Genomic DNA, 132,500 nt, shown 5'->3' with positions numbered 1-132,500 from the left:
ACCCACGACCTCCAGAATACCGGTCTGGTGCGATAACCACTACGCTACCGGCGGGGCGATTTTCCCATTCACTTTCTGGGGTATTTTATGTTAGGTATGTTTGTTTCCTGTGCTTGGGGTGGTAGCCAGCGCCATTCGGACTAATCGGGGTGAAGGGGACCTTCTTTTTAACCCCCGGGTCGTGACTCGAGTGTCTACGACATGTCCAGAGTGGTCGACCAGCTTTGAACCCTCTTAAGCTCCCTTTGGCAACAAGACTGCCAGAACAGAGGCCCTCGCTATGCATGTAGCGAATCAGAATAGGAAATGAGGGGCTCGTTGAAAATAACACAGAAATAAGGGTTGGCAGTCGAGAAAACCTCGGAAAGCAAAGGGGAGGATGTGGTAGATCATTGAAACAGATTAAGAATTTGGAAAGAAAGAAAGAAAGTGAAGAAAAAAAAAATATATATATATATATATATATATATATGTATGTATAGAAATCTATTTATATATAGTGCACAAAGGCAATATACCTACTTTATCAATTCGCTTCCTCTCGACCCGGCTACGTTATACAAGTGTCTCGGAGTTCGAATGTACCGATCTATTTCATTTGCGCCGACATGCAGTCGATCTGCCCTGACGCTCTGCGCACATTTAGATTCCTGGGCCATATTCAAAAAGCTGCATCTCGTGAAGTTAAAAAACTAGGATAACTAACATATGTACACCCAAAGCTCGAATAGGCATCGTCCATTTGGAATCCATCCCAGGCAAATCTTGCTAACGAACTTGAATCAATCCAAAACCGCGCAGCTTGGTTTACAGCCTCACACTTCTCCAGAGAAATCAGCGTCAGCGCCCTCAAACAATCAATCGAACTGCCATCTCTGGCGTCACGCCTCCTCATATCACGCCTGTGCCTCCTGCACAGTCTCTTTTTCCGCCCGCAATCAAGACACGAACTTTTATGTCGCCAAACAGAACCTTTTCCCGCATTAACCGCTCCAACCGCATTGCACGAATGAACGGGCGTACATCCAGAATCAACGACTCCTTTTTCCTCCATGCAATTAACGTTTTGAACCTTCCCGAGTCCATTTTAGCCACACCTCACCGTACAATATTCGGCGTAAACCTGGAATCTCACTTTGACTCCATCCAATAAGCGTGAATGTCGATATATTTACCAGCATTCTCTTCGCATATTTTTTTTTGCCAAGTTGCTAGTGCTCTTCAACCTCTAATTCCAAGTTCTAGCGATTTTTTTGCTGTTCGTTTGTTTTGTTGTCATTGTTGGCCAAACTACCGTGCGCGTTTATTATTGCAAATATTATAACTTGTTCACACTGAATTGTACACCCTAACAGAGTATTTGTCACCCCCCGCCCCTTATGTAATGCCCTCGGTCTTTAAGAATGCAATAAATGGAATGAAATGAGTATGGGACGAGGGATTTCATAGGAACACACATCAAAGATGCAGTCCTTATTACTAGTCTTATTCGGTTCGTGAAGGGCACCAAATGAGGTGTTTGTTAATTTTGTATGATACGGGAATAAAAAATCAAAGTCGAGAAAAATCCGCCGTGGTCGCAAGCGGAAGCGGAGAAAAAATCCGCTTCCGATCGCGGCGTATTTTTTCTCGACTTTTAGTTTCTTTATTCCTGTAACATACAAAATTGACACTCACCTCATTCACCGCTGTAAAGCACCTTCAAATACCCGAGTAGCACTGGTAATAAGGACTGCATCTTTACAGTTACATAAGAATAAATGATGAAAAACACGCGTCCAGAGCGGGGACCGAACCCACGCTTTCCGATTTGATCTCGGATGCCTTACCAAATCGACTATCTGGGGTGACGGTGTCTTTTTTTTTTATTTATTTAATTTCCTGCAGCGCCAAGATGGCATTATAGCAGGGGGAAATTGAACATGTGGTCATATACATGTGGCAGTCAGGCTACAACACATCGCTGAACATCGTCACAAATACAAAAATAAAAACAGAACTACAAGTCTAACAGATACTTACTAAAAAGTGCGTCAGTGGTACAATCAACTATAGCACTTGGCAACTTATTCCACAAACTAATGGTGTGAGGAAAGAACGAATCTTTGAAAACATTTGTACGGCAAGGTATTTCACGAATTTTCCAACTATGGTCACGCCGTCTAGATACGAAATGTGGGGTAAACAGAAATATGTCAGGATCAATGCCAGTTTTTTTAAAATAGATACGATAAAGCAAATTAAGTTTGACATGCTGCCTGCGTTCTTTTAGGGGTTCCCAGTTAACCTGGTTTTTAAGTAATGTAACACTAGATCGGAAATTGTAATCACCCGTGACAAAACGGGCGGCACGGTTCTGTACACGTTCTAACATTTCGCATAAGTACGCATGTTGCGGGTCCCAAGCGGCGCACGCATACTCCATGATGGACCTTACGTGGGTGAAATAAAGAAGTTCTTTCAGCTTAGGAGGGGCAGCCCTGAAATTGCGCCGAAGAAAGTTAAGCGTTCGGGAGGCAGAAGAACAAACATGTTCAACCTGTCTTTTCCAGGAGAGGTTGGATGAGAAGTAAATGCCGAGGTACTTAAAATCTGTTACGGTGTTAACTGGCACATTGTCAAGAACATATTTCGACAAAATGGGTTTACGACTGCGCGAAAAAGTAATGTGCTGACATTTCATTGCATTCAACGTCATTTTCCATTTTTTACACCAGCGCTAAATTGAATGTAGATCGTTCTGAAGATGGCATGTATCATGCAAACAAGTTATACGGTGATAAATGACACAGTCGTCAGCATACAGACGCACTTTGCAGTTAAGGTCAGCTACAATGTCGTTGATAAAAACAAGAAAAAGCAGAGTCCCCAGGACAGACCCCTGCGGAACACCGGAAGAGACACTCACTGCATCAGATTGGCACCCATGCAAAACAACGCGCTGCGTGCGATTTTCCAAATAAACCCTTATCCATTGCATTACATTGCAGTCTAAGCCAAGAAAAGATAGTTTGTGTAAAAGCAAGGCGTGAGGAACACAATCGAAGGCCTTCTTAAAATCTAAAAATACACAATCTATTTGTTCGTTTTGGTCAAATGAGGAGAAAATGTCATGACTAAATTCAACCAATTGAGTCGTACAGGAAAAGCCAGCCCGGAAACCATGTTGATAATTTGTAAAAAATTTATTGCTTTCTAAATGTTTAATTACTGCACTATAAATTATATGCTCAAGAATTTTTCCGCACACGCTTGTAAGAGAAATGGGCCTATAATTTTCGGGGTTGCTTTTGGAGCCGCTTTTGTGAATGGGGACCACATTAGCGGTTTTCCAGTCACAAGGCAGTTCACCGGTAGCGAGCGTTATGGTGAACAAGGTAACCAGAAAGTGGGCAATGATTTCAGAACAAGCATGCAAAACATAATTCGGTATGCCATCCGGTCCACCAGCTGAATTAACTTAACATTTTTAAGCAGATTGAGGACACCATTATAAGTGATAGTTATGGGGCCCATAGGTTGGTCTATCGTTTCAGGCACAGGAGGGAGGTTTCCTGAATAGGGGGGTGCAAAGACTGATTTGAAATAATGATTGAGACAAGTAGCCTTTTCAGAGTCGTCCGTAAGTATTTCACCATCAACTTGGAGGCTGGGTACCCCTGTAGGTTCCTTGCCCTGGGATTTAACAAATTTCCACATTTCCTTGGGATTTTCTTTAAGCTTCGTTCCAAGAGAACAAAAATACTTCTCCTTGGAGTCTTTGTTACGACTCTTTATATCGTTGCCAAGCTTCCTAATTGCATCTAAAATGCTTAGGTTTTTACTTTTCCTGTACGCGTTCAGGAGACGACGTTTTTTCTTTATTAGCAGCAAAGTATCTCGAGTCATCCATGGCTTATCAGCCCGTTTTTTACGGGAGATAACTTTACTGGGACATATTTTTCTACTAAGTGTTCCAATTTAATTTTCAGTGTGTCCCATATTGAATTGCAAGTAAGTGAGTGGCTCATTTCATTAAATTCTGGAAGGAAAGACTGAAGTTCTTCCGATAAAGCGGCGTAATCACCTCTGTTATAGAAAAATACCTTTCTCGGATTGGTGTGCACTCTTTTGCAGTTAAGCGGGGACAGATAGGCATGAACGCCGTCGTGGTCGCTGATGCCTGGGATGATATTAACATCTTTGATAAGTGATTGTCTGTTTGCAAATAGTAAATGTAAAACAGAAGCTTGCTCTTTCCCTTTTCTAGTGGGTTCGTTTATAAACTGGAAAAGGTCATTGGCCAGAACCAGTTCGTGAAAGCTTAACGAAAGTGCAGACGAATCTGTTAAGACCGATTTCACCACTTTCTTCACCACTTTCTGGGATACTTATATTTATTATAACTGTAGCTGACGCTTAAGGGTGGTGGCCAGCGCAATTCTGACAACACGGGGAGAAGGGGACCTTTCTTGCAACCTCCGGGGCGGGTGCGAACTTGCATATTTAAACGAGGTTGATAATAATTTTAGTAACCTTGTGAAAAGCGCAAAAAATTGAAAACCAGCACGAGTCAGTCACCGGCATCAGATGAACATGCCCAACGCATGGAGTATCGCACGTTTGTATCCATGCGTCACATATGAACATTTTGACTTGTCGCGGGTTTCCGAGAAACGAAGCGCTCCGTTTTTCGTGACTGCGTGCTGTTAGGCAATGTAACTGGAATCCGAGAAACGTCGGCCGACCGTCGGCTGACCGAGGAGTTATTTAATAAATTTTTCTCATGCTTTCTTTGAAATGCATCAAGTGTATTGACTGTGTACTCTGAATAAACAAGCCACTTTAACCAGCTTATGTCTTGCACCTATTGTAAAATACAACAAAATACTAGATCGCGGATATGAACCCATACAGGAATTGGCGAAGTGTGGGCCGCATAGTAATTCTCCATGCTACCTAATTTGGCCTTGTGGATGTGCAATCAGTGTGGATATTGTATAAACGGGAAAACTTGCAAGTGAAAAACATATAAACGCTGCCATACCCTCGTAAGTTTTTTCACTGCGTAAAAGAAGTCGACTCGCTCCACTGTTACGGCAACACTTGCTTGGGTGTGAGAGTTGCCTAACTAACAATATTCGTTATTTTGGCACTGCTGCTAGAAGAAGTAAGCGTCAACTAATCACGCTGTAACGGCAATATCCCGCACATTTCAGGGCGAAATGCGGGCATTAGTAACTGGGTTCAGGCGGCAATATATTGCCATGGCATGCAACATGATGTAATGTTAATGCTACAGACACGGGCTATAGCCTTTGAGACGCCGAAAAAATGTTTATTGAAATAAAAGCAGGAGTGGCGTTGTTAGTCTAGCTCTAGACGTTTTCGCGCTGCGAAGGCTCTCTTCACCACCCAAATAGATACAAACGCTAATCGCTGCTCGAATCATGTCAATAGCTTACGCGTCAGGCGAAATTGAGGCTGCCGTCAAATATCACATGCGACAAAGGAAACTTAGATATCGGAATCTCCCATTTAAACCCAAAGAAACTCGCAAGCATTTCAGCGCCCCGCCACCTCAGCACCCTTTCTGCCTACGGCTATACGGCCGCCTACCGATTTGCCCGGCTTCACCTCCCTCTATTGCGGGCTATGGAAGACTTCCACTGCACAAGTTTTATAGAACCCCTTGAATAAAAACAGACACTATATATATTCATGTTTCTTCTGCAGAACCACGGTTATCCTGTTCGGAAAAGTTACCCAAAGCCGCAGGGAATATCCTGCAGCTGAAACAATTGCGCCTCACTCTTGTCAGTAAGAAGGTCTCTGTCACATCAGCCGTCGCCACCGCATCAAATGAAGTTGTGATAAATTGTTTTTTGTTGCCTACCCGTTAGTAGTAATCCTACCCGTTAGTAGGCGTAAGCGTTTCAGACTACTTTAAGTGACTTTTGTGTCAACCTTAGCTAGCTTAGTTTTTAGAGCAATGTAGTTTGAAGGGCCACAGATGTCCAACCCTTGCAGAAATCCCAAATATTTTCGTCCAACCAAACAGTAATATATATCTTATATGGACATCCTTCCTGCTCTGTTAATTTATGGCTAAGAAATGTTTTTTTTTTAAATTGAGAAACGCTTTTCCTTCGTACAGATGCTACCCTCGTGCCACTTACAAGGGATGCGGATAGGGCGCAAATTGAAAACGCGGTTCCGGGGCAAAAAAAAAACAAAATATTGGATCGACCCACGATATTTCTACGCCAGTTTGGCCATTCCGTCTGTCACACTTACCATAAATATTAAAAAAAACTTTCTTGTCAGATATACCTGATTCAGATTCTACAGGACGAGGGAGAGTATAAAGAACCGGATTAGGAACAGAAGAATAACAGTTTGCTTCCGAAGACACAGAAATGGCTTTTTCCGGCAAATTACCCCATTCTTTTACTTGATTAAAGCGCCTGCGGCTAGTCGTCTTTTGAAGGGAGCGGAAAGCAGAAACTCCAGCGTGTTCGACATTTCTCCGCGCGTCAAAAAAAAACAAATGGCGTAAAATGTTGCGCCGCAATACTGTAAAGCCAAAACGTGCTAAGCCCGTTATCAATTAAAAACAAACATCAGTCGTATTTGTGAAGTATGAAAAAAAAACTTAGTTCACAGAAGAAAAACTGCTGTTGATCATACATGACACCATCTTTTCAAGAGTAAATCTGAACTCAGCTGAAAACACGTGCCGACAAAACACGTTTGGAATAAGTAATTATTATTCTGTGACTTAGCAAAACAGCCCCTCTTTTCCTTATTTCGCTGTGGCGTTACGAATTACAAGGAACGGATAGGATGAAATAAAGCTTAGGAATCTTGTACAGCAGAAAGCTGCAGTTTTTACCTCCTAATCATCTGTTATATTTGTGAAAAACACATTTTTCCAGAGCGCACTGAAACTCCAAAACACACTCGTCAAGAAATTATTTCAGAATTACTAAAGTTATTTCAGTATGCAAAAACCCTCTGGTGGAACATTCTAAAGACAAACCGCCTTTTTGGTCCGCATGGAGTATGATCTGTATGCAGATATTTTTACGCGATGCCGGCAAAACACTTGCCCAAAGTTCTTAAACGACACCACGCAAAAGCAAAAGATTATTAAGTTAATTATGAAGGACAGCACAATGGCATACCCTTATTTCATAAACCCCCTATTAGTATTCATTCAGAACGTTCATGTGATATTTAGAGCGGGAAAAATCGTGACACGGGTTCCTTTCCCGTTGTTGGCGTTGAAGGTTTGACGGTTGATAGGATGCACTTTGGGGAAGGTTGCAGGCTCTTTGGCGAAGGTTTTGACATACTTGTGATGCAGTTTTGATATGAGATAGCTTTCGCGCTTCACTCAACTTTTTTAGGGAGCAATGGTACCTATTTGTCAGATACGCCCCCCTGAAGAAACATTGTCATATTTCAAAAGTAAACACGTCCCATTCAGTTTTTTTACCTACTGCCTCAATATTTGACATGGGGCTGTGAAACGCGTCATTTGTATTTCAGCATAAGTTCACTTGACATTGCTCGCTAGTACGAGCCTGCAATTGACGAATTTTCATTTTATTTCATTTCGTTAGTCCCGAGGGCTTTACATTACAGATGCGCCAAGATGAACCGAATACCAGCGTTTTCATGTAATGGACCTCTCCAGGGGTACATCACACGGCGGCCGTGACGTCACGGCGAGCGCACGTGCTGGGCGTGGCGGGGAAGGGTGGTTGGCAAAACATTCGGGTTGGCGCGGGGCGCCTATGCAGTGAGGGTGCATTGGACGCGCGCAAAGTGTAGTTTTCGTTTATGTGTTGGCTTTTTTAATGCCGGTGGGCTGCTTTGCTTTCTGCTACGCAAATCGGGCGTGCAAGTTTAGTGGCATGGGACTCTTCAGCGTCAACAAAGTGGTAAATTTGGCGGGTATTTTGGACGCACGCAATGCGCCGAAGAGGCTGGCAGCCAAAGCAGCGACATGCTCTGCTCTTACTCAAGACATTTTTCATTCTCGAACCTCTGCTGTTCTTCAAAGCACAATCATAGAATCCATGCTGGCAGTACCCGCTGATCAGTGCCGTGAAACGATGCTGTTTTTCAGTCATCTGCTATCACGCAGCACCAGCAGAAATTTGGTGTAGTGAAGTAATGCAAAAAAGGGGGGGGGGGATTTTCTTGCTGCGAAATGTTGTCATGTTTTGCCCAGGTAGCGTACTGTATTAAAAAGGCAATGAATGCGTAACGTGCATACGCTACGCCAAATATATGTTTCGTCGAGCGATCCGCGATAGCAGCCTGCCGGCTCCTGATCGACCACGACCAGTTTGGCAGTATGGGAGGATCTGTTCAAGACGAACGAAATTTTTTGCTTGTAAGTACAATAAATTTTTACCTTGATCAATTAAATTATACCTTGAGGATGCGGCCACACCGAGATGCTTCCCGTGATCACATGTAGTATTGTGCCTTCGCCGCTAGATGGGCCGCTCAGGCGTCTAAAAAAAAATTGAAAAATCTGTTTGCCTTAACCGAACGGACTCAGGGAATGTATTGTTCAGTTGCGGCCTGCCGCCGCTGGCGTATGCAGCGGGCGTGCAAGGACCATGGGTTTATCTATCATGAAATAATGACTGCGGATAATCATTTCAGCGCCAGTGTCGAAAGCTATAACGCACTCACCAGGTGCGGCTGCTACGTTACTCTCACAATGACGATGAAACGTTTCGTGATTTCTCTGGGAAAAAGGTAACAAAACAATCGGTAACTTGCATAAAGCACGACATCATCGCGATATTTTTACTGGAATAGTTTTTGGCATTTGCTCTTTATATTTTAGTTCCATTGCTGCTTATTTTACTTTCTAGTCTTTTCATAACGTACCTTTCTTTTTGCTTTGGATATAAAATCGTCCGTACGCCACTGCCTCCGGGTGACGCAAAGAGACCAAGAACAGGGAGCGTATACGCTGCCTGAGGCACCGCGCGACCTCGAAAACAACCATGAATGAGGTTTCCTTGGTATGCGTCCGGACACAACTCATCTTAAAAACACATGCTTGGAACGCGTAAGAAGAGCACCAACATTCAGAATGGCTTGTTTAGGCTGTTCTGTCGCGCACTGATATCCCCGTAGCGTCAGTCGTCAGTTGACTGTACGGTGCACGAAAGTGTTGCGGAGGTTGTAGGTGCAGAAAGCTACATGTAGGTGCGACGGCCACAGCTAGGTTACCTAGACACCCCACTTGTAATGTAGGTGGCCAGCGACGGTCCGAACCAACGGCACATTGTTCTTTTCGGGCGCCACGCGGCCAGGCCGGGCCGTCGGCGCAGGCGCGTTCTGCAAAGCGCAGCCGCATTTCGCGGCCGCCAGCAGGCGCCACCCGTCGCGCACGTGCGCTTCGTGACGTCACGGTCTTTACATACCGGGAGAGGTACATTGCGAATAACAACACATGAATTATTCTGGAAGGAAAGACGCTGTGACTCAACTCCTCTTATACAGGTTTCAGTCTTAGTCTCTTAACAATTAAAACGCTTTTCCTTAAAGGGAGGGTGTTTGGGAAACTTGCCGTGGAAAACTGCGTCAAGTTGGCCCTCATTTTGATTGGGCAGCCCGTTAAAAACTTACAATGCTGCCGAAAATTCATCACAGAAGAATTTGAAAAGACATTCGAAAATATAAGCAACCTCAATCACCTCTTTCATCAACAGAGCCTTATTGATCAGGTTGAGTGTTTTAGTTACAACGGATAGTGGGAGGTGCTTTTGAGGTAGTATTCCGGTAGGGAAAGGACAGTCTTTAAGGCGAAGGGCGTATTTCTACATTTCAGATGTGGGCACTGCTGATACATCGCAACGGAGAGACCGCGTTGATTTCTTGATATTCGTACAGTATAGAGTAACAAAATGTTAACACGTTGTTTCTCAACTAACCAAGATTTTTTTTATTGTGAAAAAGAAAGCCTAGCTGCCTCTCACGTGTTCATAGTCATTGACTAGGGCGAAAAAACGTGCATATCGCAAGTACTTTACGCGTGTTATTTTTATTCAGACATGACTACCAGCAAAAAAGTAACTGTGACATCGCATCCAAGCACTGCGTCCCTATCTTATTGAGGCAGTGTTTTCATAAAGCTCTCTACCGTCGCCTGCCACGCTGTAAGCGCAGGCAGAAAACGAGCACTCCTCGAGCTGCGATAGTAGGTCTGATGAAAAACAAAACAAATAGTCATTGATGTAAATACCTAATGAAAGAATAATAACGTAAACGAAACTTTCAGCCTTTCGCACTCGTACACTTTTATATCACATTTATTTAATAAATAAAAAAAAATTTGCTGTTCTTCTCCTGACAGAGTTTCTCGCTTGGAAAAAAAGCTTTTTTGTACTACACTCTTGTGATGAATCTGATCGGTATAGACTACCCATTTAAACTTAGGCTGTCCAAAATGTGGTGATGAAGATGGTGGTTACATGTTACACTTAGGTTACAGGTTACAAATTCAGGCTCTAGGAAATACCATCGCGCCAACATAGTTTTACAGCTTTGCCGCTCAAGCTCCTAAAAGTTCAAGCTACAACTATTTATAGAGACCTGGCGGCCGTTGTATGGCCCCATTGTCGCCTCAGCCAACAGCGCCGCCCGTAGCGAACCGTTTTTCAGTGGAATGTCGGTGTCGGACAGCGCAGCGTAGTTGTACATGGCTTTCTGTTGTTATGAAGCGGTGCGGTTTGCAAAGCGCAAATAACCACAAGGATTTTTTTCCGATCGGAAAATCTCGAAAATACAGGGGACCTTTACCAGGCATGCTATGGGTGTGATTTACGCCCATACTGAGTAATTACAAACAGCAGACGACGCTCAATGTGCCAAGCTGGAAGTCAAGCTGGAAGTACTAGTCCGTTCACTCATGCAAATATTTCATGCCTGCGTGCAGTTTGGCGTATCGAAGAATATATTGCTGCTAAATGCTGCTATAAAGCCGGTGTGTGCAGCCGATTCAAGAATGCTGCGGCGCTGGCCTTCGGCAGTTGACGATGAAACGGCATCGTGCACAAGCGAAAGAAAATAAAGTTGGGGGAAGCGTTGTAAGATTTACCCCAAAACAGACATTGTGATAGACGACGCTCCGTAACTTCATTAACTACGTATAAACGTGCTTAATTTCACAGATGTACGTTTTCTGCAGCCAGCGGGAATCGTTTACAGAATAATTACCGCATGGTTGTATAACGTTAGTGCTTGTCGTGAAAAAACTTTGCTTGATTAGACTGCAATGGTTGCTGGCTTGTTGGTTAATGGTTTTTCAATAAATAATACCTGCGTGGCTCAAGGAAAAGAGACAGGAGGGTGCCAAAAACCTCCCCTCAGTTTCACAACTAAATGCTGTGCCCGAGTTTCACAAGCTGCCACATACGCTTGAAAAATCATGCACTCCTCCGTCTAACGAAGATGATAGTTTATCGCAAAGCTTTCTCGTGTGGGTTCCTTAGTTTTGCCTCTGGATTTAAACTTTGACTAGTTGAGCTTTGAATTTCACCAACACTCAGTTTGGTCTTTTGATCGCAGCGTCTTCGACTTTTACCCTTTCCTATTCTATTTCGCACGAAGAAATCTTCGCGTTCAACCGTTGTCGTCGGTAGACTGAAAAGCGCATGATTTCGATATTTAATTTTGCACTTTCATGACCCCTCTCCAAATCCTAACTGCTCCGACGACATAGGAAGTACGTTTATGCTGGATGACTCGGGCTGATGGACAACTGTTTGAGGCTATTTGAAATGTATTTCGGTTTCTTTCCAAGGGGTTACACAATTTTTAGGCACTTAGCCAAAAATACTTAATTAAGCAATAAAAAACATGGGCTGAAGTTAAAACTGCAACATTTTTAGCTATCGGGGCCAGCCTTTATTTACCACAGGTAGTAAAATGGGAAGAGACGGGGGTATGGTTTGAAACTTGGGCTATTGGGTGGTTAAATAACTGGCTTCTGATAAAATGACCACTACAAACATGGGAGTTCCGCTTCAGCTCTCAGGCTCCCATTCTGTCACTCAAGAAAACCGAAGGCACAAAGCTCACAGTTACAGGAAGTGTAAACTACCATGACGTTTCCACGGCCACGCGGTAATCCGTCTTGTACGTAAGTGCCTTTCTCGCGGTTTAAGCTGTCGTGGAAACCGTAGTCATTGAAGCCACACAAGGTAATTTAAAGTGGTAGAAAAGAACACTAATAACAGTTTTATTTCTACTCAGATAGCGTGGAGCCAGACGCAGAGCTCCACGAAAAGCGCTCATGTCAATGTAGCCCCTTCTCAACCTTAGAAGTGTCCAATGCGTCTACGTAGCCGCTAGTATATGTAAGAAGAAATGAATACTACTAATAAAAATGGTTTTAGTCGTACTCAGATCAGGTGGAGCCGAGCATAGATCGCTGCAAAAAGCGCTCAGCCCATACCCGTCTTTAAAAGCGTCCGACAAGTTTACTGAATATAAGAACCCAACACATCTGTGGAGACTTCGTTTAAACGCACGTATCCGCTCACACCACCGCCAAAACATCCAAAGCACCGAAGCAAACACGGCAAACACAACGAAAGGCTGCGTAGTCCAATGCACCGGCTCATTCCACTAACGAGGGGAGTGCAGGTTGGTGGCCCCATCCGTCCAGCTTCCCGGTCCCTATAACATTCCTGAGAAGTGCAGTATATAGCGGTGATGGCACTCCAACAGCATCTTGGTAGCTCGTTTCAGAGCAAAAACTTTATTACAGCACATGTATCAATGTTATTCGTATCGTTGCAAGTCACCTCCATCTCTAGCGCCAAGCTGGGTCTTCCTTGTCACCTCGCTCTCTTCGAGCATTCCTGCGACTTTGCCAGGCTACCAGGTGTAGTTTAAACGGCAGCTTCCCCTGGGCTCCATCGCTAGTACCAGTCTGCCCGCATTTTACGTGCCCGCCGAGGAGAAAATGACGTGACTAGTCAAGTGCTCAATGCTGCTTCGCCGGCACTCTGTGTTTCAGTCTCGCCCAGAATAGGTCATCTGTGGGTATCCTTGACCGCAAGAGAAAGGCTGCATTTAGTCATCCAGTAGCGATAGCTGTAAGGCGAGCTGTGAAATCTCTAAAAAAGGCAATTTATTAGAAACACTGTGTCTATAGTCGGCTGTCGGTAGTTGTTTAGGTTCAGCAGTGTTAACCCCGAGCAATTTTCACCCAGTGGTTTTAAGAAATATTTGATAGCTATACAGCCAACAGTTGTTTTTCTACGTAGTCAACGTTGATTTAGTCAACACGGAATACCGGTTTAGGGGTAAATGGGAAGTGTTTTTTTTTATTTAGTAGATTTTTCACAGCGAGGAGTACGCACCTGATTTGAACTATTTGGCCATTTAGTGTATGAAGCGTGCCGCAATCCAAACATAGAGCTGGTTTGAGCACATTGGAATTGTTAATGAGTGAATGTGTGCATATAATACACGGCCTATCCTTGCCTTCTCTGTCAGAGAAATGACCTCTGCTGACCAACTGGCAAAACCATGATTTATTAGCCTCTGGCTTACCCTCCTTAGTGAAGTTGTAAAGAAATCTTGCAGATGTTAAAGGAAATTTTGAGGCAGAGCAGTTTGAATCAGATTTTAAAAATTTTGTTCACAGGTACATCTTGCAGGTGTAGTTCACAATCTTAATATTTCGAGGTGTTATTGAATGCAACCTCTTCTGGGAGTGCCATTAGATGCAGTAATACCATAAAGACTTTAATGTTGTAACTTTATCTGACAATAAGGCAAATATCATAATTGTGAAGCAGAAATACCTTCAGGCAAAGCTAAACAGTAACAGGCTTTTAAGGCCATAAACAAAAGCATTGGACCTAAATCCAGTTACCTAGTCATAAAAGCTCCACAGTTGCGCAGAAAACCACTCGCTTGTTTAAGAGGCACCAAATAATCTATTGTGCCCGTACTAGTGCTATTCTACTGTGATAGTTTGCTTTGGGTTACGTAGGAAAAGCTAACTGTATAGTGATCATGTTCACGTTTTTTATTTAAAAAGTATTTTTCGTACAGCATTGCTAGTACAGGCTCATTAGTGCTTTTTGACGATTACACCATCTGATTGTAATGCCATTCATTATTGAGATTTAATACAGAGTTAGCAACCAAGCTCAGTTTTTGTGCTGAGAAAAAACGCTCCCTATTTAGGGCATTTTTCAGATTGGTACCACTAATAACAAAGAAGCCAAAGCAATTATTTGTGGGGTTTAACGCGCCGACGCTACACAGGTGATGAGGTGCGCCGTAGTGGAGGGCTCCGGAATAGTTTTGACCACCTGGACGGCCGCCGCAGCCAGAGCAAGTGCTCGTAGCGTTATTGAGTAGTTATGGAAAGAATAACATTAAAACTGGTTTTACAGTAACCTAAAACAATATCGCTAACTTGACTCGCCTTCTTGTTTGTGCTGGCGGTTACATCTACTGAATGAGATTGCGCCTGGCATAGTCTGTATTTTTTATGTGATCGCGACGAGATTACTTTGACTTTGGACTTCCTCTAAAATAAAAGCTTCCACTTGCTATTTTTCCTGCGCTGAGCTTCACAAAATTATTCGTGCGTAAGGATGATGGCTGTTTTTTCAGCCGCACTTTTAAGGGAACAGTAACACTGTTAACGCATGCTACGTACTAACCCATATACCCATCTTAATGCTATAGGTTTTTACGTAGTATGCTATAGGTTTTTGCATCTTAACGCTTTTACTATAAGTACCCGAACTTACTTTCATGCATTCCAAGAAAGTATATAGACGTTCAGAAGGGTTCAGTTTACACTGTTTTTGAAGTAATTGTTCTAGTTCGCTTTACCTAAACTAAATTACCTGGCCACTCTTATAATACTAATAGCTTAAACGGTCATTTAGACGAATTTTTACTGAATCTGCCACTTCTTAGGCAACTTTGATATAGAGCTTTAGCATAGAGTTTTTCTTGTGTATCACGCACTGCGCGTGGGAGATGTTTCCTAATAAAACGCGTAAAGACTAGTAAAACCCTTCAAATAACGACTTATTGCTGGAATTTAATGGCAGTACCATTGTCGCCCTGCCCTGCACATTATGCCCTGGATTTCGCTGACCCAAACTAGAGATTGCAGATGATATACGAGTATTTTTTTCCTACATGACCGAAAACCAAATGTGTGTTTTTTTCTTCCATCCGGCGGCTCAAATATTAGAGGTTATCAATTTTTTCTTTAATATCGCCACGGTGTTATTCAATATAAATACTTTTTGACATGGATTCGGATGCTTGCTTTGCTACGTGTAGTTTAGGTGCGGAGTACCTTAGGACCACACAATGTCCGTCTGGGTCCGTGCGCATAGCATTTACTATCGCAAAAAATCACACACGCACCGGCAGGATTCAAGCTTGAGTCTGGTAGACAAGACAGAGTTAGTGTCAGTCGTCTTACCCATTGGGCTACGACCGTGTGTTAGTATCCGAGAGTCAAACGGCTTACTCTTCCGCCTGTAATGGTGCGGTGTGCCATTCGACCTCTCAATGTTTATCCGCGTCCTTCCGTGCATAACCTCCATCAAGCGAAAATCAAAAGAAATTCGATTTGAGCCGTGAGTTGCAGTTTCATTTAGCAAATAATCAAGGTGCAACTCACGGCTCAAATCGAATGACGGTCGGGGCACAAATCGGATGTCACTCGGGAAGCAACTTGAATATCATTTCAAGTCCCGTACTCGGCAATCTCTTCATCATGCACGAAGTGGAGATGCTGTCATTTTGTTAGTCGTCTCCTCATGTAGTCACGATACTAAAACACCGGGAAACTCGTTTACGCCTCGCGCTAGAACATAAGGCGTACTAAACAAACAGCGGGATACACGTTTACGCCTCGCGCTAGAGAGCTTCGTGCTTGTAAGACAAGAGACCTTTACAGCAAAGCTGAATACCACTACCCCCAACGGTGTAATCTCCGTTGGCTAAAATGCCAAGGCGCCAAGAGTACACTTATACACTGCATGCTTCGCCCATCACCAGGTTGCACGTAGGTGGAGATGGCCCGGGATTTTTAATCACCGCATCCGACGAGAGACAGAAGACGTCTGCGATTATGCGGCTTAAGGTGTGATCGTGAAGGATTTAGCTGCGGGGTGGTGGTGATTATAAAGAACAAAAGCAGGGTAGTGGTCAGTTTATGTGAGAAAGCGACATTGTATGTGTTTTAAAGTGTTATGCTATAGTTTCTAGGCTGGACTGAACGATGGAATTTTGCGTAGGAAGAGAGTGAAGGTGTTGCTTGTCGAAAGAGTTGTTGGAGAACAGGAAAATGGGGTAAACAGATGGTAGAACGCTCAAAGCTGTAACCTTATGTTTAGGGTACAATGCCGTTTAAGCCAGCTCGCGGTGATCTTGAGGTAACGAGATACCACAAGCTGCCTTCCACGTGTTGATAGAAGAGGAATATGCGGTATGTACAAGATTCTAAGCACATCCCAATTCTAATCACCCTCTCCTACATTCGGGGAAAAATTCTAATTGCATGCGAATTTCAGCACCCCCTTTTTTAAGAAGCATTCGCATGAGGGTTTCACACGAGGGAAAGCGGGCTTGAGTTGACGTTGTGGCCAAGTCATTTAGGAAGCTTTCAGTTACAAACCACTTCAACAGAACAGAAGACGATTTGAAAAGATGCTACTGCGCGACATAAAACACGGACACAGAAAGACGAAGGGACGAGCGCTGACTTATAGCTATATTTAGTACGATGAACCCTGTACCTTTTATACACATTCTTTATGTTAACATAAATAGCAAAAATTCTAATCTATAGTATTACACCACCATATCAGCACGTGTTAAATGCACTTGTCACAATCTATAGAAACAACAAATCACGTCATGCCCAATGTGCAGCACGTGTTCGAAAGGAAATCTATCTCTCTTTTTTGACAACGCAATAACCGCCTGGCTTACACACCATGCCTTAAAATTTCGTGCGATTGAATACTTTCTCGAGTAGTTTGATTACCGCTTATTCCTATTACTTCAAACATTTCCAACTGAGCGTCAGCACTCGTCCCGTCGTCTTTCTGTGTCCGTGTTTTATTTCGCGCTTTAGCATTTTTTACAATAAACTACCGACAAGCCCAACCATTCACTTTGTTAAAGTGACAGACAACCGATTTTTGTCGAGTATATATTCTTTATTCCTAATGAAAGGGCATCACCTAGGGCACCTTGACGAGAAACGGTTTGGCTGATAACGCCCTATAACTTTTTAAATCGAAATTTTTAGATTTACGAGTGGTATGTGTCCCTCCCAAAGATAATGCTGACAACCATGACATAGAGTAGCTCGGCAACATACTTTTGTCTGCAGGCGAAATGAAAAACGATGTTTAAAATCTTGTCCCCAGCTAAAAAAGTTTTAATCGCAGGCTTTTCTGTTCCGTTATGTTTTTTATTGCAACGGTCTATTTTGCACGAATGCGCCATCTGTTGGGATAGACGATAGGTAGAATCTGGCTTCACGTTGTGGAGGTGGGAAGTTCGATTCTCCCGTGTGCGACGTTCTCTTTTTTTAAGCTGCCGTTAGCGTATTTGGAAACTGGAATCAAATATTTTGCCAGAAGAAACGCCCCTGACTCAGGCAGAATCGTCAAAGCTCGTTCACTGGGTCCGTTTACTGAACGCTGCCGTTGATTCTGGTCATGAAGGCTCAGTTAGCCACACTGAGAGCAACCCAGCGATATAGTGCCTAGAAGTATATTGTAGGCACTCTACCAGCGACGGCGGGCATCATGTCTTTAAAAATTTCAAAATAATGTTTAGAAATACATATACAATTTAACCTTGTTTAAATACTTGTGTTAAAAGGTTTTCAATACGTAAATAAACGTTTCAGCAGTTGCAGAAGCAGCCAGGTTTGCAGGTCACGTGACAGGCACACATATTGTAGTGTCAAGCTTCGACACTACGAACCGCCACCCTTCCGATTTCAAAACTTTGGTGCCAAATTAAAATTATTTCCGCCGATTTGTTTAAAAGTTGCTTGTGGTTACCGGCCGGGCTATATAAAACGCTCTCTTTCATGTGAGCTAGAGAACCTATACGCGACAAAAATTGGTTGTCTGTCCCTTTAACAAGACAATTTGCTGGGAGACACTGAAAGCGGCGCCCTAAGCGGCACAACTCACTCAAATGGTATTGAATTTCACTGGGTATCGTACGAAAGCGCCGGGTTCACAGTACATATTTCTCGGTTGAATATTTGACCAATAAAACATTACTCCTTTCGCCCGTCTCGTCGAGGTACGGCCGTGAAAATAAGTAGCGTGGTGGGGAGGTAATTTAGGTTTTTCGAGTCTAAACATCCTCCTCACTTTGTGCATCGCAATCTTGGAAAAAGGGGTGCTAGAATCGAGTAAATACGGCTTAATGTTTGAGTTGTTCTCTCCACAGCATACACGTAGAAATGGCTACGTTGCGCGAAAGAGGACGGACGCGTTCCCGAATTTAGAAGAGTTTAAATCTCATGTTTCATGTTCCCACCAAAAATCTGCGTCCACGTAAATTTGTAGATACTTGTGTTGGTTTGTCATCTACAGAGTTTGCGATTCGCCAGAATTGAAACACCTAGTGGCAGGTTGATGGATGATGAGGAGAAGTTCCTAATGTTTTCCGGTAATGGATCCTTGATTAATTAGCGATGGCTCCTGGCGACTGCGATTATTGCGGTAATCGTGCTCGCGAGGAGCAAGGTTTGTGAGTTCACGTGTTTCCTTGTCGGTGCCTCGTTCTCTTCCAGCCCCTTCTGCCCAGGTGTCCAGATACCGTTAACTTTCTTTATGGTAGATGGGATTAACTTACCGAAGCGTTTAACAATTCTAACTGCAGCCAATAGTCTAATGACATTTGAGAGTCTGTAAAGATATTCACGCATATATATTCGGTACTTGAGCTAGTCGGAATGTGGAGAGAATTGCTCCAGCTTCCCCTTCTTTGTTCCAGCATGCAAGACAGTCAGGCAGTCAAAAAGATTGCCGGAAAAGTTAACTACGATAATTGCTTCTTCATACGTTTGCACATTCCGGAATCAGTGTAGTGTTACCATACTTTTTAAATCGTGTTTTCATAACTTTAGGACGACTGTGACCCTATGCTTTGACCTACCGGAGAGCGGAAGCCGTCGTGGACATTTGGGGCCATCGTGGAACGGCTGCGCCAACGGCTGTATGCGGAACAATATGCACGGTGTCATTTCGCAAATGAAACAAGTCAAACATGCGGCATATCGGAAGGATCTTTTCGTTGCTAGATAAAGATGACCACAAAAATAAATAGTTCATAATGATCACAACAAAATATTCTCCCTGTAAATTGTTACTTATTGTAAATCCTTTATATCCAACAAGTCAGTCAATCACCCAGCTTTCTAATCAATCCTCAAATCAATCTGATTGTTCAACCCAGTACGATATATTAGGTTGTTTAAGCTAACTTCAGCCCGAGTTTAAAAAATATGCCGATGCACTAAAGACGGCGCGGCCAAATATGTGTTGCTCTGATTTATATGTAGCGTGTCACACTATTTTTTTGCACCTTGCCTAATCAGATAAACAGTCACGCTTTATGCGGAAGAAGTTGGCTAATTAACCAAATTCTGAAGCAACGAAGCTACGCAAAAAATTTCGATTTGAAATTTGCAGAGCGGTTTGCAGAATGTCCGATTAAACAGTTTCCGTCTCTCTATCTCTTCGGTAATACTGTTTGTCTGCTTACTGAAAAAATACAAAAAACAACACTAGATATGCCAGCTTGCGCGTCCTGATTGCAGTGCTCCCAAAGGTTTTTCGCACAAAAAGCCATAGGCGTGCTGTCGCTTGAAAGGCGACAGTTCAGCGATGTAGGCGTTGGCTGATCCATTTGCGCCAGCGATGTGCTCCCCTCGCGACAGTTCGTCATAGCGATAAGAACTGGGAACGGTGATCGTTCGCGTCGCTGACGTGTTGGCAGCACATGTCTGGTTGTTTTCGCACCGGACGTTTTGGAGAGCTGCAATTAGGGCGCGCAAGCGGGCATGTCGCGTGGTGTTTCTGTATATCATGCAGGAGAAAGCTGAAACCTACTACGGAAACTATTTATTTGGAAATTCTGAAAACCGCTATGCAGCTTTCTACTTGGAATTTGTTCTAGCCTTTCTGCTTTAGAAGTTGGCTAAACAATCTTCACTAATTATCTAATTACGCAAAATAGAAAAAGTGTTGCTGCAATCCAAACTGTGAAAGTGGTTGGACTGCGAAGCTCTAAATGCCAGCTTGCGCGTCCTGATTGCAGTGCTCCCAAAGGTTTTTCGCACAAACAGCCATCGGCGTGCTGCCGCTTGAAAGGCGACAGTTCCGCGATGTAGGCGTTGGCTGAGCCATTTGCACCAGCGATGTGCTCCTCTCGCGACAGTTCGTCATAGCGACACGGGGCGGCCTCTCTCGCATCCACCGTGGTCCCACGTAATTCGCTCCAGCAGCGCCAAATCCTCCCCTAGTAGTACGTGGCCTCTGAGAAACGTTGCATTATTCGCCATGGCAACGAGGGGCGAGGGGGGAAAGGGCGTTTGGTGACGTCGCGGACGCTGATGACATCATTTATCCCGCGGCAGCCAGGCCGTGCCGCCGCGCGCCGGCCCCTGAAACCGACGCTCGTCCAACTTGGACGAGCGGCGCCGATGACTCGAAATGGCCGCCGCCCGTCGTTTGTTATGTGTGCAGTAAAGTGTTTAATAAATGAACGAAGAAAACATGTAGGTAATAGTACGTTTTCTGGTGTCGAATTGTTATCTTTGTGGCGATAATTGGAGTGTTACACAAACATTATTTTTGCTATGCATTTATTCGAAATTCATATGAGGACGTCTTTGATTCGAAGTCATGAAAACACATGTACTACACCTATATATTGCACATACATTTTATGTACACTGTATTGGACTAAGCAAAAATATGACATATACAAATTTAGGCATACAATATTGTAAAATAGGGAGAAAACGTGCTACACACACATTTACAATAACACGGTTAGGCGGGCTAGTTGGTATTCTGAATTCATGGCTGTAACTTTTGCGCAACTTTACACGGTGACCGGTACAGGTCTTCGAGTCTCTTTTTGTATCGGTCTCCGTCTAAAGTTGCGCAAAAGTTACAGCCATGAATACACATTTAGGTACACAATACTTCATTACAAAAGAACTTCGAAAGTTCTAGTCCCTACACAGATTTTTTTTTTTCGCGCATACTTCGGCGGGAGAAGAAAAGAACTTGAAAGTTCCACTCAATGTATACTTATTTCTTGGGCTCACCTCGAGACAGGAATGTTCATTAGACATTAAAAAAATTCGTTTCAGTTCAGAGACACAATAATTGAGAATCTATATGTTAAAACAGAGCACGCACACGTATGCTTCAATCCCTGCCTTGCGGGCTAAGAGTTAACGCAAACTCTGAAAGAAAGCGTTGACCCGCCCAATTAACCTGCATACACTTCCGAGAAATCATGTTCACACCAACAAAATGCAGCCATAAAAAACTGTTGCAACACAATGACCGCACTGTAGACACTCTTTGCTGGATTATATTTACGTACAAAAACAATGCCCAACCATGTGCACGTCGTAGAACACAGAACACAAATCGAGCGAACCCGTCTTTTCTTGTAATGGCGCGTGAATTAACAGTCTGCTTACCGGGGGTGGCAGGGAAGGCGGGGGGGAGAAGACACCCAGAAAAAAAGAAGCTTTCCTGTATTTTAAGCCGCAGATATCGGCCAGGTTTTTACAACCTACCCTCTAACTCGCGTCTGGGCAGCGCCTCTTATCTCATCCTGTCCGATACGGCATGACCATTCTAACTTCAGAACTATGGAACACCAAACCCATTCACGATAAGATGACAAGGCGCGGGCGCGCAGTTTAGATTGAACAGCAAAGCCGGCAATCTTGGTTTTATTTATTTTTTAATGAGCGAAACGCTTGCAATGGCGGCTGCAGACAACGCATGTATTTCGGTTTGGCCTTCCACTGCTTCATGTGAAAATCGACTTGCATTGAACACCGCGGAGTTAGGTCAGATTTTTCGGAGCTCTGAAGCAACGCTTGGCAGTAGTTTCGCCGCAAATATACGTTTTGGAGCAAGACGGAGGAGGAAAAAATGCTTAGAGCGCAGCACCTCCACGCAATCAATCGATGTGGTAGTATGTACGCCATGAAAGGCAAGAAGCGCGTACAGTTGAGCTTGCCTTCTTTGTGAGCAGGTGCGTCGTGATGACATTGGATGGATTGAGGAGAGTCACCGGAGGAAACGTCCAATGAAGTCGCAAACCGTCCTCGACTTGGGGCCCAACCCTAGACTCATACCTGCTGCACGAAACAACAAAAAATACCTTGATACGTATACTGAATCGACGTTCCAGCAGTTACTAAGGGCAATCATAAAAAAACGGCAATGCCACCACAAATTGATCTTGCGAGCAAGTGTGTGCGCGCCAAAGACGCGTTTACTTCTACTAAAACTTTGCGTACCTGCACAGCTGGGATATATTTGCACATTATTTTCCACTCCAAGACGAGTGACATGTCTCATTAACTTCACGTTACATGCGCGAATTATTTTGAAAACAGAAGAGTGCAATCGGTCGGCTTTTAAGGAATTCAGTATAACTTGTACAAAGTTAATTTGCTTACCTGTCGTCTTTGGAGAAGGCGAGAAACTTGGTCGAACTGTACCGCCCTGTGTTGCTGCACCACAGAGCTGCGCAGGAGTGGTAACACTCCTTCCTCCGCTGCCCCATATTTAGAATACATTCGAATGTATTTTATAATGGAGCGAAACGTTCCGCCCGTGGAAGCGTTTAGGCAACCCGCGCAACCCTTCGCACGCCGGCTCGCTCACGCGCGTACCGAACTGGCCCGCCGTGCGCGCCGAGAGAAAGAAAAAAAAAATATTGGCGCCGGTGAGCTGTTGCGCATGCGTGAGGAGGCGCAGAAGCGTTGACGGTGTGGAAAGAAAGAAACACTGAGGGAAAGGGAAGGGCCACGCCGCAGCACCGTGCCGCTAGGATCGCCACAATTTCGGAAACCGAAACTAGCCAAAGTCGCCGACCAGTGATAGCGATAAGAACTGGCAACGGTGATCGTTCGCGTCGCTTACGTGTTGGCAGCACGTGTCTGGTTTTTGCACCGGACGTTTTCACTAATCTTCAATCTTCACTAATTATCTAATTGCGCAAAATAGAAAAAGTGTTGCTCCAATCCATACTGTGAAAGTGGTTGGACTGCGAAGCTGTAAACGACACCCACGACAATTACCAAGGTGAAGACACCTGAATTCTCAGACAGGTCTGTACAAAAACGGAAAACAAGAAACAAGTGAAATGCACCCAACCAAACTTTCTATTACTGCACAACGACATTCACAGCGGCTTTATGTTCACACGCACGCACGCACACATACGCACGCACGCATGCACACACACACACATACACACACACACACACACACACACACACACACACACACACACACACACACACACACACACACACACACGCACGCGCACACGCGCAAGCACGCGCACACGCAAGCATGCACACGCACGCACACGCACGCACCTACACGCGCACACGCACGCATACACGCATGCACACACACGCACACATGCACGCACACACACGCACACACGCGCGCACACGCACGCACGCACACACACGCACGCACGCGCACACACACACACACACATACACGCACGCACTCACGCACACTCACGCATGCCACACAAGCGCTAGCGCACTTACACACCGATGATTTCTAACAGCTCCCAGAACTCGCACCACCGCTTCGCTTTAGCCAACATTATCCGTTTCTTAACCAACGCTAAAGTAACGCTCGTAGGCATAAAAAATGCGACTTTTTTGGAACCCGGACTAATACACCGACGTGGCAAAGCACCCATCGAGTCATCAGCACGTGGACTGCTCCGGGGACGACAACAGCTTTTCGAGCAATGCTTTAAGCTTCTCTGCAATCCTCACACTTTTAAACTCTTCAGGAACCTTGTGGAAACGATATACTGAAGCCTTGTTTTATATACTGGTAGTTTTCACGCCCAAGATAGCATGATAAGAAAGACATCGCAGATCATTTCAAACATTATGACTAATCGGGCTGAAAAAATCACCGCGCATGGAGTTACGTTCATTCCTGATCGCCTGGTGGCCGTTGGGTGAACTAGGCGCGAGCCTCAAAGCTGGGAATGACATTAGAACTTCTTGTTGCTTTTGGTTTTATATCCAAATTGCCATGAGCAGCTAAAAATAAAAGTGGATTCGACCAGGTTTGTTCTGGTATCTCGAAATATGTTTGGGGTTTTATTCTAAACACCGCTAGCTCCCATTTTACAGCAATAGCAGTTTAAGATATCAATATTGACAGTATCTGTGATTACGCTAAACGTCGTCAGTCCTCGTGGGTTTATATAGTGCTAAGAAGATTTGGAATGGTTCCGAGGTTCAATCCATAATATAACTTGTTGCTGGGCTGCTCGACTCATGGCATCTGCGAGAAACGGTGGTGCAGTAGGGACAACCACAAGAATGACGGACAGGACTGGGGCTACTGCAGCTGATTTTATATCCGAAGTCCGCAAAAAAAATGGCGGCCTCTCACATATAGAGGAGGGGCCAGGGTTGTGCCCGTGATTCATTGGCGGCAAAGTCCGCACTATTATGCGAACTTGTTAAGGTTAACAAAATGAGATTTAATTTTTACTTGTACATTTTAGGTAACGTGGTCCACACGAATGGCTCGCATTTTCTGCCCGAGGATAGGTCTCGGAGAGATAATAACGCAACGAAACCATTACCGAGGTCGACACAGCAGTTACTTTGTGATGCTATTCATGTCTGATGGAGGGATTTTCCTTGGTATCTTGTTATATGATGTTTTTGGTGAGCTGGGAAATGGTCTTTCTTTTTTGCAGCTATTGGCTTTTGTTCGTTTTCGCTGAATATTTTAGGTTAATCGTCGTATTATATGATATTTAATGAAACCATGCCACCAAAAAAGTGAAAGAATTAGGTCAATATTTAGCGGAGGTGTGTTATATGCAATGATTTGAAGTTATTCGCAATAACGTTAGTGCAAGAGAGACAAAACATGAAGCGGGCGTAACTGGCACTACCTCAGAAAATTCCTCAATACACATATCATATTATCGTAACCATCGGGACTCCAACTTATCACTTTTTCGATGGCTAACCACTGCCACCGAATTGGCAAGGAGTTCGTGTATCGGAACGGAACTAGCGCCGGACTTGCAGGCAGCGTATACAAACTTTGGGCCGGAATAAGGCCAGGAACTGCTATTTAAAAAGAGTTTTTCAGACGGTGGACGGCGTTGGAAATTACGCCCACTGCTGCTTTTCACCGCCCACGACTCTTATTTACCGCCCCACTGCTTAAATTCTCTAGGCCCACACCTTTTCTACTTACCCATTTCGAAATGTGCGGCTTAGGAGCAAAAAAGGGCCACAGTGCAACAAAAAACCCCAGCGATAGCGGTCCGCACATATTGCCACATGTATATGTGGAGGAGTAGAAACACGTTGTAAGTTGGTAACCTATTGCCAGCTATGTGCAAATGTCGCAGTGAATGCTTATTCTTATTGCAGTTTAATTTGTTAAGTAACTTCCACTTTTCCATACAGCGTGGCATGCAATACGCGGTATTTGACTAGAACTGTTCAGTTTTCGAGATGAAAATTTGAAATTCTTGAACATAGCAACGGGCCCTTTCTGTTTTCAAATTGTCGACTCAGATATATCTGGGGAAACCTCTGAGAAAAAAAGGTTCTGCAAACGGCAGCGCAACTCGGATACAAGTGCTGACGACAAACTTCCTGCAATAAAAACTAACAGGGCAACTCGGATAAACGAGTCGACTACAAACACCCTGCAATAAGACCTAAATCGGCAAATGCACAACAGAAAAACGGAACAGAATAATAGAAGTTCCACTTTGCAGACTAACGTTGGTACACACACGTGAAACGCAATATCCCTTTTCAACGGCACACGAGGCCCACAGTGTACTGGATGTGCACGAGTGTTTACCGACCTTCAAGTTGTGGTTGAACGCAAGTGACGCAATCCACACGTAAGCATATACATTCTTTAACTGTATACTCACCAGATATCCCTGAATCCGCATCCAGTGCGTGGCTTTTCCTATGACGGCATGCTTTCGTATAGACACGTTTTAGACTCATCATCATCATCATCATCATCATCATCATCAGCCTGCTCAGGTCCACTGCAGGACGAAGGCCTCTGCCATTTACCTCCAACCACTCCTGCCCTGCGCTACTGGAGTCCCATTTTACCCGCGAATTTTTTTCATACCTCCTTCGGATTCATCACCCTCCCCTTCTTGTATGCCCATCTCTTGGTATCCAGTCTGTTACCCTAATTGTTCACCGGTAGTCGGTTCGTCTCACTACATCGCCAGACGAAGCTCATTTCTTTTCCTTTACTTGAACTATGATATCTTCTAGAGTTTTTTTTTCTGGTCAAGGTATCTCGTTTCTTTCTTTGAGTGTACTCCTATCAATATTTGTTCCATGGCCTGTGGACCAAAGTTTTCTTTCCAGGTATTTGGTGAGGCGCCAGGTTTCAGCTCCGTTTGCAATAACCAGAGGTATGTACTAGGTGTAGATTTTTCTTTTCAACAAAAGACATGGCCTACTTTTTATTATTGTGGTATGTTTGCCGAGTGCTCTCCAACCTATACCTATCCTGCCCCCGATTCCTAGTTCGTGGTTGGGGTCAGAACTACCCACTTGTCCAAGGTAGCTATATTCATTTAATTCTCCTAGCGCCTTGTTTCCCAAGCTGAAGAGGATGTTTTGGCATCGTTATTTCTCATTATTTTGGTTTATTCATATTTATCTTTATCCCCGTGACCGTGCTTTAAGGTTTTAGTTTGTCAGGTATTGTTTGTAGGTATACTGCAGTCCCACTCAGCAAGATTATATCACCCGCAAACCTAAAATGGCTGAAGTATTCCCCGCTCACTCTAAGCATGCGTTTTAAAAGTCAAGCTGTTTAAATACCTCCTCCAGACATGTTGTGAATAGTTTTGGCGAGATGGCGTGTCCCGGTCTTACTCCCTTTTGCATCGGAAATTTATCGCTTTGACAGGGGAGGTTAATCCCGCCCGTGCATTCCTGATAAATGTCTTCTAGAAGTCTTATGTATGTCTTCTCTATTCCCTACTATTTTAGTGCTTCTGGTACGGCTGCGATGCGCACATTGCCTCTGAATGCCATACAAAGGGGTTTAGTGTTTTCTGCGGATTCTTCTATCACTTTATTGACAACACGGATGTGATCCATGGTTGAGTACGCTTTCGTAAACCCTACTTTCTCTTTGGGTTGTTGGAAATTCGGGCAGTCCCAAATGCGGCATAATATAACTTTGGTAAACAGCCTGTAAGCAAGTGAGAGTAAGCTGATGTGCCTGTAATTCTTGAGGTCCTTGGGGTCTCCCTTCTTATGAATGAGAAGGCCGGTGGTTTTTCAGGCTACAGCCCCTGTTGAGTCTTCAAGCATTCCGAAAATAGTACATAAATCCTTTCCAGTGCAATACCTCCTATATTCTTTAAACATTCCACCGTTATGGTGTCGCCACATGCAGCTTTTCGTTTTTGTATGTCCTTGAGAGTCTACGGTACGGCCTCTTTAATTACTAAAGGCACATTGCAAGTTCAGATTTCAGTCTTAGTTGTTTCCCTTCGCGTAACATGACTAGTATAGAGCCTGATGTAGAATCGGTCTATTACCTTTATAACTTCTTCTAAGTTGTGCGTAATGTTACTCTGCTCGTCTCTGAATGTACACATCCCGTCTTTGCCGATGGCTAGATTTCTCGTAGCTGCTTTTGAACTTCCGCCTATTTCCAGCGCTTCCTCTATCACTGCCATTTTATATGTCTGAATGTCGTTATTTTATTCCTGTTAAGCCATTTTGACCGCTTAGTTAATTCAATCTGATCTGCTTTACACGTCACTTTCATGTTCTTATGTGTGGCAATTAGTTCCTTCATTTAATTAACTTTTCAGTTTTCTGCCTAGATGTTAATTCTCCCACAGCTGCTGCTGATTCACTGATTGCCGATGGTACGTCGTAATTCAGTCTGTCTGCAACGACCTCGTTCTGCTCATCTAGAAGCGCGAATTGGTTTTAAAAAGCGATTTGAAACTGTTGCGATCGCGCCCTGACTTACTTTGTGCGGGGTTTCTTAGTCTTCCCGAGTTTTCGCTTTCTGTTTTTCAGATTCAGCCTCGGCTTGCGTGTAACCATCCTATGGTCTGTGCTCCAAATCTTACTTAGCACATCTAGCTGTTGCACAACATTAGTTGTCACTTTGATGATGTCAATGTTGTTGTTGTACCATCGGGACCTTTCCATGTAAAGTTGCTATTCTTTCGTTTGTAAAAAAAGGTGTTCATGGACTTCAGGTTCATTCTCCCTGCCAATCCCATCAGTGCAGCTCCTCGACTGTTGTAATTGTATTTTTCGAAGTTTCCCGCTGACCTTTCTCCCCTATTCTTAACATTTTTTGCGTTAATGTCTCAAGTGTCAATCGTGAACTTTGTTTTCGGCTTCTTTATTGCTGATATCACGCCTTTGACAAAGCTATCTAGGCTTCATTATACAAATATTGGCGCTTAAGTGCGTACTATCTTTAACCTGTATAGATCGTTTAGCTCAGCCACAACAGCCGCGACTCTCCCGCTAATGCTCAAACAGTGCTTCACGGTTCCTTTTCTTTTTATGTTGATTACAAATCCCACCCCGAGGTCACAGTTCTCACTGGGGTCCAATGTAGCATCACAGATTCCCGCTAGTGAGCTGTATGAGACATCCTCCTGTCCTTCTAATTTTGCTGGGCCCTATAGTATCCCACGTAATGTCCGAGAGCTCCTCTGGCAGTAAAGCTGAGGTTCCTTCGCTAGACAGGGTGCGTGCGTTGAACGTTGGCTGGGTCTAATTCCAAAGGCGGCCCGTCCGGACCCACACATTCTTAGCACTCTCTGCTGTATCGCAGTTCTCCACGCCGGTGTAGAGAGTTACCCTACAGCTCCTCTGGACTGCTGGACTGAGGGCCCAGAGTTTCATTGATTTTTCATGGGAGGGGGCTGCCAACTACTTCACCAGGGCGTCCCGATTCTTCTATGGTGTGGGAGTGTTGCTGGTGTCTGTAAGAGCATTCCTAGCACGGTTGAACCTTCGTAGTGTAACCTCTTTGGTATCCGGGATAATAGTAACTTCTAGAGCGTGCAGCACTCCATAGCTGCATGTGAAGGTTGGGCTCGGAGAGCCAAACAAAAAGGAAGGGAGAGAGCGAGATTACATTTCCACTGACGACGCTGCCACGCACGCCTTCAGTGATACTGATCCAGCGTTTGTCGGTTTTGCTTTTTGTATGGGCGGTTCTGAAGCAGTTATCTGAGACGCTGGCTTACTGATGTAAGGTTCACTGACGTCTGGCCATGAGAAAAAAACTCCCACCTCCCCTCGCGGGAACCCCTGTGTAGATGCGACGCATAGGCGGAGCGGTGAAGGAACCGCGTTTTGTAGCGCGCATAACGTTGAGGGGACTGCGTAAGCCGGTCCCAGTCTATGACGACGTTGGCGTACTTGCAAAGCGGCGTGGACTCTAGGTGTTTCAGCCAAGCGTGGATGTTGCTTCGCCGGAGAACGGCACACCGGTTATATGCGTAGCGCGCCCGATGGAGAGGAAACCGCGGAAGAGAGAGTACTGCACATGCGCCGGCCCCAACGCGTCTGCCGCGGCTATGACGCAACACAATCCAATACAATCCACTTTATTCCAATCCAATCCAAATCCAATCCAATCCAATCCAATCCAATCCAATCCAAGCCAAGCCAAGCCAAGCCAAGCCAAGCCAATCCAATCCAATCCAATCGACTCCAATCGAATAGAATGGCCCTCGCGAGAGAGTGTTCGCTATCGGAGAGGAGAGGGGGTGAGCGGCGGAGAGCGCAGCTGGCGCGGCGAGGAGAATGGGGGACGGGTGGACAACGCCGACGACGACAACAACGACGACGACGCCGGAGGGACAAGGCGGGTGAATCAGATGCTCTGCATCTAAAAATAGGCCGCTGCTAAGATGAAGTGTACGATAACAAAAATATTTCTAGATTGAAACTAAGCCGGCCAAGGGGGCCACTGAAGGTGTATTAGCGTCGTTTCGCACCCTTCTAGCACTGTCTGTTTATTTCTGCTGAGAGTTTTTTTCGAAGAATAGCTTTCGTGGTTTTTATATTGACCGTGCCGTAACCAATACAACTTTGCATTTCAGGAATGTCAACTTTAAAATATGTGAAATGACATGTCGATGAGGATAAAAGGCTTTCGGTTGTGCAAATCGAAAGTGGTTTGTCGCGTTATGACAGCGACGTCTATCCGTTTGCGCTTTCATCGAATTGCGGTTGCTCAGCTTTTCCTTTATATTCGTTGCACAGGCGCTGTCTTTGGACTTTGGCGGTATTTGAAGTGAACATTCACGCTTAGGATTTTGGACTCCGGGAGCGTGAATTTAGACTTTTGACTTGACTCGGTCTGCGTGGAAAAAGCGTCACAATTTAACCAACCTTCTCGTGTGTAACGGTTTTTACTTTTAGAGACTGTTTGACAACTTGTACATATTTTTTCGGGTGTAAATACTGTCATTTTCATCTGCATGGCCATCTCCACATTTTATTACGGCGCTTGCAGGCTGACATGAACATTGTAATACCTTACATTTACATTGTATTCCCGACGCTAATACTTGTTTTGAGGTTTTTAATTTCTTTGTGCTGTGCTAAGACCACATTCATTTTAATTTCGAGCGTTCTGCCTTCATAAATCACTTTTATCACTGACCTCATATGATCTATGAAACTATTTTAGACAACGTTCAAACCCTTTTTAAACTATAACCTAACGTCACCATCAACTAATTATCATCATCATTAAATAAAATCTTTATAAAACACCACTGTTTTTAATCGTGCATCTTTTTATCTCCGCTGCAGGGAGAAGCCTCTACCAAATATTTACAGCCAAGGATGTTACAAAGATATTACAATGTTTGCCTATTCTATTCTTTTTGGCTAAATTTTCAGAACTCGGTTCTCAGTAGAACCTGACTTATTTAGGTTTTTACGTTCTTTAGGTCGGTAATTTTTATACTGAATATTAACATTTTACTGCTCTGTGCGATACATATACATGCCAACCGGAGCACTTTGGCTTACACTGCGTTACCGTATCTCTCAGCCAACTTTTCTCCGTACCTAGGCTGCTGTTTCTTACATCTTAGCGTTTTAGGGTATGTTTTGTCATAACTGCACCATAATGATTCCCTGTATACGCGTCTATATTTGAACTGAACTAGATAAAGCTACTAAAGTGCAAGCTTCACAGGCTGATAAAATTCATAAAAATAAAGCAATGTCCGTGATGCAAGTCTCTATATACGCGTAGCCGAATAAGATTAGTAGGTCTGTAGGTATGTTTTATGGCGATGAAAATGTGCAATCGTAACCTACAATGTCCTAACATGTCCTATCATGATAATGTTCTTCAACGGTATGTCTTCTTCTAGTGTTACTTGAACTCAATTAATATCTCGAAGTCAGTTTTATTTGCCATGTATGCGTGCTGACTTGTGGGTTAGTTGGTGTTTTGACATTCGTCGTGCGCAGCGCAAAGAAACAGGAAGGACAGAATGTACGCGAACGCAGCCCTGACTAACAAGCTCTTGGAAGGCCAACAACAAGGCTCTTCTTTACGTAGCCTACCCTCCTCCTTGCGCAGTTCAAAGAATCTGCACGCTCATTGCACGTCGAGCTGCTGCTACGTTTTCAGGAGTTTGGAGCTAAAATCCTAGGTGTAATACCAGGCCCATTTCATGTACCATTCTTACTGGCGGGATCCGCATGCCAACAGTTTGGGTAGTGCTATATGATCCTAATTCCAAAGCATTTCTTGCGAAGGCACTGCGAGCGTCAGGAAATTGCATGCCCACCTTCACATCATGTGGCATACCGCACAAATAGCGAGAGCCTTCTTCATAAATATGCTGTTGGGCTAGTTGGTTCATTGCGTAAGGAAAAACGAGCGCTACAAACGAGGACAGAAAAACGAAGCACAACGAGACAGAAGCAAATCTGTCCCGTCGTTCTTCGTTCTTGTGTCCTCGTTTGTAGCACTCGTTTTTCCTTAAGCGAGAAACTAGATGACTCTAGCCACTATTGAACTTCTGCAATCACCCGGGTTAATCTGCGTTTGAGAGTTTATCACATGGTTTTATAAGACGCATTCGCTTGAAAAACCGCCCATATAATATGTCGTTCTTTAGTTGGCAACATTCGTTGAGTGGCTGTCATGTTCGAAAGGAGAGGTCCCGTTGTATTTTGTAGGACCTGGCTGCAGTTGCCATCGCGAAATTATTTTCTGACATTTTTTTGCGACTAAAAGCTTTATTTTTTAGTGTTTTGTCAACTTTTGCCCCATTTCTTGCTTACCACGGCGAACGCCCGGTATTCTACAAATGGGATAAAAAGCGCTTTTGCGTGTTTCAGAGCTATGTATAGAGACCTTACGACTCTCTGAGGAATCCATTGTTTGCAAATGCCAAGCACTTACACGATGCTTAAAAATAAAAATGAAGGCGTTAAAATATGTAAGCGAATGTGCGTAAATTGCATAAAGCAGACGCCTTAATAGAAAAAGTGTATTAAATCAGGTTACGAATTGTGTACAAATATGTGTGCAAAATTTGCACGCGAAGAGCATTCATTACTATGGCCTGAGCGAGCTATAAATTTTGAAATTGATCCCGCCGCTATTTTACTGGACGGAAACGTGGTGCTGACACTCTTCTTTTTGTTTATTTTGCTGTTTTATATAAAACTGTCGTTTTACCGGTTGCATTAACCTTTCTGAACGGTAAGGACTTGTGCGTTTTGTAAAACGGGTGTATTGATATGTTTATTTCGAGTGTACACGCTTCCTCTTACAAATATTGGTTGGTGGTTGAACATATCATTGTTCATTTTGATTTACTTGGATCCAGCAATCAACCACTCTTCCAGTAGGTACACACCATCGTCGCATGCATCGTCCAAGTAAACACCAACTATGTCTTCCTGAGGCTAAATGTCGGATTCCTCGCAAAGGCTGTAAGGAACAAAGCAAACCAAGCACATCCACAAAATTTGTAAAATTGTAAACCTGACCTGACACGACACAAACACAGAAGAACGAAAACATTGCGGCAATCATTCTGGGAAAGGTCAAACAAAAAGTTGCAAGTTCATTTTACGCCTGTTTGGACTTTTAGGATATGCCTCAATTGGACGACCACAGCAGTGGTCCTGCAGTAAACCCTAACAGCCACTGCAGTCAGACAGCAGTAACAAAGCACCTTTTTCTGTCAGACGTGCAAACGATACACCCCAATGTGATAAAGAAAAGACAAGCTCTCAGCTACGCTCATAAAATTGTGACTATGCACGCTGTTTGTTTTTGGCGAAAATAATAGAAAAATAAAGAAAGAAAAGACAAGGTCTAAGCTACGCTCATAAAACTGCGACTATGCACGCTGTTTGTTTTTTGCGAAAAAGAAATAGAAAAATGAATGAGCTTAAGCAAAAAAACTGTGACAGTGCAATAAAAAGTACCGTCTGCTGTGCCTTGCTCACAGACGATTCACAGCAGTTCCTTCATGTAATTACATTTCACGAAAACGCGACTGTGAGCAAAACATCAACCTAATTATTTCGATATGGGACGGGTATGCACATAGTAAGAATCTTAAGGTTTTCTGTTTTCTTCTTTTGCCATTTATTGGTAGTATTTACGCAAATTGTATATAATTCCGTCATACCTCTTAGGCCTGCGTTAGTACCTGATACTTGAGGACTTTCTCCAAGACTCCTATGGCATTCATTCTTTTTCGCAATATGACATACATGACAACGTTCCAGCACTACATATTTTATTCAAATTATTCGACAATTTAGCGCCTTTGCTGGTCCCTGAACAATTATTCTGCCTAGTGTCGCCTAAAAGAAGGCAATTTTTACCTCTCTAAATACCCTTACGTGTCGGAGGCTAATGAGTCCTTTTATGCGCTTTTGTGACGAAAAGGGCAATAAACTAGCAAGGCTTTGTTCTTTGACAGTCCCAATGAGGGGCTTCTGCAGTGTACCTCAAAATGTGGAACCTTAATGAGACTTGTTTGGCAAGAAGTTAAATGTAGTTTACTATTTTATTATTTTGAGTGCGGGTAGCTATCAAAGCAACGCATATCATCTGTTTTAGGTTTTATTAGGTACCACAACTTCATGTACTCTTTATTGCTTCAATTTAAAATGATGTGCTTCATACATTCGCTTCTGTCTTCCAGAGCACCAAAAGAATGGTATTTACTGGGCTCAAGGCGCACAACTCTAACTAACAAAAGCTTCTTAGCGTAGGTTACCTTCTGGCACATCACCACTGATGTGTACCCTTTCTTTCCTTCGTTACACACACAATTCAAATGTCCCTTCCCACTGTACCGGAGGTATGAACGGAAAATTATACATCAGGTTCGAGGAGTTGCAGCCAAGATGGATGCATACCTAAAACCTCTAGGTCAGTGGTTCTCAGCCGTTACTGCTCCGGGGACCCCTTTGGTGCTTGCGAAAGTGACGGAGGACCCCACGATGGAGCATATATTGATTGGGTGTCGTAATGTCAAACAATTTGTACTTGTAGCTTACGTCGCACACACACTTATCCGATTCCCGCCTTTTCTGTTTGACGTTAATGACGATGCGTATCATAAAGCTGAACAATTTGCTCTTGAATCTAAAAGTCTGCCTTTTATGTGTCTGTTTCTTTTCTTCTCATAGCTGGCGTGCTGTGCAAAAAGCAGATGTTAAAATATGTGCTACGCGGAGAAACTAAGCGTACACGTAATGTGGCGAAGCAACCTTTTTGCATTGCAAGAAAGTGCTAGTTAGCAAAATCTAGGAAAGAATGGCGGGAGGGGGGTGGGGAAGGGGAGCTTTGAGCGAGGCTTCGCGGACCCCTCAAATGCTCTCGCGGACCCCCTGGAGTCCGCGGACCCCCATTTGAGAACCACTGCTCTAGGTATTTATTACTAGAAGTGGGGCAGTGCATACGTGCAAAATAAACAAAGATTAGCTCGAAGAAGAGACATAAACATAGTAGGCGTCGAAGATAGAATCGGGTTTTAAAATGTAGTTGATACAAAATCCACGGTCTCGGTAGCTCGTTGCATTCGCTCAGGGGCGGCTGACGACACTCTCCATAAAGCCCCCGCCAACTGGTGCAGCTGATGACCCGCTGTTTTATGGACGCAATCTCTAGGACTCCGTTTATGCAGCTACTTACACTTTGCTTACGGGTACTAAGTAATGCAAAATTTTAAATAAAAGTCTCCGCCTTCGATACCCCTGAACAATAAAATGGGTCTCGACAAGTTGTCCTTTTTTCGATTCGGTAAACTGTACTATAATTTGTAAACTAGAAAAAAATATAGTTTAGAAGCGGAATTTGCCTCCTCGTCTTCCTGCTTCATATTGACAAAATGTAGAATTGCTGCTGTCAATGAATCAAGTTTGGACATCTTGATGTTAAGGGGGCTCTTGGAGACTGTGTACCTTATATGCGGAACAGTGCGGTCGGAAGCTTTTGCCGGAAAATAGAAAGATGTGGCGTGGGCACATACTAGCGAAAGGTAAACGGCGGAAATGATTGTGATGAAGATGATGCAATGTTGAATTTGATAAGCTTCCCACATCTTGAAAACACACTGACAATGTCAGTTGCCCCGCATTGAAACAATTTAAATGGTGCGTCGTTTATTTGTAACAGATTCTTCTAAGACACTGTCCATGAGAGAAAATCGTGGTCACGGGCTGGTAAAAATTTTTCTATGCTAAACTCTGCTTCGAAAATTTTGGTGTTTTTCTGTTCCCCAGAGTTAAATCTGTGCCACCTCTAAAACCATCACGAGTAGGTTGTCGCCGCTGCAAGTGGGATGGCAGCAATGCAAAGTGTTCGGCACACATTCCCCAAATCTACTAAGCCTTTATCGTTTTCTTGCTAGATTAGGATAAGCGTCTTTGACGACTATACACAGGTGTATTTTACAGAGCTTTGTGCAATAGGCAGAGTATCCTTATTTAATTCGACAAGACAGAAGACTTGTGGTAGCGGGCATAATGCTGCCCGGCACTAGATTTCCGTGGCAAGTGTTCATGGCACTGCTACATCCACCAATTGTTAAGCGGAGTTGTCTAGGTTTGTGCCAAGTGCACAAAAAGATGTTCCGGGCGAACCCGGAGCTGGCGCGGAAGGAATTTAAAAACCCCAATTGGGGCTCTATTTCGTCACACCAACTCCAGGTTTTGGAAAAACTATGGTAGCGGTCAGAAGTGTGGAGGACAGTTTCCCTGATGAAGTGATCACGGAATAGTCTGACTGATATAAAAGATTGTGGTGGTAGCTCCGGCAGGGGAAGAATTGGCTACATGTCCGCCAGGGTGATTGTGTCCCCGTACTAACTAGACAGCGCAGTCGCAGTAACACACCGGGTGGCTGTGTCTCTGTAGGATGAGGTTGAAAATTGCGGGTTTCCGGTGTTTTTCGGGAAAGGTGGGCTCTCTACGACCTTTACGGAAAATATTTCTTTCTTTTTTTGAGTGTATGACAATAACGAGAACATCCAGACTGGGAAGCGTTCCAATTGGGAAACATTAGTACCGAGCTCTGGCAGTTTCCAGACGCAAGAAAGTGTTCTCCCGGTGTCTGACCTACATGGTGGCACGCCAACGTGGGGGCGGGCGCCATAGTTCTTATTTCTGAAGTAACGTCCCAACTTCGATAGGTATGAGCGTCCACAGCAGCTACAGAAAGTAGCTTCGCTATCTCAGACAGCTTGGAGCTAGCAAAAATAAAACTTTCATTTACTTTTGTGGGGTTTTTGTGCAATCTCCCTTTTTTACCATCAGACTGCTAGCTAATACTGGTTCCTCCAGCTGGCTACATAGGTTAATGTCGTTGTTGTTTGTTTACTCGTGCTTTATAGAAAATACGCTTTGAATTTACTCGTGCTTTATAGAAAATACGCTTTGAAGTATGAAAACTTCCGAGGCACTGTATAGCCTCAGGAGGAGGAGTATTTCTTGTTGTGTAGACAGATTTTAAGTCTCGTTTGTCCTCTTGACCTCGATAATGAGATCACCGGTGAGGGGTCTCTTGGCATTATAATTTCTTGGTCCAAAATGTTTGCCTTGCATTTTGCAACAAAGAATGGTTATTGCTCATTGTGTTTGTCAAGTAGGCAGAATAATCTAAAAAATATCTGGAAATATGTGCCGAGTCATAGATTAGTTCGGTTGGGCAACGTTGTCACACCTGTAACTTTGTCTGTGGAATTCAAACGCTTATGCGATACATTTTAGGAATGGGAAAATAGCCCGCTGACTTTACTCTGACGGCCATGAAGTTCTTGGTGCTACCTGTGTGGCAGACAGATAGGAAGTCCATCCTCGAAAGCCTCGGCAAGCCTAAGACGACCACAGTTCGCGGTGCCTACAAGTCAACCTGTGATCACGTCGTCACAGCCTATGTTTTGTCTTCAGGTTACTCTGGGTACCACTCACTCCCCATATTCCTCATGGCGCCCTTTTTAATGCGAACGCCAACACGGGCCGTGTTTTCTTGTTGCTATCTCGACCGTAAATACGAAAAATTAAGGAGGCATGTCCCCTTCGTTACACCAGGGCTGCTTGCCACGAAAGATGATGTCGTGTTTACATGTCTTTTAGATGTGAGGCATCTCTTGCTCGGGGGGATGTCCCGCGTCCGTCCCCCGTCCGCAGCGCCTCTGATGATGATTTTCGCAGGATTCCCCTAGGGATTGGCCAACCAAAGATTCCATCACGAGATAGCTTCGCGTTCAACCACCGTCGTCATCTTCCCGTAGGGGAGCCGCTGAAGAAGAAGGAGAAGACAAAGCTGCTAAGAGGAGTGCGTGTACGTTCCTCTCGCCCCGTCCGCAGTGCCTCTGATGATGATTGCGGCTGAATACCCCTACCAAAAATACCCGCAAGAAATGCATGTTCACTCTTGTTTATTCATTCACTGATTTGCGGTTTAACGCGCCGAAGCTACACGTGCGCCATCAGACACGCCGTGGGAAAAGGATAAGGATGATTTATGACCTCACTGGAATCTTTAACGTGCACCGAAATCTTGACACACCAGCGTATTTGCTATTCGGCAAAGCCAATTCTTGCACGACTATAGCCAGTGATTAAGGTGGCAAAGCTGCTAAAAAAAAGCGTTCAAAACTATGAGGGGAGCTTTTCAAGCTAGGGTTTATTGTGCACCTTATATTAGTATTTTCGTAAAACGACTCTCACTAAGCAGCAGCGGCAGCGAGGCATGTCTTAAACTTGGAGATTGCCGGTAAATAAGTGTTATTTTGAAGGCCGTATGTTTCAATAAAGTATTTCTATGCAGGCAGTCATGACGGATTATGAAGTCAATATATGCTATTGCCCAAAACGCATGCTCCACGAAATATCAACCAAGAAGAACGCACAGAAAGTATTAAAGGTGAGGCACACACTGCAGTTACTCAGAACAAAAACGCGCAGAGTTTAGTGTGCCCGAAATAATCTGGGCAACATTTCTTTGCAGAAATATTCGGGCACGCTCAGAACATTGTCGACCACAAATAAACCAGTTTGGTTAGCTGGCAACGGGTCACGCGCTGTTTCTATAAGCAAGATTGCCCGGCACAACAAACTACCGATAGAATAAATGGCCAGTCGCTCTCAGCAAGGGGCAGGATAACACTTTTAGGTCAGACGCTTGCGCGAGAACGCACAGAACAATTAACTAAGAATTGCTCGCGCCCATTTACACAAGAAACAGCACATAAACGTATTTAACGACATGATCGCAAAAAACATTACAGTTCTTCCCGTTACCGACTCTATTATTTGCGAATAGGCATACACCAATGTAACGAGGTTTGTTATATCTATTGCGAACAATAAGGGGGGGGGAGACATAGAAACAAACTGTCTTACAGTCTTACAGCAAGTCTACAATTTAGCCGGGTCTTTTATACCTAGCATAGCAGTGGTGAGAGTCGATAAACCGAGTGTGGGCTTTTCACTCTGTTTATTGTGCGAACCTAAATACTGTAAGTCTGTTTTTAAACTACTTTCCCTATACCCATCATTTGAAACTAATAAAATGTGCCAAACAGACTGCTCTTCCTACTCAGCCTATACGTCAATAGTACTTACAATGAGGCAGTATGCTCCATTTTCCATATCATACCTCTCCCGTCCGCATTTCATCGAGCATTTGTACAGAAGCTGATGAGAAAGGCAACAGCACCAATGCTTGGTTTTACTGAGAAAGCACATAGCACAATTAAGAAATAAACCACTCGGCGAATGTTTTCAGGGAACACCTTTTTACTCGCGTTAAGTTCTTGAGCGATCAACGAAATGAAATAACGGCTTAGCAAAACAGGTTATGCAATGTTTCTCGCCCTAGCGAACCAGTAATGCTCACTTACAATGTTTAACTTTCCCATGAGCAACAGGTGCCTACGAATCACATTCATGCCAAAGCATTGTTTTTCATGTATATCTAAAAGTATTTGGTGAATTTAAAGCTGCACGTTATTTTCTTCCGTGGTTCCAAAAATATCTTGCTTTGCGCAATATGTAAAAACTGTAAAAAATCCACAAGGAATACCTTTAAACGGGAACTGACACAAAAATTTGAAGGTGAGATAAGTTCTGGAAAGATTGGTGTAAAGACACATACATCTGTAAAATATCAGCCGCAAATACAGCCCAAAAGATATTTAAATTCAATTTTAAAGTGTGCGAAACGTAACCTAGCAGCCAGCGATGAACCTCGCGCCATCGACATTGCTTGGATATTTTTGTAGATAAACAACATCAAAATATGTCACGAGTTTGTTCTTGCCGATTCCGCACTGCCATCGCTTCTCACCGGCTCGCACCTCCAATCGTAGGTCGGAGCTTCCGCTGTCAAGCAGCGAACGATTTGATGGTTGGCGGCAGAGACGCCGCGTTTTCTTCGGCTCATCGGGCAGCTGGCTGCGACCTAATTTCTACAGTGCGTCGAGGCACTCTACTTTTATTGCTGTTTATTACACCGGGCGCCAAAACGCTCCTGGGACATGAAAAGTGCACTGAGCGAGCCGCATGGTCACTGCGCAGGCGGTGGCCACGGCCGCGAAGTGGCGCAGGCCGGCGCAGGTAGCTGGAGCGATAGCTTGTTACTGCTGCAAAAAATGGGACCCAAACCCCAAATATAGCAGCACATATGAGAAAGGAGTTAACGATGCAATGGCGGGTTGCATTAAAAACTGTCATCTGCACCACCTACGAGAGCGGCAGTCGAATATCCGCCGCAATGCTAAGCCGAACACACCTTTAGGCGGACCTGTAGGCAGACCTGCTCCCTGCTCTCAGCACGCCTCTTGCCACCCACTGTCTCGAGCTTCCCGCGTCGTTCTTTAGCCGCGGTATCATTTGCACTCGCAGCGCCTGCATCTCGTTCACGGTCACTCTTTGAATAAGCGGCTCAGGAGATCAGTACGAGGGGGTATTTGCAGAAACTACCGGCGATGCGGACTCGCTGGGCCATGGCAGCTGTGCTCCGTTATATCCGTCCGACCGTCGCGCGGTCAGCTTTGTTTACACAAAATCTCTCGTTTCGCGGTTCACGCTGAAACAAAAACTGCGACTAGCCGCATGGAAAACGCCCATAATTAAACAACCGTGGCACGCTAAAGCAAATGAGTTTTCCACACATGAGAAGTAAATCATTACTACTTGTCGCAACAAAAAACCAAGATGCAATTTTTTTGTATCAGTGCCCCTTTGAACCATAAAAACGGTCAGCAGTATCATGAGGCATAAATATATGACTGCTAAAAGTTATTATACATTGATACCCTGCATAAAGGACTTATAATTGAAGATTCCGAGCGCATGCCAGTTTCCACAAGGAACAAAAACAAGAATTTTACCACAAAACAACCCATTTCCTATGTCCTACGAGAAACCTCTTAAAAGGCAGAACTACTGCACAGATTTGCGCTACAAAAAATAAATTTCTTATTGAAATTGTCTTGCAATATTTTATTTCTTCATACCATAGGAATTTGAAATACGTAAGGAAAGTGTCCATATCAATTTGCACAGTCTCTTGGAAAAATGAAACATGTGCTGTGCTACTGAAGAAAGGCAGAACATAAGACATTGTCTTTTTTCTACAAAACACTGCAAGACTAAGCTTTAAAATAAAGTCACGTAATTTTACTGGGAACAAATTGTTTTAAATAAAGAAAATTTGTAGCGGAACTATAGTGAACCATTCTACACAGTAGGTTTTCCTGTGCATCTAAACATTGCTGAATACCTTTGAGTGATGTCGTGTTTTATTCCTTTTATCTTCTAAGCCCTGTTGTTTTTTTTATTGCGATGTACCAGCTCTTGTACCTTATATGATCATTAGACGAGAAGCGACTCTGAAGTCGTTGACAATAGGTTTTCATTTTGTCCAAAATTTCGCTCTCGAAAAATCAACTTTGGCGTCGTATTGAAGGCCCTCGCACACGGCGCTGATACATAAATCGTTAATTTTGTACCAACTAACCCGCAGCGGTGGCTCAGTGGCTATGGCGTTGTGCAGCTGAGCACAAGGACGGGGGTTGTTTCGCGGCCGCGGCGGCCCATTTTTTGATGGCTCGAATAGCGAAAACGTCCGTGTGTTACAGATGTTTGTGCACGTTAAAAGTCCCCAGGTGGAGAAAATTATTCCGAAGCCCTCCACTACGGCGCGCATCATGGCCTGTGTAGCGTCCGCGCATTAAACACTACAATAAAAAAAAAATTTTTACCAACTCTGCAATCACGTGTCATTCATGTTTTCCCGTAAGGGATATCCCCCATGTTTGTATGTTTTATTTATAAATAAACCACATCAGTACTCGTGCACGGTGACTATATTTAACTGCACCATACATTTGTAATCCAACATTCTGTTTTGCTGGAGGAGTTGTATGAAGAAGACACTTTCTGTATGACCGAAAAACTCTGCAACGACTGGAGAGGAAAAATATTTTATTATTCCAATATCCTTCAATCCGCCTGCATGCATACTTGAAGTGGTTGTCAGTTAAAATTGCAAATCACGGCTACATTCTTACGTGCGTTTGCATCAATGCTATAATTAGAAGCGCGATGTACGCTCTCGGATAGAACACCAAACTGCCTTTTATCTACATTAATATGTAGAATTTTAAAAGTAAACTACTTACGACAGACATGCGGATATGATATTACAGTTACACATGGATTTCCGCATGGAGTTACGATGGAGTTACGCATGGAGGTACACATGGATTTCCGGAATTCCGCTCGGAATTCACGGCGAGCAGTTTCATGCTGCTGATACGAACCCTTGCCTCCCGATACTACTGAGGCCGGTCAACCCAGCCACCCGGACGCACGACGTTTCGGCTACCCCGGATCTTCAACACAGCACATCTGGCCAGTGCCCATCGGCGCCGCCAGAGGATCATCTCTTCGCAGCCAGGTTTCTTCATTGGTCACGTGCTACCGACTCAACCCCTACGTCACTCCACCCCGATAAAAGGCTCTGCGCTATCGACACGCTCTACAGTGGGCTCGGCAGCACGCCAGCGATGGCCAACCGTCATTTGCAACGCCTGTTCTTTGCGCAGCTCCTGTTCCTGGCCTTTCCGCTCGGAATTCACGGCGAGCAGTTTCATGCTGCTGATACGAACCCTTGCCTCCCGATACTACTGAGCCCGGTCAACCCAGCCACCCGGACGCACGACATTTCGGCTACCCCGAATCTTCAACACAGCACATCTGGCCAGTGCCCATCGGCGCCGCCAGAGGATCATCTCTTCGCAGCCCGGTTTCTTCATTGGTCACGTGCTACCGACTCAACCCCTACGTCACTCCACCCCGATAAAAGGCTCTGCGCTATCGACACGCTCTTCAGTGGGCTCGGCAGCACGCCAGCGATGGCCAACCGTCATTTGCAACGCCTGTTCTTTGCGCAAGTAAAAAATTGTTCCTCATTATTTGCTAAACGCACTTCTTATGCCGCCTTGCTAGTGCTGCCGAGCCCAGGCTGTGTTGTTGATATTGCATATTGTTGTTCCGCTGTCACCTTGAAACTGGTACTGTTGTACGGCGATGTGGAGGAACACCCCGTGCCTACCACACGCTCGTCCTAAACAGAAGATCCTTGTGACATCCAGTCTACACTAGACGCCATACGCTCTTCCCAGGAAACAATACTGAACGAAATGAAATCCATTCGCACTGCGCTCTCCCAGCATGAAAAACCTTCGACAACATCATCTCCAAGCTAACAAAAATAGAGAACGACTGTTCAACACTTGCCTCACTCAAAACCCAGGTTGATGACATCGAGACATTCGCCGCGCACAACGCCAATGTAATTGATACTCTTACCGACAGGTTTGACAGTTCTGAAGAGCGCGCTCGCCGCTCTAACCTTCTGTTTTTTGGCTTCGACGACGATGAGAAGGAAACATGGTTACAATCCGAGCAATTGGTACTGAAGCTATGTGATGAAACGCTTCAAGTATCCCTCGATCCAAGAAGTGTGGAGCGGGCACACAGAATAGGTCAGTTCCAACCAGACAAAAACGCCCTATTGTCGTGCGTTTCGCACACTACAAAGATAAAGAAAACGTCCTCTCGAACGCCAAAAAATTGAAGAATTCAGACTACAGCATTGGCCAGGACTGCTCACCTAACACCCGCTTTGCGCAAAAACGCTTGATCGAATTCGGCAAGTCCCAACCCAAACCCTACAAACTCCGCCATGACAAACTTTTGATTGACAAAACCACTTACGTCTTTTATCGCCGTGCTCAAAAAGTAGTTCCCCGACCACAATAGCCACCAGTTTCCAAACCTTCCCAAGGAAATTCCATCGGTAAATCTTTATCGCTAATATACACTAACATCCGGAGCCTTCCGCCTAAGCGCGACGATCTTCGTTCCCTCATCGACACCACTGAGTCCGACCTAATCGTACTAACAGAAACATGGCTTAATTCCTCAATTTCCAATACAGAACTGATATCTTGCTTTCCACATCACGATGTCTTTCGACTCGACCGCGACACCAAACGAGGTGGCGGCGTTTTGATAGCAGCTCCCCAACGACTTCAGTGCAGCCGTGTTAATGTCCCCTCCACCCTTGAGCTATTGTTTATAAGATGCAACAGTTCTTTTCCACCCTTAATTATTGGTGCATGTTACCGCCCCCCTGACGCTCATTCATCATTCATCACAGAATTCCATAGCGCCTTAAACTTACTATTCGTATCAAATCCCAGCACACACTTACTAATACTCGGCGACTTCAATTTCCCAGCGATAACATGGTCCGACCTCGCCTTAACAACATCAAAATGCAGCATAGAAAGCGATTTTGTCGACACGTGTCTAACTTTTGGCTTAACACAAATTGTTTCTGCGCCAACTCGAGAATCTTGTAATTCTTCAAACATTCTGGACCTCCTTTTAACTTCGCACGCTGATAGCATATCACCACTCACCCACTTATATGGCCTAAGTGACCACGCAGTAATCCACGCTTCAATTAGTCTCAAGTTACCTCATCAGCAAAAAAATAAAAAAACCATCACGCTCTACGATAAAGGAAATTACGAGGCTATCAATGAAGAGCTAACAAAATTCTCTGGGTGGTTCGTCATTGATTTCTTGCAGCGCTCTCTTAAATGCAATTGGTCCCTTTTTAAAAATAAAATGCAGGAGTTGACCCAGAAACACGTCCCCACTATTACCGTCAAAGAAAAATTATCTTCTCCCTGGTTCAGTTCGTCACTTAAACGTCTGAGCAATAAAAAGAAACGTCTATTCCGGTCGGCTAAACGGTCTGACAGCCCACATGCTTGGGCCAAATATCGTGCGGCGGACAAGACGTTCACGGCGCATTCCCAAAAGACTAAACGGTCGTTTTTTTCTACCACATTACCAGAAATGTTACGTAATAACCCAAAAGCGATTTTGGAAGACTATTAACCCTAACCACCCCACTTCGCTGTTGCTAACCGACGATCATAACCACCCTGTACCAGCACATGATGTCGCCGAAATTCTAAACAAAACCTTCAGCTCCGTCTTTACCAGAGAACCTGTGAGTGAGTTACCTGACACCCGTTTCTTTGACCACGACATCATGCCATCATTAGTGTTTGATCCTAATGGTATTTTGAAAGTTATAGAATCATAGTCACTATCATCTTCCTCTGGCATCGACGGAATCAATTAAAAAATACTAAAAAACACAAAGCATGTCTCAAGTATCATTTTGGCGCACATTTTTCAGCAGTCTTTTGTATGTGGTGTGGTGCCGCTGGACTGGAAGGTTGGCAGAGTTATCCCAGTGGCGAAAAAAGGTACTCCAAATTCCAATAATAACTACCGTCCCATTTCATTAACTTGTGTTTGTTCTAAAATCATGGAACATATAATCTACTCCCACATTGTAAAATTCCTAACTGCCAAGAAATTTTACCACCCTCACCAACATGGCTTCCAGAAAGGGCATTCCTGTGACACGCAACTCGCGCTATTTGTGAATGATATCAGCTCTAGCATAGATACTAACTCACCGGTAGATGCCCTTTTCCTAGACTTTGAAAAAGCTTTTGACAAAGTTCCACACAAACGCTTGATTTTAAAACTAACCCGCCTAAATTTAAGCCTTCAGGATTTCGATTGGATCCGTGACTTTTTGACTAACCGCCAACAGTTTGTTTACGCCAACAACATTGCTTCAGATATGTCCCCCGTTCTCTCCGGAGTCCCGCAGGGCACTGTTCTCGGCCCTCTGCTATTCTTGATTTACATTAATGACCTTCCTACTAACATTCAGTCCAATATTAGATTATTCGCTGATGATTGCGTTCTATACCGCTCTATACGTCATCCTTCCGATTCCGCAATCCTTCAGTCCGACCTAAACCTCATTCAAACATGGTGCGAAACATGGTTAATGCGCCTGAACGTTAAAAAAACTGTACTCATCTCATTTCATCGCAAGCAGTCACACCAAACATTTACGTATTCCATTTGCGTTTCCGCAATTCTTTCTGTTAGCTCCTATAAATACCTACGCATCAATCTAGCTTCCGATCTTTCTTGGTCATCGCACATTTTGCATATTTCTAACAACGCTAACCGTGCACTCGGCTACATTCGACGAAATTTAAAACTTGCTCCCCCTTCACTAAAGATCCAAGCTTACATTACACTAGTTCGGCCTAAGCTAGAGTACGCGTGCGCAATTTGGGACCCCTTTCAATCTAATCATACGTACACACTTGAAGCCGTTCAAAACCGTGCGATTAGATTCATTTACTCCGACTATTCACATCATACTAGCGTATCTGCCCTCAAACGCCGCCCCAACCTTAAAACATTAGCTTCACGACGAAAAACCTCTCGCCTTTGCCTTTTTCATAAATTCTACCACGCATTGCCTCCTTCATCTGCTATCACACCCGCCCACCGGATGTCATGCCGCACTACCCATGCAAAAGCTGTTTATCCTCCAGCAGCCCGTACATCTGCCCATCTGCACTCATTCTTCGTGCAAACAGCCAAAGACTGAAACAGCTTGCCCACCGACGCCATCCAACACTCCGACCCTACTAAATTCATGGATTTCATCGATCACCTTATTAACTGATGTATCTGCCCACCCCTCACGTAATACCCCTACTCGGGGCAATTGAGGCACAATAAATAAATAAATAAATAAATAAATATATAAATAAATAAATATAACGAAGCTAACAAAATTCCAATTTTTTTGTTACATGCAGGTTTTCGTTACATGGATGCTTTTAGATAAGGCTCGCGCGAATGAAGCAGAAACAAACCCAAAATGCTTGACATCCGCGAAAGTGAACTCATAAGTTTATAATTTTTTTCACAGTGAAAACGGCGTGATTTGCCCCTGCTGCTTTCCCGCCAGATTAGTCAATACACGACACTTCAAAGAAGCAATCCACAGAACCATCTATCCACGTATGTAACTTAAGTACTTCAGCTTTGACTTTAGACACTTTCGGTGTGTTAAAGCGTTTTAAGGGTCAAACGTGCGCTGAAAGGGCGCCTTTTCGTGAACTGGGTTGTCTTTTCCGCCCTCAGAATTGGTGAGAGGGTGCTAGATGAAATACTGTACTGGGCGGCTACGTTCCACTTTCTCAGATAGCAGTGGAGACGCGTGACTACATGGCGACAGGCGGGCCTAACACTTAACCGAAGCCACACTCAGATGTGGAAACGCAAAATAGTTTGCAGTGGGGAAAAATTGGCTAAATGAGTGTAAATCACGAGCGATCCTTTAAAAGGGCAAAAATATTGGCTCATCCGCGTAGATAATTCGTTACATCAAGGTTAACCGTCGCAGCGCCTTCGGTACATAGAGGTCCCAATACCATGGGTTTCAGTGAGGCTGACAATGAGGAATTGAAAAACTTCGCTAAATCCAAGAATTCGTTGCATACAGGTTCACTAAATCCAGGTTTAACTGTATATAATGTTCTTACTTCGCTGGCATGGTTACTCTCGTTGAATTTGACCTAAAAAACCTTGATGTCTCGCGCGTCGAAGCAGATATCTACTCTACAGGTCACGTGGCCGCAGGCGGGGAGGTGAAGCCGAGAATCATGCGTTCCCCATAGAAGTTAAGGACGAGGATCGCTAGACCTCGTTCGTAATTTTTTGAAGTAGTCGTCGGCGATTGAACTAAAAATAAGATGTCTATCGTGATCCCTAGCGTCACAAAAACACACGCGCACGCATGCACACGCACACACACGTAAACACCCCTGCGCAGAAGCATAAGTATACGGGTGCTTGAATGGGAGAAGGAAGAGATTTCAAAAAATTAACCAGCCATACCTTCGGCCTCCCACCATTAAAAATGTTTTTAATAAAGAAGTTCTAGGGGCCTGTTTTTTTACCTTCCTGTGTGCAGAATTTCTCTTTTTTCTTATCTTGCATGTACCTAACTTGTTAATATGTGTGAAGAGGTGTCCCGACGTTTCCTGACGATAGCTATTGTTTGTGTATGACATCGTGCAAAAAAGCAGCTCTCAATTATGTTATTTTTGTTAGACCTAGCATATATTTTAGAAAATATAGAAGGGATTTATCTTGGGAACATAGTTGTAACTAGGAAACCAAGTTCCACTGATTGGAGGGCAGTGATAACGAAGCGAATGTGAATTCAATGGGATTTTAATACATTTAGTATTGGGTTGCGTCAGACATGCTGTACTCCGTAAAACCGGTTGTTTTGTTGCCTTGTTCCAGCTAGAGAACTTCGGCTATGAGGTTGTATTTTAAACATGGCGTATAACTAAACATTAGCCGTCACTGATCCTAATACCACTAGTTGAATATTAGCTACGTTCTGAAAACGAGGAACGAAAACAGCTAGCTGGGGGAATATATTCTCGGTTCTGCAAGCTGCACAGGAAGGAAGGACACTGTATGTTGGGGACAACAAACAGTTTGACTTCAACAGCTACATTTATTTCGGCTGCATCCACAACATGCTGTGACTGTTTTTTTAATATGCAATTTTTATGAAAAGGTTGCCGTTACAAATAACACCATGGAAAAGTAAACACGCTAAACCCGCACAGTTTCAATAGTGATTTCAAAAACAGTTTTTCAAAACGCATGGTACCTTCGCCGAATACGAGGTAGCGAAAATGTCGTCGTGGTTGCAGCGTATGTATACGAAGAGGGATTCGGAAATAAAGAAAAAAGACGAAATGTTTGCGATCAGTCAAGGCGTTTCGACGATCAAAATGGGCTGTTAAGTTTTCGAGAAGTTGCGAGTTAGTTTTCGAACCTACAGCTCCGCATTCTTAGGACACATTTCGCTGTGAAAAAGGCGCAGGCTCATGTGTTCAAAAACAACATTCCCTCGCCCACTTGCGGGACACATCGTTAAGCCTGACGTCATTTTGACTGTAACGTAAAGACTTGTTCACTCGCCGCAGTGTCCCTAATTTCAGAAAAATTTTATTTTAGCGAAGAACGGGCTTCGGAGTGTGAGTTGTGTATTTATAAAAAAAATAGCAATACCTTTTTTGTCGAACGCCGTAAACTACAAAACACGGGAATAGTCGAAGCCTTCGCGAAAAAGCTTTTCTTTACTTCGCAAGCTCTAGTATCGAAGGAAATAATATTACAGGTCTTTTATGTCTATCTCACCAGCCGTTTTGGGACAACTATTTTTGGTCTCCGTCTCTAAAGTTTTGACAATTTTATTAGACGGCCCAGAGAAGGTTTAATGTTTAGGGGGGAGTGGTCAATACGCGATGTGGCGACGTTAGGTTCGCGCGACATCTGCGCTCATTTTAAAGGTATAGGGTACTTTTTCTTTAAAGAAATAAACATGAGAGTAGTGATACCAACCGGTCCGTATCTTGTCATGAGGGTGTCCAAACATGTCGTTCCGGATAAACCAGACCCCGAAAAAATACCTGCACATGCGAAGATCAGTTCTTTATTTGTATTTTGAGAAGAATAAAATTTATTGCAACAGACGATTTATTTTTAGCAGGCCGTTTAAAGTAACGTAAGCCATTTCCAGTACTCAGTTTTTTCGTTCGCAATATTTAGACTAAAGGGGCTACATTCCTTTATTTCAGAAACGTGTAGCTTGCTGCAACTAATATTTCGCGTATTTATATAGTTGGGCGTTGTGATGATTGACGTCAGCAGGCTACGGGAAAGAAACGCTACACGACGATGGTCGCAAATCGGCGGTAGAAAATGAGAAATAAGAAAACTGCCGGGAGCACGCAGGACGAGGAGGATGACCGAAGAATGGGCTGGCGGAGCTAGCGGCCAGACAGCTCTGGAGGAAGGGGCGCAAAGATTCCGCTCTGGAGGATGTTCGAGCTGAGGCCAGTGGCGTGCTTGCGTCGAGGACCGGGAACCGCCCAGGAGTAGTGCTGGAGTATTCGCCGCTGCCACCCGGGTGCCAGTTTCCCAGTAGGCCTGTTCCCTAGGCATGTTCGAAGCCAAAGTTCGGGGATGAGGCCTAAGCTGGCCGTGCATGAGCGCGCACGTCGACATTTCCAGCTGTAACCACTGAATTTCAACCATCGCAAATGATCAATTGTCCCGCCACGTTTTCGGTCCATCGACACGCGCCACCAAAGATCTCAGCACGCTCCACCGTCCGGGCCGACATCACCCCGCCCCACTGTCGAGTAGACTGGAATGTGAGCGTGTCGCCTCGTTTTCTTTTCCAAGCGAACTGCTCTCGGAATTGGGTGTGCTTTTTTGTTTTCTTCGCCTTACGCGTCTTCTGCAGTTTGTTGATGTTTAGGTCCTAAGTATCTTTTCCAAGTATTTGTGTGTCCGCATCAGAATATGTTTTCGTTTATTCATTCACAAGCGTAACTTTTTATTGCTCATTCACCGCGGGTCCCACGCCCGCCAACGTAGCAGGCGTACTCACAATTTCTGGCGTCTGCGACAAGAAAGTGTAACCTTTATTTCTCGCTTCAGAACTAAGCAGCATGCGAGTGTGACAACCGAAGATGGATCTAGAAATGATTTCCAGTATCAAAGAGGTAGCATTGTCAGGTGCAGCTCTGAGAGAATGGATCGGTGGAGTACGCAACCAAAGAAATTGATCAGCGCGAGACTGAATGCGAGGCGGCTAAAGAAGCCGCAATGCTCGCCCAGAAAACCGAGTCTGAGACCACAGCTCGCACTTAGGCTGAACGGGCCCTGTTAGAACTTTAGCTGCTGCTTCAGGAAGGGTTGCAGTGCTATGGCCCGAGTTCTAACGATGTAGGAGGCGACACTGCGCCTAATGCGGCAAAGGCGCCAACAGCCCTAACAAGTTCATCCTTGCCTTTGGCTGGGAACAAGATAAGCTCGACGCCTACATCCGGCAGTTCGCGAGCGTGACGACGAGTCAAGTTGGCCCTCCGACAAGTGGGTGCTGTCTGTACACTTGTGCCTGATAGCAGAAGCTCTCAGTGCTGCCGGCGACATCTATTCGGAAGATGCAATAAACTACCCTAAACCAAAGCCGACAGTTCTGCAGAGGTTCAGGTACACCGAGGAGGGCTATCGATGCCACGTTAGAGAGCCTAAGCCGCAAAATTCGGAAACAGGGCGTCCGTTTGTGGGTAGCCTCCTTGGCTACTTTGACAACTGGCAGGAGACGGCGAAAACGGAGCAGTCGTACTCGCCGCTCCGAGGCAAAGTGGCAGCCGAAAAATTTCTAAACAGCTGTCGTAAGAACGTAACCGTTTTGTGGAAGGAACGTGGCTGCAAGAACCTGAACCAGATGACCGAAACCGCGGACCACTACCTTGAAGCCACTACCTCTGAGAAGAGGCGAGCAGCAAGCAACCTGGAATTTCCCTGCCTCCGGATCAACAGGATCCCACGACCAGGCCGTACTGCTTATTGTGCAATAAGCTGGGCCATAGTTCACTTGACTGTTCGGCGAAGTCTCCCGGTTCTGGCTAGATCTGCAAGAATAATGCCTTCTGCATAAGGAACCGCCAGCTAGTACACATGGCTGGAGCTCGCTCAAACCAGCCCGAGAAGGTTCAAGCGGCAAGCTTATTGTTTGGGCCCAAGGATTTTCGGATTGAAGTGGCGAACAAGTGCCCTCGACGCCAGGCTACACCCGATTCACGGAAACGCAACCGGCCCAGAGTAAAGCTGGAGCGGATGCCGAGAAGTGGCGGTCGTACGGAAGGGCTACTTGTCACCGTCGTAAGTTGCACTGGCTGTAACGCGGTTGTTGTTAAGTACTCTCTTGTCACTGACACTAAGTTTACAGAGAGCATGAGCACCATCTACCTGTTAGACCGAACACGTCTATCCTTACTGGAGGCAGACATGGAGTTGGATACTCCATTTTTTCTTAGGCCGTTTACTAGCCACTTACATGGAGGACCATCTCTACGATGTTATCATTGGAAACATCGAGGGTGCTCGTCGTATTACTACACCGGGCAATACCTGGAACACCAGACGAGAGGGTCCGCTCGAAAACGAACGGATAATTTTATGCACAGCACATACACCAAGCAGAGTTCCAGAAGACTATCGCGGTCGAAACTTGACGTATGCTTCGCCGGTTGCACCAGGGTGCAAGACCCATATGCGCAGTAACGCAGCAAATAGCGAGGCTCCAAGAAAAACGCTGAAGGTACCTGCTGTTAGTGACAGTACTTCTTGTATCACCACTGCTGAGTTATGAGCGCTACAACAGCAAGACCCTTCGTTACGAAATTTTCCCGTGAGATCAGTAGTAAGGGGATAGTTAAGGAAGTTGCGATCGAGTTCGTTAAGACAAACAGCGTATGTATTGACAATATCGGTTAGCTTCAAGGAAAGGAAGAAAACTCGTCGTCCCAGAGGAGCTACCAGACATCGTCTCGGAAAAGGCCCATTAAAAATCTTCAGTGGTCACAAGGGTGTCTATCGAAACATGAATCGAGTAAGCAAGGAGTTGTACTGGTCTTAGATGCAGTCTGACACTGCACGCTTCATAAAGGTTTGTGAGACGTGTCAGCGGGCCACGCCTACACACCGAGTTGCCACTGGGGATCGTGGTGGAGAGCCAGGCATTTCGGCATGTTGTCATCGATTTGGTCATCTACCTGTCACCCATTTCCGGGAAGAGAAAACCATCTAGAAGGTTCAAGATGCCACATGCACCCAACCACGAAGTAATGGCTTGACTTTTGCTCTAACTCCGGGGCTCTAACGGATTGGTCGTGCCAATTCCTCCTACATTTCCCAACCATTCTACTTTAGTAGAAGGGCAGTGAAAGCGTTTGTCCGGGCGATTCAGGAAACAATTACTTACACGGGAAACAGTTTTTTTGTAGAGTGGCTACAACACATTACCTCACTTCCTGTCCGTGAGGCATATTCCCAGCCACGGACTTCTTTGCAGCCTCACAATGATAAAATAGGCGTAGAAGACTAAACATGTATTCTGTAGGAGAGGTTACCGGTGTGACATCTCTGCGGAGTTGGAATGCAGTGTTGTTCTGTTCTGTTTTGTTTTTGTGTTCCTATGTACTTACGATTTATTGGCGATTCGTTATGGCAATTCTGCGAATACTACACAACTGACTGTGTCATGGAGTGTGAAACTGCAGGACGTTCCTCGGTGAACTGCATCACGTCGTTCCGTCTGCGAACATGATGTGCCAAGCTTTGCTGGCCCCAAACAAACCCCTGGGCACAGGGCTGAATGTGATGACGGACAGTCTCTGGCTTCGAAAAAAACGCTATCAGACGACGGAGACGAACTGCCAGTCGAAGATCAGAAAGAAGAGGACCGCCGGGAGCACGCAGGGCGAGAAGAACGAGCGGAGAATACGCTGGCGGAGCTAGCGGCAAGACAGCTCTGGAGGAACGGGTACAAATATTGTGCTTTGGAGGCGCTTCGAGCTTATGGAAGAGGTGTGCTTGCGTCGAGGACTGGGAACCGTCGAGGAGCTGTCCCGGAGGACCCGCCGATGCCAGCCGAGTACCTTGTTCCCGTGGGCCTGCTCCCGAGGTGTGTTCGGAGCCGAGGTTCTGGGACGACGCCTAGGTCACCCAGGAACGAGCACGCGCGCCAACCTTCCGAGTTGCGGCCACTGCATCTCAACCGGCGCCACGGAGAAAGTGTCCCCCCACGTTTTCAGTCCACCGAGACGTTCCTCCGACAGTTCTCAACACGCTCCACCGATGGGGCCTCAACACGCTTCACCGATTTTACCACGCCGCAGCGTCATGTAGACTGGAGCGGGAGCGTCTCGCCTTGTTTTCTCTTCTATTTGAACTTCTTTTATGACTTGGGTGTGTTTTAAGTGCAAAACACTTTGGGCTCTCGCCTTGTCGTGCTAGCTAGCTCGCTAGACCGAAGTGTATATTACCCCAAGGTGCGTCCCGAGGTAACGCTGTGTGATGGTACAAGGAAAAGTGCAAGGACAAACAAGTGGAAGATGAAGGATCCGGAGACAACAAGGCCAATCCCCCGAACGCGGGTATGCGCCATTGCAGAAGAGGAGCGTGGAGGAGGAAGAGGAATACGTTGGAAGAGCGAACGCTAGACCGGCTGGAGCGAATGGCTGCTCATCGAACGCGACCTGGCTCCGCGAGGGCAAGCACCCAAGTCAAGTCGACCGTGCCGTAACGCCGGCACGTCGACAGCTCCTCCCGGCACAGCGGGGCCTGCGCCGTTGGTTCGGACGCCCGTCCATCTCCAGGCACCCGAGTTTGCGTCGCGTAGCCAGGCCATTCTTCCTTCCGTCGGGGGTTGCCACCTCGTCAGGCGGACCACCTACTCCCCCCACAAACCAAGGCACTGTGCTATGGGCCGGGGAACCTCGGCTCGTGTGACCTGTTTGGAATCGGCGATCTCTTCGGAGTCCCGGTCCTGCCACGGTGTCGGGTCGTCTATTTCTCCGGCCAATCAAAGAAGCGGCGATACGGCACCATTGTGTCACATGTGTCTACGACGCCTGCGACGACGTCGGTCATGGCTCATGTCACTTATAGCAAGTCCACGCATGACCCTAAGAAGTACAGGTAACAAGAACTGTGAGCTCGCTCTTTTACTGGCCCAGCTCGGTAACTGTTGTTACTGTTAGAACTATTGTAACTAGGACCATAGTCCTACGCTTTACTTCCCACAGTTTTTATGTCCTCCCTGTGTCTCTTAAACATGCTCTGCTACCATGTTCTGGTACCACGTGTTGCGTCTCGTTCTTTGCCTCTCACGTGGGTATTTGTTCACACCACCGAACCCCGACATAATCACAGCTGTTGTTCGCGGCATACCCCAGAGGCTTGGAAAGCCAAGCGGTTAATATATTCATAAGCGTTTGAAACTCTTGAAATGCTGGCGCTTGTTATACATCTTCCCGCTGTTTAGCGCAAAGAAAACTGTAAGTACACTTGAGAAAAAATATGCGTAATTAACCGGAAGTGCCCACGTTCCTTTAGTTAAGGACGCCCGTTGGGTTGATTTTTACGATAGCACACGCAAAATGTGGCCGTGTAACGAAGGCACGTGCTGGGAGAAAAGCACAAAGAGAACAGAACTCCCGCTGGCGTAGTTCCAGGCAGGGGGCGCACGAGCACTGAGAAGGCGGGAAATTTGAATTCATGGGGTGGAAGCAGTAAGCGGATAACGGCGGCACAGTCCATTATGGCAAATGATTGCTCTGCACTTCCGACAGCTTTCACATTGAGTTGAAAGGCTTTAATTTTTTGTTTCCTTTGCATTGCGCGTGGGCTGAAGTTTGTTGCAATTTAGGTCCCCAGTCTCTTTTCCGAGTGTTTTTGGGCGCCCAATACCAAATTTGTTTGGTTATCAATAACAAGCCATGGCGTTAGTTTTCGTTGCTTCTCCTCCACAGGCCACACGCTGGCCTCCTTAACACGCGTCCTCACTGAGGGAAAGGGTTCTCTAGCATGTGCAGCTGAATACCACCTAAAATTCGGGTATTCTTGCCTAGCTGGTATTTTGCATCCGCATTTTGTTGAGAGGAGACTTTGTAAATATGCATTACGGCTGAAATATATTGCATAAAATGTTCCGCAGTAGTAAATGTTGCACAAAGTGGGTATAAAGTGGTTTTGCAAAAAAACCGCCATAAATATCATAAATTGTGACTAGGGGAAAGGATTCAATACCGCAATAGTTGCATTATTTCAAACTTCTTAAAGGGAACGGCACACAACGTTTTTAGTTTAAAAGTTACAAAAACGCAGCTCTTACCTGAAAATGTCCATCCGTTTGTTCCTAACAAAAGACATACTCAAAATCAACGACACAAGTGTGGGCGATATTTTATTCTCCCATTAGGGGGTAAAAAAGTACTTAAATTTAGTTCACACACTTGTGCAGTCATGATTCAAAAATACGCAAACGCGTTTTTTGCTATAAATGGTCAATCTATGGTTACAGGTTTATAATCGCCATTCACTAGCTAGCTGTAGCATCCCCAAGCTAACTCTAGCAGGGGCGGAAATTTTGCTTTGTGTTATTTGTTATTCTACGGGGGCCGTGCATGAACCAGACGTCTTTGATTGCAGTCATTTAACTACGTCGTTATCATTCCGCAGCATGTGGGTGAAAACAATTCTTCAGCGCGCTTTCCAGGGAGAAAGTACATAATTACAAGTTTATATTGTAACCAAAAGTATTCTAGAGCTCCACTCGACTTTTATGGTTGAGCGTCACCGAGAAAAAAATAAGAGTCAAAGATGACTTGAGAATGGCAGTTTGTAGCAAAAATGAATATAATTTAGATAGTACGCACCTATAGGCATCTGCAAGTTGAGCGGAAAAGAAATATTGCCATTCGTTTCTCACAATTGAAGTTTGTTCGGTTTTTCTTATTCGTTATTCGTCCGTACCAATGTCCCTGATAGTTCTTAGAACGGTGCTCTTTATGGGTAGTACTCTGTCAATTTTTTTGTGAACAAATGAAAACTGCGAATGATCTACATGTTTTCTAACCTCGAGGTTTTCCATACCACGTGGCGTGAAAGTGATACCGTTTCATCGTTTTTTTTTTAAATTCGTCTGGGTATTCCCAGAAACCCAGATTCGCGTTATGGACGGGTCCTAATAAGCGGATGTGATTGAGTGCAGATGGCTAATTAGCCTGTATACATGAAAGCTATTGTAGGTCCGCTTGTATTTACGAATCACGACACCTGCGGAATTAGAGCAGTATATTGGCTCTGCACGCTCTTGAACTTTACGCAGTATTTTCAATTAAGAAGCGTCTGATGTGTTGCGACACATTTTTGCCTTGCACAAAAATATTAGACATAGGAAACATGCAATTGAGTTGTTAGCAAATAAACTGGCAGCTAGAATAATACCATGAACAAGTCACTCAAGGGGGAAACCGCCAAACTGCTGATGGTACAACATGCTAGCGGGCAGCGCAAAAAAGAAGAGGGAACACCAAAAAAACAAAATCCCGCCATTTCCACGAAGTGAGTGATGATGTAGGGGCGAAGCTAAAATGCTTATCGTTAAAACCGTGAAACATTCACCTACACATCATATAAAGGCTCGACACGTCAAGTTTTCTACCGCTCCCTTGACAAGCCCGTCGACGACGTCGATGTTTGTGGTTAATATGTAGGGCTGGTTGGGGACGATGACCTCCACAGATAAGTTGGCGAATTCGGTGTGTGACATTTTAGCCACCTTGGCCGTCGCCTTCTGCAGAGCGTCTTGCGTCGCGTACCCCCGGCACGTGTCTTCAGCTCACAGGCGACAAACGACAACCTCCTTTCCTTCCTCTCCTCCTTGTTGGTTAGCAACAAACGCATTGCACGTTTTGAACTTTTCGGCCATTTTTTTTGGTCATACCCTAGGGGGATCGTGCCACAATCATCATCATTCTGCCGTGTACGGAGCAACGAGGGACGGCACAGGGCCCGAGTAAGAGTCTTGAGCTCGCAGGCGACGAACGACAACCTCTTCTTCTTCCTTTCCTCCTTGTTGGGTAGCAACGAACTCGTTCAACGTCTTGACCTTTTCGGCCGATCTTTAGTTGGCCAATCCCAAGGGGGATCCTGCCACAATCATCATCAATATTCCATGTGCGGCCGGGACAGGGCCCGACCAAGACGAGCTTCGCCCCTTAAACTACCACCCTCTTTGGTGCCTTCCTATAAATTCTCATTTTTTATGGCAGCACTTTTACTAAATCCCTATTTGTTGGCCGGCACCAAACGTCTTTGCAATCCTGCCTACTTTATCTCTAGCGAACTTCCCTTCCCACACGCCAACTACCCTAACAAGATGAATGAGCACTCGACCAACCTGACTGGTTTTCTGAACACGCCCGTTTGCAGAAGTGCACGCTGTTCCACTACGCTCTCTCCCATATACCCCCACATTCATGTTTCTTCAAAAACATATTCCCCCGGAGCACTGGGACATCGTGTGCTCACTACAATTGGCGATTTACGCGTTATTGTTGGTGCAGCACTTGAAGACTCTACAGATCATAAAGAGTTTCACCTATCCGGAGATCAATATTCACACAATGTACTCTGCCCTGATGAGACATTACTGCACCCTGCAACTTTAGTATAGAGGAGAGTACAATCAAAATTTTCTGTTGCAGCCTGCAGAAGCTAGCTATCTTGGCCATTTTCCATGTTGGTGTCAGACTACGTCACTAACATGGTTTCAAATTGAGGAAAGAGAGATGTGCACCTTAAAATGTTTTCACAGAAGAATGGAATGGAGTGTATATGAAAAACCAAAATGTTTTTTGAAAAGTCAGAAAAGATGTTCGCTTTACTTAGGCTTACTTTAGTTTATTAAAGACAAGCCACACGTTAGCATTGCAGATAAATGGATATAGTTTGAATAAAACATGATGGATAGGTAATTGAAGGTGTCGTGGTGAAGGCCATTTTATTCTGAGACAGGGAGCTAAATATTGATGCAATATAAAAATGAAAAAACAAATAACAACCCGATCTCTATAAGCTAGATGGGTTGGAACTGAGTAGTATGAACAACGAAGTTTGCATTCGTTTTTTTTCCGCATTTTGACTACTGGGATGTAGGGAAATTTTTCCTAGGTGGAAGAAAATGTCAATGCTTTCAGATTTTTTTAGCTAGACGTGAAAACATTTGAAGCCGAAAGACATATTGCACGCGAAATCATTTCCTACCATTTAAAGTGTAGCCGCACATACGGAGCAATAACGCCCCTAGAGTACACGTGTCTATCCTCACACAGGCGAAGGTAACCGTGGTCACATCCAGTGTCACTGAACGGATGATCAGAATGAAGCACCGCCTGATAATAGTTTTGGCGCGCTAAGTTGAATATTGATTTTTTTCTATTGCAACGGTCATTCATTGCTATACATACAACTAACTATATGACTTGCTAAATGGATCCCCAGCAATCTCTCATGAAGTGAAAGATATAGCACACAACAAGAAACTCACAACGAAAAAAAGTTGCCAAAGTAGAAAATCATTCTTTTGCGTTTTCTCCTTCACGTTTTTACGCATGTTTTCAGTTGAACGCCTCGGAATAGAAGTCGTGCTCTGATCAGAAGACAGGCTCTTCCGCTTTCGAAGAATTTGTGTGTTGAAAAGGAAGCATTTGGTGTTGAACATACCTTCTTTAATGGGCTGAAGTGTTTTAATCGGCAAGGTTCAAGCAATTGAGGTCTCCAAAAGATGTGATGTGTAGGCAGATTTGTCGGTCAAACTGTCACCATACAGCTTCAATCTGACATAACTTAGGGAACACCAATTTTCGACTAAATTTTTTTATATACACCTTAGGCTATATACATAACGTCCAGTTACAGTGCAACTCCGATTATGGGAATTTTGTCACTGCGAAAACGCATCGAAAAAGGTGGATGTCATAAAATTTGAACGATGACATTTACGCTAATAAATACAGTTTCGCTTGACGGTACTAAAAAAATTCAATGTACACTACGGAATAATGATTTGTAAGTGTCGGAAATGGAAACATTAAACAACGAAAATACGAAAAAAGTATTGCGGTGGTGCAGGTGGCCATGACGCTGTTTTAATACAAACCTGGAACGGCAGTACACTGCCGTGGTTCCCGCCAGCCTGTGAAGTTTTACACATGGCAAACACGATTACGCAAAGAAAAATGAAAGCCTAAACCTGTCAGCAAAACCTCCTTGGCGGTACACCGCGCATTGGGAAAAAAATGAGCGTATTCGATATACACTTCAAAAAATGACCAAAACATCGTTTTTTTTTTTAAGGCTACATATTCGGCTTCTATGTTTTTGTGTCCTGTGCGTTTGCAAAGTTTTTCCACCCAAAACTAGCAATGTCAGCGCAAAAGAGCAAACATCCCCCTCGCGAGGGGCACGATCAAATGCACAGCATTTCCGAGGGGGTGCGCCGGCAAGTCGTATCTCTTGATCGCGGGACCCGTGTCGCCATCTTTTGGAAGCGCGGGACAACTTGTGGCGCTTTCGAAACAAACGAGAAATGAGTGAGGGATATAAGGCGCGTTCGGTGCATCGAAATCTGTGTCGGTTTCGTGGCTCGGTCGGTTGTGCGCCGGGCACCTTGCGTTCCGCCCGCGCCGTCATGGGTTCGAAACCGGGCGCCGGAAACTGCTGCGGACTACGACAGGGCGCGCATGCGGACTACGACAAGACGCGCATGCGGACTACGACAGCGCACGCCAACGCCGCGTGACATTGTGAGTTACTAAAATGCTATGCATTTAAAACGAACACCTGTGCACTGCCCCTGCGTGTGCTGCGCAACAAGAGGACATGGCTGCCAGGAGAGGGGGAAGCGATTGTGCGGAGAGAGCTGGAGGAAAGAAAACCAAAAAATGAGACGGAGAAGAAAGGTCTGCTGGCGAGAACCTATTAGCGTGCTGCAATTCGCGCAAATTCGAACTGCCGCACATTTATTTCGTCTGCTGGTAGGTTGCGTCCTTCGTGTGGGTCGTCGGGTGGCGCAGGACAGGCATGAACAGCAGCGGATTTCCAAAGTTTTTTTTAACGCACTGTTTTGGAAGGAACTTTGCCGGACTCGACTGTCTTGTCCTCAAACTCCGGTTATCGTTAAACCCGAAAACATATAACTGGGGTTCTACCGTATCTCCAAGTTCTTCAAGCGTTTTTGAGGTGCAACGGGGTGATGAATAAATGTATTTTTACCTGGCAATAATGTGCTGCAATGCCTGTCCACAGTAAAAAATTAAGTTATTTTGCCGCACTGACCGAAGAACGTACAGATAACGATCTCAGGGCAGTTCTTTATTTCAAAGCATAACCTTCGTACCCAGTTTACGTAATAACTACAGGGATATTTTCCGCTTCAACTACCCTTTTAGAATATCTGACGAAGTGGGTCACTGCAGACTACGTTCAAACACGCTATTTGCAGCACATGTGACGACGTCATTACTATGGGCTTGCTACTTCGGTGAAGTGAAGATTCATTTGAGCTACATGACACGCGAACACCATGCATTGCTGCTTACACCGTAAATATTTTGCGAATATGTAAAGCTATTTTTTATAAATTTCGAAAGCTAACAGATCTTTCAGCAGAGGTTGCGGTGACGTCGAAAATAAAGCAAAAATTGGAGATTTGTGAGTCAATTCTGTGTGGCGCTCGTTTTTATCACTTTTTAGATCAATGCATCATTTCCCCACACGTACAAAGTATGAGTGACACAGCAATTTACCAAATTTGGACAAGAACTTATAACTTAAAAAACACTTAAATAAAAGCCGCACACGGCTTTTTATTGGAGATTTGCACTTACCAACAGCAAGGAGTGCCAACATCGTAAGCGCCAATTGTATGAGTGATGCCTTCATGTTGCTTGGGTGATCGTCTGTTTCGGAATCGTAATTTAAGGAGCTTACACTTTCTGCCATGTAAGCTGTAGGGAGTCTTGGTTAGCTTTGGTTGCTTACTTCTTTCTCCTTGTATTATTGATTTCAAAAGTTTGCTTTGTTCGTGCAGCAGCTGTTTTATCGGAGAACAGAAGGGCATTGTATAATCTTTGAAATATGCTTTTTTATGTGTGACCGGTTTCTCTCTTTGTATAGCTGCTTTCTATGACTCTTCGCGTTTTACGGTTACTTCTTCATCGAGATAAACATCCGGTCTACTTGCTCTAGCAAAACTTTTAAGCGCTTCAAAGCCTGTTATCTATAAAACAGTAAAAAGTGCAGGGGCATGTGCGCTGTGTTGCATTACTTTTAAGTCAAGTTTATTACGTGTAACAGCAGCTGAAAGGTTATTTTTTTTGCGGAGCATCCTGCTGTTAAACGTAAAGCCCACCGAGTATCTGCGCAGGGAGACGTTCAATTGAACAGTTTTTGTTGTGAAGCTATCAACACAATATCAGGGCCGTAATATTTCTTGTGTGTGTGCCAGAAGCCGTGTCTTTGTTCTGTTTGTTTTACACAAACTACCAGTAAACATTTCACAAAAAAAGGTTAAGAAGCAAACAAATCGCATTGTTCATACCCAACTACGCAGCTTCAGGTAAAAATATTGTTCTCAATGGCTTAACTGTGAAGGTCCTTTTTTTAATCCCTTTCGTCGCTTCCGTGTTTCCGTACACCGTCCCAAGAATCATATTGTAGCCCTTTCTAAGGCTTGACTCCTGGTAAACATGGCTGCGATCATCGAGGTATACGACCACCCAGCTAAAAGGATGGCCTTTTGTTTCGCGTCTCTTGAGTGTTTTTTTCAAAATAACGTTTTCTCGTAGGCGTTCACTCTCAAAAATACTTTATCCAGAAGTTTTGATAACGTGTGGTACTTGAAAGGCGTCGAGAGTGCCTTACCTATAGGGACCGGGCAGCTGGACGGGTGGCGCCACCACTCGGCGCTCCCCTCGTCAGTGGAATGAGCCGGTGCATTGGACTACATAGCCTCCCGTTGTTGTTGTCGTGTTTGCTTCGGTTCTTTGTATGTTTTGGTGACGTTGTGAGCAGACATGTGAGATGAAACGAAGTCTAAACAGATGTGTTGGGTTCTTAGATGCAGTGATGACTACGTAAACTTGTCGGACGCTTCTAAAGTTGGGTATCGGCTGCAACGGCATGAGCGCTTTTTGCAGCGATCTGCGCTTGGCTCCACCCGTTCTGAGTACGAATAAAACTATCATTAGTAGTATTATTTTCTTCTTAAATGCACTAACTGTTACGCAAACTTATTGGATGCTTGTAAGGTTGGGAATGGGCTACAATGACACGAGCGCTTTTTGCAGCGCTCTGCGCCTGGCTCCGCGCGATCTGAGTAGGAATAAAACTATTAGCAATAATATTATTAATTTCTACCACTTTAAATTATCTTCACTAGTTTCCACTACGGTTTCCACGGCAGCCTTAGCGCTGGGATACCTCGATATGTGTGCTTTAAATAGAAAGGCACCTGCATACGAAGATGGATTACCGTGTAACCGAGAAATGTTGCGGTAGTTTACACTTTCTGTAACCGTGAGCTTTATGCCTTTGGTTTTGGTGAGCAACACTGTGACAGCATGGGAGCCTGAAAGCCGAAGTGGAAATCCCACATTTGTGGTGGTCATTCTATCAAGAGCCAAAGTTATTCACCAACTCAACAGCCCAAGCTACAAACCACCCCTCCTCGCCTTCCCGTTTTACCACCTGCGTAGATATTAAGGCTGGCGCCGACAGTTAAAAAATGTGGCAGTGTTACCACCAGCTGGTGTTTTTTAATGCTTAAGTATTCTTTACAGAGTACCTAAACATCGTGTATTGCCTGGTGAAGACACCAAAAACGCGTGATAAGTTCCCTCAAATATGGGTGCATGAGCCCGAGTCCTCCACCACAGACACATTTCCGACACGCTGGAAAAGTTTAGATTTGGAGAGGGGGCATGGAAGTTCAAAATTAAACAGCAAAATCATTTAGCCCTCCGTCTAATGATTATGATGGCTGAACACAAAGTTTTCTTCGTGCGAAATCGAATGGGAAATGGTCAAAGTCAAAGACGCTGCGATCAAAAGACCAAACTACGCGCTGGTCAAATTCGACGCTTAATTAGTCAAAGTTTAAATCCAGAAGGCAACCAAGGAAACCCATACGATAGAGCTTTGCGATAAACTATCATCGTCGTTAGACGGAGGTGTGCATGATTTTTCAAGCGTAGGTGGCAGCTTGTAAACCGACCGCAGCATTCAGTTGTGAAGCTGAGTACTGGTTTCGGGCACCCTCCTGTCTTGCGTCCTTCAGCCACGCAGGAATTGGTTTTTGAAAAACCATTTACCAACCAGCCAGCAACCATTGCAATTCTTGTAAAGCAATGCTTCTCCACGACAAGCAATAACATTCTACTTGCATGCGGTATTTATTCTATCAACGATTCCCGATGACTGTAGTAAGAGCATTTCTGTGAAATTAAACACGCGTTTCAGCCGTAGGTAATGAAGTTATGGAAGCGTCGTCCGTCACAATTTCTGTTTTGAAGTAAATCTTCGAAGACACCCTCCAACTTTGTCTTTCGCTTGTGGACGACGTCGATGCCGTTTCGTCATCAACTGCCAAAGGCCAGCGCAGCAGCATTCCTAGATCGGTTGCACACACCGGCTTTGTGGGAGCATTTAGTGGCAATATACTCCTCGATTCGCGAAACTGCATGCAGGCATGAAAAAATTGCATGAAGCAACGAACTTTCACTTCCAGCTTTACTTCCAGCTTGGCGCATTGAGCGTCGTCTGCACTTTGTAAATACTGAGTATGGGTGTAAATAAGTAAATAACACACATGACATGCCTCGTAAACGTCACATCCACACTCAAGATTTACCGATCTGAAAAATGCACGTGGGGTTACGTACGCTTTGCAAGCCGCACCGCAGAAAAACGACAGAAAGACATGCACAACTACGCTGCGCTGACCGCCACCGGCATTCCACTGACGAGCGGTTCGCCACGGGCGGCGCTGTTCGCTGAAACGACGGTGGTGCCATACAACGGCCGCCCGGTCCCTATGGTGGCGTGCAGTAGATGGCGCATACAAAATCGCACAGACAGCTTTATTTTGGGTAGTGTCTCAGTGGTTCCTTGTAAAGCTAGCGCCAAATTTTTTTTAAATTAGTATGTTGTCTGGGTCTCTGATTAGGGAATAGTTGCGCCACCATAGCAGAGGTTATGAGCAGGCTTATATTTTGCGGAAGGCTCGACTGGCTTCATTAGCTTTGGTGTTTTCAACGCGTATCCAAAGTGCAGCTCTGTGTATGGGTACCATTTGTGCTGAGGTTTTGGGTGTTGTAAATTCTTTGTTCAATTTGTAGCCATCTCCAAGTTTTCTGCGAATTCTATCTTAAGGATGTTACTCCTGGTTACCTTCGAAGTAAAACAAGACGCACACCTAATAAAGTCTGGGTTCCTCTGCTCTACAAGTTACGAACAAAATATTTCCGCTACGTCTTTCACGGAAGTCCACGTGCTTCCGCTGATCCAAATTCATTTTATGTATTCTGCCTGGTTTGGGATAAATATTCGGAACCACAGGATAGAAAGCCTGAACCCTTCGTCGGCTGCCTGCTCGCAAAGAAAGCTGAGGTTTCTTAAGAGTGAGCCAAATACCTCTCAAGAAATCTCAGAAAAATGTGAGTTTGTACATGGAACGAAATGCAACGCTGACAAAACTTTTTTACCATATGTTTTACATGTCAGCTAGGAGACGTTTGTGGCCACCAGTAATCAAAAGTTGTGTGGGGTATTCGCGCAATATTAGCATGAGAAGTTTTGGTTTGAGTCTAATGAACTCGAAACACTAAATTTGAGGCGGAAATGTTGTAATAACTGTATTTATAAGAAGTTTCATGGGAGGTGTGAGTTAGGTTTCGTGGAAAAGGAATAAAAATATTCAATAACGCTTTAGCGACACTAGACCTGTACTTCAAGAGAAGGTGAGTCTTCTGGACTGCATAAGAGGTTGTTTTCGAATTGTTCATCAGGATCATTTTCTTGGCGACCACTGAAAACAATCATAAAGTAAACAAACTCTTCACGTCTAATCATAACTTTCTAAAACGCTTCATAAGAAGGTTACTGGTATCTTCCTCTTGTCCTTCGGAGGGGGATTCACGAGGGCTTGTAGGCGATGGCTATTCAGGTATGTAATTATATAGAAGATGAGCGTTTAAAAGAAACAAAACACTATCCAGATTTACTAATTACGGGAGGAGAGCAGTGTTGAACTTGCTGTTTTACATCTCTCCGTTTTATTTTCTTCCTTTCTTCATTTGTTCACATTGTTATTATGTCACGGCAAGTACTTTAGCTGACTCTTAGTTACCTTGTGAATCATTACAACCAGGCTGTTTATATTAAAAAAATACTTTTGGGAAAAGCCACAAAACTTTTGAAAAATTCAAGCCAAAAGCAAACTCCTAATTGGCAAACTGATTTGGATTACTTTGATTTCCTCCACAGCCAGGTCTATTTCAGTTTTGACGCAAATACGATATGCGTTCGCGTTTGCCCGGCGTTGTCGCGCCTATACTGCTGAAACCCATTTTTTAAAGGAAAGTTGCCATGTTTCCACTGCAGTTTTTTCTAACTTAGCTTCAAATTGAGGATTTGGCCCACTTAGAGAAAAACTCCTTCGGTTAGGCGGGGTAAACACTACTTTTGCATGCATCATAGCATTGCAGTTGTTCTGAACTCCGTTATCTTTTTCTATCCTGACTTGTATCCGGAATTGGACCTTACCGTCGCAGGCCTGCCTCTGAACTTCGCGCACGTTGACGTTCACCCCCAATGCTTCAATCAATGGCTCATCATCATCATGCTGCATCTCTAGAATTTCTTGTACATTGTCAGCCACTTGGAATCTTCAGTGAATAAAGAACCCCCGCCTGCCTCGGTAGTTTACATTACCAGCTTATACAAAGCCCGCCTTAAAAGGGAACAAATCTTGTGTTTCTGGCAGAAAGGCTGTATATCGGCATTGCATTGCAGTTAGTCAATTAGAATTAAACTGGCTGGAGCATTTTGCTCCCGTGCTTCGTCCTTCACTTGAGTAAATCGCAAGAGTGGCTCCATTTCCCTTTATCACAATTTTTTCCGGTATTTATACAGAGCCTGGGCCAAACCATTTCTCGTGGAGGTAGAAGTGGTCCTGAAATGCCTCGACTGTCTCTTGTAGCCCCGCCTCCAGCAAAATATATTACACAACCACCAATGTACTTCTCGTTGGGTCGTTCCAAAAAAAGCATATCAGCGCGAGCTAGTTTGTAGAATCCCGTTCTAATACGGTTTGTAAATACGCACTCGACACAACAGCAGAGGTTCTGTGTAATACGGCCATGAAGCCCATGCACCTTCGTCATGCGCCATACAGACGTCACTGATACAGTTGGGACGCACTCTCACATTCCCCTGTCGAGTCTGGCTGATAACTCAGCAACTCTACTTGAGCAGCTGGCTTCCAGCTTGCTGCAGAACTCACATTTTGGTTTGCGACATTGGCCGCTGCTGGTTCAGGTGGCATATAGTTGGTAAGGTAGGAAAACTGTTGCGTCTGGCTCAGGGTCCCCTTTTTGTGGAAGGCATCCAAGAATAGCGGGCGAAGCACGTCCAAGTTTAGCATCAGGAGGTGAGGTTAGAACTGTGGAGCGCACAAGTTCTTGGGTTGAGCGGCGTACTTAGCATTATATTTTGCTTTGGGCAACGTTTATATATTTCGGACTAAAAACTCGTGTTAGTGTGGGCTTGCTGTTAAATACTGGTGCAGCTAACAGCGCTTGGACAGGATAATAGTACCAGGGTTCAAGGTCTTCGAGAAGGCACTGATAGCCAGTCCGGCTTTCAGGGGTGTGATCGTTGTAGTTCGCCGCATCCTCATACCACTTTTCCATATCGTCCACTGGAATTGCTTTCTTAGCTTGGCCTGACCACTAGAAGCTGCTCACGGTTACCGATAGATATGCTTGCCTACCACCTACCGTCCCGCTCTTAGATTGTTGCAACCGCTACAAACCAACATGTTCAATCCCTTCAGAATTTTATTTCTGTTAACTGGCAAGAAGTCCGTGCAAATATTACCTGGTCGAAAGCTACCTTGGGGTGACAACACTCTTGCTCGGAGGTCCGGGGTTTTGTTAGGTGGTTGCCTGTGTGCGGTTCCTATGTATAGGTTTGCACATCACAACTTTCGCATTAAACCTCTTCGTGAGGGTCGCTTGTTGAGTGTGTGCTTAGGATCAGTTCGTCTTGTGTTGGTTCTCGGTATCACTCGTAGCATAACTTTCACTTCGTGGAGGTACTACAACCACATAACCAACGCCGCAAGACGTCGACGTGCGAGGCAACCTCCCATTTATTTTGACTATAGTAGTACCAGAAGTAGTGCCAGAAGCCTTTGCCAGAAGCGACGTCCTCTATCCTATAGAATTAGCGACCAACACTGGATTAGGTTGCATAGCTTTTTCGACGTTTCTTCCTACAGTTTATTATTGTAGTCGCTGTAAATTTGGGAGGTTCGATTTAAAGCTCATTTCGCCAAAGAGCCCGACTATTAGCGTGTTCCAAAACAAAGTATATTCATTGAGTGTGAGGCTCTGCGGCATTATCATAATTTTCATTGGGCCGTTGATGAAAACATTTTTTCCTCAGATGACGCCTAATGGCAGGTAACGTCGGACTCGGTATTTTCCAACATAATTGTAAAGCAAGCAGTATAAGTTAAATTGTACATTGCTATACCTCGTGTGTTGCATGCCCTGCTTACTACGCGTCCTTACGAAGCTCCAAAGGTGTCAAGTAATTGTGTATATCAATAGTGCGGTTGCTTTTGTACTCCGCCATCGGTCATCGCCAGTGAGCGTGCAAGCCACTAATAGTGAATACCTGACAATATTTGCCCCAATGTATACCTTCCAAAACATATGCTCTGAATAAAAGGGGCAGTAGAAGTTCTAGAACAAAGCAATTTGTGAATGATTAAAAAAAACGCGATGAAGAAAAAATGCAATAAATTACTCCCTGGCATTAGGATGGCGCTGAGATGTGACGTTACAATGTTTTTGTTATATTAGCCAGAAAACCCTTCGCGCGCTTCGTCACAGTAACTCTTAGAAAAAAAGATACACGAGCGTTTTGAAACTTGGGCATAGTTCCAATTATTAGACAAATCTTATTGTGGCAAGCGCTACAAAAGCCATGAAAAAATCTCGGGCCATCTCCGCTATTGTGAAACCTAGGGAGGGGCGAAGCACGCAGAATTAATGCTTTAAGTCTCGCTCTTGCTACATGGCTGCGCTTATTTGTTGCGGGAGGAGCGCTGGTGGGAATAGCCACCGCGTGCTCCCTGAGGGGGTGGTGGCCTCTGACATTGAACCATATTTAAGTGGTTAAATAAGAAACAGACTGTCTGTAAGTTTTCTTTGTGTCACATGCCGCAGCAGGCTAAGCTGTAAAAGTCTCTTGTCTTAACAGCACGCACCGTTCGCGCGCAAGGCGTTGGAAAACGAGTGTCCTGGTGTACTTTTAGTGGGCGTTCTTCCTCACGGACAGGTCCACTGTGGAAGCGCACCTAATGGTCACATGCTTTACAGTAGTTGGACCAATCGTTCATTCTGCGTCACTGCATGATTACCGCCACCGCTCTACCAAATGAACCATTCCTTCTTCATTTTACATTGCTTCTACAAGGGTTCTACATTGCTTTGCGAGGTATACATCTGCATGTTATAAATAGCAGCAGTCTGAAGTGGCGTCTCAAGTGTCTGCGGAAGTATAGCAGGTCTGTAGTTCACGAGCCCAATTTATTCTTCATCCAGTTTAAAATGATGCAAAACATGTTTTCGGAGCAACGGCATGTGTCTGCTGTGGCTGCTGTCATCCGGCGTGGTCACAACACGTTTTCTGAATGATGCGAATTACCTAATTTTCTGTTAGTTCCAAGTGGTGATGTTCAAGAAAATGCAAACTTTGAAATGTTCGCTGTCTCAATATAACTAATAGTTACTGCAGGTGATTTACATAAAAAATATGTAGAAGGAATAACCTAACTATAATTTCAAGCTACTGCTAAGAAAACAAAGTGGAGGAAAAACGTAAATAGTTGGTAAGAAACAAGAAAAAGGGGCAGAATCTCCACTCCGTCGATTATGTAAAGGGTGTGGGTCGCGGGGACTTGAAATGACATCCACGTTGCGCCCCGAGTGACATCCGATTTGCGCCCCGACCGTCATACGATTTGAGCCGTGAGATGCACCTTGATTATTCCCTAAATAAAACTGCAACTCACGGCTCAATTAGAATTTTCCTTGATTTTCGCTTGATGGTGGTGGGCGCATGGATGAACGCGGAAGGGCACTGGGAGGGCCTAAGGTACTCCGCACCGTTACAGGCGAGCGAGTAAGCCATTTGACTCTCGGGTACAAACTCACGGTATTAGCCTAATGGGTAAGACGACTGACACTAACTTTGTCATGTCTACGAGAGCGAGGCTCGAATCCTCCCGGTGCCTGTGTGATTTTTGGCGATTGTAAATGCTATGCACAGGGGCATGGACAGATAAATTGCGGTCCTAAAGTACTCCCCATCAAATCAACAGGTAGGAAAGCAAGCATCTGAATCCGTATAAAAAATTATTTATGTTGAAAACCACCGTGCCGAGATTAAAGCAAATTGTTGATAACTTATATTATTTGAGTTGCCGGATGAAAAAACAAACACTTCTGGTTTGGGATTTTCTAGGAAACAAATACCCGTCTATCATTTGGAATCTCCTAGTTTGGGTCAGCGAAATCCGGGGCATATTGTAAAGTGCAGGGCGTCGATGGTACTGCCATTAGATTCCAGTAATAAGTCTTTATTTCTAGGATTTTAGTAGTCTTTACACCTTCTATTAGGAAACATCTCTCACGCGCAGTGCGTAATACACAAAAAATACTCAACGTAAAGCTCTATATCAGAGTTGCCTAAAAAGTGGAAGATTCAATAAAAATTCGTCTAAATGACCGTTTATGCGATTAGTAATATAAGAGTGGCGATTAAATTTAGTTTAAATAAAGTGAACTTGAACAGTGACTTCAAAAACAGTATAAGCTCAACCCTTCCGAACTTCTACATACTTTCTCGGAATGCATGAAATTAAATTCGAGTACTTTTATTAAAAGCTTTGAGATCAGCCCCAAAACGCCTGAATATTTCCGGACAGTCGAACAATTATCTTTTATATAGACACATTCCACTATTTTCCTCCTTGGCACAACTTTTATATTCTTTATTTTCAACCATCACTGAAAAACCAACTCTACAAATGTTCACTGTACTTCGAAAAATCGCCAATATTTCCTTAGGACCGGAGTGTAACGGCTTTTTTGTAACCCATGCTTATGAAGGCGAACGCATGTCATTCGGTTATATTTTCAAGCGAAACCTATATTTTTGTGCACCTAATATTTTAATAGCTGTTATTACTAGGTGAAGTATCCGTAATTAGGTTACAATAAAATGGAGCCTATTTCGGTAAGCTCCCGTTAGAAATAAAGGACGGATCACCTGAGCGCGGCATACTTACCGTGCCTGTCTTCGTAGCCGTGCGAGTCTGCATGAATTGCCGTCTAATGCACCTGAGCCTAAAGGCGGACAGCGAACGTCAGCGATCGCTGACTAGACCGTTCCAAAAATGGTAATGAGATTGAATTGAAACTGACTTGAATTTATTCATAACATTATGTTGAGTCAATTAGCTTTTATAGCAATTTCGGATTGAGTTCTCGATAGAAATTGTCCGCCGTGTTTCAATTGAAACTCAATACTGATAGTAAACGTGTCTTTTGATTTACAATCGACTTTCTGTTGACTCTCAATACACTTTTCCTGGTGAGTTGCTGTTGAGAAATATAAAGTGAAAGTATATACAGAAACGTCTGCAGAATTCCAGGGAGGCCTTTCAAGTGCAGAGCACTTTGTAGGCTCGCCTTGTCGTCGTATCTCGCTAACAGTCGATGTCAAACGACTGCCGGAATCAAGTGGAACAGCAAGATAACGTACCCATGCTGATCTTGGGTCAACGTACCCATGTTGATTATCATCAGGAAGTCACGCTGAGGCTTCGAAAACTACGCGGGTCGATAGTTATAACCGTTCGAACCTCGTGAACCACTGGCGCTTGTTATACATCTCCCGTTGTTTAGTGCAAACAAAAGTGCAGGTACACTTCAGGTAAAATCTCCGTACATTACCGGCAGCCCTCGCATTCATTTAGTTAGGAACGCTTGTTGGGTTGGTTTTAACCATAGTAAGCGGAAAAAGCGGTTGCGCAAAAAAACGTGGGCACGTTCGAGATGAAGCAGGAAGACTCCCGCCGCGCAAAAAAATGGCGCATTTCAAATAATGCCGAAAGGCTCCATCCGCGCGAAAAAAAATTTACGCGTTTTAAATCATGCAAACCTTCTCCACTATACGAAATTAAACAGGCACAAAAATTTGCTGTGGCTTAACTCAGTTATACCTGAGTGTGCGTAGCGAGATGTACGGTTAATGTTAGTGTTCACCATGGTTCTCTATACGGTTACGACGCTTCTCGAGGCCGCGCGAATTGTTCTTCCTCCGTTTCCTCGGCTCGCTGCCTCGTTTTTTATTACTTTTAACGACGAAGCCTGACGACGAAACCCGCTAAACCGCCCCTTCTATATATACAAATTTCTGTATTTTTTCATTTTTTTATATATTTGTTTTTTTACTTTTCTATTGCTTTGCTTTTATTTTTTGGCGCGGCTAGCGGTGATGGTAGCTGGCGGTAGCGGCTAGCAGTGCTGGGCTAGGGGATCGCTGGGTTCCCTAGCCGCCGCAGGTTCCCTAGGAACCTTTTCCAGCTCGGGAACCGAGGTTCGGCCACCGGTTACAGCCAAACGGCGAGAATACGGGCATTGTAACTCTCGCTACAAAAGGAACCGAACTCCCGCTGACGGAGCTTTAGGCAGGAGCCGCGCGAGCACTACGAAGGCGGGAAATTTGAATTGCACACACATCAAGATAGGAGTGAAGCAGGGCGGCGAAAAGCGCGATGGGTGGTAGCAGTGAGAGGAAAACGGCGCCACCCCCCATTATGGCTAAAACTGCTCTGCCATTCCGACAGCTTTTATATTGAGTAGAACGGTGTTGATTTTTATTGACTCTCTATCAATTCTCTAGTTGAGTTCCCACAGGGAACTATCGAATGAATACCTATTTAGCATACTCGCCCAACCTGTTTGATATAATTTGAGATTTTTATCGAGTTATTTCAACAATTGTCCAGTGAAGTTTAATTGACTATACACAAAATGTACAGAAAAAAAAACAAGACAGAAACATATAACCTGTAGCAACAATTTTGCCATCGTTCACACTCTTGTAACGCTGAAGTAGAATGAGTGCCTTGTAGTAGGTTTCAATCATGCCAAAAATATTCTGAAAACTGCTCACATCTAACGTGTTGGAAGGTGTCCATGGAGCAGGTGAAATAACGAGATGTGTTGCATGGTAAAGCTTGCTTTGTTGCTCATGAAAGCATGGCGGAAAGTCTGGACCGTAGGAGGGTCCGCTTGGCTACAAAAAACATACTTGTTTGCTTGCACCAGTACAGTACGTAATGATGATTGTGCCCTTCTTTATGAAGCATGCTGCTCTTAGTAGCTGGATATTTTACACGTTAGGTGGTTTGCACATTTTGGAAAGCGTTTTAAGGAGACCGGACAAAGTCAGCAGCATCGGTAAACGGTGGGAACAGCTCGCCAACGTTTCCGATGATGTCGCGAGTGAAATCCGTCCGACGCTTGTAATAAAGCGCTTTCGGCAGTCGATGTGCTCCGCCAATGCTTCTTAGATTTTTGAGCACGCGGACTCGAACTGGTGCAAACAATGTGTCGTGTAGAGAATGCTACGCTATTTGAAGCCGCCAAAACGAAAGTGAAAACAAAAATCACAGTTTTTTTGCAACGTGGGCAGTTAAAACAAAAAGTAGCTTTGTTACTTGCAATAAATGGATTATTTTGGTATGGTAATGGCTACTGTAATGTGTTCGTTTCTGCATAGGCGGATGGCGGAGTTGGATTGTGAACTCGTAACAATAACCTCGTTATAGGTGGGTTCGGCTATATCGAACTTTTGGATATATCGATTTAATCGCGGTGCATATTGCAGTTCGCTATAAACGGGTTTGAATATTATGTTTGAAGGCAGGCGGGGAGCCAGAAAATTACCTGCATGGGTTTGTTATTTTGCCTTCCACATCATTCGGGCACAAAAGAAATGCAGATACACCTACGTAGACTGGTTGAGCGACTATATGACAGGAGAAACCCCACACCTCTCCAAAAACATACCTGGCCACCTGTAGATTGCTTTTCGAAATTTCAATGCTTAAAATTTCAAAAAAATAAAAAAAGAGAACTGTCAATTTGCATGAACTAGTTTACAAAACTGCAGCCTTGACAAAAAAACTAATGCCAGTTGGTACTGTAAACAAAACTCACTACAACAGGCAATCATTGCAAATGGCTTGATGAATGAATGAGAATATGGTGCTATGTAATTTCTGCTTTGTAAAAAAAATACATGAAATATCCAGAAAGAACGTGACAGAAACAAACATGTTGTAACTGGAATTCCGCAGCCTTTCACACACCTGTAATGCTGAAGTACAGTGTGTGCTTTGTAGTACACTTTGACAAACAAGTAGCACTAAGCAGCACCTTGAAGGGATCATATGGGACGTGGGTATACTCATTTTTTTGCCTTCATCGTAACAATGTCAGAAGACTACCAGTATAACAAGATTGACTGGTGTAAATTTACACACAAGGAGAATACGAAACAAAGAAAAAACAGCAAAGGTGCTGTAAATGAGAAATAATTTGAAAGATTTTTTTCTCTTTCGCTTGGCGAGATACATAGCAGTCTCTATTTTGCAAAGGCAATCAATGAATTTGTTATACTCCCGAGCATTATTTTCCTTAGCTGGAGTGAAGTAGGTTTTGCGCCACGTTCGGCACCAGATCCACTGCTCCGCACTCCGGGAAGGCTCTTTCTAAAAGCAATCGTTCAAATAGGACGCGGATATATTGCCGGCAGTGAGAACTTTAGCTTGTGAGCATATTTTGCCGTTTAACGCGTTGAACACATTTACCTCTATTTGACTGGTAGTTCTGCCACTCAGACTACTGCTGTCAGGTGTTCTTGCATGGCCCAGTGTTCGTGCATCTGTTATTGATCCGAAAGTGGCTTCTTCGATTCGAACCCTTTAATTTTTTTTTTCATTTTGGTTAACATCGCTCTCCGAACATTTTATTTACCTAAACAAGGTGTTCTTTTGCGGAATCTTTGTAGTAGGTAATGCTATTCTCCTGCTCCTTTTTGTTGCAGCGCTGCGTCTGGGGTTTATTCATTCGTCACTTGCTTTCACATGTCTTGTTTGATGTTTATCTTACGATACATGAAAAGAAAGCACACGCGATAACAATACATCTGCGCATAAGACAGTAAACTGCTCATTGATGGCAAAACGTTAAGTGCTGTACAACGAAGTCGATAACCATTCAGGGAGTACTGCACGGCGTTAGTCATGATGAAATGTACAAGAGCGCTCACAAAGACTGAATTAATAAATTGTATGTATTTAACAACGTAGCTCCAAGCGCGGGCGCTCAGTTTGGTGAATTTATGCGGGATTCCAAAGTGCTGCTGGCACATTTTCACGAAGGTATGCTAACACACCACTTTGCAAGCTTGTTTACAATACGGTCACATCGCACAGACACAACACGGACGAACAAAGGATATTCGCGCTCAGACGAATAGCGTATATGATGATTTCTCCTTCCATAAATTCGATGCGTCACCTGCTGCACTGCAATGTCTGGCATTCGATTCTCGTTGAAAAGCATCGCACAAGGCCCATAAATTGCCAACAACCGGAACAAAGCTGCAAATTTGCCCAGAACCCTGAGAATGCCCGCACCATGCGGTTCCGCGCACATCCGGGATTTTTGAGAACCAGCGATTTTGGCTTCGTCTAGAGTCGGTTTACGATGGCTATACCACAGCTATGCATTCCTGAGAACATTGCGCGTGAAAAAAGTGACACGAGACATACGAAAACACCAAAGGCTGCTTGTGAGTCCTGTGTTTATATTTATGATCATTTTTTGTGGGATCATTACCAACTCCTCCAGCAGCAGTAATATTAAAAGGCACATAGCCAAACTCCGGCCAGGTCGCGAGGTTGGCTGTTGGCGCCGCTAGTAACTGGCAATGCAGAAAGTGGCGACAACGCGGTCATTTTAGTTTAGCGTAAGAGGATACCAGAGTCAACAAAAGAACTGCTGATCGGCAGGTGTACAGGTTGACGGCACATGTCTTCTGTAACCGTGTTTCCGTACCGCTTCCCCGCTTCGACGAACGGCAGCAGAAGACATGGCGGAAGAATTCTGAGAGTGTAACCCTTTGAAATTGCCTTGAAGTTCCTGATCCTTTTGCGGGTGCAAGATATTGGCCAGGCACTTGCGTTTGAGAAAATGGTCCGCGAACGCGTTACCATCTTCAAAAGAAGTAGTTTTGTTGGCAATAGAATGGTTCTGAGTGCAAGAAGCGGCACGCAATCTCACTAATTTCTTCTGTTTCACTCTTGCTCTCGGTCTTTTTGTAGTGATGTGAAGGAGTATCCGGCTCGTTCTTTAATTTTGTATCCGCGTGCAAAAAAGACGAGCTGTTATTCAGAGCTTCAGTGTGTCTTTGTTCCTTTTTTTATTTGTTCGTTCGTTTTGGGTGTCAGTCGGTGGCCGATCAGTGGGTCAGTCGTTGTCCGCGCTGCTGTCATGTGCGGGCAGGTATTTACTCCAATAAGATTGAAATCTGGGCGAGTTGGTACGTATTCATGATAGAAAGTCACACCGCCCTTCTTGTGATTTTCTTCTGTGTCCCTCGTCGTTTATTGCGCTGTTACTTTCCACCAGGTATTTACTTGTTGGGAGTGATCTGGTTGAGAAGCTTGTTCGAGATCCGACGATGAATAGAGCAAGCGATACAGCCAAGAAGAAGCGAAAGCAAGCGTCTTTCTGATGCGAACGAAGACGCTTGTGTGTCCCAGAACACAGAAGAGAAGAAGGGGTCGAGTATTGATGTTGTGCTCATGAACAAAGTCCACGCTTCGGTCGCTCGGTGCATTTATGTACCCGACGAGGTATTGCGCAGAATTATATTCGTTGTGCGTGCGGCACTCACCCGAAAAAAATAACTGATTTCTTTAAATAGAGCTGCTTAGAAAAAAAAGGCAAAATTTTGATTAGGGCATTTGGTTGTCTGGACACGCGCATACTGCCAAGTACGTTATGTTCACTCCTAGTTTTGAGGCATGGCTTATACCGGCAAGTTTTTTCTTACAAACGTATTTGAAAATGATGAAAAATTTTTGGCTGTCCCAGGTGATTTGTTATAACGAGATTTGAGGGTGTGTGTCCAGCGCGCCACATGAGGGGCAGTGAGGGAAGGCGAATTGGTGTGCGTGGGTGTGCATAAGGAGAGTGCCGTACGGTTTGTAATAACCGGCACATGTGCGCTGCCGGCGGAGTAAGTGAAGTGTGCGGGGGATGTATGTTCCTGCGGAGGAGGCGGTATTGTTGAGTTACGTCCCTGTATGTAAGTAGGTTCGAGTGGGACATTTCAGGGATGCCGTGTGTAGGCGTAAAAAAACGGGAGCCCGGGATATCAAAGCTGGGTCGTGTTGGTGTGCCGTCTCATTAGAAACTACGCCGGTGTGTACCGGAGGCTGCAGCTGCATCACGGGGTGGTCAGGGGGATTCTCAAGAATAATTTTGAGTGCAGCTGCGGAAATGACGCCATTTGTGTAATTTCGTACGCCAGAATGGTAGTCGGATAAAATGAACTGGGGGTGGGTAATTGAGTAAGGGCAAGGGCAATGGCCGCATCTTTCGCAGTTACCGAAGAGGTGGTGGTGGCTGTAGCTGAGACCTGAGAGATTGCTGCAGAAGCGCCTGCTACTCTCTACGTAGACGCAGCAGCCTACCCTACCCGCCCTGCCACCTCGCCTGTAGATCGAACTCTGTCTGTGCTTTTCACTTCAGAGACGAACGCACGTGAATTGACGAGCAAAACTGCACGCGAGAAATCACGCCATTAATGCTGGGCTGAATTTGTCGAACGTGGAGCTGGCTGACGACGGGCGCGCCCAACGAGAGGTGCGATGACGGGCGCTGGGTATTTTTCTTGGTATTTCGTTGCGAGCTCCTCCCGTAGAGCAAGTCCACAATTAAGCCTCGAACGCGGGCTGTCTACAAAAGGCGCACTCTTACGTGAACTCCGTATTTTTTTTTGTATTCTTTTCTTGAAACGCTCCAGAGTATAACTAAAGCTTTACATCTTTGGCATTACAAACGGATGGCGAGTACATTCCAAACAAATGCAATGCGTGTTCAAGTTGTTCTTTGAAAAGAAATAGGAAATGTAGTACCACCAGCAGGTGTATAAGGTCACTTCTAGGGTTGGACAGCAGAGCGCCTCCTGCTGTGGGGAGGCGGGAGAAGAATGTCATGATGTTGGAGGAGGAGAGGAGAAGGAGAATAAACTACCAGATAACAATATTAATAAAACCCTTACGCGCGCGCTCACTATCCAGACGTACACACACTCCAAAACATCAAAAATAAAAATACGGTGAAGGTCACTGGGGCTTCCCCTCATGTCATCGGTCCCTAATCACTGGGCCAGGACGCCGGGTGCCGGGATGGGTACCGACGCGTCTGCTTAGCAGCCCTGTACCTCGTCAACTCCTTCCGGCTCCTTGGCATACCAGCTGGCCGAGCTCCGGACGTCCTGCCACAGTGCCAGCATGTGTGTAACTTTAGATGTGTAACACCCTTCAGCTTACAAGCTTTGCTCAATTGTGACTCATCGCGTTGTCCTCTTTATTCAAGTGTTAAAACATCGGTTATTTGCAAAATGCATTTGGGCACGCAGCCGAAAAAAGTGCCGCAGAAGAGGCACGAAAGATTTCAGGTAACGTATCAGTGAGTCTTACGTGATTCGTGCTAACGTAAAATACTGAGCACGTTTTTCGTACCTAAATATTGTGACAGTTGAGCAATAGTTGTAAAACAAGTGGTTTTTGCGAGGGCACCTACGGGTCTGGGAACCTACGGCTGCCTCTGGTTGGCGCACGACTTTAGCCAACTTACGACGAAGCGCGGCGAAGAACTTTATCGCCGGTGGAAGCGTTCTTCGACTGTAGGAATAGGCTGTGATTTTCGGTGGTTAACGTCAGTTTTGTTACGTTTTAAGGAGAAGAAGATGTAAAACTAAAAAAGTACTCATTTATTTTTCTTAGGTCATGGTGGGCATATTGAGTTTTAGTGGAAATATGTTTGAAATACGAATATTATATCTGCCTGGTCGCTGAAATAGAACAGCATACTAAATGAGGTGCTCACGTTCGTTAGACGAGACAGTGTACAGTGGACGGGCCCTAAGCAAAGCTTGTGTGAACGAAGACGTATCTTAAAGGACGTATTAAAAATTAATTGGTTTTCTATAAATCAGTCCTGCGTTCTACTCTACATTCGAAACACCGTTGTGTGTCCAACACAAATAAACACAGCAAGAACTGAGCTTCATATTGGCTTTATGGAGTATATTCTGCTGGAGTTTCTCCCTGCCAGTGTCACAGTTGTCCTGTAGCTGGATCAGGGCGTTATTCGAAATCTGAGGGTCCTTTACCATCTCCATGTCTTGAGAAGGAGGATGCTGTGTATGGACAGGCACAAAGGGTACACTTTAGACTTCCCATGTGCCATCAACATCTTGGCCTACTCGTGGAATGAGGTTGCACTGCAACAATTCGAAGATGTTTCAGTCATGCGTGTTTCTATAAGAAGTGCCTAGAAACCAAAAGGTGTTAGGTGCCGACCGTGCTGAGGTGCAGGCTGTTTTTGGTTTGTTGGCTGAGAGGTGCGGAACTGGCATGGTGCCATTGGACAACTACGGTGGTATTCATGACGACGGTTTCAACTGCCGTGAGGACACTTCAACAGATATACAAAAAAGTAGGAAAAGGCTCCGGTGTTGACAGTGAATACGAGATCCACAACGAAAACCACCAAAGCACCTCACAATCGACTATAGAAGCAGGCAAGGCAGTAGAATGGCTACAGCGGTACACCTAGAACGAGGGCTGCTTAGAACGTCCATGCAAAAAAAGCAAGATGAATGCCTCCTTGGTGAAGCAGCGCAATGTCACGCTGAGGCAAACCAATTTCGACGGCTTGTTGGAAATTATGACCGTTTAACGAAACTGCTAATAAATGAAAAAGATTTCCCTCTTCCTGTAGAGTCTCATTTCAACGGAGTTTAATGTACTTAATGTGTAAAAAGTCGTCAATGCGGAGATGGTTTGGTGCCTCACCTTCTCAGCGAGAAGTAGTTTATATGCCAGTATCTGCTATTCAAAGTCCTCTCAGAATGTCTGCGTCAATCACTAGTATGTTTGCGTGTTTTGTGTTTCCCTTCGGCATTCTGCGCTAGGATATTTACCTGTAACATTACCCAAGTTCCTTTTTCTATGTTCTATCGACCCCACCGGAACATGCATATACCTGGTGAAAGTCCAGAGTGATTTGTTCGCCCATTTGAAAGTATTCTTCAGAAAATTCTCTTTTTCTCAAAATTCAAGTGATATCCTCGCGTAAATATTTGAGTGCAAAATTCAGTCGGCGTTTGTGATTGCTCTGAAGGGAGTGTCTACGCTTTTCTAGAGTTTTGCGCCCGCGACGAAAACACATTTTCACTTGTAAATAAGTTAAGCCATTCACCTTCTAAACAGTTTACATGTTCTAATACTTCAATCATCATAGTCAGAAGAAGCAGGACACTTGTTTAAAGATTTTGATGTTTATTCAAATTTACATTTACGCAAATACCTTTTTTCGTTGACTGATTATAATACAAGAGAACCTCTGCACGGCCATGGATAACCAAATTATACCTCCACTTGATATAAAGTCCCTGAGTGAAAATTTAGTATAAGTAAAAAGAAGCGTTTGTGCATTTGCTTTAATCCATTCATGTTTACTTGATAAACAGTGGTAAAATTTTCCAACTTCAGACGTTTTGTACGTTTCCAGAGTAGGACTTTAGCCTCTAACGAAACAGAATCTTGCAGCTTATTTGCTTCATTAGCAAATTGTTCAATTTATTCAGGGAGTTTTTGTCCTTTGATTTCGGTAGTGGTGTTTGTTTCTGTGTTGTTGCTCTCCCCCGATTCCTCTATATCATTCCTGTTACGTTCATAATACGCTTCAGGAAGCCAACATTTCACAAAGCGGGGCGTCGTGACGCATCTCCTTTTTTTGCAGAATCCAACCAGGCAGATGTACTTCTTGTCTATTTTCATCTTCCGAACTCTAGTAAGTGGCTATAAATAAAGAAAACAAGTGCAGTCGTTCATATTATGCCCCACTTTCTACATAACAAAAAGATATGGTAAGTGGCAGTACATAGGTGTACGACACTTCTCTACTGCCGCTACCTTCGCAGTAATGTATTTTGTAGTTAGAATAAAAAATATTTTGATCGATTATTTCCATCTTGTAAAAAGTACTTTTTAACTAGGTGGCGTCAAATACAAATTTGTAGGCCTGCAAAAAGACGGCTGGAAAGAATGACAGAAAAAGCTGTCACCGTTATTTTTTCTGTGCCCCATTTGTCAAAAATTACGACGCGTGCTCTAAATGTGACCTGTGTGTTGTACTGTATCAGTCTCCTCATCCCTAATTCCGGGGATATATATCACCTGTCCTTTCGTAGAAAGAGCACTAGTAAAAGAGAGAGGGTAATGGCGATATATTAGATCAAGTTAGCCTTTTAAGCTGTCTCACGGGTACGTTTTAGTGTTTTCATAACTACTACAGCGGGGGGGGGGGGGAATGGTACCAACCAAGGGGGCGCGGAAAGTAGCAATGGCGAGTTGCAAAATAGTCAGAGCAAATATATTAGTGAAGTTGTCACGGTTGAAAAGAACTGTGACGTGCGTGGCGTGGAAGTTTCGGTTACGGCATTTTATTACTTTGTATCATTGTTTGTAGCGAATTCAGTTGTTTTGTGTTTTCCCGTCGAGAAGAGAATGAGGCAACCGCTGCAGCGAGGCTCAACAGATAACAAATGCTGAAAAAGTTTGAGTACGGTTAGGAGAAGAAATAGTGGGTAGGCCCTTCAAGAGCCCAATGCACTTTCATGTTCAAAGGGCGTCATAACCATCCACACATGCTCAACACTGGGTCAAAACAAGGCCGGGATCGCCTCCCTTTCTGCGTTCCCATTATGGCCTTCGAATACCGGCTTGGCACATGGGATTTTTTTCTGATGCGCTGTTGGGGGGCTGAACTCACGAGGGCCGCACCACTCACCGCAAGCACCGCGTCTCCGCGGAACGCAACAGCGAGTGCAGCTTGAGCATCGCGACATAACCAGGTAGCTTTCGCGGCGGCATTTCCGCATGAAACGGGCAGTTGGTGTAACTGATATGGCCCACGTTTTTGTTCTGGTATTCAAACCATATATACGCAAGGCAGTTTACAAAATAAGATAATGGCAAAAGTTGTTCACTTGTGTATATTCGCTAGAAACATTCCTTAATTGAGACACACCGGGCGCATAAATTTTTATTTTATTCTAAGCGTTAAACAATTTCAAGAAAGAAGCATATACCGTATGACAATACCTGAATAGAGCAGCAACAAACCCCATAAGAACTGCCTAATGTAGACGTGTAAAACGCCAAAAATTACACCAAGGACGAAGGAGAGCGACCGGGACAAGCGCTACTTTCAGGTAGCTTTTATTCATACCACAGGGACGCGGGTTCGGTTCCCGGGTACGGCGGCCGCTTTTCTGGTTGTGCCGAAAAGCGAAAACGCCTGTGTATTGGAGAATTTGGTGCACGTTAAAGATCCCGAGATGGTCAAAAGTAATCCGGAGTCCTCCACTACGGCGCGCCTCATCGCGTGTGTAGAGTCGGCGCGTTAAACCCCATAATCAATCAATCAAAATTTATTTGTAAAGCTCTCATTTATTACAAAAACAAGGAGCACATCAGCAAAAACTTCGACTCCACAGCGTATATAACCATCTGTCAGGCGACCACATGCAATATTTTTAGACACAGCTCGTGCTTTTACAGAGAACCACAGGCAACAGCCGACAATTTTGTGGCACTCGTTACCACAAAAAAAAACAAGGCAGAGAAAGCAGGGTACGGCCGTTTGAAATTATTCCGGGGCAAGATATACAGCTTATTGGCCGATACACCCAAAGACGGCATGCTTACACATGCAAGCGTGACCAAGGCGAGCCTATTTAAAACGTCCCAATGGCTTCTCTTGCCAGCGGGTTTTTACGCTTTGCTATCTCTACCGTCTCCTTAAAGAGAGGCATGCGTTCGCATTTACGGCATTGTGCACGGAGCTGCTGCCATGTGTGCGCACGTCCCGCAGATGCTCGCGCAAGCGCACGTTCAAACAGCGCGATGTCTGCCTTGCGTAGTTGTCACCGCACCATAGAGTAATTACAAGTGTACAATGCCCACCCTAATCTGCACAATACAGTCCGTCTGGGAAATTAGTAGGGAACAAGTGTCCTAAAAATTAACAGGGTAGCAAAAATGCAAAGGCAGACTACTTGTCCCATTCTCTGCAGCTCTAATGTTTCCATCTGTCCTTTACAGATAAAAAAATATTCCTTGTGAACTGTGTTCGTGCGTACCCAGCTGCACGAGTTTTTCCAGTTGATTTCTCTGAAAATTTGGAGGGTCGTTTTTTTATATACAGACTATCAATCCGCCTTGACAAATCGTAAATCCGATTATTGTGTGGATAACCTTTCAACGATGAGGCTTCAACTGGACAAATATTGGTAGCTTGTCTGAAGGCGACACCATTAGTTTTCGAAGCTATAAGGGCTGGCCAACTTTACCAGGTTAAATGCGTACAGCTTGCTGGAAAATTGTGCATGGCAGCATAGTCGTCGCAGGATGCGCAACCATGCACTTTCCGCGTCAAAAATTGTCACACATGTGGCAGTACCCACCGCTGCGGCGCCCAAACTGCGCCTGTGAATGCGCTTGGCGGCGGCAGAGCTACGGTGGCCTGGCAGAGCCACCGAGAACTTACGGAGGCGGGCAGCAAGACGCCAAATTCCACGGCCGCAAACGGAGCGCGGAAAAGGAGTCGAGTCCGGCCGTGGTCCAGAGAAAATGTTGCTGGGTAGCACACGAAGACGTGATTGATAATTTTACGGAACATTGTTGGTATGACCTCGTAAGAGCTTTTACTCCAGGACTCAGGCTAGAGAACATTCTGTGAGTAAATATAGCTGTTGGATTACTAGGTGTGATTTGTGGTAACCGGGGATGATTACTGCAACTCAATCCCCGCCAACGTTTTGATATAATTTTGTTATCGCGAATGACGATCGGCCAATGGAGACTTTATTACGGTGTTGAAACCCACTTGGCATTGACCTTCCATGAACAGAGTGCACTTAAAAAATGAATAAAGTTATGCTTACGAACAGGCATTGAATATAGAGAGTTGCACAACACTAAAATGGTATGCTGTATATCGGACGATAATACGACTGCTAAAAAGAATAAAAGAGCTTAAATGAATAAAGGTCAACCTTACGATCGAGAAAAAGTATGCCACTAACCCCTTAGGACGTAGCAAATACAGCTGAGCTCATTGGGAAGGTTCCAAGTGCTGACACTGCTAAACACGCAAGAACAGAACACTGATGATACCAGCGTGAACGATGCTACGAATTTACCTTAGTAGAGTCTGGGTTTGGCCTAGTTGGTAGCGGTAATTCATGACTTCGTGTAGCGCAAAAAAAACGAACAAGGTAAAAGGAAGCCACGGAACAAGCGCAAACTTCCAACCTATTTTGTTGAAAAAATGCGCGAAAATAAACACTGCAGGTAGGAAATACTCGTAAACAAACAAAAAAATTACACCATCTTCCCGTGGGCAACCTTGATGAGGATGCGAAGCATCGTGGCGGTTCCGTGTGGTTCCATTGTGTTGCGGTTATGTTGAGTGATCTGGTTTTTACTAGCGCCAGAGGGAATTCCGCGTCCGGGTCCACACCGGTGGCAAAGGCACGCAAGTGCTGTTGTGTTACGGTAAGTAGGCGGTGGTTCTCGAGGCGCCGAAACTCGTCCATCATGTTCTTGTCGATGTTGTCTCTGTGGTAGAATCGGTAGTCTCCGTCAGCTTTGGTCAGGTAAAGGTTGTTGACATCGGTGCACCGGCTGAGAGCAATGTGCACGCCATCCTCTTCGCAGCTTTGGCTTCTCGTTCTTCTTCTTCGGCGGTTCCCCTACAGGAAGATGACGACGGTGGTTGAACGCGAACCTGTCTCGTGATGGATTCTTTGATTGGCCAATCCCTAGGGGCATTCTGCCACAATCAGCATCAGAGGCGCTGCGGACGAGGCTGGTTGAGCTGCAAGGCGCGTGGCGCTTCCCGCCACAGCTTTCTCACAGAAAATTCAGCATCCCCCTCTAAAGTTTTCAGTTCGTCGTTTCCTTTGACGTTCAGCTTCGTGTGCCTTCGTTGTATCAGTAGCTTCTTAATGTAGTTTGAATAAGTCAAGGACATAAGGCGCGTTCGTAGCACTTGCTCCTGTCCCGGATTTGTAGCGCAGTGGGAAGAGCACCGCGTACCTCCCTTTGCGGCCAGAGAGTCGTGGGATCGAAACCGGGCGCCGCAAACTATTTCTTTTTTTTATAGTGTAGTATCGCGGAGCAGTGGGTGTAAGGAGGAGAGTTGCACATGCTCAGTGGGCGTGTGGACGGCGCAGCCATCAACGACGGAGAACCAGGCGAGTCTAAGAAATGCTCCGCATTTAAAATACAAAAAAACAGTACATAAGAAAGCATCATAAAATTTGCACACAAAATTACTTGCAAAACGATGCGACGTCAACAAAAGACAGGACGAGGCATTAACTAAGTTGGCACCCACCCCATTTTTTTTACATAGCCAATCTCCATATAGAAGGCCACGGAAGGTGCGGACACGCAGCGATCCCCCAGAGTGCTACTTTGACCGCCTCAATTATTTCCCTTTTCTTCTGGTTGGCGCATCGAGTAATGACGGCACAACTCTCAAAGAGAGGTGTAAAACCGCAATCGGGGCAATTTATGCTCAAGTGGCCCTTAACAACCTTATGAATTTTGCAATCATGCAAACGCAGCTGGTCGTGAAAAAACGGCTTGGTCTGATCCCGTAATTTCCTGACATATCACATAGGTTTAAGATTGGTGCGAAAGCTGAAATGAAAGTTTTGTTCACCACCCCAACAAAATTGCTAAGCCTGTGCCATATAAATGAATGTGCAGTTTCCCGGCAGCCATTGTGGGACAAGACCAAAAAAACCATTTGCTTGATGCGTAGGAAACGTTGTGTACGCCTTTCCCTGAAGTGCCGTAAAGTATTTGTCCGGAAAGCAGATCGTTGCCTGAACGACCGGCTGCGTGAGCAAGACTCCATTGTTTATAAGGTTGTCAAGGACCACTTGGGAATTCATGCCTCGATTGCAGTTGTACACCCCTGTTTGATAGTTGTGCCGTAATTACTCGACACGCCTGCAAGAAAACAAGGGAAGTAATTGAGGCGGCCGAAATTGTACGCGTGGGGATCATTGCGGGTCCGCACCGTCCGTGACCTTGTCCGATAAAGAGATTGGCTATCTGAAAGGGGGGTGGGAGCCACCTAAGTCAATGCCTCGTGCTGCATTTTGTTGATGTTATATCGTTGTGCGAATTATTTTGTGTGCAATTTTATGACCCCTTGCTTCTGTTTTGTTCTTATCTTTGTTTGCTTACCATAATGTCCCGCCTCAGTGTATAAATTACTAGATTTTTTCAATAAAGCGCTATTGTAAGTTAGCGCTTGTTTCCATCACGTCACTCGGTCCTTGTCCGTTTGTTTTTGCGCTACATGAATTCATGGATGCAATGAAGTTTATTCACAAACACAAAAACAATATCTGTAATTATAGCTGGTCGTGCGGAGTTCATCCGAACATCAAAAAACATTTTTTTTGTTTCACCGCCCTTACACGGGGACAGCTTCTACCTTAGAAGTTTGATTGTTTTGGCGACAAGTGAAAAATAGTCGTCATGTGTGATTAGCATCGCATTTTGTAACCAGCAATACTTAAAATACTACTTGGTTTGGCCACCGCGGTGTTATAAAGTTTGTTTTACTAAATAATAGGGCACGTTTCTATTTAGAGAAAAGTAGTGACAAGTATCTCATGTCCTGATTTTTAGTACGGGACACCTCAGAAGATAGACTATTGAGCCAGTTGTCACTCCAACGCTGAGAATTTAAATGTTTCTTTTTACAGCAAAACAACACTTTTATATCAGCCCGGTTGTCAAGCAAACAGATAAGTAGAGAAGTAGATAAACAGATAAGAAATATGCCGCCATAAAATCTGGTAATGAGTGCGTAGGCCACCCTTTCCATGTCTGTCAGACGACGAATTAAGATTACTGGGTTTAAAGCTGTCAGTAAAAAAGGCAAGCTAGAAAAACTAGTCGTTTGTAGGCGTGCGAGGCTATTTGACTCCGGCAGATGCATGTGAATATAAAGGTGGCTTTTTAAACAAAGTGTAGTTTACAGTCGGCACCTGGATCATTCACTATCCCATACCCCAAAATTGTAAGCTGTAATTTAAAACGCAATTGAGGTAGTCACATAAAAACACATACAAATATTTAACGAAGTGCTCATGCCATGCTGCCAGTCTGTAAAAAAACGTATTTCATTCAGAATCTCTGAATTCGAAACTTTTACTTACGCTGGCCGATTGTTTATTTGGCTCTGGCTTTGAGTGAAAAGTTGTTTTGGAATAAGTTTTCAGAATTTAAAATGGGTTTCAACCTTGAAGCCGCAAAGGGGTATATGAGAATAAAATTGAAGCAAAAACAAGAATGCCATAAAAATTTTGCTTACCCTTACGCAGAATACAGCATTTTCCATATGATACTTTTCTTTTCCACATCTCATTCTGCATTTATACACAGCCTGAATCAAAAAGACATCATCATAGTCTTCATCATCAGCCATTTATTTCTTCTGCATGACATACGCCTCTCTAAATCACGCCTAAACCCTCATGGTGATCGTAACCCCTGTCCATTCCTTGTGCCCAAACTTTCTTGACTCATTCCACCAATGTGTTAGCGACCTTCCCCTAACACTGGTGTTGTGTGTCGGTGGCCACTCACTTACCTAAATTGAAAACCCATGGTGCTGCCTCGTATTACACAGCTGGCTCTGGCCCGCATCCTTCCCCATGTTTGCAATACGGCAACTACCCGCGGGTAGTTGCCGTAGCCTGTGCACATATAGCCTTTGCAAATATAGCCTGTGTACATATAATATTTTCTACTCTCATATCTAAGTTTAATCCTGTGACACAGATTTCTGAGCATAGGCAAATAGAAATTTTGGCTGTTTTTCTCCTTCTTCACTAAGCAAGGCTTTGATACTGCGAACAATTGACCTACGTATTCCACATTTAGCCGCACATTTAGCCGCACCGAGGCCACGTCAGGCTTAACCACCTTCCGCCTCGGTCCCGTCTTTTCTATAAAAATAGGCTTCACTTCACTTCACTTCACTTCACTTCACTTCACTTCACTTCACTCTTGCCGAGATAAAGTATCCGTTATTGATCGTAGCTTTTCTGCATTGCTATCATGGCCACACATCCCATGTATACGTCTTACAGACATGGTACGCGGCTCGTATTTGCATGTTTTTTATTGCTAGCAGTACTGCGGCATTGTAAATTCAATTCAACATTACTTCGTAGGGTCAACATGCGACGTAAACCTGTTTTGCATGTTTTGCGGACATTTTGCGTCTTGAGTGATGACGAGTGCGATGAACTGCTGACCAGCAAACATTGCTTTCTACGAATCCGCAATTATGGAGGACCGTTTGAATTGTATAACCCCGCTAAATGCAACAAGAACATGTTTATGTCGGTGCTACGGTGACAGTTTTTACTAAGCCTCACAAAACAAAAAAAACACGTGATCTAAATTGTAAAGTAAAACAATTTGCTAATATTTGCTCAAATATTCTAACCCCGTTTGTTATAAACTGCAGTTTGAAAAAAGGTTTGCGCGGGTAAAAAATGCGTGTTTGTCAAATTTTTGAACATTTACATTTTGTGAAATCTTAGGCAAAACAGTGTAAACTTCATCACTCAACAACTAAAAGCAGAAATACTTAACAAAAATTTGGAATGCGTGGTGTTAGTAAACTTTTGTACAATTTTGTTGCCCTGTCGATTCTTGTTCACAATTTCGCACGCCCTTACCCACGATATACACAGAAATGCTTAACACAAATAACGTAAACTATTACCTAAGAGCACAGGCTAAATATTTCCTCTTGAAATTCACTCTGCCTGAAGCGTCATGCGAACATTGCGTACAGAGGCCCTGTTTAATTAGGTTCATTTTCTAGTGTTTGTATCACTTACAACTAATCCAATATTTGGTTGCGTTAGATTTCAACATGAATTTTGAAAAGTAGGTAACTTATGATTTGTGAAATACTGGAAAACGGGAATACAGTTCATGTTCCCCAATGTGCTAAAATGGCTTCTTAAAGCCCATGAAAAAGGGTAGATTTTATTTCTGTAAAAGTACCAAACTCTGTTATATTTACTACATTGGTTGTCTGGTCCTAGTATCGGAAAAATTAAGCGTTCGTATTACAACCCTGTTTGTAGTAGAAATGTCGAAACCATTGTTTTCCTAATGACACCGAACCTGTGCAATTAGGCAACTATGTCATGAATGGGATGTGTGGTAAAAATACAAATGATCGTGCTGGCCCTCTGCTTGTCCCGGTATTACCCACGTTTAAGTGGAGTAAACATTGCGCAGCTGCTCATGGTAAAACGCAACATTAGTTAGTACCCTTGGCTAAATAACCTTGAGTATATCCCGTGAGGTTGTTGCTCTACACAGACAGAGACGCCTATTAAACGAGTGCACAAAAACAACTATTTTCTTTCTAGTTCGCTGTAGTGGTGAAAGCACGTATATTTGTTTTTGTTTCTCATCCTTTTTACCTGGCGGACGTGCATTGCAATAACCATAGCTTAATATTCTTAAAAAACGGTCTTTTTTTGTCAAACTTGAGAAATTATGATGAGAAATGTAGTTCCTCCTGTGGATTCATAACATTGAGAAAGTGTCGAGCGTGCTCAATTCATAGCTTCTGCGTTTGTTTGTGCCTATTTGCCACTATTTCTCTAAACATCAATCTTTTTGCGTGCTAGTAAAGGACAAAGTAAAATATGAGGTAAGGTAATTCGGTCTGGCAACAAGAAAAATATTTACCCTGAAAATGATATATAGTAAACCATGTACTCTGAATGCCAACGTATCTTCGAATGTTTTACACATAAAAATTTTTAAAGGGAAATTGTTGCTTGAATTATTCATTGCAGTTCACAATTTAGGGCGTCTCTATTGTTTGAGGGCCCCGTCCCGGAAAGAGTGCTTAAGTGTGCTTTGCGTTTATTGTCCAGCAATAAACTTTGTAGGCCAAATAAAATAAAACCATCAATTGATTTCTTAATATAGCGTGCTGAAGACTTCAGGTACATATTTTGCCCAATTAACTTTATCGCATATAACCCACCTCAACGCACTCTCACTGGCAATGCTTCTTCTTTCTTGTATTCAGATGACTGCAAACAAAACAGCGCTACAGGAAGTATCCGAAGAAAAGTTTTTTAATCCTCTTCGTTTGGCAGCTCGACCTAAATTTCCCGCCAAAAAAAAACAGGTGCTTTCTATTATAATACACAGCTTACTTCTGACAACCACTTCTCTGACCCGTACTTTAGAAGTTAAAAAATAAGCATTTGCAGGCATTGTTTTTTATATAAATATCCTCCTCTAAGCCAGCGCTACTCTTGCAGAATGTTATACGCACCGGCCCCTCTTCAGTCATAAGTATATCAAAGCATGTCTTCCTGCGAAGAATGAAATCTGAAATAAAAGGCGAAGTTTATTGTGAATGTTTGGCGAGAACAAGTCCTTTCAGTACTGTGAGCAAAATGGTTGCTCGATCACTACAAGAAAATTACAGCGCGGTCACCGCGACAATTAAGAAAGAGCCCAAGGGCAGCCAGGGCTGGGCATGAACTGTAATATTGCACTGACACACTCAAACAGTGGAAAAACAGTGGAAACACGAAGAAGGGTGGACTATCAGAATGGGGCGGCATTCGGAAATAACAATGGCTCATTCAGATAGCGCTCAGGCCTGCACCACAGTGCCCTTGCGTGTATTCTATATCTTTTTTAAAGCAACGCTTCCTACCTCTACCAGGCAACGGTTCTTTCGCGGCGTGCTGGACAATAAACTCCCAACGAGGCGGAGGCAGCGGTGGGGGTGAGTTGGAGGAAGGGTTTCATTAGCGGCGCACATTGTAGATGGCACGGCGAAGTTACCGAGCGTTTCCCGCGCGGAGGTGCCTGATCGTGGGCGGGAGCGTCGGCGGTGCGGCTTTGTCGTCTGCTTTAGCGACGGCTGTTTTCTGCCTGTTTTGGTGCAGCTTCCCGCCCAATGCACGCTTCCTTCGCATGGCTTGATTGACTTGTTCGACAGCACCTCCTGGGTTACCCGGACCCGATGGAGTTAGCTGGTCGTATGGGAAAGAAACGTTAATAATTTGCTCGCAGAGAGGAAAAACAAAGTCTAGAGACCACATACATCCTCCTGGCCGCTCGAGAAACGCTTCCGTTTGCGGACTGCTTGCCCAAAATGGGACTCTGTTTCCTAAATTGGTGCGTACCAATTCGTCGGTGTTTTGATACAGCGGCTGGAGAGCAGTAGTGCGGTTTAATAGCGCAAATCCCAGGTAACTGCTGGCAGAATCTCTGCTTTACTCTTGTTTGGAGCCACGTGTGTGAATTCAAGTGATGTCGCATGGCCAATTGTTGTGGTGCCATTTGCAGCTTTGCTTTCCAACCACCTTCACAGCGTGGGTTTGAACCAGTTTTTTTCACAGGGCAATTTTCGCCGTGCTCTCAAATATATACTGTGATAAATATATTTCAATTATTAATTAACCATATAACAACCACGCTTCCGCGTTACGTTTCGCATCGATGTAGCATTTTACAGAAAAATGTGCCCCCTTTGGTAGATAATACCTAGTTTGCACGCAATAAACAGTGGGGTAAGCCTTTTGTCACAGCGGTTTCTGTTTACGTTCTCTCACATTGCAGTATATGTGTGCCAGTCGTCCGGACGCAACACAAAACGGGCATATTCCCAGCACACGTTTTGTAGCGATAAATTGTGCGCATGCAGAACAGACATAGAGTGTCTTGGCGTTTGCTATATTGAAACTGCCGTCGTTCCCCCGACTGAGAAGGCTCTCTGATTCCGACGCTAATATATCCTTAGGAAAGCCAGCACGCAACAAAAAAATTCCCCGCATTTCCCCGAGGGGAAGAATGTGAAAGTGCGAATGCACGAGTTGAATTTGCGCGGTTCGGTAATGTTCGCGAAAGACAGATCACACACACACACACAACTACAAAGAAAGAAAGATGCATTTATTCACAGACACCTATTTGTGTTGTCGTTGTACTTGATTGCTACAGCGGATCTCAGCTTTGAAATTTCGTGTCAGTACTCCTTTAGGCGGGTGCATTAGCCCTCCTCACGCCCGATTCCTGGCCAATCCCCCACGTGGGTATGTGCCATGTCAGCGGCCAGGCAGCGGGCGCCCATCTCCCCCCGTTGCTAAGGAAGACGAGGAGCGCGCGCACCCGCAGCTGTTGCTATGCGGACTATGGCGGCGGACGATTCAGTCTCGCTTAAGAAGTGCATTCGCACTTAAAAGCTCAACTTCCTAAATCTATAGGCGATTTGGTTCGGAGAAGACTTATTGTGGACACCGCGAATACAACTAACGCTAATGCACCTTCACATCATCGGATAAATCACACCATATACCAAAACTTTAATAAATACAGCGCACTTCTTTAGTACTTGTTATGACGAATTGTGTTTCCGCCTTTGGTCTGTTTAGGCTTTTGTGCTTAATTCAGAATATCACTACAAGTTTGTGATTAAACAAATTAAAAATATTTATGATCTGTATTAAAGCAGTGCTTTTGGCTATATAGGTGATTTACTTTGGAGGCAACCTTAAATATTATGCGAAATAACTAACGTTCAGAGCCTGTCACAAACAACACAGCGAGGCCTATAACCGTGATCTGGATATGAGCTCAAAATATGCGCGGTAAGTTTATGTACCGGTTTTTGCAACATAAAAGCAGCTCTAAAATATTGTCTTAAGGCGCCTCTTGAAGGCCGCCTTTATATGGTGAAATATTCTTAAAACATTTCGCGATACTATAAAGGTAAACTCTTGCAGGTTTTTTAACGGCCGCGTAAACTGGTTAGTCTAGAGGATGAAATTTCGGGAGTACATTTTGAACCAGGCTTTATGATCAGTATGGGTGTATTTTTTTGCAATTCCAACATAGGGAGATCGAATAGATATACATATGTTTTATCCGTTACAGTTGACACCGCAAATTCATTCACACATCTCAGTTGTTTGTGGTGGCATGGGTACCCCAGTTCAATGTTTTGAAGCCTCTTAATAGAGTTCTTCTAAACGAAGCTACAAAATTGGCTCCAATCCGCACAGTGAAGGTTGTTTGAAAGCAAAGCTGTAAAGGACACCACAGCAAATCACCATGAGACGTCACTCGAATTCACACATGTGGTTTTACAAAGAGTGAAACGAAAAACCACCCTCCCCCTCCCCAGCGGCTGAATCGAAACACCACTGAATTGGTAAATACGGACTGGGTAAAGACAGGTGCAAGAAACCTGGTAAAGAAACAAAAATTGAATGGTAAATATGGACGCGGAAAAGACAGGTGGAAGAAACACAATAAAATAAACAGTAACTTGGTCCTGTCAAGTCCACTGAAATAACAACATATATACACTTTCTTCCCTTCACAAACTTCACGCCCTCCCTTCCATCTTCGCAACTCACAGAAAAAATTGTGGGGTTTCTTCAGTTTTCTTTTATATTTCCCTGATTTGCATAACTCACTTGCCATATTTGGGGAAGTGTGCGGACGTTTTCTGTTATTACCCCCACCATGCAAGTTATGCTATTTGTCATAAAACGCTGAGCGATTTTTATCAACTACCCCTAGTTAACACGTTTTATTGATATCAATGGGTGTCAGCATTCATTGTCACGCATTCGCTTCAAGGTAGCTCTCATATATTATACGGTTTATTCTTTCTATAACCAGACGCCTCAGTGAGAAGGCCATGCGTTGAAAGCGGGCAGGATTCCGAGGTTGCTAATAATCCATGTTGCAGTAATTATATATCAAAACTGACAAAACAATCAATGTGTGTTATAAACTTTGGTATAACGGCTATATTGCCGCGAATCATGCATTGGGTTTGTTTATTTGTGTGTTGCTTTTGCCGCGCGGCTGCGCCGGTCTATATTATCGGTGTTGTGCGTGCTAAGGGAGGTGCGTGTTCCGTTCTCTTTTTCTGTGCCGCGTGTATTCCCACTTCTGATAGGGAGAGCGTTCCGAACTAACGCGAACAGCCTAGAATAATCTTCGTTGATCTACAGTGTTCTGGGTACAATTCGACTATTCCAGGAACCCTCGCGCCGAGTGATAAATTCCCGCTGAGCAGATGCCGCGGCATTCTAATCGTCGACACCAGTCTCCGCACGTCACTTTGTTGACTGCTATTTCACCGCCTGTGTATTCTTTGAGTTGTTAGAGGAGCACAGGTTCGCTCCAATAAACTTGTTTCTCCTTCAAGACAACTGCGTCGTCCTCGGCTTCGTGACATCTGGTGAAGGTGCTGGGTACAAAGCCTTTATGCTCTCTACGACATCTGGAAGCCGCCAGGCCAGTCCAACCAGACAAAGCCGCCGACTGCAAGGATTGCTACCCGAGTTCGGTCTTCTGCCAGATGGGCCCAAGAGAAAGAACGCTGCAACCAACACCATGGTGCAAGAAACAACGTCGCCAATCGTCCTGCAGGAGCCACGAGAACCGCCACCGTTCCGGGGGGCCCCCGCTGAAGAAACCGAAGAATTTTTGGAGAAGCTGGACCCCGTAAGCATCTTCAACAGGTGGGACGACGAAGAAACTTACCGGCATGTCTTCTCTTACTTATAAGATGCTGGTCAAACTTGGTTCGAGAACCATGAGAGCTCTTTGACCGACAGGACTCAATTCAAAAGGGAGTTCCTTCAGACCTTCACTACCGTGCTGAGAAAAGAGCGAGCTGAGCTTTTCCTTGAAACTCAAATGCAGCACCCCAAAGAAGGGGTCGTGATCTTCGTTGAGGAGATGAAGCGACTTTTTCGCCGTGACGACCCTGAAATGACTGAAGAAAAGAAACTCCGGTTTCTAATGCGAGGTGTGAAGCAAGAGCTTTTTGTTTGTCTAGTCCGTAACCCGTCGAAGACGGAGGCGGAATTCGCGTCTGAGGCGGCCGCGATGGAGAAGACGCTAGAAACTCGAACGAGGCAGTACAACCGCCTTGTCAACACACTGTCCTCGGATACACTGTCCGTGGGTGCCGCAACTGTAAGCTCCGATACATTGCGCGATGCCATCAGAGCAGTGGTCAAGAAGGAGCTTAAGAAGCTTTTTCCTACGACGCCGCAACCTCAACTGGCTTCCCTGACTGACGCCATCCGAGAAGAGGTTCAACAGACGCTGGGGAGTTCTACGCCTTCAGAAGCCCCAAGCGATGACCTACTCCGCAGTTCTTCGTCACCCCCGCCCTGCTCCAACCCGTCGTCAAGAGGCCGAGACATACCGACGTCCAATGCCACCCGCCCGACGCCCTGTAGAACAATACTAGACTCCAAGGAAGACCGACGTGTGACGAACGCCCGATAATCGCCCGCTCTGCTACCACCGCGGAGAGGCCATCCACATCTACCATCGCTGTCCCTACAAGAGGCTGGGTTTGCGAAGGTTCTCCGTCGACGCCCCATGCCCCCGATATGGCCAGCGCCCCGCTGAGATCGAGGAATACCTCTCCAGCACCAACCGAGGACCAGCCCGCTTCAACCGTTCGCCGTCGCCCTACCCGTATCAGTAACCGAACCACCGCAGCACTGCTGAAGACTTCTCACGTGGAAGGCCCCCCAGCCCACGCGGGGGAAACTAAAAGCAACACACAAATAAACAAACCCAATGCATGGTTCGCGGCGTTACCCATTTGGGCCATTTCAAAATTCCGCCCATACGTGTATGGAAGACCATTCAAGGTTGTGAGAGACCACCATGCGCTGTGTTGGCTCGCCAGTTTGTAGGACCCCTCTGGCCGTCTTGGGTGGTAGAGCTTGCGCCTGCAAGAGTTCGAAGTTACAATAGTCTATAAATCCGGCAGGAAACACTCCGACGCCGACTGCCTGTCCCGCGCCCCCGTCGACCCACTACCAGAACACACCGATGAAGACAGCGCGTTCTTCGGGGTCACAACAGAGAGCGACCTAGCCGCCAAGCAGCGTGCCGACCCCGACCTACGCGTCATGATCGACTACCTCGAAAGACGCAACGTCTCCGTGCCTACAGCGTTCAAGAGAAACTTACCAGCATTCACCCACAAAAACTCCGTCCTCGTGAAGAATTTCAGCCCCGGAACGAGAACGAATTATCGACTTGTCGTCCACGCAAACCTTCGTGACGAAATTTTTGAAGCGTGCCACGACGACACGTCTTCCAGACATCTCGAAACAGCTGGCACTATTGCAAAAATCAAGGCGAAGTACTTCTGGCCCCGACTTGCATCCGACGTCACCCACTACGTTCGGAGTTGCCGTGACGGCCAGAGACGAAACACGCCGCCGACAAGACCCACCGGAATACTGCAACCGATCGCCGTCCCATCGAGGCCGTTTCAACAGGTCGGAATGGACCTTCTAGGCCCGTTCCCTACGTCACGATCACAGAACAAGGGGATTGTCGTAGCGAAAGAGTACATAACGCGCTACGCAGATACCGCCGCTCTTATGAGGGGGACTGCACAAGAAGTAGCCAAGTTCTTCATAAACCAAATTGTGCTGCTACATGGAGCCCCTGAACTACTAATCACGGACCACAGAACGGCCTTCACAAAGGAGCTTACGCAAGCAACCTTACGCTACAGCAACACGGATAACCGAAGAACTACGGCGTACCACACCCAAAAGAATGGACTAACGGAACGCCTGAACAAGACAAACGCGGATACGCTGCCAGTGTACGTCCAAAATGAACTTAAGACTTGGGAAGAAGTCCTTCCGTATGTCACGTTTGCGTACAACACGGCTATACAGGAAACCTCACAGATGACACCTGTCGAGCTTGTCCACGGAAGACGGCAGACTACGATGCTTGACGCCATGCTTCCATACGTGGAAGAAGACGACATCAACGGTGACGTCCAAGGATACCTTCAGCGTGCGGAGGAGGCCTGACAGCTCGCTCGAGGTCGCACAACGGGCCAGCAGCTGGTGGGTGTGAGACGCTACAACCTTCGACGCCGAGACCCCGAGTACCGCCCAGGGGATCGTGCATGGGTTTGGACTCCCATCCGACGACGTGGACTCAGTGAGAAACTTCTATTTCGGACCATACCGGAGTCTACAACGTGTTGGCCACCTTACCAACGAGGTGACCCCTGATGGTGATTAAGGAACATCACGCCGACGCACGCGGCCCGAAGTCGTCCACTTGGTTCGCTTAAAACCTTTCTACGCACGATGACGGACTTGTATTTTTTTATTATTTTTTATATTTTCTGAGTGTTGCTTGTGTTAGCACCGGGTCGATGCACTCTTTGAGGGGGGTAATGCCGCGAACCATGCATTGGGTTTGTTTATTTGTGTTTGCTTTTGCCGCCCGCATGCGTCGGTGTGTGTTGTCGGTGTTGTGTGTGTCAAGGAAGGCGCGTGTTCCGTTTTCTCTTTCTGTGCCGCGTGTGTTATCTCTTCGGATACGAAGAGCGTTCCGAACTAACGCGAACAGCCTAGAATAATCTTCGCTGGCCTACAATGTTCTGGATACAATTCGACTATTCCAGAAACCCTCGCGCCGAGTGAAAAATTCCCGCTGAGGAGATGCCGCGGCTATCTAATTATCGACACCAGTCTCCGCACGTCACTTTGTTGACTGCTGTTTCGCCACCTGTGTATTTTTTGAGTTGTTAGGGGAGCACAGGTTCGCTCCAATAAACTTGTTTATCCTTCAAGACAACTGCGTCGCCCTTGGCTTCGTGACAATATTGGTCTGCCCCGACATCACCGCGCAATTTATGACCTGCTAGTTCAGACGCTCTTCAGCATGTTTCCCACACTTCACGGAGTTGTACGGCTAAGAACAAAAGTTCGACAACCCTTAAATCCTAGTAACACACAGAAGAAAACGATGCGAAAGAAATATGCCGCGACGACACTAATTTTAGAACTTAATGCTACTACTGGACAACAGAACGTGGTGATATTGAAGCCACGCGTCATGACACTAGATGAATTGAGTCACTGCCGCCTACTAGCACGCAACACTTCCTTGAATATCTTCGCGTGTGGTGTTTCCCTTGACGGATCTTGAAGCAACTATCTTAACAGCAGGATTAAATTGGGGTCGCCTATGGTATTTTGGGATGGTGAGCGGAAGGACACCGGTGAACACAGCCAGTCCGCCCCATCTGTGTGCGCTTTTGCTTGATAAATTGTTCCTTAGACTAAAATGCAATTAAGGTTGTCCATTCCACTCTGCGCAATATGGGGTTTTTGGGCAGTTGTACGGAACACTCAAAGCGTTGCTTTTGATCAGGAGTATTGTTTATAGGCCTAGCACTTATCAGGTCCTTAATGTCTAGTTCATATTAAATCCTATTTATTAAAGTGTATTTTAGTTTTGTGTTTGTCGTAATCATATCTTTCATTTCACAAAGCATATTGGTATTTTCGCTACCCTGCGTTGTGTGTGCTGTCCCTTTTGGTAATGTCCGTCAGCAGGAACTAACATTTAAACATTAAGTTTAACGCATTTGAAACACTGCTAAAATTATGCAGCCGGGATACATAGGTGTGCCAAATCAAAAAATTATGCTGTCACAGTTTGTTTTTACTTGTAAATGAGACATTCACGCCAACTTGTTGGCTAAACATTTCTTGAATAATTTTTAACCCACAATCGTTGATTCTGTCGACATGTCCACCATTTGCCAATTTATAAAGTGTATTGCGGGGTGTTTCTTATAGCACTCCATTTTAACCCACACTAAAAACCAATCTTCGGACTTCACAGAAGTTATGGAAAGCAGATTTTTAAATCGGCAGTACCGCCATCCGTCTGTAAACGAGCCTGTTTAGGTTATTACTTTTTATGACTCCGGCAATCTTTTGTACCATTCATTTAGGGCAACAAAATGTTCAAACTGCCATGAAACGAAGGCGTAGGTCTTGGTTTATGTTGTATATATTTTCTAAAATTGCTTAGGTCTATTGCCTTTATTTTGTGTCCAATCAAGGCTTCCTTCTTGGCAACCCGAGCATTGCATAAAATGCGTACACGCTGGTGTAGTATTATTACTCCTTAGTAAGAAATCAATACACCGTGAGATTGATTAAATGATATAAGGTCATCTGCATGCAATGAGATCCCAGCTCCTGTCAATTTTTTTTTCGTGGACAAATATATTAAAAGTAAAGTGAGGATGGTGGGGCAAATAGTTGACCTCCGGAGAAATCATGTGACCAGGCAGAGTATAATGGGCGTTTTAGCTTAAGTAATAAGTGTTTACATCGATGCAAAACGAATCTGTGCATCCATACGTGCTCCTTTCTACTGGTAAGGGCTTGGCTACATCGAATCCTCTGATATTTGGCTGAAGTTACTGAACTTTTCGGGCAAGTCGTGCGGTGAAGTACCATCTGATATTGTCGCCAACCAATCCGGGCACTTACTCTTCGGCGCCGCCAAAGGCGTTTATGTATGCTAAAGATCCGTATAATGCCCAGTTGGGACTCCAGGATGCAACATCAGTAGTTTGTTCATTTTCGCTCACTTAGGTTCCACAAAAGGGTGCCAGTGCAATCTTTTTAAAATTTTCTAGCGTTTTCACTATTTTCTATCATTCGAGATTGCCTGAATGTTTATCATAATTAAGCAGTATGCGATTTTTTTGTTTCGCGTGATAAGTTAATACTTGTTCAAATGTCTTCACGGAATGGCGGCCGGTGAATGAGTAGGTCCTGTCCACAGGTTTCTTTACCTTTTCTAGACGTTTAAGGCGTGCATTCTGCGACCACATCATGCCATTCATAAGGGCATGTTGTGGTCTCCCATATACCCTTCAAACTAGAAGCTTCCCCTTATCAATGCCCGTAAAGAATTCGAGGGCCCTTTTGTCTATCGTATTAACTAGAAAGGGGGCATTGCAAATGCCTTTTATATGTGGGCGTTTCTTTAGTAAAATACCCTTGATCATCATCGCCCCATCTAGGCCCAAAGCAGGGTAAATGCTTATCACATTAATCTCCAATTGTCACGGTCCTGTGCCAACTGCGACCAATTTATTCCGCAATCTTATTGATCTCATCTGCCCATCAAACATTCTGCCACCCACTGCCCCGCTTGCCTTCTCTAGGGATCAACACTGTGCGTTAGTCCAGAAATGTAGGTTGAAATTAAAATGTTCGTTAGGCGAAAGCTTGGGGTCGCCATGATTCAAGCACGCGCATTATGAGATGCTCAAAGTCGTTAGGTTCAAAAGGTAGAAACCCCCTCTTGTACTGTCTGCGACCTAACGCTCCATGCCTCGGCGGAGCAGGTAACCTGCGCATTCGGGCCTATCTGTTATAACTGCTCGAACGTGATGAGCCGGAGGCAGTGCCAATGCATAGCTGGACTGTGCGCCTAAGGCGTACTTGGGCACTTTTTCTATTTTGTTATTTATAAATGAGTATACCACCACCGCCTTGCATATGTCCACCCTTGTCGATCCACGTACGCAGAATTGGAGACTGTTAACAGATAGTTTCACTTAGGGACAATCAGGGAAGCATGATTAATATTGCAATTACAACGGTAGTGCGAGGAGGAATTTTTACCGTTCTACCTAGTTTTGGAAGGAAGCTTCAAGATGTTATTTTTTGTTAATATTGAAATCCTGTCAATTTTATGCATTTATAACTGAACTCCCGCGCGAGTGCACACATGTGTATTCAATTCCACTCAAAATCCCGAGTGAATACGGCAATGAGGGAGTAGAGAAACCAGGCAAAAACATATACGGTGACGTGGGAGTACATACGCGGAAAGAAGGTAAATACGATGACGAGTAAGGACAATTCTCGCGTGTAGTTCTTATGACAACTGTATCGCGAGTAAATACTTGTGAATTTGATTGCGCTAAAGTAAATGCGTGCGAACACGCGTCTCACGCATTTTTTGTCGCCCCTTGAAGCAAAGGAAAATGAGGAGTTAAGGATGAACTGCGGAATTCTCTATACGGTGTTGGTGCATTTGGAGACTGCTCGTCACTAGTTGCCATGTTGAAATCCAAGGCAAGCATGAATGTCTTCGGTCCACTTTATTCGTGCAAATTGTTTGAAACAGGGGGGTGGTTGGGCAGACTGCTACAATGAACAACGCGCGTTGAGGCCACTCTTCCTCGGTCTACAGCATGGGTAAGAAGAAAAATTTCGCTCTTTCAGTTAGACAAAATGGCCAAAAGGCAACCAGGAGAACCATCTAATAAGGGGTAGAAGCGCTCTCTCGCTCTCTTTCTCTCTCTGGCTTATACATGTCCATAGAGCTAGTGCAGCTAGTCATTGCGAGGGGTTGAGAGAACTAATTAGTAGAAACAATTTTGAATACGAGTCAATGCGAGTACAGACTGATTACAACAGAATACAGCTGAGTACGAGAATATTGAGATTAAGTTTATGTGAACACAGATTAAATGCGAGTGCTAGTGACTACAGAGTGAATGCGACTACAACTCATCATTGTTTAGGTACAAGTGCTGATGAGTACATGATTAGCAAGAGTACAGGAAAGAACTAAGGAGTTGAGTACGACTGAGTTAAGACTGATTACCGAGGAGTACAGATGAAGTACGAGTATTTTCAAGGATTATAATGTGTTTGAGTTCAGTTCAGTACGACAACATGTGAGGGTCTCTTGAGTGAATACGACCGATTTTAAGTGCAGACGAGCTTTTGAGCGTGAGTTCCCGTGAGTGCAGAACGTAATAAAAATTGTGATTGCGTTTGACTGCTTTCTGTTGTGCCTACATCTGCTCACAGCTCAAAGGAAGTGAACTGCTGTTGCCAATGTGTCTGCATTTTTACTCCTACGGTATTCCTACTGCGCAAAATAAATTTATCTCAATCGGCGAACAATAAGTAAATAATATCTAGACTTATAAATGCCCTTTTTTTAATGAGTCTGAATAAAGGTGGTACTGACAAGCAGTATGTTTTTTCTACAGAATAAAACAACCCAACACAACACGAAATGAAAGGTGAATAATTATACTAGGAATAAAAGTTGACTACTTTTTCAAAAATGGAGTTTGTGAATTTCGTTGGTGTAAATACCAGTATACTTAGAAGAAGCTCACTTTATCGAAAGAAAGGCTTTTTTTAAATTGTACTGTGGCTCCATGTTCAGATTGCGTGAATTTTATGCAGTTTTTGTTGACAAAGTATGAAACTATAGCCAGCATACAGCTGCTATTGGCTCGCGAGTAAAAAGGGTTACACTGTGTATTCCGCCCTTAGAACACTTGGACTTTTTATTTTTTCACAGGTATATTTTACTACTTTCACTAGGAGATTTTTTGGATTTTCGGGGGGTCTTTGTGGGGCAAAAAACTGTTGTTGTGGGTGTGGTTGTAGCGCATGAAAGGCTGTAAAAGCGGCACAAACGCGAATTTTATGACTAAAATTTTGTCAGTCTCAACAAAGAAAACACCTTTTCGGAACCTTTCAAAGCAATCACACTTGCCGCGCACTTATTCGGATAGTTTTAAGGGCCCAGTTTATAAAAGTTTGGGGTATCTGCCTTTACGGTGCAGGAATCACCTTGCATCAAGTAAGCTTTGCTCTAGTAAATATTGAAAAGAAAACACTTACCCGTTAGTTTTCTTGCTTTGTCTATAATCAGAGAGTTCGCAGCTGAAACAAACAAATAACCGCTTACCAGCAGAGTTCATACAACAATTGCCATAAACACTGCCCCTAAAAAAGTTTAGATGGTTTGACGCTTCGGAAACCAGTTTCAAGAGCCCCTGCAGGCAAGCAATTGTTACGTGTTAGATGTGCGACAAGAGTTTCGCGTGCTCTACAAAAGGTTTTACAGCATGAACAATTAAAACATTTCAGCGAGGGTACCCCAAAATTTCACATCTCATTACACTGCAGTACGAACAGACTATTTTAATAGGGCAAACAATATAAAGATGCATTTTATTCATTTTTTGGTTTTTTCCCAAACGCTGCTATGTAATTGGCTCTGGTATTTGAACAGCTAGCTACACAATATAAAAATTTCGAAAACAAATTTAATATGCAATAACTTACCAATTACTAGCACGGTGGCGAGCACAACCCAGTGAGAACCCATGCTTTACGTCCTGCATTTTACAGGTTCAGACGCACGAAGAAGATATCGCCGCAGCTTTTTACTTGTTCGAATCCTTTGTTCCAGCTCCCAAAAGCACGGCTTTGTGTTTTTTTTATTTCAATGAAGAAAGAATGGAATGGCGAAATCTTTTTTCTGGCACACTTCAACGTCCTCAGGTGTTTCTAAGAAACTTTCACATCCCCACAATATTTTCAAGTACTGGTCATGTTTGGATGTCCTCTTCTCCTATGTTCTTCACGTTCTGGATAGGACTATAGGATCCCAAAATGTGTAAGTAACACTAGAACGTTTTCGTATCCTGTCTCTACATTGGTTTCCCTTCTATCATCTCCAAGCTTTTGTGGTGTTTGAAAATATATTAGGGTTAGGGCGGCTGGTGAACCTATTATTTGTGAATTCTTTAATGTAGGCAACTTTTCGCGCATCAATTCCAGAATATAAGAGAAGAGAACTTTAAAACACAGTTTCACTTTAATATCAGTAGTTCTGGCGACAGGTTACTCTGCAAAAGAAGAGTTTCACGAGCACCTAATTGTCTGAAATACGTGAACCTCCGCGTACAGCTTATGGTTTAAAATCGCTAGAAAAATACACTGTGACATGTAACTGTTTAAATATACCGTACTTTTGCAATTTTACTGAACTTCAGTTGAAACAAGGGCCCGGATTTTGCCCAGGTACAAACCTGTCAGCTTACGGCTGATTTTAAGGAACCTAAAAGAAAACCGGTCGTCCGTGGCTAGCTACGTATTCTGTACGGTTATGGCGATTTGCTCGAGTCAGGAGCTATGACTCGAGATAAGCGAAAGATTTACGTCAACGCCACTACACCATCAACGGGGTAGAAAAGGAGAAAAACACAGCAAAGCGACCGTAGTAACTAAGGTGAATGACAGTAGATAAAAGTGAATTGAAGTAAATAAGTGGATTTGGGATGAATGGTAAAATAAGTTATTTGGGGTGGAGTGAACATGCCAAACTTGCACTCTCTTAATATGTGTTAGAGTGAGCCCACTTGTCTGCAGTTGGTAAATATATATATATATTCCAGGAAGCCTAATTCTTGACAAAGCCGCCGTACTTTGAGGTGCAAAAGTTGCATAATCTTCAGTGCAAAAACGTCGCCGCACACGTTTTTAGCAATAATAAAACTAAAAGTGGCAGTACATGCCCTACCTTCACCATATATTTTTTCGCAATAAAGGCGTTTTGTTGACAATCCTAAAAGAACTGTTATAAATTCTTTGTTCAATTGCTTTCTGGCTCCATGTTTAGATATAATTGCAGTTCCAAAATATTTTTCCCAAGCAATGGCACCCTCACAGATGCAACTGAGAGTAAAGGAAGCCGTACGTAGATGTAGATTGTAGGAAATTGCTGATGATCACAGAAATATGCACGTACACACTCATGCACCCAGAAGTGCTCAGACGCAAAAAAGGCAGGGGTGGTGGTATTGGTGCTTTTGTTAAGCAAAATCTGTTAGTTTCAAGTATTAACGTATTTTTATCTGCAGAAGCTCTGGCTTTTCAGCTAACCAAAAATGATCTTATAACTCATTTACTAGTTGTTTATCGTCCCCCCTCCGAAAGTGCGCTTTAGTTTAGTGAAGAACTGCGAGAGATGAAGAAGAAAACATTCAGCTCAGGTAAGTTGTGCCTGACCGGGAACTTCAACATCGACTTGATGCGAAGTGAATGGTCAGCTATTGAACATCACTGGAACGCCCTTTCGCAATCTGGTATTGAGCCTCTTTTCTGGGAGCCCCAAGGGAGAAGTTTCTGATTGATAATCTCACTCTTACATGTATTGATGACGTGAACGTGCGAGCATCCGAACTTTCTCGTACAGCCGGGACCGTAATTATGCAGAAATTAGCTGATCACTATTTCGCTGAGGGTCAAATAACAAGGTCCGGTTATTTAACATCGGAGCATATAGCATAGTCCTACTAAGGATAAAAAATGTTTGATAAACAAACGGCTAGCTTTGACTGCAATTCTTCCGTTCATGGTAACAACAATGCCACTGCATATGACAATTTCGTTACCAGTCAAGGCAAGATGTTGGAGGCGTGTTAGAATACGGTAGTAATAAAAGGAACAGAGGACTGAGCATCAAAGGCTTACCCCTGGTGTTTTGGCACTGATAAAAGAAAAAAATATGCTTTGGGCAGGGTGTCGCCGAGCCCCTGAGAACACAGTGCTGCGCGGCGAGGTTTGTATGGCGAGCAATAGCGCGAGCGCACAGATTTGTTTGTCAAAAAGGCAATTCTTTACCAAAAACAGTCAAAGCATCTAGTCGCCATATGACTAACACTTGGTTCATAGTAAATCAGATACAAGGTAACTAACGCCTGTCTAAAAAAACGCAATACAACGCAAATTTGGTTTCGCTCTTTTTGACCTCACCAATAAATTCAATAAAACGTTTTCATTGGATCAAAACGCACCAATTTAGTGGGCAATTTACAATACACTACCTAATTATGTGTCAACGTCCACATTTATCCAGTTTTGTGACACACCCGGATATCCTTGCATAATCAGTAGTTTAGGCCGCAACAATTCAGCAGGGCTTCATAACATACACATAGGTGATATCCGAAGAAATACTGGGTATTTAAAAATCTTTGTTTATACTAAATAAAATATTGCAACAATGTTCCGGGCCTGACAGTCGCAAGTGCGCATGCGTGATTGCCCTCTATAAAAGCGGCAAAAAAGGACCCTTGATACTACTTCCCTAAATCGGTTGTATCATGTCTATCGCAAATTCTTGAAAAACACTTATTGGGTGTCGTGAGTTCCTTTCTAACAAAACTTAAGTTACTGAGTGAGCATCAATACGGGTTCATCTCCGGCGAGGTCACGCTGGTGTTTTGAAAGGTTTTCTGATGCACTTAATTAGAACAGCGTAAATCAGAATGAGGTTTCATTTGGGTTATTTCTTGCTCTTAAGAAAGCATTTAATACGGTAAACCATAATGTAATCTAAAAAAGTCTACCTTTATGGCTTCCGCTGCCCATTTCTATCTATGCTTTAAAGTTACTTGTAGATCTTTCTCAAGTAGCGCCACTTATATCGGTGCTGCGTGATAGTATCAGCACATATGAATAACATTTGTAAAAAGCTTAAAAATACTGCCTTTATGCTGCACAATTTAAAAGTGTTTCTGTCTTTCTCTGGCCGAAAAATGATTCTGAAACGTTGTGTTATAGTGCTCTTGGTTATGGCATGTGCTGTTATTTTCAGCTGCTTATCGACATGGAAAAATAGAGTTAACAATATTGTTAAAAACATGGCCAAGAGTGTTTTTTATAAGGGACATGTGCTCGATTCGGGCAGTGTATTTAATCCAGGCAACCTACATCATTCGATATATTGCTTAAACAAATCGTCATGCTAAAATATTTCTGGTGTGCGTATTACCGCGCTCTTAATGTTAAACCTAAACCACTGCGACAAATACTTCGCTACATGATGCCGAGGGTTCGTAACCATTACGGAATGGCTGCAAGGCCGTATTTTGTACGTGCTATTTTCAGTTAATCGCCTCAGGAAATGTTCTCTTCAAGTACGCGTGAATATTTGCCTGTCGCTATCCCAGCATTAGAATGCTGCTAGAAGTATGTATGTGTGCGCGGTGACCGAATGGTTACTTCTTTGATTTTTAATTGTTTCTTCGTGATGGCGAAAATGCCAACAATGATGCTTTAATCTATGTTGATTTACTGTACTTGTGTTTGTGTCTGCTTGTCTGTCTTTCTTTTTATCTTGCCTTTTTTCACTTTTTTCTATTTTTCTTCTGTTTCATTCTGTTTTTTTTCCTTCTGTATTCAGTTATCGCTATCATTGAGTGCGTTTGACAGGAGGGAATGCCGCTGCTGCTCGACACCGCACAAGCCCACCTGTTGGCTTTGGCGTGCCCGTTTTACCTGTGTATTTACTCCTTGATAATAAATTTTTACTGTATTTCCCGTATACTCTGTGGTTCTTTAGTTTAGGTTTCGTGTGCATCCCAAGCCATTGACGTTTGCTCTTGTTGTGGTTTTCCATCGCTATCTTACGCTGAGGTAATCCTGATGTTAATATTTGCACTGCTAGTTTTTGGTACTCGCCACTACGTGGTATATTTTAAGGGCTTTGTGAAAAACTTTAATTCTTCTAACTCCTATTACAAAATGCCTGAAAAAAAGAGCGTGTAGGCATATAAAGAAAGTATTATCAAAGATTTTGTAAACCAATTCATGCAGTGACAGCTCCTCAGAATAGAGCTGACAATAAGAATTTGTGGGGTGATTTTAAATTTTTGTCATAACATCTAAGAGTTCGGCGACCTTGGCAGAAATCGACTAAACTTTACCTTCTCATAGAAAGGAAACAGTGCAATGAGTTATAAACATGTGAGGGCAGTTTGAGAACTGTTCCGAGCACAAGTCTGTTCAGTTTTCCAGTACAGCTTCACAACGTGAAAAAAAGCAGGTTATGCCTGCATGCAAGGCGCAGGAGGAATATTGTGCCTGATCTTTTTTAACAGATCTGGCGACTCTACTACCGTTTGCGAGCTATTGTTCAAAGCTGTTTTATGTTATGCGTTTTTGAGGAAGAACAATGAACGAGAGAAGAACAATCAAAGCGGTCTGACTTTTTTGAACAGAGGACTATTCTACTGGTCTTAGACGAAAATATTTTGCAGCTGCGTACGACAGTTTCCTAGCCTAAAAATCCTCGTACACGTAGCATAATGTGGCGACATCGCAAAGGGAGTGCATACTAATCGTCCCGACTACTGGGCGGGAGGCGGTAGAACAAACGTGTTCCCCGTTTCTAGCTCCACTCCATCTGACGTTTAGGATAGCCAACATGAAAAAGTAACGGCGTAGAAAGGGAAGGCGACACCTGCGGTAGAAATAGATTTTGTCAGGGGCTCAAAGGGTGTCATTTTTACGATTTTAATGTGTTTAGGAAAGTGGTTCAGCTCTGATGGTAGAATAAAAATAACGAATAATATTTGTTCTGAAGGCCAAACTTTCCTAGTGGAGAAGTTTCTGAAACATCTCAAGGATTTACGAGATTAACAATCACTCAGCAGCGTGCTAATGAGCTAATTTTTTAGGGGTAATTAAGGGTATAGAGCAAAGAAGAAAATTTTTACGGGTTACCAACCCTGTTACAATGACTGCCGTTAGAGTAGCATATGACAAGCTTGTTGTCCTTTTTCGGTTTAGGAACAAAAACTGAACTTTCCGGTAAATCATATCTTGTGCATATGTTAGCACAATGATCTCATGAAACCATGTAATAGTTGTTTGCTGCTGGACCTTTCTTTTTTTGTAAAAGAGTTTCATGAATATATTTGTCGAGATGCCTTCATTTTATGCCAGTTCACACACGTGGACGGCGCAGGATCATTCGTGGAGAATATATTGTTCGAATCACACGGCTGCAATATAATCACGGTCCCTACAACAGAGTGCAATAAAAAATGATAAACTTTGAGGTGTGGGCGACGTTGCTATGTCCAAACTTTAAAACGTGGGGGCTGTAATACTCTGTCGCGCTTTTAATTAGTGTCGTAAAAATAGATGTATATTTTTCTAAACATTTAACCGAAAGCTTACATTTTTTTGTTTTTTTTCTCGCGTATCGAAAGTTCTCAAAGTTTTTGCCCCATCAAGGGGGATCAGAGAAAAACTGAAAAAAAACTACCACCTTTTACACAACTGATTATTTAGCCGTACGTTTGTATGGTGGGGAATAGAGGAAATTGTAAACCAGGCAATGCAATTTTATAGACCCTTTATTTATCAAATGTGATGTGTGAGCGCAGCGGAAAGTTGAGACGCAGGCCTGCTTCTGATAGAAGTCAGACAGATGACCTATGAGAATATATTGCCCCATACTGCTTTCCTGTAGGAGATAGCAAGATAATTGTGTAAGCTTAGCATAATAAACACCTGGGTGGAGACGCAAAGCAGTGTTCTTGAATAATATGTAGCCATATGTACTTTCCCCGGGTTCAACACAAGCATTATGGTATATTTTTTTTGTCACGTCAAAATTGAGAGATACGTCTGCCCAAATATAAAAAAAAAGATTTCCGAATAGAAATCTAATAACCTGTCCCACCGAGCAAAACGCTTTTATTTCAGCAACAATACTATGCAACATTACAGAATAAAAGATAATTTTATTCAGTAGTAAAGTGGTTCGATGACATGTGATTGATAGAACGAAATTTTTGAGAGTTAGATGTTTTTGTCTCTGGATGTGGGAACAACGGCATTTGAGAAAAATTAAATTCTCAAGCGGCTAAATGCACACTGCACGTCCTCGTGTTTGTTTCTTGGACGTTTGGTATTAGGCGAGGAATTTTTGGGAGCGCAAGCTCGAACAATTACTTTTCTAATTTTCTTACCTCGTATAGCGGGAGAGCATTTTTTACTTCGTATATCAGGAGAACATAGTAGCTTTAAAACATATTTCGGAATGATTGTTTCGTCCTTTTTTGCGGGACACCCTCTGTTTTTTCTGGCAGTGTGACACTTCTTCAGTAATTGACGAAGCGCACTGAGAAAAATAATAAAACATTGCATTTCACATAAAGCGCCTACATACAGTAAGAAATATAACGGAAAATTGTGCTCAGAAACTAAGAGACTGCATCGTGGTGTTAGTGCTGTCTTGATACCAATACAACATATTGGAGGCAGTGACACGTGGTAACAGAGATGATCGCGCGTTAGCGTTTACTCTTAGGACACAAAAACACGCCGTGCAGTGCGTTACCCAAACTTTCAGCCTTTTCAGCTTCCATCTCACGCAAAACCGGGCCACGCTATCCAAGCGGCCAGATCCAGTCAACAACGATGCATTACGTGCGAAGAAAGACTTCGTAAACCAAATTCACCGACTTGGTTAACAACGGTGTTGAAGTAAAGCCGATTGATTTAATTCTTTCGGGCACCTAGTGTGCTCCACAGCTGCTTTGGCAAGCTGCTGATTTCAATCGTGCCTCTCTAACTGTCTTGCGGGGTCAAATCTCTCGCTGCGCTTCATGGGAACAAACAAAACATGCAGAACACTATGTGCCTTACAAGAAACTGTTCCCATGCGCCCGCCTCTTGTTTTATCTTGTTAACCAGGCACTGTTGGCCGCAGCAAAGATCAAAGTCGCTGTAAAATCGACGAGTGTATAGCAAAGCGAAAGGGACGGCATGTATTTCACACAAAAAGCAAAAAACAGATATATTTCATTTCAAAGTAAATGAACGAGATATTCTTATTTACAAGGGTACTGAAATGTATTTGATACTACGGATATTACTTTATTTGTATCTTAGTTCAAATGTGTAGTTTATGTGCAATCTTGATATCATAGTATCGTTAAGCGGCCATATCTTTGCTGGTTACTGCTAATGTGAAACGCATATTCTTCTGAAGGTAAAACATATAAAACGCCGCAGACGTGATGTTTGATTGGACCTATGAGTTGATCTATTACACTTAGGCGAAGTTAGGTGCTCCGGGTAGCCTCACATCACAGGTGTGTAAACTTTTTCTTTCAAAGCTATGAGTTAAACTGCTGGTTACAAACGTACACTTTTTGGTGACGAGACAAAGTATTCGTGCTGGAATTCTGATGTTTATAAGAAATACAATTTAATTACTTTTATTAGGTCGTGGTAGTTTGCGTTCTTTGAATTCTGTCTATTTTCCACAAGATTATGCATTGAGAGAAACATGCACGTCAGGCGATATATATGATGGTAACTCCCTAACACTATGCGGGTAATGATAAGTGCACTTTATGTTTCCTCATAATGTCGCCAAACATCCGCATTGAAGTGCAGGTACTCTATTAGCTAAATATTAGGTCTTTACTCGTGTTTACTGCATGTGCATGAAAGCTGCTTTTAAAGCTTGCATAATTTGGCATATTTGCCTATGCAATGTGACCTAACGGTTATTCTAAAGTGGTTTTCTTAGTACACTGAGGTTCTGTAAATAAAATAGACGAAACATAAGCCCTATCCTCAAAAGGTAATGTATCTAAAGACATGCGTCGCCTGCACGATGACAAATCAATCAGTTTTAGCTATTTGGACAGGATTGCATAACAAGCACGCGAAACTCTGTGGCGTTGAAGAAGGCTTTCCATACGGCGATTATCTCCGACAACTCAATGAGAAATTTCAGATAAATGCAAGGTGAGCATGTTTATGTGCAAAGAAGCCGTAATTAAAGCAGTTGCATCTGATATTTTCTGCTAGGAAGGCCTAATGTCGACTGTTGTGTTTTGCTGGGATTACTTGAACTACGAAAAAATACTCTTACCAGAAACTATATCGGCACATTTGTCCTAAAAGAGCTCCAAATAGGGAACAAATATGTGCCTTACCCGAAAAATAAAACCACATACGGTAGCACCAATCGCAGAGCAAAGAGACCTATTGAAAACCCTGTGCGGAAGTATTAATGAATATAGGCTCAGTGGTCACATTTATTTATTTACAAGGAAAATAAGTTTTGAACATACGTGCAGTACCACGGGGTACAAAAAAGGTGTATTCATAACGTGTATTTATGAATTATTTTATTCAGAGCTTCTATTTCGGCCTTATATTCTGAGAATCAATCTGTCCGATGCGCTAGTGCCCACTTCAAGGAGGCCTGTATAAGGGCCCTTGTACTGCCGTGGCCAATTCATCGTATACTTCGTCTGCTTCACAGGACAATTATCATCATCATGCCGTACCTCATCTATTCTTCATACCCATCCTCATCATCCTTCTTGGGCTGGAGTTCTGGGTTGCCGCTCAGAATAAACGCGCTGTTTCCACTGCCTCTGCGACGTGTCTTCTGGGTGACGGCTGCCCTTGACGTCTCCCTCAATATAAACACAAGCTTCAGGTCTCTAGGTATCCACCTTTTGAGGTGGATGACATATGTTATTGTTCTTTCTTCTGAATGCGACCTGAATGTGATAACAATGTGTTTCGTTTAGAACATCTTTGATTTTTCGGGGAGACTAGGTCTGCTTTAAGAATTCCCCAAACAAAGCAGACGTTACATTGGAAACATTGCTGAAAAAAGAACATCATGTTTAAAAGCACCTTTATTACACTACAAACATCCTTTCCGGTGCAAGCTGTGCCAACAAATGGCCATTGCGTCCCCTTTCGCTGAGCGAAAAATAGCAGCGTGCCTCGTCTGCCGTGTTTCAACCCGTGCATCGGTGGTGGCGTCGACAAATATGTTATTAATCGCACTCGAAGTGTCTGGTAGCGGTCTCCTGACCCGAGAGAATAAAACCGCGGATCAATAGAAAATGAAACCGGGGAATGGAACTGCGGCTGCAAAGGAATGAGACACGGCGCGCAAGACGCCCAGCTGCAGTTGCCTGCGACGACGACTGTCCCCACAGTTTCCTCTATCACGTGGTTGAGTACAAATACCAAATAATGGTTTTGTAGAGATGTTTAAACCCTAATTGCATTTAGATACAATGTCAGCCGAGCAGCTGGTACTTCGAAGCCGTCTTTTGATCTGCGCCAGCCGTAATAAGTCAGCGTGTGTTCTACAGAATCGCAAGCACCCTTAGAACAAAAACCCTGAGTTTGGATTGCCCCCGATAAAGGTTTAGGCAACAATGTTTCTTTTGTTGTCCATGTACAGGTAAGAGATACGGAAGGGAAGGCCGGTTTTCACCAGCATAGACCTGCACTTGGTCCATCATGACCCGGATGTACAACACATAGTTGCCCGTATGCGTGCCACGCCACTGGCTAAAACAAACAAACGGCAGAACTAGCGCGTTTGAAATGCATCGACGTGCCGCATGTTGCGCTACAGCAGCCGCCTTCATTGCTCCATGCGTTCCAACTAAAAGTCATTGATTATGAGGTTTAACGCGCCGACGCAACGCAGGTGATGCGGCGCGTCGTAGTGGGGACGGCGGATTATTTTGACCAACTGGGGATCTTTAACGTGCGCAAAAAATCTCGTACACATGGGCGTTTTTGCTTTTCTCCACCATCAGAAAAGCGGTCGCCGCGTCCGGGAATCGAACCCATTACCTCATGCTCAGCAGCGCAACGCCTTAGCCACTGAGCAAGTGCGGCGGCTCCAAAGAAAAGTGTCTGTTGGCATTATCCGTCCCCATTTTGAATGTGCTACATTTTCCTTCGCTTTAAATAGCAAAAAAACCTAGTTTTATTTTATGTTCACTTGGTTTTATTAAGCAGGCGCTGTCGCACATACGCCTGTGTTGAAGCCCAAACAAAAACTGCGCTTTGCAGCCCGTCTATTCTCTGGCGAGTTTGCCGCTGTTCCGATGATGAAGGGCATTGAGTTAGAATAATACAGCCTCGCAACCTCCAAAAAAGTGGCCTTCGCTTTTATCTCGGCTGTATTTTTATTTTATGTACCCTTTATCAGATGCAAGTCTGAAAACACTTTTTTTTAAGTTTTGGTCGAGCAGCATCGATTAACCAAATCAGCACACTATCAGAAACATGAAGCTTGTTTCGTTGCCCCTGAGAACAAGAAATGTTTTTTTCTGACGTTTACCCACCAGCAAGTAATCACTGCGGGGAAAAAAAACATGCTCTCAGTTACTAACAATTCCAACATTTGGCGCATTTTTTTGGGGGGCACAACTGAAAAAATAAAGAATTCCGGGTGCTGCGGCACATACACAACCATTGCTAATAAGATATAAGGCGCCATATCTCGTGGTAGCTCACGACAGGTAAAAATGTCAAAGTAGTTATTGCTGTTACGACAAATTTTTCCTCTTCTTTGACCACTACCTTTCTGTATACGCGGATATCACTGAAAGACTTCTGTTGTATCCCAATCAAATGAGATGTATCGCGATTCAAAACTCCTCCAGTTGCGGGTGTGGTGACCCTCCAAGCAGATACCATTAGTGGCTACTTCTGCTTTTGAGCACGCTTTTGCTATATGTGGATGATCTTCGCACACAGTAGATTTCGAGCTCAGCATTGTTTCAGTGACAACCTAATAAAAACATACCACCATCCACTTCGCTTTGTGCTCAGCCTCTTCGCCACAAATAAAAATAACCGCAAGATGTATTGTTCCATAAATATGAGCATATCGTGCAAGTGCGAAAAGCCGCCCACATTCTACGATGAACGCGTTGTGTAGTACCCCATTTCGGCTATGTGTTGTTCTGCTGACATGTAACCCTTGAGTAGGCTTGAGGATGCACAAACAAGGTTCAACGCACATCGATAGATTTTTTTGTAGCCACCCCTTTTATTCTTTTTCTCAAAAAGAACGTCAATGCTTTTGTGGTGGCGTGCATGCTGCGTCATCATCCCGTTATCGCTTTGTCTTTCCTTTTTCATTGTAAGTACGTTGAGAATGTTTTGCCGATACCCTTTTGTTGTCGCCCATTTTCCTTAAAGTCTGGTATCCCTCATGCTTAAAGGAAACACCTGCGACCCAACGTCAGACTAACTCAACGTACCGCTTCCGGTGGCGTTTTGAAAAAAACGTTGTGCCTGAATGCACAAAGTTATGGTTACCACCGTGCACGTGCACACCGTGAATCCTGCCCTCCTGCACCTCGAGTACTATCAAATAAAATTCGTTAGGGCTGCCATGATTTTGTGCTAAAATGCCGCCCGGCCAAACCTGTCCCCCTGTGCTTCATTGGCATGGCCTGACCCACAATAAAACAGTGGTTTGTTTTCATTATTCACCTCTTTTTTGTCCACCATCTCTAAAATTTTCATGATTCTAAATGATCTACCACATTGCCTTTTCCCGGAAGTCGGCTGGTTGCGAATGTGTGAAACAGAAGAACAAAATCAATATGGTGTTGTTAATTGTGGAAAGAGACTAGTCGCCAGAAACCCTTATTCACGTGGAAGATTGATCAAGAAGGACGTACCAATATGCTGCTCCTACCAAAATAAAAACTTTGGCCTATACATTCACTAAAATCTTATCGCAGCTGCAGAATTTAAATTTCCAATCGCAGAAATACCGACCACAAGTAAATGACATCGAGAAAAGCAATTCTAATTTGGTTCGCTTAAGTGAGCTTTCTAACCATGTTGCGAGGATGATGCAAGAAATCAGTTTACATTTTTTTAGTGAAATTATGGAGCTCAAATTTCTCACGCTTGCTAGTTTTGTTTTTTTAGAACACCGAGGAGCGACAATAATGCGCCCGTGTCTTTCGTACCGACGGTTGACAAGCGAAGTGGTAATGAGCGGCCGGTGTTTACCCGTGTGTTATTGCATATATCGCCTTTTAAAGTATTTCGCATTATACCTGACGTGTATGTGGGCTTTGCGTTATTTCCAGTTTGGGCTAGCTGAGTGGCTTCTCGCAAGCCCAAGCACCTCGGAGGCACGGATGACGCGAGGCCTACCGTCGGGCATTGCGACACAATAACTGGTGCGGTCCCTGCGAAGAGCAGCGCGAAAATGAATGCTCGCACCGGATGCCCCAACGGTCACCACATGGGGATTGACCGCGACGAAGAGGACTCGCTTTTCGCCGTTTCCTGGGTCCTCAGCGGCAAAAGGAGGGGAAGATGAGGACAGACGACGCATTTCGGGTGCCAGATCTCTCGGCCCATCATCTTCGGGCTCCGCCGTAGCACGGTCTCTTAGCCACCCGCTTGGCTGTATATAAATGTACAGTTTTGTTATCGAAAGCTGAGTTTGCCGCTTGAGGATCCTCAGTGCTACTGCGGATTGGAGGAGAAGCCCCAGGGAAAAGAATCTCTCGAGGATAACTCCTACCAATTTTAACTAACCTGTGGTCCGTTCTTGCCGTTGTCACATTGACCCTGCTTAAGACACACCCCGCCCTACTACTCTCGCAACTCTCGCTATCACTACTCTCGCATTTCATATGTATTACAAGATTCCTGCCTGTTCTTGTTTCAATATTGTAAGCATGTTCTCTAAGGCGATCATTCACATATCTACCAGTCTGGCTTACGTAAACAATTCCGTGTGGAAATGGGATTTCTTTAAAGATATTGTCTGCCCATTTCACACACTGGTTTTCATGCTTCTTCTCACTATGGCTGCTGGTCCGTCGTTGGTGATTTTGTTGGCGTACAAGGATGCCAGTTTCTTAGGTGGTGAAAAAAATGATCCACATGCCGCCTTCTCCCGCGTCTTCTTCAGAAGGTGTGGTACCCCATTCTCGTAGTGTACAAATTTTAGGCGGCCCTTTGGCCTTTTTTTCTTGCAAGCAGTTTTTTTAAGGTTAGTGCTCACACTTTTCAGTACTTTTTCTGCGGAAATGCGCAGCAAAGGAACCGGGTATCCTGCTTCACTGAGTCTGTTGATTTGTCTGTCTACGCTCCTCCTCATCGTGCGCGGACAGGATCTTATTACTGAGTTTTGTACAGCCGCAAAGGAACGCAATGTTTCCCCACTTTTGAGAAGGGTCGAAGTTTGCGGCAGTAGATAGTTCTGCGATCTTAGAGCGTACCCCACACGGGGCACCTTGAGTAATCTTGGTAACGGTATTGGCGACACCGCGGACCTCGAACCCCCATACTGACGCTGTAACTGACCGTGGTAGTGAGTTTTAAAGTCAAGGGTAGCAACCTCAAACGGTGGCAGTTGGAGCTCAGGTAAGCTCCGGTGGATGGGCTCCCTGTCTGTTCTGTTTACCAGGCAGGGAGTTCCAGGACCCCTCAAGCTATCAGGGTAAGGTTTGAGAAGATGGTACCTCCGCCTTCCTGCTTTTATACTATGCAGTATGGTATTTTAAACCCGCCTCCAAACATGATCGGTCCCTGAAAAGGGGCCACACCGAAGAATCTTTTCCCCCATTGCAATCCTTAACATTTCCTGAACCGGATAATTACTCCCGATTTCTCATCATGGAGTCACTCAGTCCAGCCCCCCTCTTGGATCGCAGTCAGTCTTCTTGATCAAAAAATATCTTGAACCCATTATTAGGAAAATCGTAAAAGGCGCAAAAATAAAGGACTGGTGAACTCCTCATCGAGGTAAATATCAAGCAGCAGTCCACAAAGCTTCTAGCTCAGACTAGACTGGCCTATCTCGACATCATGGTCACACCCCATCTGAGCCTGAACAGCTGGAAGGGTGTGATATCCGAGACAGATCTGCTGAACGAAACGGATGCGTATCTCCTTGCGGGCTCGAAGGACCACGGCGTTACTGCGGTGAGACGCATCACCATCCGCAGAGACAAGGAGAATCCAACCAAGCATATCATCATGACCTTTACCCGCTTAGCAATTCCCCAACATATAAATGCAGGTTTTATCCGTTGCTCAATCCGTCCCTACATCCTGAACTCATGGCGCTGTTTTAAGTGCTAGCGGTTTTGGGCACTGTACATACTCTTGCCGTGGCCGAAGGACCTGTGCAAAATGCGCGGCGCAACATCATTCGAGCGACATCTGGCCACCCGACACCCTCGTTTGTGTGAACTGCGGGAGGCCGCATGCAACGTTCTCCCGCAAATGCGAAAAATTTCAATTAGAAAAAAGAGAATACACATCAAGGTCACTGAGAATATCACCTTCCCAGAGGAATGGGAGAGGTTCGCCTCTTTCCCCGTTGGGGGGTATGCCGACGCAGCTCGCCGGGGGGCGGAGCGGCGTCTGGCTTCCACAGGGACCCAGTACAGCGAGTCTGACCTGGTCCCGCCCCCACCCCCTGCTGGGTTGCCTCACGCACCTCAACCGTCAACCGTCACCACTCCGCTTGCGAAGGCAGCAGCGGTTGGGGTGCCAACCACCTCCGTCGGGACCGGTGGCGCTCCCACTCCTGCCTCCCCGTGCTCCAGTGCGTTGGCGGTTGCCGAGCGGATGGACACCGGGAGCCCCGCATCGGCTCCCACTGCCACCCCAATGTCCGTGCTACCTCTGGCGCCCCCGACTCCCTCTGCGGTGGCGGGTCAAACAAAGGGTCCACGAAGGGGGGCCAAGTCCGGTGGCCCGGTCCATCGGGCGCCTCTTTGAGATCTGACGAGAAGATGAATGTCGGGCCGTTCCGGCCTGCAACGCAGCGCAAGGAGCGGCCTCTGATTTCCAAGCCTGCAGAAAGGCCCAAAGAGCCAAATCCTAGAGCCACAGCCCCCAAAGACGACACATAAACATACACACTCTAGGAGCTCTCACACTAAAATAAGGGGAAGAGAAAACAATTCAATGGAACTCTAGTGGCCTTCCTAAAAATCTTGACGATGTGTACGGGATATTGCACTACAGTCAGCCAAGTCTCGTGTGTCTACAAAAAACACATTTATATTGCAAACATACAAATTTTTTGAACTGTTACCTGGTATTTAGGAAGGACAGGGATTGTGGTGGTACATCCTCCAGGGGTGTGACCATCATTGGCCGAAATACTTGGCGTATCACACTATACAGTTACATACCATCCTTGAGGCTGTCGCCATTCGTACCATAATTTTCTTAAGTCTAATAACACTATGCACCGTTTACAACCCTCCTGATTTTCAGCTCTCGAGCTGGGATTTGGAGAGCCTTGTAGATCAACTACCTGCTCCTTTCATTCTTTTAGGCAACCTCAACGCACATAACTCGCATTGTGGCTCTGCTTGCATGGATGTCCGAGGTCGCCTTACCGAAAAATATCTAACATCTTCGGGAGCATGCCTATTCAATAAAAACAAGCCTACATACCTTAATATAGGCAAAACACTTATTCACACCTCGACTTGGCCATTGGTTCCGCAGTTCTTTTTCCGTCTCTTGATATGGAAGTTGGTACTAACCGATATCGTAGTGACCACTTCTGAACCAGATTAACATACATAGCTAAAGGTCCGAACAGTTCACCTTCACAAAACAGGTTCAATGAAGCTACAGCGAACTGGAGTACATTTACATCGAGTAAATGGAGTTTTCAATAGCTCCCCGGTACCACACGAAGTACAACCGGTTATACCCAATTGCAACAGTACAAAAACAGGCCAACCGGCAAAGAGAATTTTGTCCACACGAAGGTGGAGAGAAATTAACGGGAAAGACTTTCTTGCGACCCACCGAAGGACGAGCCCGGGGGGACCCCTCCCCCCTAGGAAAAAGCCGGATAGGGTGGGTTGCTGGGAACGGGAACTTGGACATTGGGATGGGTTATGGGAAAAAGGGCGGGAATGAGGGAAGCAATTTTGCTCCAATCCTTTTGTCTGACTCTCTTCCAAGACTGATTGCTCAGCGAGGGCATCAGACAGTGCCAATTGCCAAATATGCGGCCCCTGCCACGGGTTACCGCTCACCCATAGGGTCCGATAACTGGGCCCCAACTGTCGGAGACAGGAAGTACCCTATTTAGTGGCGACGGCCGGGCCCCCCCCCCGACCCCCAGCTTTGCGGCCGATGCATACTAACGTCCTCGATCAAATGTCCCGCACAAGGTACTCATGAATCACCAATGAAGCTTTCCACTATACACGGGTACTTGCAACACCTGCTTTTCACGGTCTCTGGACACCGGAAGTTTGTATGCGAACGTTAACTGAAATCCAGGTACATCCAAACTACGCCACACATCCATAATACACCTACACACTGAAGAAGCAGCCGAACTCGTCAAGGCGCACATCCTCGCCGCCGCCGAAAAGTCCATTCCCCAGTATTGTATGACGGATTTCTTCGATCTGGGAAAAGCGTACGATACCGCGTGGCGGTACGGCATCATAAGTGACCTGAAGTCCTTTGGCATGTCGGTCAGGATGCTAAACACGCTTGCCAGCAGCATGTCTGAAAAAACCTTCCGTGTAAGAGTTGGAAGTGCACTCTCTAGGGTTAATGTGCAGGAAAATGGCGTGCCGACAGGCGCAGTTTTGAGTTGCACTTTGTTTATTGTAAAAATGAATTCACCGGCCGGATCCAGACATTCAACTCAATCTTGTCTTGATTCCAGTGAAAAAGGAACACAAGTTTTTAGGTATAAACTTTGGCTTAATGTTCACATTATTCCCATACATAAAACAACTAAAACATCAATGCTTGAAAACAATGACTATGCTGAAGGCTCTCTGGCACATTTCTTTTGGTGCTGACAAACATCTTTTACGTGTATTTACCAGCCTAATAGGTTCACGACTGGACTATGGTAGCGTTGTCTATGGGTCAGCCACTAAAACATCCCTCAAAATGCCAGACCCTGTGCTTCATCTAGAGCTCCGCGTGGCGTGTGTTGCCTTCCGGACAAGTCCAGTCGAAAGCCTGCATGTAGAGTGAAACAAAAGGAGCCTAGAACGTCAGCGAACATACACAGATCTCCTTTACGCTCTTAAAATTTCATCCGTTCCTCACCATCCTTTTAAATCAGTTTTTTATGATACATCTATGACTGAACTCCTGCTAAATCAACCATTGTTCTCTGCGCCATTCTCTTACAAGGTTAGACAGGACGCGTGAAAGCTTGCTGTCTCCTTTGTAAATGCCATCCAATCTTCTGTAACAGATTTTATAGCACCATGGCACCTCGTCCTCTATCATGCGACACATCGTTTATACATATAGATGAAAAACCGAGCTCCCACATGTGCAATTCTGCAGCACTTCTTGTATTTGCAGCAGAAGTATCAATGTTCTGAATTTTATACGGACGCCTCTAAAACTGCCACCTTTGTGTCCTGCGCTGTGCATGGACCCGGCCTTACTGTCACTAAAACTTTGAATTGTAATACTAGTATCTTTACGGCAAAGGCTTGTGGTTTACTTCATGTTGTTAATGATATACTTCAAAGCCACACACGAAAATTCATTACGCATACAGACTCCCTCAGTGTCGTGCGGGCATTGTCGTAAGCAAAGTTTTCCAAAAACCACAATGTCAATCTGAAAGTTAAGGGTATTATGTTTGTGTAAGTCCACAAATTTAAACTGGTCCTTTGCTGAGTCCCTGGCCACTGTGGTATAGCCGGGAACGAAGCCACAGATCGAATAGCTGCTGCTGCTACCCTCTTGAATACAGTAGACGTAACCACATTACCCTACACTGAGCTGAAGCCACACATCAGACACGAACTTCGCAAAACATGGCAAACACACTGGAGTGACAAACAGACAAGTTACACGTAATAAAACCACACATGGGACCCTACACCACCGACACACGCAATAGACACACTGAAGTCGCCATGGCTAGATTACGGATAGGGCACACACGTGCAACGCACTCGCACCTTCACACTGGTTCTCCAAGACCTCTGTACAGCAGGTGGGTAAAGGCCCTATTCGTAATCCACATCCTCATACAATGTAAGACACTTGACACTACACGCCGCAAACACTTCTCACAATTACACACACGACATATTCCACCCCACCCGTCATACTTATTAGGCGACGAGCCTATGTTTTCGATCAAACGTGTTTTTGAGTTTCTTACCGACGTAAAATTTTTACATCGAATTTCTTATCATGCATCTTGATAACCTGGCCCTTTAAACCAGTCATCTTCATAAAGTTGGTTTACTTTGCTTATTTTTACTTAAATGTCCTACTTTTACTTTCATGCCGCTCTCATGTGATCACTTTTGTTTGGCGCTCTTTGCCCTTAGTCGGCCTTGCACCAGTAAAATCCAAACGACATCACCATCTTAGAGCGTATTCCGAAAACACGCGAAGCCCGCCGAAAGTGACTTCTGCGTCGAGAAACGTTAAGTTTCCGCCTCCTGGCATCTCACTAGTCAGGTTGAACGGTGCCGTAATAGCCGAGAATATCTCCAAATTTTGCGTTTTTTTCCCTCAAAGGTCAACATGTACCTTAATCACCACCAGGAAATCATCGACATAGCGAAATGACTTTCGGACAGCCAAATCTGAAGGGCGGATTGCAAACTCCTGTCGAAGACAGCCAGTAGCAAGTCACTGAGCACTGACGTAATATACGCGCCAATGAACAGCTCCTTTTTCGAATGTACAGCTTGTCGTTGCGAGAAACAATCGTAGAGCATCAGTAGAAAGGTAATCCATGCAGGAATGCTTCCGTGCTGATGCAGCATTCAGTTTGGAACCTGGTGTTTCCAAAACCATCGACGGCACAGCATCCAAGACCAAGGCATGGGCAAGGGAGTGATACACATCCTTGAGGTCCACCGATAACCCGCTTAGGATATTTGATTGCTGCGACCCAAGAACATTTGAGACGGCTCCTGGACTGCGCATCGGAAACATCTTCTCTAACAGCAGTATTGAAAAAGAAAATTGGAGGAATTGCCCAAGGGCATTTTCAGCGTACCAATGGCAGTTACTACAACCCTGAACGGGTGTGTCTCATTGTGAGTCTTGATGCCGAAGAAATATTTCAGGAGTGAATCTTTGATCTTTTGATTGAGATAGCCACCCTGCTCATTTCATGAGTCTCACAAAACCGGATGGCATCATTGTTTGCTCTCGGGGGCTTTTCTCCTCAGAAAGAACGAACGTTTTCCGCAATCGCTTGATACACCATTGCTTCGTACTCTTTGGTTGCCCCTACATCGAAACCACATTGCTTCTCCGCGAAGAGTAGCTTAAAATGTCGTCCTGCAGAGATCTAGTTTGTCACTTCTTCCGCTCTCATCGTTGTGCTGTTTTTAGTGTGAAGTATCTGTGCTCTACGCGGTAGCTCGCAAGGGTGGTACTCACCTGCGATTGAGATAAAGACATTCTTTCCACTTTATCCTACCTCCTCACTAACCTGTTTTTTTCTATGCATGTTTGTAGGGTCATGGAAGCGGATTTTTTTGTGTCAACAGGACCACCAGTTTCTTGCTTCATTTAACCGTATCAAGCTTTGCTTGAAAATGCTACTATATAATTTCAGTATTAGGTTAACTCATTTTCTGTTTTTATACAATATTTTGGTTAGCTTAAATGCCGAGAGGTTATTATTTGGTGTCCAACGTTTCATCATAAAACAATATTTTGTTTTCCTGTGGTTACAAGCCGGGCATTGATGATGATGATGACGGTAATAATGATGACTAGGTGCCTCTTTTTGTATCGGGACGTCGGCTGTCACCAACCGAATCAACTGTGTTATTCTACTTATTTTCCCTACCATTGAAGCTGTCCTTTCTGGAGCGTGCCGCACAACTACTCGGTCACTTCAGGGTATACAAGCGCAGGCCCTGCGAACCTGTGTTCGCCTACCACGATGTACGTCCACAGCAGTGACCATTGCGCTGGCTCGGAATGACCGTTTGGCAACCTTTGTGGAAGTTGAAATACACAGAATAAATATCAGGCACCTCACCCGTCTACCTGATCCTCACCTCGCGGGAATACCAGCGACCAGTCCGCGGGCGTCGTTCGCAAGGCTAGCAGCTTCCCACAACACCACCATTCCGTAGAACTATACGCCGGCGATGCAATCGCTCATTCCGCTGTGATGTGTGATGGAGCCCGGAGTGTGCCTAGATATTCCAGGAGTTAAAAAAAACGCGATCTTCCCATACCGGCCCTGCAACAGCTAACTTTGACACACCTGCACAAGACATACAATGACAGAACCCATGTATACACCGATGGCTCGGTAACATCGTCGGGTTCTGCCGGCGCTGTTAGTATTCCACAATTGTCCCTGTCCATACAAGTCAAGATTGCCAATCCTAAAACCTCCATGGCTACAGAACTTATGGCCATCCGTTGGGTTCTTCGCACCATCGAGCAACGTTGGTGCCGCAGATTGACTATCTTCTGTGGTTCTAAGGCTGCACTTCAGTCACTCCAGTCGGCCCTGTGCCGGAAACCTCACGAACAGCTCATGATAGAACTAATACAGTATACGACCGTCCTACCCAGGCGGGCCATCATGTCACCCTGCAGTGGCTTACCAGCCATTGCGGCATTGTCGGCAACGAAAGTGCAGACGCTGCCGACCAGTTGGCGCATCAAACAGCGGACTGACGCAGCTTGGCCCTCCGCATACCTGCCCGGGAAACAGTTACCTCCCAATGGCATCCAGAAGAATTCACATGTGCACGAATTGGTGCCCTTGACCCTCACCTGCAGCGCTCCCTTCCACTAAGCCTCCCACGGTCTGACGCAACTCTTCTTTGCCGTCTCTGGCTGGGGGTGGCTTTCACAAATGCTTATTCACACACAGTAGAAATGGCAGCAAGTGAGTAGTGCGAAACGTGTGGCAAGCCGGAGACGATCCGCTACGTTTTATGCGAGTGCCCACGCTACTCGCCTGAAAGAAAAAAGCTACCGTCAGCACTGAGGAACCTCGAGTCTCGGCGGGCATTTTCGGAGGAGAAGATTCTTTGCTACTGGCCCTCTCTGTCATCCGCTCAGAAGGCGAATAAGAACCTTTGCGCTTTCTACCGGCGACGAACTTAAACACCAGACCATAGACAGAACGCCTCCAGTGTCAATCAGTGCCAGTGCTTCAGCGCTGGGCATGCGTGTCGACTCCAACTTCTCTTCATGCTTTCCTTTCTTTTTTGCCTATTTTCTCTTTCCCACGTGCAGGATAGCAAACTAGGCTCTAGCCAGGTAAACTTTCCTGCCTTCCTTCTACACCCTTCCTTCCTTGCCCTACCATTAACTAACCTAATGGGTTAGCCCCCACCACTTTGGTTTAAACTCCTATCGCTTCCATCCCCTTCCTTAACCTCGCACTCTCATTTACTCCTCCCTTCTGTTCTAACGTCTAATTCGGTATAATAGTCTTCCTACGTCCCACTATCTTCCCTACTTTTCTTCCCACACCACTCCAGCCGCCTCTTCGTCACCTGTATGGTCCTGACGTGGAGGCTCCCCCTCACAAGAAATCCTAAAGCCTCCGTCAACGTCACTTCCATATTGTCCGGCCGCGGTCATATCTATAAAAAGAGAAAGAAAGGTCCTCCGCTTTTGCACCCGCCCCTTTCCATAGGGGCCATTTACCAGGCAAACTGTGTGAACTTCCAAAGCGTTGTAGTCCCACACAAGGGCCGAGTGCCTGGCCAGGAAGTCGCTTGTAGCCATTTTACCGGTAGGTTCCCGGTGCCACCAAGGCACATGAATGCACTTGGTGCCTTCCACAGCCACGGTGAACGCTCAACTTGTAACCTCCTGTGGCAGGACATGCCGCAAGACTCTTTCATCCCCGGCCATAGCCGCAACGCGACAGCGTGGCTCGGGGCCCCGTCAGGTGGACAAGGGTCAGGGGCCGCTCGCGAGGGTAAAGTCAGCGTTCCATCTGGAGTCCTCCTTTCAAGAGCCCGCACTCGACCAGGGACGCCTGTACCCTTTAAAAGAACCGGTGGGTGCCCGGCGGTGGGTGGAGTAGATCCTGGTACCTCCCGAATACGATGCGAGTGCTGTACCTCTGAGCCATCGCAGCGGTTAAAAGTTACGACGCCTTCAACGGCGCATTTCCCGACAAAATTCGGGTAACTTCCCAAGCACGACATCTCGCGTTCACGGTGTGCTTGCGCAGATTTTACTGGTTGGTGACCAGCGGTACCGAAGTACCTACCACTTTCGGGTACCCCGTGATACAAACCGGCGACGTTTTACGGTTGCCAGTACACTGGATCCCCTGTACAGGGGGCGCCTGCACCAATTTTTATTCTGGTGGGTGACCAGCAGCTCCTGACGAAGCGACCATGTCTGGCGCAGTGGTAGTGCGTATTTAATCCCTTTTCTCCCCCTGCCGAGATAGGGGGCGCTTGTACCTATGAACTGGTGGGTGCCCAGTGGTCTGAGACCCCGTCCGAAGGGGTTCGAGGGACCTACCCCGTAGCCCCTTATGGCTGCTTGTGGTCAAACTCCAATCGTTTGGTGTACCGTCGAGACAATCTACAGTACGGTTACGCTTGTACCATTTCAAGAAACCGGTGGGTACTCGGCGGCCCAGCATTCGAACCTGATAACTCCCGGTTACGAGACGAGTGGGTGACCACTTAACCACCGCTGTCATTTTTTTCTCTATTGCATGTTTTTGCAACAACAGAATTACAAAATCAACCTGTGAGGTTGAGGGCAGTGAACCTCCGTCAAACTTCTAGCTGACACTGACATGTTGGTGGACTTTCATCACACTAAGCTCATTTAACAAAAACAAAACCTCGTGGTCTCAATCATTATTTTGCACCACTTTTTGGAGACTACAAAAGCTTTCAACAAAATAACTACTTACATTCCGCGCATAAAAAAATTGTGAAGAACGTTCATTCTGCTACGCCATATTGCATGCAAACCTAGAAGAAACAGTAGCTCATATAGAATACCGTCTGTTCATTGAAAGCTATCTAGTACCCTCGCCTCCTAGTGGCAAATCTTTTTTTGCAGTTTTTTGAAGGACGTCCCAGAAAAGGACTGCGTTCCAGCAATCTAGGAAAATGCGATCGACACTTTTGCGTTTTCCTCACGAAAAGCAGTGTGATCCCCACGGCAGAACATCCCCCTTCGTTCTTCCCATGTCAGTACTGGAACGGTGTCCGTGTGGAGCTTAAAGAAAAACGTCTTTGCAGCCCCTCGCACTGCCATTTTTTAACCCTCCTAATAAGCCCCGCCGGTACTCTCCCAGTATCTGGATCGGTAGATTGGTTCGGAGAAGAGTGATTCAGTTAGGTCTCCAGAAAGGCGCTTACGGGAAACATTGGACAGGTATTCCATCGGAAACTATGCCGTGAGAAAACGGAAAGATGCGACTACTTCCCGCAGAAAACAACTTCCACTGTGCCTTACATAGCCTACAGATGAAACAACAAATTTGGCAAGGCTGTTGCGTGTGTCATTTTCAAACAAGTCCGAAAAAAAGGACATGTCTGGTGACTTAAAAAGAAAAACCTTGATGCGAGCTGTTTCACACGAAGGTGCGGCCACGCCAGACCACCATCAACCAGCCTGCGGAACTAATTGTTGTGGCTGGTTCGCTCGAAAGCAAACTGCCAAACGAAAACTGCAAACAGACGATGGAACATTTGCAGATTCATCAGGGAACACGATACATCCTGCCCTATATACAAAACCTCGGCCACCAGAAACAGGTTGCATACAGTTACACGCGCAAAAATAGACAATTTTTTACTGCCCCATTTTTCTGTCTGCGTACAGGCATTTCATGCGCCCTATTGCCCCAGTACGCCGTATTTTCGCGATACCGATCCAACGGTATGCCAGATACTTTGACGGCGTTGTGAGCCACTGGACGTCTTCGCAAGCAGCAGGTGCCCTGCCCATTCACTGTACCAGAGCCCGGCAGTTTTGATTGCGTTTGACTACCCGATACATCACAAAGGCATTGTGTCATGCGCAGCGCCTTACTCACACTTTCATTGTCTGAACATAAAAAAACTACATCGTCAGCTTAGGCCAAGACGTTTACTTCACATGCCAGTAGGCACAAACCGCGTATGTTTCTACTTGCACGTATGTGTCTAGAATATTTGCACAAATTTTTTTTTTATTTTATTAACAGTAACGGGCTCAGTAGACACCCTTGCCTCACTGAGGAATGAACGTGTACTTTAAAGCGTGAACCGCATGGAGCGTTTTCTGCTCGCGAAAACGCTCCGCGCACGCCACAGGCGCGTTGCCGCTGCCGGGGGGCCACCCGCACGCTGCGCGCGGCGCTGCAGGCGGCGAAAACATGGCGGGGGCTTCCGCCGCGAAGTGGCGTCGGGAGCTTGAGCGACCGCTTCTGAGCGCTCTCTAAAATGCCGCTCAAGACACGCATAAAGTTGCTTGAGTGGTAAAGGAGCTTATAATGTGGGTGAAAACGTTACTATAAAACATCATCCGCGTCGCTACTGAATGCGGCGAAGCAATATCTGCCGGGGTGGTAAGCCTAGAGATCCCCGCAGGGCCAGCCGGCTGTCTCGAGTGCTTTGAAACCGCCGCCATGAGGGGCGTGCCTCCCCATTGGCGCAAGTCGCGAGGCACCCCAAGCAAGTCGCCCCATTGGCGCAAATCCCGTCAGACCCCTTGCTGCGCGCGACGCGCGTCAAAATCTAGCGAAGGCAGATGCCGCCGCGGGCGCGGAATCGTCGACGCGGGCGTCGACAAAACGCACGCGCAACGCCGACGCGCGCAAATCGCGGGAAAAAACGCTCTATGCGGTTCACGGTTAACTGTTAATTCCTTATTCACAGTTATGCTGGTACTACAATTACTGTATGCCATTTTAACACCATCTTTAATTACCTACCCTAAGTTAACATGCTGCAGTGTTTCAAACAGTATTTTATGACATACACGGTAGAAAGCTTTGGTCAGGTCTGTGTGTACCTGGGCTACCGTTCGAAAGTCGGCATCCCAGTGCTTCAATGCGCTGCGGGCTAAAAGAATATTTGCAAATATGGTTCTGCCCGTAATACCACAGGTTTGGTGTGGCTCTATTAACGATTTGATGACGCCTTGCATACGCTTCGTAAGAACTTTCATTAACATTGTATAGTCAGTAAGCGTGATTAGTAAGTGTGATAGATCGGAAGCCAGTTACTTTGTTCAATTGATCGCTGTCCTGTCCCTTCGCTATCAGCATCGTGTTGGCATTTCCGCATGACGACGGTAGATTCCCTCATTCGTAAGAATCACAAAAAAAGCCATGCAGTAGGCCCGTCACTTCTGCTTAAAGCTTCTTGTAAAAGGGTGAACTAATCTCGTCAGACCCCGGAGATTTGCCAGAGTTGAAATCAATAATGGCGTCCCCGATTTCGCATAAGGTTATCTCCCTTTCCAAAAGTGTGGTCTCTTCACTTTCCAGCAGCGGTAAACAATAAAAAAAATGGCAGCATCTCCACTCCGTGGATGATGCCGAGGGTGTGGAGTACGGGGAATCGCAATGACATCCAATGTGCGCACCGAGTAACATCAGATTTGAGCTCCGACCGTCATTCGATTTGAGCAGTGAGTTGCACCTTGATTATTCTCTAAATGAAAATCGAACGCACGCCACAAATCGAATTTCGCTTGATTTTCGCTTGATGGTGGTGTCGGCAGGTATGGACGCGGACAGGCATTGGCAGGTACTAAGGTACTCCGCAGTGTTACAGGCGAGGGAGTAAGCCGTTTGACTCTCGGGTACTAACTCACGGTCGTAGCCCAATGGGTAACACGACTTACGCTGTCTGGCTACCGGACACAGGCTCGAGTCCTGCCCGTGCCTGTGTGATTTCTTGCAATTGTAAATGCTTTGCACACGGACGCGGACGGACATTGTGCGGTCTTAAGGTGCTCCCGACCTAAAATTCTGTTTCAAACCCTTCTTCTTTAGGTTTTCGCAGAGAAAACCAAGAGCGATAGTACTCTGTGAACGATCGATCTTTCATTCCTGTTTTGCGTCACTACACCGGCCCATCCAAATTCTTTTACGTCTTGCTCCCCTGAATGCTTTTCTAAAGGCACATTTCACTTTCGTGTTTACTGATCCTCATGAAAAAGGCTCAATCGCATTCAGTCCCGTGAAACTGCTGTTTACCAAGAGGTGATTACACGAGAGATAGAAAATACGTGCACAGGTGCGCTTTGTCCTTATTTTATTTTTTTGTGGATCGCAAGGTATAGCCGTAAATTGGCTAGTTGTTTTCGTTGGTACGCGTTCATGGTGTTCCACAGCGGAAAAAACACGAAACAAAAGAAAGGGACACAGAACGAGCGTTGTTTCAAGAGCAATTCTTTTTATTTTATCTTGCGTACTTCGCCAAAAAATGCAGAAATGTCGCGGGTGACCTGTGATTTTTTGCCGTTGAATATTTTGGACATTTGGGGCTTATTGCACAGCAAGGTGCAATAGTTGTGACTAAAATTTCTTCAAAACAAAAACAATATTTAAATAACAAACATCTGAACTCGAACGCCGTGTTTTGCAGTAAAAAAACAAAGAAAAAGCCGTAAACTCGCACTGTACGCACGACTGTCGTTCACTTTAGGACCCCTACATGCGTATCGGCAATAGTGACCACATATATAGATAATACTACAATGCCTGCTAGATATTTCTAAGCATACCTGCAAAATATAGCATGTGTAAAAGCATCGAAAATATACGCAAAAAAAAGATTGACTGGTGTGCTTTCTCTCAAGATGCGAACTTTACTTATGCAAAAAAGGAAAATCGGTCTCTAGGTTCCGCAAAATTGTGCAAACAAGACTCTTCGAGAATGTCAAGACAGTGTTGAAAAACGTGCGGCTATTTTATGTAAGCACTGAATAAATAAATGGTATCCACTAAAAAAGCATAGCGGGTGATTTCTTCGCTTGGCAAGATTGAAAACCGCAATGTCTGTGGCGCTGTGCCAGCACATGCGCATTACGAATCATCATCATCATCATCATCATCATCATCATCATCATCGTCGTCGTCGTCGTCGTCCTGCTCAGATTCACTGCAGGACGAAGGCCTCTTTCAATGACCTCCAACTGCTCCTGTCAAGGGCTCCTCGGGTTCGCATTTTACCCCAAATTTTCTTATGTCATCGCTCCAATGGAATACTGGCCTTCGCCTCCTCTACCCATCCCTCGGTATCCACTGTTTCATCCTAATTGCCCACTAGTTTTCGTTTCGTTTTGACATTTTTGGACTTTTTCCACTCTATGGGCACTTTTTGCGCCTTCAGGTATTCCGACAATATTACAGCGACTTTTTACTGAACAATATTTTCTCCGTCCTTCAATAGATATACGTTTATGGTGTCTTCACGGGCAGCTTCATCTCTTTTCATGACCTTGAGAGCCTTTCGTACCTCTTCTTTAGTTACTAGGGGCACATCGAAACTTAACCTTGTGCGCTCACCAGTATCCCCTGGTATAACATCGCTATCATACAGCCTGACGTAGAATCGTTCTGCTACTTTTATTATCTTGTTCACGATTTTCATTATGTGACCTTTCTTGTCTCTGAGTGCGTACATCCTGCGTTTGCGGATGGCTAGCTTTCTCTTAGTTGATTTCAAGCTTCCCCCTTTTTGCGGCGTTTCCTCAATGACTGCCGTAATACACGACGCGCGTCTCCCTGCACAAAAAAAAAATACACCGGGGTGCGGCGTCGGCCCGGTGTGAACCGTATTCTCGGCAGTATAGTCACCACATATATTATTAACATTTTCCCCGACCGTGTAATTTGACGACACAACACAAAAAATCTATTAGCGCCTTGACATGAAAACCTCAATTGCACATGTTTGGTTTACCCAGTGTTGTGGCCAGTGACATGGTCAGTGTTATAGAAAAGAGTTTTTTAAGATGCCTTTTGCGATAAACATCAAAATTGGTGCGTTTTTTAAAGTGGGCGCTGGAAAAAGAACAAGCTCCAGATGACACTGGCGAGGGCGTTGGGTTTGGATAGAAACTGAAATATCGGGGTGTAGTATTATTTTTAACTATGTAAATACTCGCACGATCACTTCATTTTTCTTGTGTAAACTCACTGTGGCGTAGCTTTTGTCAAAGCAAAAAAGTGTTTTTTTTTCTTTTTTTCTGTTTTGCTTCTTTCTTTTCCTATAATTTTTGGAAGGCGCCTAATTTTATTGTACCAAATGTTATGATAGCTCCGTTACACGCATTATTTATGCAAATAAAGCTTCTTTGGATTCTTTCGTGTCGTTTAGGAACGGGACGCAACATACGAACCCAATGCATGAGCATTATGAATCAATCCGAAAGCTCCTGATTCGTAGCTACCATCGAACGCAGTATCGCTACTGCAATTCACTCCGTCGACGTGACCAACAACGTTGAATTTGCCAATAATATTCCTTCAACGTCATCTGCAGGTCTCAGTGCCATCTAACATGGTATTTTCTGGCAGAAGTCAAAGAAAATAGTTAGAAAATAGCCAATATGTTATAAAACTCGATAGGTATGTGCTCGC

General features: G+C 44.7%; 1 protein-coding gene across 7 annotated transcripts; it reads right to left on the bottom strand.

Annotated features, from left to right (window-relative positions):
• Positions 1-12,788: 12,788 nt before the first annotated feature.
• On the bottom strand, positions 12,789-103,761 carry LOC144163614 (uncharacterized). Of its 7 annotated transcripts, none has more exons than XM_077694421.1 (9): positions 103,625-103,761; positions 103,178-103,219; positions 90,946-91,001; positions 87,934-87,988; positions 56,124-56,147; positions 49,775-49,842; positions 39,494-39,565; positions 19,204-19,261; positions 12,789-13,070 (listed from the first exon to the last, which is right to left on the bottom strand). In XM_077694421.1, exons 1-9 carry the CDS (start codon positions 103,665-103,667, stop codon positions 13,036-13,038), a joined length of 453 nt encoding a protein of 150 aa, XP_077550547.1. In that variant the 5' UTR covers positions 103,668-103,761; the 3' UTR covers positions 12,789-13,035. The 7 variants fall into 7 exon arrangements, 6 of the variants coding, with proteins under 6 accessions (XP_077550547.1, XP_077550551.1, XP_077550550.1 ...); XM_077694424.1 differs by lacking the exons at positions 12,789-13,070; positions 19,204-19,261 and adding exons at positions 32,497-33,332; positions 96,296-96,397 and having other exon boundaries at positions 103,625-103,698; XM_077694425.1 differs by lacking the exons at positions 12,789-13,070; positions 19,204-19,261; positions 103,178-103,219; positions 103,625-103,761 and adding exons at positions 32,496-33,332; positions 96,296-96,397; positions 96,642-96,688.
• Positions 103,762-132,500: the final 28,739 nt, after the last annotated feature.

Source organism: Haemaphysalis longicornis, unplaced genomic scaffold (genome assembly GCF_048455015.1).
Source record: "Haemaphysalis longicornis isolate Haplotype H1 unplaced genomic scaffold, Haemaphysalis longicornis Haplotype H1 scaffold_125, whole genome shotgun sequence".
Lineage (NCBI taxonomy): Eukaryota > Metazoa > Arthropoda > Arachnida > Ixodida > Ixodidae > Haemaphysalis > Haemaphysalis longicornis.
This window is presented reverse-complemented; position numbering and strand designations above follow the sequence as displayed.

Bases quoted from the DNA above. Each gene is read 5' to 3' on its own strand.
- LOC144163614 (XM_077694420.1), bottom strand. From the start codon at position 103,667: ATGGGTTCTCACTGGGTTGTGCTCGCCACCGTGCTAGTAATTG. The intron at 49,843-56,123 runs GTAAGAGCTGCG...TCGCATGTGCAG, and splicing joins AAACGGATGGACATTTTCAG to GTATTTTTTCGGGGTCTGGT. The intron at 39,566-49,774 runs GTTGGTATCACT...CTTTCTCATCAG, and splicing joins TCATGACAAGATACGGACCG to CTTCTGTACAAATGCTCGAT.